At 50.7% G+C, this 137,612-nt stretch overlaps 31 protein-coding genes across 31 annotated transcripts in view; 18 read left to right on the forward strand and 13 right to left on the reverse strand.

The window, feature by feature from the left end:
* Positions 1 to 3,284: 3,284 nt before the first annotated feature.
* On the forward strand, positions 3,285 to 3,936 carry N7462_009943 (uncharacterized protein; the record flags this gene model as incomplete). Its single annotated transcript, XM_057081657.1, has 2 exons — positions 3,285 to 3,437; positions 3,487 to 3,936. The coding sequence occupies 2 exons, from the start codon at positions 3,285 to 3,287 to the stop codon at positions 3,934 to 3,936; spliced, it is 603 nt and encodes a 200-aa protein (XP_056928697.1).
* Positions 3,937 to 6,036: 2,100 nt separating this feature from the next.
* On the reverse strand, positions 6,037 to 6,592 carry N7462_009944 (uncharacterized protein; the record flags this gene model as incomplete). The annotated part of the gene is made up of 2 exons (XM_057081658.1): positions 6,037 to 6,460; positions 6,543 to 6,592. 2 exons carry the CDS (start codon positions 6,590 to 6,592, stop codon positions 6,037 to 6,039), a joined length of 474 nt encoding a protein of 157 aa, XP_056928698.1.
* A 7,053-nt stretch (positions 6,593 to 13,645) lies between these two features.
* N7462_009945 (KilA-N domain-containing protein) lies at positions 13,646 to 17,580 on the forward strand (the record flags this gene model as incomplete). Its single annotated transcript, XM_057081659.1, has 6 exons — positions 13,646 to 13,666; positions 15,031 to 15,700; positions 15,828 to 16,025; positions 16,105 to 16,237; positions 16,303 to 16,663; positions 16,732 to 17,580. 6 exons carry the CDS (start codon positions 13,646 to 13,648, stop codon positions 17,578 to 17,580), a joined length of 2,232 nt encoding a protein of 743 aa, XP_056928699.1.
* Positions 17,581 to 19,099: 1,519 nt separating this feature from the next.
* Positions 19,100 to 20,371, reverse strand: N7462_009946 (glucarate dehydratase family protein; the record flags this gene model as incomplete). Its single annotated transcript, XM_057081660.1, has 1 exon — positions 19,100 to 20,371. The coding sequence occupies one exon, from the start codon at positions 20,369 to 20,371 to the stop codon at positions 19,100 to 19,102; it is 1,272 nt and encodes a 423-aa protein (XP_056928700.1).
* Positions 20,372 to 21,080: 709 nt separating this feature from the next.
* N7462_009947 (uncharacterized protein) lies at positions 21,081 to 22,914 on the forward strand (the record flags this gene model as incomplete). The annotated part of the gene is made up of 5 exons (XM_057081661.1): positions 21,081 to 21,266; positions 21,329 to 21,473; positions 21,549 to 21,726; positions 21,788 to 22,224; positions 22,301 to 22,914. 5 exons carry the CDS (start codon positions 21,081 to 21,083, stop codon positions 22,912 to 22,914), a joined length of 1,560 nt encoding a protein of 519 aa, XP_056928701.1.
* A 193-nt stretch (positions 22,915 to 23,107) lies between these two features.
* Positions 23,108 to 24,052, reverse strand: N7462_009948 (dihydrodipicolinate synthase family protein; the record flags this gene model as incomplete). Its single annotated transcript, XM_057081662.1, has 1 exon — positions 23,108 to 24,052. The coding sequence occupies one exon, from the start codon at positions 24,050 to 24,052 to the stop codon at positions 23,108 to 23,110; it is 945 nt and encodes a 314-aa protein (XP_056928702.1).
* Positions 24,053 to 24,731: 679 nt separating this feature from the next.
* Positions 24,732 to 25,685, reverse strand: N7462_009949 (uncharacterized protein; the record flags this gene model as incomplete). Its single annotated transcript, XM_057081663.1, has 3 exons — positions 24,732 to 24,876; positions 24,934 to 25,326; positions 25,381 to 25,685. 3 exons carry the CDS (start codon positions 25,683 to 25,685, stop codon positions 24,732 to 24,734), a joined length of 843 nt encoding a protein of 280 aa, XP_056928703.1.
* Positions 25,686 to 30,866: 5,181 nt separating this feature from the next.
* Positions 30,867 to 31,076, reverse strand: N7462_009950 (uncharacterized protein; the record flags this gene model as incomplete). The annotated part of the gene is made up of 1 exon (XM_057081664.1): positions 30,867 to 31,076. One exon carries the CDS (start codon positions 31,074 to 31,076, stop codon positions 30,867 to 30,869), a length of 210 nt encoding a protein of 69 aa, XP_056928704.1.
* Positions 31,077 to 33,196: 2,120 nt separating this feature from the next.
* Positions 33,197 to 34,063, reverse strand: N7462_009951 (uncharacterized protein; the record flags this gene model as incomplete). Its single annotated transcript, XM_057081665.1, has 2 exons — positions 33,197 to 33,476; positions 34,011 to 34,063. The coding sequence occupies 2 exons, from the start codon at positions 34,061 to 34,063 to the stop codon at positions 33,197 to 33,199; spliced, it is 333 nt and encodes a 110-aa protein (XP_056928705.1).
* Positions 34,064 to 37,018: 2,955 nt separating this feature from the next.
* Positions 37,019 to 41,720, reverse strand: N7462_009952 (putative ATP dependent RNA helicase; the record flags this gene model as incomplete). The annotated part of the gene is made up of 6 exons (XM_057081666.1): positions 37,019 to 37,228; positions 37,331 to 37,661; positions 37,724 to 37,937; positions 37,990 to 39,290; positions 39,353 to 40,901; positions 40,955 to 41,720. 6 exons carry the CDS (start codon positions 41,718 to 41,720, stop codon positions 37,019 to 37,021), a joined length of 4,371 nt encoding a protein of 1,456 aa, XP_056928706.1.
* A 287-nt stretch (positions 41,721 to 42,007) lies between these two features.
* Positions 42,008 to 50,154, forward strand: N7462_009953 (putative translational activator; the record flags this gene model as incomplete). The annotated part of the gene is made up of 3 exons (XM_057081667.1): positions 42,008 to 42,128; positions 42,197 to 48,970; positions 49,028 to 50,154. 3 exons carry the CDS (start codon positions 42,008 to 42,010, stop codon positions 50,152 to 50,154), a joined length of 8,022 nt encoding a protein of 2,673 aa, XP_056928707.1.
* Positions 50,155 to 50,617: 463 nt separating this feature from the next.
* Positions 50,618 to 51,822, forward strand: N7462_009954 (60S ribosomal eL19 domain-containing protein; the record flags this gene model as incomplete). Its single annotated transcript, XM_057081668.1, has 4 exons — positions 50,618 to 50,669; positions 50,717 to 51,293; positions 51,407 to 51,557; positions 51,673 to 51,822. The coding sequence occupies 4 exons, from the start codon at positions 50,618 to 50,620 to the stop codon at positions 51,820 to 51,822; spliced, it is 930 nt and encodes a 309-aa protein (XP_056928708.1).
* Positions 51,823 to 52,896: 1,074 nt separating this feature from the next.
* N7462_009955 (uncharacterized protein) lies at positions 52,897 to 54,476 on the reverse strand (the record flags this gene model as incomplete). The annotated part of the gene is made up of 2 exons (XM_057081669.1): positions 52,897 to 53,427; positions 53,493 to 54,476. The coding sequence occupies 2 exons, from the start codon at positions 54,474 to 54,476 to the stop codon at positions 52,897 to 52,899; spliced, it is 1,515 nt and encodes a 504-aa protein (XP_056928709.1).
* A 618-nt stretch (positions 54,477 to 55,094) lies between these two features.
* N7462_009956 (ankyrin repeat and protein kinase domain-containing protein) lies at positions 55,095 to 60,032 on the forward strand (the record flags this gene model as incomplete). The annotated part of the gene is made up of 2 exons (XM_057081670.1): positions 55,095 to 55,885; positions 55,940 to 60,032. The coding sequence occupies 2 exons, from the start codon at positions 55,095 to 55,097 to the stop codon at positions 60,030 to 60,032; spliced, it is 4,884 nt and encodes a 1,627-aa protein (XP_056928710.1).
* A 520-nt stretch (positions 60,033 to 60,552) lies between these two features.
* On the reverse strand, positions 60,553 to 62,016 carry N7462_009957 (uncharacterized protein; the record flags this gene model as incomplete). The annotated part of the gene is made up of 1 exon (XM_057081671.1): positions 60,553 to 62,016. The coding sequence occupies one exon, from the start codon at positions 62,014 to 62,016 to the stop codon at positions 60,553 to 60,555; it is 1,464 nt and encodes a 487-aa protein (XP_056928711.1).
* A 1,760-nt stretch (positions 62,017 to 63,776) lies between these two features.
* On the forward strand, positions 63,777 to 66,121 carry N7462_009958 (uncharacterized protein; the record flags this gene model as incomplete). Its single annotated transcript, XM_057081672.1, has 4 exons — positions 63,777 to 63,801; positions 64,041 to 65,515; positions 65,608 to 65,765; positions 65,836 to 66,121. The coding sequence occupies 4 exons, from the start codon at positions 63,777 to 63,779 to the stop codon at positions 66,119 to 66,121; spliced, it is 1,944 nt and encodes a 647-aa protein (XP_056928712.1).
* Positions 66,122 to 70,397: 4,276 nt separating this feature from the next.
* N7462_009959 (uncharacterized protein) lies at positions 70,398 to 71,273 on the reverse strand (the record flags this gene model as incomplete). The annotated part of the gene is made up of 3 exons (XM_057081673.1): positions 70,398 to 70,509; positions 70,635 to 70,840; positions 71,088 to 71,273. 3 exons carry the CDS (start codon positions 71,271 to 71,273, stop codon positions 70,398 to 70,400), a joined length of 504 nt encoding a protein of 167 aa, XP_056928713.1.
* Positions 71,274 to 77,578: 6,305 nt separating this feature from the next.
* N7462_009960 (uncharacterized protein) lies at positions 77,579 to 78,033 on the reverse strand (the record flags this gene model as incomplete). The annotated part of the gene is made up of 2 exons (XM_057081674.1): positions 77,579 to 77,800; positions 77,908 to 78,033. 2 exons carry the CDS (start codon positions 78,031 to 78,033, stop codon positions 77,579 to 77,581), a joined length of 348 nt encoding a protein of 115 aa, XP_056928714.1.
* Positions 78,034 to 78,836: 803 nt separating this feature from the next.
* Positions 78,837 to 82,366, forward strand: clcA (putative C6 finger domain protein; the record flags this gene model as incomplete). Its single annotated transcript, XM_057081675.1, has 4 exons — positions 78,837 to 79,379; positions 79,459 to 79,571; positions 79,647 to 82,073; positions 82,156 to 82,366. 4 exons carry the CDS (start codon positions 78,837 to 78,839, stop codon positions 82,364 to 82,366), a joined length of 3,294 nt encoding a protein of 1,097 aa, XP_056928715.1.
* A 2,171-nt stretch (positions 82,367 to 84,537) lies between these two features.
* Positions 84,538 to 89,303, forward strand: N7462_009962 (uncharacterized protein; the record flags this gene model as incomplete). The annotated part of the gene is made up of 4 exons (XM_057081676.1): positions 84,538 to 84,967; positions 85,027 to 85,434; positions 85,494 to 85,667; positions 85,807 to 89,303. The coding sequence occupies 4 exons, from the start codon at positions 84,538 to 84,540 to the stop codon at positions 89,301 to 89,303; spliced, it is 4,509 nt and encodes a 1,502-aa protein (XP_056928716.1).
* Positions 89,304 to 91,018: 1,715 nt separating this feature from the next.
* On the reverse strand, positions 91,019 to 92,144 carry N7462_009963 (S1/P1 nuclease; the record flags this gene model as incomplete). The annotated part of the gene is made up of 2 exons (XM_057081677.1): positions 91,019 to 91,916; positions 92,014 to 92,144. 2 exons carry the CDS (start codon positions 92,142 to 92,144, stop codon positions 91,019 to 91,021), a joined length of 1,029 nt encoding a protein of 342 aa, XP_056928717.1.
* A 2,469-nt stretch (positions 92,145 to 94,613) lies between these two features.
* Positions 94,614 to 95,081, forward strand: N7462_009964 (aegerolysin family protein; the record flags this gene model as incomplete). The annotated part of the gene is made up of 2 exons (XM_057081678.1): positions 94,614 to 94,720; positions 94,769 to 95,081. The coding sequence occupies 2 exons, from the start codon at positions 94,614 to 94,616 to the stop codon at positions 95,079 to 95,081; spliced, it is 420 nt and encodes a 139-aa protein (XP_056928718.1).
* A 4,837-nt stretch (positions 95,082 to 99,918) lies between these two features.
* On the forward strand, positions 99,919 to 102,692 carry N7462_009965 (glycoside hydrolase family protein; the record flags this gene model as incomplete). Its single annotated transcript, XM_057081679.1, has 2 exons — positions 99,919 to 100,732; positions 102,310 to 102,692. The coding sequence occupies 2 exons, from the start codon at positions 99,919 to 99,921 to the stop codon at positions 102,690 to 102,692; spliced, it is 1,197 nt and encodes a 398-aa protein (XP_056928719.1).
* A 2,012-nt stretch (positions 102,693 to 104,704) lies between these two features.
* On the forward strand, positions 104,705 to 106,422 carry N7462_009966 (uncharacterized protein; the record flags this gene model as incomplete). The annotated part of the gene is made up of 4 exons (XM_057081680.1): positions 104,705 to 105,243; positions 105,299 to 105,379; positions 105,438 to 105,852; positions 105,910 to 106,422. 4 exons carry the CDS (start codon positions 104,705 to 104,707, stop codon positions 106,420 to 106,422), a joined length of 1,548 nt encoding a protein of 515 aa, XP_056928720.1.
* A 673-nt stretch (positions 106,423 to 107,095) lies between these two features.
* On the forward strand, positions 107,096 to 108,207 carry N7462_009967 (short chain dehydrogenase/reductase family protein; the record flags this gene model as incomplete). The annotated part of the gene is made up of 2 exons (XM_057081681.1): positions 107,096 to 107,129; positions 107,204 to 108,207. The coding sequence occupies 2 exons, from the start codon at positions 107,096 to 107,098 to the stop codon at positions 108,205 to 108,207; spliced, it is 1,038 nt and encodes a 345-aa protein (XP_056928721.1).
* Positions 108,208 to 109,270: 1,063 nt separating this feature from the next.
* On the forward strand, positions 109,271 to 114,813 carry N7462_009968 (uncharacterized protein; the record flags this gene model as incomplete). The annotated part of the gene is made up of 2 exons (XM_057081682.1): positions 109,271 to 110,350; positions 110,446 to 114,813. 2 exons carry the CDS (start codon positions 109,271 to 109,273, stop codon positions 114,811 to 114,813), a joined length of 5,448 nt encoding a protein of 1,815 aa, XP_056928722.1.
* A 285-nt stretch (positions 114,814 to 115,098) lies between these two features.
* N7462_009969 (uncharacterized protein) lies at positions 115,099 to 125,887 on the forward strand (the record flags this gene model as incomplete). Its single annotated transcript, XM_057081683.1, has 2 exons — positions 115,099 to 121,518; positions 121,703 to 125,887. 2 exons carry the CDS (start codon positions 115,099 to 115,101, stop codon positions 125,885 to 125,887), a joined length of 10,605 nt encoding a protein of 3,534 aa, XP_056928723.1.
* Positions 125,888 to 125,990: 103 nt separating this feature from the next.
* On the forward strand, positions 125,991 to 127,454 carry N7462_009970 (uncharacterized protein; the record flags this gene model as incomplete). The annotated part of the gene is made up of 1 exon (XM_057081684.1): positions 125,991 to 127,454. The coding sequence occupies one exon, from the start codon at positions 125,991 to 125,993 to the stop codon at positions 127,452 to 127,454; it is 1,464 nt and encodes a 487-aa protein (XP_056928724.1).
* Positions 127,455 to 129,236: 1,782 nt separating this feature from the next.
* On the forward strand, positions 129,237 to 132,225 carry N7462_009971 (magnesium transporter CorA family protein; the record flags this gene model as incomplete). Its single annotated transcript, XM_057081685.1, has 4 exons — positions 129,237 to 129,715; positions 129,783 to 131,807; positions 131,895 to 132,097; positions 132,155 to 132,225. 4 exons carry the CDS (start codon positions 129,237 to 129,239, stop codon positions 132,223 to 132,225), a joined length of 2,778 nt encoding a protein of 925 aa, XP_056928725.1.
* A 1,535-nt stretch (positions 132,226 to 133,760) lies between these two features.
* N7462_009972 (putative phospholipid metabolism enzyme regulator) lies at positions 133,761 to 136,513 on the forward strand (the record flags this gene model as incomplete). The annotated part of the gene is made up of 2 exons (XM_057081686.1): positions 133,761 to 134,885; positions 134,927 to 136,513. The coding sequence occupies 2 exons, from the start codon at positions 133,761 to 133,763 to the stop codon at positions 136,511 to 136,513; spliced, it is 2,712 nt and encodes a 903-aa protein (XP_056928726.1).
* Positions 136,514 to 137,564: 1,051 nt separating this feature from the next.
* The window catches only part of N7462_009973 (uncharacterized protein), a gene marked incomplete at both ends in the record, with an annotated part of 468 nt that continues 420 nt past the window's right edge, over positions 137,565 to 137,612 (reverse strand). The window contains one exon of the mRNA XM_057081687.1: positions 137,565 to 137,612. This exon is cut by the window's right edge and continues 420 nt beyond it. Coding sequence (XP_056928727.1) covers positions 137,565 to 137,612 — 48 coding nt within the window.

Genomic DNA, 137,612 nt, shown 5'->3' on the forward strand with positions numbered 1-137,612 from the left:
CATTATTTATAAAACTACATAATGTAAATAAAACACCTCTTTAAAAAAGAAAACTAATCAAGTATAGTAGTAATTATAGAAATATTGAAAGTAGGAAGTGTACATGTAGGTAGAGTAATAGTGTAATACAAAGGTTGAACCCCTAGGGTTCAACCAGGTTCAACTTTTAACATAATTGAGTAACTAATCTGCATAGCATAGTTAGTTAGTTAGGTAGGTTAGTTGAATTTCTAGAAATGCTTTATTTGAACGGAGTTATGGTTCTCCAACTCTATAGGAACGCGATCTAATTTCCTGGTAACGATTTCATGGGACCCGGGTTGAACCCCTTGACCCTAAGGGGTTCAACAACCCTAGGTTCAATTTCCGTGTTCCGCTACCTATATGTACACTTACTACCCTCGATAAATTTTTAATTTACTACTATAATCAATTGATCTTCTCTATTTATATAATATTTTTATGTACATCTTTTGTCTTTTGTGTATCAACAAAGAAAAAATATGTTTTATGGGTATATCATGCTCGACGAACGTTCCGCGTTTAAATAAATATATCTTGATTCTCTCACCTACAACGATCCCTCTCGTTTTGATTTTCTTCATATCTGTTACCCCCTCTTCCATATCAATCTATTCTGCTCCCTCCCTTTGAACATATCTTCAATATATATTCAGTATCCAAAGCACCAGAACGTGTATCTCCCCCCAGAGATCAAAGATAATAGTGGCGTCACTTTATCCTCACTCTTAACACTAGCCTTATCAATAGTATCTTCATAAATTAAGCCCAGATGGGCCCACTTTTCCTCGGCATCATCATCTCGTGCTACGTGTTAAGGTGCTACTTGCAGGGTAGCGGCCTGTTGGTCAGGTAAGGAAAGAATGAGTTTCTATATTGAATCGTTATGGAATCGGGGAAGAATAACAAAAGTTTATCATTCAAGTAAAACTGAATCTCTTCAAGATTCAGTTTGAAAGAAAGGTGGATTCTCCTTCTATATCAATTTTGATATGGTCATTGCACTGCTTGCCAAATGTATGACGATAAGGGGGTCTGGTTTTGTCATATCCCGGTAAGCGCATATAGTTATATTTCCATAGACGCAAGTGCGCCGCATACGATTCGTATCCGAATCTGACCCGAATAACATCAAGTGTTATACACTTGGTTGTTCCATAACACCATGGGCCGTCCTTTATTGTGTCACAGACGTCCTCACCCACTCTCCGCACACTAGGTGTGAATTTATACGAGGTCTTGAGTGAACGTCCGCTCTTTGAAGCATTTGTCTGGGTCCGGGATGATATTTTCGCCGAGATAATTAATACGCTGGGCCATACGCCCATGGGAAGGTGGATGCTTGGGTTAAACGCCCCAGATCATTCGAGGATGATTGGCTATGTTTCGCTGACTTCTGTCGTATCAGCACTCCCGTTTTCCAATACCTGCGTTTGCGCCCCTGAGAAATGAGTCGTGGTGAGACGAAGGCAGCGTGCGAATGGGATAACACTGTATCCGCCCCTGAAGAGGTTAATGCTGCCTCCTATAAGTCTAACCCCCTGGAAAACACAATGTCAAACCTTCATGAAGGGCCCACACAATGTAAAGCCTAGGACAAAAAGACAAGTATCCTGGGCTCCGAGGCCTTCCCTAGCATACCTCTCCAAGTCAAGCCATGCTTTGGAAACGGTATTGGCCGCCGGGTTGCTTTCCAGCTCCCCAGACAAGAGAATTTATGACCACTGACATCGAGAGTCCTTTTCCGCAGTAGCGTCTGAAAAATAACGTTGTGTCCCAGCTCTGCGGCGCTGTGAAGAGCAGTGCGCCTACGCATATCAGTCGTATCCAGCTCGATACCTTCAAAATTGAGAAAGACAGCGGTGCTCTTTAAATTGCCATTTCTCACGGCTATATGCAAAGTGGACCTTTGGTAAAGATCTCTTGAATTCACTCTGGCGAGAGTAATAAACAAGCTATCCTCGCTTGTTCCTTTCGCACACTCAAGCATAGAGGAGGTTCCCGCCAGCGTGAGGTATTAAAAGACGCCTCCCATGCTGTCTGAACTGCGTTATTTAAGAGAAAAGAACATTTACCAAACACAGATTCCCCTGGGAAATTGCAACACCCAAAGGACTAAACTTCTTATAATCGAGGCCGCCAATGCTGCTCCCTTTTTTGAGAAGCCATTGAACAAGGCGGTCTTCGCAGCTAGCGCTAGAATATCTTAAGGCTGTCATGCCTTTATTGTCTGTTAACCCAGAATGCTCTTCAGAGTATAATCTCCACCATGACTGACTCCCCATATGAAAGCCAAGATGTCCCCGCGAAGAGAGTTGGTTTTATATAAGAACGGAAAAAAGAGAGATTTGAAGAAACGATTCACGCAAGCCCAGGCAAGTACGTGTGATAGATGGAGACTGTTGCAGATCTCCAACAGAAGCTCAGAGGGACAGTCAAGAAGAGACATTTGATATAGTGATTGATTTTGAAATGATTGATATAAATACAAACAACTCACTCTCTAGTTGGTAGAGTTCGGCATTATAGTAGAATGGCGATTTGAATAGAACGAGACGAAAGGGACTCGTTCAAATATTTCCTGGCGCACAAATCAAAAACCGGTATTCCAATCATTGAGAAATAGGCCGCCAGAGGCTGCCTTGCTTCTCTTAGGAGCATGCTGTTTTACTTGGTGTCATTCGTCTATATTGACCTTTCAGCAATGCGCTAAAGCTCGTAAGATGTAATTTGCCTCAAGATATCGAAGTAGAGTACCTTCCCCAGCGAAAAATGTATGGCTTGCAGAAAAGTAGCGGACTAGACGGACATTCCCAGGTGAACATACTATTCCCAGGCTCTTATCAACCACACTCCGAGCAGGCCCATAGCCTACAGCACTTGCTAGGTATGAGTCACCGACGATGGAATCGCAATTCATTTTTACTAAAGTGCAACGAGAACGCCATCACACATGGTGCAGCAGGTGTTCTATCAGCAAGAATCAAAGATCTCATGGCCGCATCTACGTGGGCTTGGTGACATTGGTGCTGTTGACACATCAACAGAATATTGCGAGACGCTCTAGAGACGAAACAGAAAAGCATAGCAACTGCAAGTGACTGATATCGTTTCAACTGAACGGCAAAACAAATTCATAGTAGAGACGTCTATTATTGTCCAGTCTATACTAAATGGGACGAGCTTAGCTTGCATAAGAGATTCCATGCAGCAACTCTGAAATATCAAGGTCCATTTTAGCTAGGAATCACAGCATATATTTCATGTCTGACAGTGTGCATGGCCTCAAAATTGAACCTGAACGACCAACAGGCACAACCCTGCCAAACATCCGTCAATTCCCTCTGGGTTGGGCCTTGGGAATTTATGTTGAAGTCGGCATTGCTCGACAGTGTTTCTTGCCAGAGTATACAGAGGTAAGATACTCGAGATCCTACATGACATCTTTTAACTTAATGCCCGCAGAAAGGACATCATCACACGAGGTGGTATCTGCCAGGCACAACAGCTCTGATCAATGACAACCTCTCGATGCACCACAGCTTCCAGAAGCCTGCTGCAATCCGTATCTCCGTGCACTCTCTGCACAGCTCTGTACCTCGTGCCCCCTGGCCCCCCGACGCATTGAACGGTCCTGGCACCTACCCGCTGTGCGTAGATAGATGCATTATCTCTGACAATCATGTCCGGATGACACCCACGAGTCCAACGCGAGCTCAGGACACCCAGCCAAGCAAGACCACAGAGCACACAGCAGGATATCGAACAGACATGGTAGCCGAGATCAATCTTACTCTCAACCCAGCTCCTGTTTCCCTCGGGGAATGGTCGGTCTACGATCAGATGCACGCCTGCACAAGCTCAATGCAGGCCGAACCCGAAACTACATCTCTCCCCAGCATCGCGGATGCCTGACAAAACCAGGCGTAAGGGGCAAAGGAAAAAAAAAGAGCAAAACGAGCTCCGTCCACTCCGGGAGGGAGGGGGAAAGGCATAGACCGAACTCCGAATCTGCATACTATAGACCAGGACCGTGATACCGCTCCCCCCCATCACCGCTAGTCCCAGCCAGCCAATTCTCCCAAAAGCAAGCCTCAACTCAGTATTCGCAAGCCACGCAAGCCATCCCTAGATCGAGCCCGCGAGACAAGCGACCAGCAACTCGGGAAGAAAGAGGAGGGGGGGGGAGGGAAACACAAGACTACCAGGAAAGAACCAGCGGTGTGCCACCGCCTTCACGCTTGACCAGCATCCCCGGCATAACCACCAGCCCCCCCGGCCCTCGTCGAGACTCTCCCAGGCACTCGGTCCACGTCCAACACATGCAGTGCAGCTAGGATGGCAGGGCAAAGCTTCGAGAATGTGGCGAGCCCACGCGCCATCCGCAGAATGCGGGAAATGATGAGCGACCTGCGTTCTGCAACATTCTTCGATCGGCCCGGGGAAGAAGGACGTGTGGGAAAAGCAAGCAGGACGGGACGGGGAGGGAACGGTGGTCGGTGCGTGGCGATGGACCACACCCCTTCAGAGCTCCGTATGGTGTACAAGGGCAGGGGGAGCAGGATAGAGGGATTGAAGTAAAAAAAAAAAAGATCATGCACAAAAAAGAAAATAAACACCGAAAAGTGTCTTACAAGAGACGGTGAAGCAGGTGTGCTGCAGATGCTCTGCATTTGGCACGTCCGCACGGGGGAGGGAGAGGAGGGGGAAGCGTGAACTGCTGCATTCCTACATGACCTCTTGAGTCTGAAGAAGGTCGAGATTGCAGGGATATTTTTTGTATATTCATCGAGATCTAGGTATATGTGCAGGATGATAATGTGCAGAAGGGAGCATATTATCCCGGGCGCGGGGGTGGAAGGATCCGGAGAATACGGGGGCAAATCAGTACAGGCAATTGAGAAGAATGAAATCACGGAAGTATCAAGGCCAGGTACAATGTGCACAAGTGTGTTCAAAGTATCTAGATGGGATTGCGAGTCACCGAGAGCACACAATCTATAGCTTGGGTGGGGGGAAGGGGAGAAGGAGGTACAGGCATGTGCAGAGGATTAACGATAGCTACCGAGATGCCGAGATACTGAGGTACAGTGGTCTAGACGGAGTACATCATCAAGACTGTTGAGGAGGAAGGAGATCTCTCTCTTTCTCTCTGGGGTTCAGTTGGGGGTGGACAAGCTCTCAGTAGTGGGTGGAATTAATTTTCAGGGCGAGTGCATTAGGGGAGAATTGGGGGGACGGGCAGAAATGTTGTACATTTGGGCTTTGAACTCAGGTTCTTCTTCTACTTCGGCAGGGTCTTATCTTGGGCGCTGACGTCGAGAGCCTGCCGATCGGGCAGTTCCTTGGCCTGGTTTCACTCGTTTCGGGTGAATGACGATGGCGATTGATGCTTGGGCCCTTTTCGATACCTCATCGGTGGTCGCGAGGTGGTGGTTGATATACAACTATACATATTTCATATTCCTTATTATGGACTTCTCGATGAACTGGTGGTGGTATTCAGAGTAAATTTCAAAGTAAATTAGTGTAGATTCTTGGCGGTCACTCAGGCCAATTTAAGGTCATTTAGGCCATTTAAATCCTTAACGTAAGATCGGTCACCGATATGGAATCCCCGATTGAAATCTCGTCTACGTAGGTTTGCGAGGCCATGAACGAGCCACAGCCACCAGTAAAAGATGGGTCTTCTTAAAGAGGGAGCCATTATAAGCAGGGATGCGGCGGATAGGGACACGGAGAGGACGGGGTGATGGACAGCTTTGGCTCGTATCCCCAAGCCGCTGACCTGACCAGAAGGGGACTCTGGAACCCCCGAGTGGCCGATGAAACCGACCACCACCGACCACCAACCGGAACGTCCAGAATCCACCATGCTAGGGTGTATACTCCATCGAGAGAGTAATGGTGGTGGTGGTGGTGGAGGTGGAGGAGGATTCAGATGGAGTATGAAATAATTACCTGTGCCACGTCTCTGCACGCAAGGGGGCAACTGGCGGTGAAATCCACCACGATCTAGCCCGGCGGAGAGCCCGCTACGTGGTGCTGGCCGCCGCCAGTCATTTTCCGGTCGGATCGTCGATCGGCGGGCGGTTGCAGCAGCCCACAGCGACTCGGCCCTTCGCACTGGCCAGTCCCGCCCCGCAGGCCCCAGTCTAGCGTCGTTACACCTTCGAAAAGAGGGGGGGAGAGGAGGAGGTGGGAAGGGCCCGGGCCATCCTGGCGCAGAGCTAGGCGAAGAGGATCAGGAAACGCCTGATCCCTATTGCTTCGTTGGGAGGTCGAGGTAATGATGAAGGTCATTTCTTTTTGGTTACTTCCCTTTTGCCCCGTGGCCCCTCCCCCCCCTCTCTCTCCGGAGGAAACGCCCGACATGGCATGGTGTGCACGATTGTTTCTTTTGGCGCCTGCGGCGCGGGAGCCATGGGGTCCAGCAACGCTAGAGTGTGTCAAGGCAAGATGAACGTGCAGTCGATCTTCTCACGGGACGAATGCAATGCGAGGTTAAATCGGGGTCGCACGGCCCCAGGCTCAGCGTGCCCAGATCCTCGACTTCGTGGTGTGTTGTCATTGTGTAGTGGAGATAAATTATTTTTGGGAAAAAAAGAATAAATAAGTCAATGGTGGCGGGCCTGGTGATGATGCGATCAACGAAATCAAAAGGTCGAATAGGAGAAGGAGGAGAAAGACAAGGGAAAGAAGGGACCAGAGACAGTGGATTGCATGGTATTCACGACGTACACTGTATATCTTGTACACATAGTATACATGGTTGATCATGGATTGTAGGGTACGTCTCTACGATGTACAAAATAGAAGAGGTACCTATGACGGAGGAGGACAACAGACGACAGGGCTATCCACAATGTCCTCCGGAGAAGGTATGAATCTGCCGCGGGAATATACTATACGGAGTACTTCGTGCTGCGTACACGGGGAGGACACTTGGGGCTACCAACCCGGGTGCACGATCAAGCCCCCCCCCCCCATCCCCGGTCCATCCTACAAGCAGCGATGATTCGCTATGGCCAGAGCCTCGATACGGAGTGCAACGAGGGGCGATTTGTACGAATAGTCCACAGTAACGAACCAGAAACCAGAACCATAGAAGCGAGTCTCCGAATAATGGAGACTCCCACAAGTCGCTTCCAAGAACAACCCTATCCGGAATGGGGATGAAAAATATCGCGAATCGCACCGTCTTTAGCGCCCCGTCATCATTTCCTTTTTGTTTTAGGTGGCTCTCTCAAAACTCACCAAAGAATCCACTCCATCCACTTGGCGGCGAATCACCCGTCTGTACAACACATCCCCGTCCCAAACCCGTACCAGGAAGACCCCTGCTCCGACTCCCCGGCCCTCATTCCTATCCTGTCCGACGCCAAAGGCCTGCTGTCCCACCCCTCTTCCTTGTTCTGCGTATCTCAACTAGGACCTAAGGCGAGCAAGACTAAAGACTAAGAGTATGACTAGAGGGGCGGGGGAGGGAAAGAAACCTGTCTAGGATGTATTGGTCAGCGTGTCCGTCAGCTGGAAGATAGATACGGAGGACGGTCGGAGGAAAGATGAGCGGACGCCACGAAGAGTCTGACGGCATTATCTGGCATCTGGCATCTGGCATTAACGTTCGGCAGGCCGACGAAAAGCATGGCAAGGTCCCCCCTCCCCTGGTGCAACCTGTCAACGGACAGCCGAAGCACCAGTAGCGACCTACTTCGTCGCAGTCACAGTCCCTCCGTCCTCCGTGTAGTCCAGAGTCGAGAACGGCATTAATTAAAGGCACCTTCTGCAGAGAGAAAGATCCCCGCCCATCCCCCCGGCCTGCAGCGTACTCGTCGCTGCAAGGTACGGGGCGAACCCGTCGATCGATAGACTTGACTCCGAACATAGCGTGAGGCATGAAATAATCGATTTGAAGACCAAGGACTAAAAAAGAAAACGGAAAAAAGAAAAAAGAAAAAAAAAAGATATTAATACAAATCATGAAGATCGCAGTGGAGTATACGGAGGAGGCACTATCGGGTCGGGTCGCGGGCCCTGTATGTCAACAAAGGGGGGAGGTGAGCCATTCAGCCAATTAAGCCATTGCGGAAGACGGAAAGGAACAATTAATCCAAGTAGATCCTCAGTCCAATCTACTTGTCCCAATCGCACACAATGGGCCTTCTGGAAATGGCTGTGCTACTAGCTCCTCCCAGTAGTGTTCGGCAGGGAGGGTTTCGAGTTCCCCCTCCCTTCCGCCCTTGTTGCGGGTGTGATAGATGCGATATGGTCGAGAGGGAAAGACAAGTCGTGCCGGTCCGTGACGATCATTCGGGCAGACCCATTTCTGGAGCCAGCGCCCTGTAGTAGCGTCCATGATGCGTGATCGCTTTTGCCCTTGCTCTATGTCACGGTTGAATGGACGGCCCAGGGTGATACATCATGAACCTCCGGTGCGGAGGTTCGTGGTCCTAGTTCGATGGGGCCGTGTGCATAAAGTGAAGTCTCCTCTCCCTGGTTCTCTACCTCTTTCTCTCTCTCTTTCTTTTTCTCTGTTTCGTGCCCACACTCTTTCGTGTTCTCTCGTCGGTGGAGCATTTGGGGGTGCCCAGAAAGTTGGCCCAAGCTCCTCGAGAATTTGAAATCTGGTCGAGGATTCCCCCGTTCTTCCGGAGCCCCCGACTAGCTAGCTTCAACGCTAGCTTCTATCCCGGCCTAGCGCAAGAGCGGGGAGAAATGGGGATCCCAGAGGAGTCCGTAGGAGAAGAGAAGCCGAGACGAGGTTGGCTATGGCGAAAACCACGACCAACGCAAGCCAGCCGTTCCTAGCACTGGGCCCACCCTATCCCGCGATGAGGATGATGATAATTGATGATGGATGGCGTTGACACTAGACCTTTCTCTCCTTCTCTCTTGGGCGATTCGTTTCCACACCAAAATTTTTCTTATATTTCTTTTTTTTTTGATTTGGTCTGAGCTTTTGGTTTGCCCTAAAAGCTCCGCCCTGATGAAGGGGGCTCAGCGGGGGAACCGGTCTGCCGATCCTTCGATCCTCCTGCTCATCTTGTCAAAATTTGCTGTCTTCCGTGCCCCGTCTATTCTATCCTCTCAATTGTGTTCTCCGAAGTTCCTACGGAGAACCGGAAACAAGGGCATGATTTCTAATTCCTCTCTCACGGCCAAGGTCCGCTGTCCGAACCCACTCTCTCACAATTCCGTGGTTAGTGTAGTGTTTGGACTCTGGGTCTAGCTCAACCCGGCTCAACCGAACACTTTCCCCTCCCCCCCTCTTCTCACCCTACTGTATGCGCAGCGGGTATCGGGCCGTCGATAGCGAGCTGCGGTGCAGGGATCATGAGTGGCTCCAGGCGTTGAAGGAACCTCGTTCGCTCCTGCTCGTCCTCCACTGTGCCATTGTACCTGCTTTCTCCATTTGGCGGTCTCGTCCGGTCTATTCACGACGTGCCCAGTCTCCTGACTAGGGCTGCCCCCATGCCCTCCCACCTCCTCCCCGCCCGCGGGCTGGCCAGTCTCCATGATTCAGACTAGGATATTGTCCGTCTTCCGGCATCCGTCCTGCGTCCTTCCATAGGTACGGAGAACGGCGTACGTCGAACCTAGCAGGAAGCTAGGCCTGAAGATTATTCCACCGGTACTTGCACTCCTAGGCGATGCCCTAATCCCCTCCCCCCGTTTCTTCCCGATATCTCCTCTGCCATTCTCCCCCCCCCCACCTCTTCTTTCCCCATGTCTCGGTTTTTGGCCCTAACCACCCCGACTCCCCCTCTCCTTCTTCTACCTTGGTAGGGTCTGTGTAAGGCCGAACGCCACGGCTGGGTCGGAAGCAAATCGGCGACGAAGTAGGCAAGAGAGGGGGGGGATTTCCCCAATCCATCACCGGCTCCGAAGCCATTGTCGGCGTCTTGAATAATCTCATAATCCCATAACCCGATAATCTCATAAATCTCATGAGTTAATCTCATAATTTCATAATCCTGGCTATTGATAACCCCGGCAATGGACGATGGGTCCTTGACTCCAGTGAAAGCCTCTGATAAATAATCAAAAAGAAAACATCATTGCAAATCCCCGAAGCGCTCACCCCCGAAAAAAAAGAAATCATCGAACAAAAGACGTGGAAAAAAAATAGTTCTACCCTTCAGTCTCGGTCAAGGACTAATTTCATGCCCCTGTCATCTTTGACATCTGTCAACCTTGTTCGAGACCGGAGCCATTGGAGACCTGATTAGGCCGGAGAATGGAGTAGAGATTCTGGGAAGTCTATCGCCTGTCGTCTGTAGTTCATAATCTCTACGTGGCAACGCAAGGGATTGTCTCTCTGATCTTGGCCACCGATTTGCGATCTCGTTGGAAGGGCGGAAGCGGCGGTGTGCGCTATACTTCCCTTTTTTTCGCGGATGCTTCGTATCTCTTCTGTAAATCGCTCAGACTTTCAGTCCCTGGACCAGTGAGGTCGGGGTGTGTAGTACTCTATCTCCCCTTCCCCCAGCAAGGGGAGATGGAGAGATTGGGAGATTGGCCCACGATGGACTCCTCCAATCATCTGTTGCCCCCCCTTCCCAATCCAGCACTTTTTGAGGATGCCCGCGGCAAAGCAGAAAGGGGGAAAAGAAAGAGCAAGACCCATGACCGATCAAACACCATGGGGGGATAGGATTCCTCATCGATCCATGGCGTCGTATCACCTCCCGACCACGATCTCGTTTCGCTCACTATCCACGGAGACAAGCCTCGTCGTCCCCGAGCCTCTGCCCTCCTACACCATCTTCGATGTTTACCCCTATTACTACTCTTCTACGACACGCTTCTGGCCTGTCACGTATGCTCCATTACCGCCCACGTTCAAACACGGTCACGGGGCGAGGGAAAGCCCCCAACCTCCTTTCAAACCGGGCGGCACGCCTTTTTGGTAAACGCCCAGTCGTGGTACTGGGCAGGGGTCTTGAGAGAACAGACCCTTTTATCGGCTCAAGCCACCCGTGCGTGGTGCTCTCTGAGCCACTGATTCCCCCCCCTTCCTCTTCTCCATCTCCCTTTGCATCCCTTGGGTGTGACGCGCCTGTTACTCCCGGCCCGCCTTATCGTTACTGGCTTTACTCTTTCTTTTTTGGCCAACCACCTTTCGTCATAAGTCTCCTTTTTTCTTTTCTTTTTCTATAGAAATCTTTTGGGGGGAGGTACATTGAGAATTGAATCATCCCGTCTCAGCCTTCTCCGTACTCGGAAGCCTTGCGGTGGGGGCTGGTTGAGAGGTTAAGAGGTTGAGAGGCCGGCGAGAAGGGTGGCCAGGATGGTCAGGATGGTGGTTCCAATAGGTTTGGTGGCCGAGGGCCGGCGCCAACAATCGGCTGGAGCTCTAGATTCCTCATACGTCGAACGCGAGAGAGCGGACGGCCTGGGCTGGGCACCGGTCATTCATCATCATATCCACCTCCCACCGCACTTGTTGCTTCCTCCCCGGTCGGCTGTAGCCGTGATGGATGCGATTTCCACCGAGATCGACGGGGCCGCACCCAAGCTATTCGAAAATAGAGGGTAACGAAAAAAAAAAAAGAAAAGGAATTTAATAAAAAATCTCATAACAATAAAGAAACCCACCAAGCTAATTTGGAATAATTGTATGGTTTTCAAAAAGGGGAAGGTGGAAATAGAAGACCGTAAACTAATTCCTAGATTAATCTATTCTTTCGCTAGAGGAACGACGGGAGTCCGTGTGCCAGTTCGAGATCGCGGGCATTAGTGCCCAGCTCGGATCACTCGTTGCATCAACTGATCATCGTGTCCGGGGATGAATGATGAGTGATTATTAGGTATAATTAGCACTACTTTAGGATCGGTTGGGCTATAACCCGGATCGATTAAGAGCAATAAGAGCAATAATAGCAATAATTACCACCACGTCCCCCCCCCCAACCCTTTCTCTCCTCCAGAACGGAGCGATCTGGTCCATAGGGGATTCTCGTCTGAACTACTCTGTACGGAACACAATTTCCATGACCTCTGCTAATATTATTATCATGACTATTATTTATGAATATTTTTGGGGGGAAGGGGGGGGGGGGTCGGATTTCGTCTCTCATGCATTGCCTGTTTCCCTTGACGCCCAAGATCCGGAGGAGGGCCGCCCGATGTGCTCCCCCATGGACCATCTCGGGGCAATTTGGTTTCCTGTCTCCCCGCCATCGCTCGCACTAAGCGCTGCTTGAAACCCCCGTCGTAATCGACCGTGCAGCCGCCGGGCTCTGCAGGCGCTATGTCTTGCACGGGTCTCGTCGATCGGGCCTCGACTCGGCCACGCTGGGCCATCCTCATTGTACTTTTTTTTTTTTTTGATTATTGATTATATTTCACTTTTCTTGGGAGAGTGTTTTTTTTTTCCCTTTTGGCGCTCTTCCCCCTCTCTCTATCTCTCTATCTTGACTTGCTTTTTATTTTTGTTTTTTTTTCCCTCTCATTTCATTTGGTAGGGGACGATCTCTTTTCTCCCGTGTCAATGGACAGAGAGGATTGTCTCGAATTGGGTGGCTGAGGGGTGGCCGAGGGGACTATCTAGGTATCAAGATGTGAAGTAACGAAGTAGATGGGCGCTACGCCGTCGACCCCATCCACTAGGTAGCGTCTCTGCTCGCTACCACAGACTATCCTGACTACAGTGAGCTAAGTTCGTAGTCCATCCGGACGTTACTCCCTCCGTTGCTCATCCCTGGTTCATTGGGGTGGGACCCGCGCGCGTGGGGAGGGCCGTCAACCATGGCTCACCTCATCCCTTCCGGAGTAAACAGCGCCGTAAACAGGTCCGGTATACTTCCGTTGTCGACCAGGTACACTCCTGTTCATCTTCCCAGACAGACTCACAGTTTAGTTTAGTTTTTTTTTTTTTTTTCCTCTGTCTCTCTCAGTCTCTCTCAGAATTTTCTCTCTCGTATTGGGGGGGACGGCGAGAAAAGGGAACACTGCGGGCCGATCCTACTGACAGTCCTGTCCGTTCCCTTCATTGAGGGCATAATCTTATAGATCTATATCATATTATCGTAATCTTTGCTGTTCGTCCGCCACCCAACATTGGCTTTTTGTTTAAGCTATGAATTATTCACTAGACCTTCCCCCCCCCTCCCCTCCCCCCTCCTTCTTTTTCTTTGCTGCTTCTCTGCTTTTTCTTCATCGTCACAGCCAGGCTCCAAGATTTGCTCGCCAAAGTGCGTGGCGGTAGGGATCGGACTCCACCCGATCCCAGCGGGCCTATCCCGGGCGATCAGCGTTTTGCTTGTCACACAGACCAGGATCCTCAGCTCGGTGGAGCCCTGCCCCCTCTTCTTTCGCGCTCTGTATTTTTTTTTTCTTTTCTTTTTTCCCTGGTCGTTTCGGCTCGCGCTGTGCTGGCTGCTGGCGACTGGTGACGGGCCTCTACGGGATCTTTGACTGGTTCGCTGGTTCTGCTCTATCGTTTTCCTCGTCTCTGACGCTTTCGCTCACCCGTCCCGCTGTCCCTGCATTTTTCCTTTTGGGACGAGGGTCTTTTTTATTTTTGATTTTCGGAAGAGGGTATTTTATCCAGTGGGAGGGGGGTTTTGGTTTCTGGTTGGGGGTGGTTCTTGGGCGATCGTGAATACAATGATACACGATGCCTCGGCGCGGTGGTGGAGTACGGATACACATAGATACGGCATATGAAGGGGGATTGGTTCATCGTGGGTCTTTTTGGGTCATGGTCCCGGGCAGACAGCGGACAACGGACAGCGGACAGGAGACGGTAGACAGTAGATAGTAGACAGTCGACAGCCCGCGATTGAGGGCATTCACGCGTCCACGCCGAGGGGGCAGTGGAAACAGCTGGGGGAGCGTGGATCTCGGTGCCCTTGCGTGGTGGCGGTTGACTGGAGCAGTACTGGCGCTGGGCGTCGCCGTTACCAGAATCAGGACCGGAATTTCCTCTAATTACGACTAAATTCGACTAAATTCGACTAATTCGAGAAATTCACGAAAATCGATTTAAATCGATTTAACCCGATTCAATCGACTCTTCCCAGAATCCGTGGAATCCGTTTAATCCATTTAATCCATTTCCTCCATTAAATCCATCGTCGTCCATCGTCTCGCTCGATTTGATTTCCCCCTTCTCCGACACTCCTGCTTTCCCCGTGATTCGATACTTGGGCCGCGAAACCTCCAAAAGGGCCCGGGTTTCTGCTGCATTCTTCTTTTCCCAGCCCATCTCTTCTTCTCTTCTCGTCTCTTCTCTCCACATTCCTCCTCCCCCTTAGTCATCGTGCTGCGGCTCGTCTCCCTTGTGTCTCTGACTTTCCTTCTTCCCAACCTGCAGAGAGGGATGCGTCTGCTGCACGCCAGCCTCCTGTGAACCTCCACTCCGCCGCCTCCCCCCACTCCCGCCAAACCCAACCTGCCCCCGTCCCCTGCCCTCGGCCTGCTTATTTGACCGGCTGCGGCTGCTCCAAACTTCTACCTTAAACACCACCCACCACCACCAATCTCTCCCCCCCCCCTCAAGCTCCCCGCTTACCACCCATTTTACGTTGTAACGACCCGTTCATGAGATTAATGACCTTCTCTGCCGGTTGCTTGATCTTGCTGGACTCTCGCGTTTGACGACTGCCGTCCTCCCACTCCCAACCACCTCCCCCCAAAAGTGCCGCATATACATTGCACCTGTTCTCCGACGCGAACAACCTCTTCTCCCCCACCACCACGACCGCCGATTCGCAATCCTGCTCCGATACGTTCCGTGAGCTCTGCGGCTGTGAATTGACTCTCTGGAGGAGATCCCAAAAAAACAGACCATCAAAGACAAAACCACGACCTCCGGCCCGTCAACCGTCCATCAACAATCGAACCACAACTGGGCCGTACGTCTAGTTGCGCTTCCGACACCAAACGCCCGCCCGAACGCCGTGCAACGTATTTGCCCGGCCTTTCTTTCGATCCAGGTGTCTCATTGACAGTCCTTTTTCCATCTCCCCCCCAAAAACCCCGGAGAAGACCACCCGACAGCCAATCTGTCTCTTCTCCCCTCCTTCCTTGCGTGCTCTGTCCAGTCTTTCCCGTGAAACCGAAAAACTGGAGCTGCCGTCGATCTCGCAGGTCCACACCCGCGGTCCTGCTGACATTCCCTGGTACAACCACCACGCGGCCGAACGACCGGTGTTTTCAGGCGATAGACTCCCCGCGCTGAGCCTGCCGACCGCGCCCCAAGCCCCCTCGCGTACCGTCTATCCCGAGGTTCCGGATTCCAGCTCCAGCGCTCGCACCAGTCTGTCTGGTGTCTCTGCGGTCCAGGAGCCCCGGAGCCCCCCGCCGGCTGCGGATCTGGGCACCCAGGGCCGCCTGTCACTGGATTCGGAGTACGGCATTGCGCCCACCGACAGCTACTATCCCAGCCCAACTTCACTTGGCAGTATGAATCAAACTCAGCCCTACATGGATGTTCACTCCCATCTCTCCTCGGCTCAACCGTATGCCCCCCAGGCCGCCACAGCGGGCGCCATGTCGCATTACCCATATCATCAACAACCGCCGGTCTTGCAGCCGACCTCGAGCTATGCGCCTGCCTCATATCCGCAGTATGGATATCCTAATGCCGTGACCTCCCCGCCAACGGGGCACCCGCCCCCAGCGAGCTCCATGGGTGGCCAAATGCCCAGCCAATTATTGCCGTTGCCTGGTAAGTTTTCCCTTCATCGCTGAGGCGGAGCGAGTGTCTCGACAAGATGAAGACAGGAAAGCGGAACGCAGAATACCACATAGGAGGAACTGAAAAAGCATTGATTGCCTAACTAATTTCTCAATAGTCGCCAACCATCCCTCCGTCGCTCCTGCTGGCTATGGGAACAGTACCGGAGCGCCATTGCAAGGCTATGTTTATGACCAGACTGGCCAGGTTGCTCCCCCGGGAGCCAAGCCTCGCGTGACCGCGACTCTTTGGGAAGATGAGGGCAGCCTGTGCTATCAGGTGGAAGCGAAAGGTGTTTGTGTGGCTCGCAGAGAGGGTAAGTACACTATCAAACGCGGGCGAACCGCACAATAGAGCAACGCTAGAACAAGAACCTGACCGAGAATTTCACGCAGATAACCATATGATCAATGGAACGAAACTGTTGAACGTCGCTGGAATGACTCGCGGCCGTCGTGACGGTATTCTCAAGAGCGAGAAACTGCGTCATGTGGTAAAAATCGGCCCAATGCACCTCAAGGGTGTTTGGTATGTGGTGTTCCCCATTTTCGCCTGAAAGGCAAGGCCAAGAATCGCAATTGACCCGTTTTTAGGATCCCATTCGAGCGTGCGCTGGAGTTCGCCAACAAGGAGAAAATTACTGACCTTTTGTACCCGCTCTTTGTACACAACATCGGCGGTCTGCTGTACCACCCGGCGAACCAGAACCGGACCAACATGGTCGTGCAAGAATCGCAGCAACGGCGTCTGGAAGGTCCTCCCACAGGGCCTCAGCGCACCCCGACCGGTCCTCAGTCCTCGAGCTTGCACCATCATGCCATGCAGACGCCCATGTCTTCCCATATGTCCCAGCCGCGGCCGGGTCTTGATCGCGCCAACAACTTTCCTACACCCCCGGCCAGCGCATCCAGCCTCATGGGTGTCACTAGCCAGGAAGCTCATACGAATGGGGTGGTCAGGGCATGAACTCTGGCGTGCCGCATACGCAGCCTCTGTCAATTGACACGGCGTTGAGCAACCAGCGTTCAATGCCCACCACCCCCGCCACAACTCCTCCGGGCAACAACATGCAGGGCATGCCTCCTTACCAGGGACAATCTGGATACGATAGTTCGAAGCCGTACTATTCGGCGGCTCCCCAATCTCACTCTCAGTATGCGCCGCAAACACCTATGACACAGTCGGGTCTTTCATCGTATGGCCAACAGCTGCCAACAATGAGCTACCTGAAGAACGAAATGGCGCCTCCGACAGGTCGGGCTCCTGGTGCTCCTGAGACCGAAACTCCTGATCTGAAGTCTGACCGCTACTCCCAGAGCAATGGTCCCGGTGATTCGGTCCCGGAGCAGGAACCGGAGTACCTGCAGGACCAGGGGTCGGCCTACAACAACCGCGGCTCGTATACGTACACTACCAACCCCTCAATCGGATCCTTGACCGGCGAGCACGCCCAGTTGACTCCGGAGATGACTGGTTCCCCGCAGCAGAATGGTTCGGGCCGCATGACGCCGCGCAGCAGCGGTCCGCCCCCGCACTGGGCTTCGGGCTACAATACTCCCCCACGTCCCCCGGCGGCTACCACACTGTACAACGCCGTCAGTGACACCCGCGGCACTCCCGTGAACGGTGCATCGGACCCTTACTCCATGGCCTCGACCACCACACCTGTGTACTCGACGGTGAATGGGAATATGGGCTCAGGTAGCAAGCGCATGCGTGAGGACGACGATATCATCCGGCCTGACAGCGCCGGTGAGTATGAAAGCAAGCGCCGCAAGACCATCACCGACACGACTCTCGGGGGTCCCGTGGGTGGCGCTCCTCTGCTGCAGCCCATGAAGACCGGTGGTGTCATGGCTCGCCGTCGATAAAGGGACTACAATCTCCGGTTCCATGCTGCATGTTTTGAGTGGTGTTGATGAATGTTTCACACTCTCGCCCCGAAGTTGCCATGTCTCTTCACCTCTCCCTCTCTCCTCTGGATCTGGAGTTTTATGACTTGCTTTTTTTTTCTTTTTTGGGGAGTTCTTCCTTTATGACGATAGACTGCGGCATTGCGACCTCGCTTGGTTTGGTTGCTCCCGCCGCGGACTTGAGAAACGCTCACCACGACTTGCTTTTTATTTTCCGGCCTTTAGCAAAACATGTTTCAAGTTGCACGCCCAGCCTCTTTCCCTCCATCTTGCCTCATGATGGAGCCATGAAAGTCTTTTTTCTTCCCTTCGACTTTCTTTTGTTGCCATGTCACGACTTCTTTTAGGCATACATTTTCGATGGATTTGAATTTTTCTTTCTGGGCATTGTCTCTTTTCTCGGGGTTGAACACAGCCCGCCATTTGCCTGTGGTGGCTGCCATGCCATTTTGCGAAGTGATGACCCGGCAGAGGGGTGAAGGTCCATGGCTTCAACATGAATTAGCAACGGTTAAGCTCGAAGCTACTGCCTACTTTCTATACAAAAGCACCCATCTTCCCGACCCCACCCCCTTTTGAATCCGCTTAATGACTATGATGTGACGAATCTCTTATGACGAATCTTCTATGTGGGCGATTGACGATCTCTACAATTCGCAATTGCCATGGTCTCATGTGATCTCATTTTGAAATTAACTGTTGTTCTCTTCTCGTTTCGAGACGTGTTGGTCATTGGGAAATTTCTGTGCGACCTGTTTGTGTTTTCATTGTTCTTGGATTTTTTTTTTTTTATTATTTTGTTTCTTTTTCTTTTCCTGGGCAGAAAAGGGGTTGTTTCTTGGTCTCTATTCTCTTCCTGGCATTCCGGGGATCTTGCGCCTGCGAGCCCTGCGTCCTGGCTTTTGGTTCTGTTTTAGAGAGACGATATGACGGTAATGAATGATCATGAATCTACTATGACCCTGACTTTCAACTTCTTTTCGCTCTGATCTACTAGATCACCCAGTAAAACCCTCTCCTACGAGCCTCCATCGAGGATAATGATTCTCTTGCTTGGGTTTGCTCCACATTAAGTATGTAGGCTATACGGAATATAGGGAGAAGCATCTTGGAGGTATTGGGAACAGAGTTATGTTAGATTAGATTATGTTCGTCTGGACGTACTAGACTTGTGAATGGGGCAAGACCATTTCCAAACATGCTTGTACGTGGATGCTCCAATCTTCTGATACTGCCTGTTCTACATAAAGTATGCAGAGGCTATATGATCATGTATCGACAGGTCCCCGAGGCGAGTAGAAAGTTGGCACCGGCTCGGTAACATTCGGTAAATTGCTCTTTTCATGGGATTTGGCAGCGTGCTGCGTCTAGACACCTAGACACTGGTCGGTACAGAGCATCGTTTCTCCGAAGTCCAAGGATGCGAGGTTCGCTGTAGTATACCATAACTGACGCCGTCTAGACGACCTCCAAATCCTCACCACCGGGGAATATGGGGCGAGAACTCTGGATGGAATTTTTGCATGTACGTCGTATCGTCTCGCTTCGTCATGCCACAGTCTAGATACTGTTGATAGAGCCGTGCGAGTTTCTCCCGATCTAGTTCGACCCCTAAACCCGGCGCGCGAGGGACCACCACCCCGCCATCTTGCCACTGCAAGTTGCCGTCGACAATGATATCCTCGTTGCGACGTTTCCATGGCCAATGAGTGTCGCAGGCATAGTCAAGGTTAGGCGTCGCAGCTGCCAGGTGCGTCATGGCGGCCAGAGAGATGCCTAGGTGGCTGTTCGAATGCATCGAGAGCCGCATTCCCCAGGTCGCGCAGATCGCGGCGAGAGTCTGCGACTTGCGCAGGCCGCCCCAGAAGTGATGGTCAGACAGTATCACTTGGACGGCGTTCTGCGCGACTGAGGGTGGGAGATGCGAGAAGGCCACGACGGCCATATTGGTGGCCAATGGCATCGATGCCTCTCGCGCGACGGCCGCCATGCCTTCGATCTCTGGGGCTGGATCCTCCAGATATTCGACGATATTCTCCAATTCCTTTGCTACCCATTTGGAAGTCTCGACAGACCATGCGGCATTGGGGTCGAGCCTGAGGGGCACACCCGGGAATGCAGCATGCAGCGCCTTGATAGCCTCGACTTCCTGGGCGGGCGGGAAGACGCCGCCTTTCAGCTTGATGGCCTTGAACCCATACTCGTCGATGATCTTCCGGGCTTGCTGGACAATCCCCGCAGGTGTCAGGGCCTCGCCGTACTCGTCATCAGGGTTACCGGGATGACCGGCCCATTTATAGAAGAGATAGGCGGAGTACTGCACGGTATCTCGCATGCGGCCACCAAGCAACTCGCTCACGGGCAGGCCAGCCAATTTGCCTTGGATATCGAGGCAGGCAACCTCGAAGGGTGAGAAAACCTTGTCCACCACGGACGCCGTGGTGACCATCCCGGCCATGCCATCTCCGCCGGTGGTGGTGTCGCCCACCAGCGAGTCGGCGCAGATCCTGTAAAGGGCATTGGTGTCGTATACAGAAAGCCCGCTTATCCGCTCAGCGGCACTCTGCAGTCGAGCTAGGTGGGCTGAATCTCCATAGGATTCGCCGAGCCCGTATGTGTCCTCTGTAACCACTTCTATTATGCTGCGCAAGGCAAATGGTTCATGGACGCCGACGCTATTCAACAAGGGCATGTCATGGAATGCCACGGGCGTGATGACGATCTTTTTGATTAATCGTTTTTGCGACATGATTGCGGACACTAAACCATGTACGGAGACAGAACTACCAGGCAATCCGAGAGGGATAAGGAAAGTGATTTAATAGGTGCATCTTGTATCTATGTTGGCAGAACGCCGGGATGGAATATTATCCCTACATTTCCGGAATTGTGCTCGGAGAAGACCATCTCTATTAGACTGGAAAAGCGCATGGAGAAAGCCAAAAGCAACCAACGAACTGTTATACCCCGCAAAGAAGAGGGAGGACCCACCGCGTGTTAGCCCCCGTTGGTGTGAGAGCTATGGTTATCCGCGAAAATGAAGGAACGTTTCCATATCGGATCTGCTTATAACTGGGTGCTTATCCGTACCCTTGAGCTTCTCGGGATGTCCAAAGGAGGCAGTGGCAGTCAATCGCCCCGCATTTCAAGCCGTGCGACCCCCTCAGCGCATGGTTGCCAAGGCCGGGGTACTGGGGTAATGCGTTGAGCCAAGACGAGCTCCAGAGTCATGCCGTTCAGTTGTCAGCTCGCAATGGTGACCATGCCGCGGAATCTGCGCCAAGCGGATATGTGCGAGATGGTCTATATATCACCCCCACTTCGACCGATAGAATGGAAGACTGGACATCAGCTTTTGAATGCGGAGTCGCCTTTCTCCACCTGAACTTGTCAAAAATCTGTAATTGCCCGTGAGGTTGGTGAAACGGAAAGCCTGCATTGCATTGCGTTGCGTCGTCATGGCACCTAGCCCCATCCACAAGGAGGACGTCGAGATCGTTGATCAGCCTTCTCATCTTGAAAGCGTTCCAAAGCCATCCCATGTTACCGAGATTGGCACCTTTCGAGTTGTTGGCTTGACTCCTGATGATGAGCACTTCTATTCCAATTTCCCAGAGGAGAGTCGAAAGAAGGTTTTTCGCAAGGTGAGGCGCTCTAGATGGCTTCCTTGTTACGGAGCTGGGGTTCAAGGATTAACTATTTCAAGGTTGATATTCGTTTGGTCCCCATGCTGGCTGTGCTGTATTTGATCAGCCACATTGATCGCGCCAATATCGGAAATGCGAAGATCGAGGGCATGGTTGAGGATCTGGGAATGACAGGCGTTCAGTACAATACTGTTCTTTCTATTTGTGAGTAACTTCAGAAGACTTGTCAACGGGCCCCTCATGATAGTCAGGATGTGGAACACTGACAGAGCTTGCTAGTCTTTATCCCCTATGTCCTGCTCGAAGTTCCCAGTAACATCCTTCTCAAAAAGTTCACTCGCCCGTCCATGTACCTTGGGATCCTTGTTTCCAGCTGGGGAATTGTGATGACATGTACTGGCTTGGTCCAAAACTTTGCTGGGATTATGGCTACACGTGTTCTATTAGGCATTTTTGAGTAAGTCAATTCTCAAAAACTCTTCAAAGATACTAAATTTTGACACCTTGGATCATCATAGAGCTGGATTCTTTCCTGGTGCCATCTATCTCTGCTCCTACTGGTATATGCCGAAAGACCTAGCCCTTCGCATTTCATACTTCTATTGCGCGAGCGCGCTTTCTGGTGCTTTCTCTGGTCTACTAGCAGCTGCTATCGCACAAATGGACGGCGTTGGCGGTCTTGAGGGATGGCGGTGGATCTTCATCCTTGAAGGTCTTGCTAGTGTGGTACTCGGAGTGGCATGCTTTTTCCTCCTCATCGATACCCCCACCCTTTCTGGGGCCTGGTTATCCCCCGAGGAGATTCGGTACTTGGAACTCTCCATGTTCATCAAGCAAGGAGGAACTAGCCATGAAGAGGCTAGATTCAAGATGCGAGATCTTAAAATGGTACTCACCAACTGGAGGGTTTATGTACAGGCTTACTTCTTGTTTTGCCAATCTGCGCTTTCCTATGGTAAGCAAATCACTTATCGAGCTTATTGAATCACAGAGAGGGAAAAAGAAAAAAACTAAAACACTACTTTTCTCAGGTACCAAGTTCACGCTTCCGACGATCACAAAATCCATGGGCTTCAGCGACACCAATGCCCAGCTCACTTCTGCACCGCCGTATGTCGCTGCTGCGATATCGGCCATCATATTTGCCAAACTTTCCGATCGTTTCTATTGGCGAATGCCCTTCGTAGTAATCCCAATGATTATCGTCTCAGTTGCTTACGCGATTTTCATCTCGCTACATGGAGCCCTCCAAGAAAAGCGAGGAGTGGCCTACTTTGCAGTCGTTCTTGCGGTGGTAGGCATTTACCCTATCCAAGCAGCTGCCGCCTCCTGGAATGCAAACAACATTGCGCCTTCATCGCGACGAGCAATCGGTATTGCCCTTATGAACTGTGTTGGCAATATCGGTGGCATTTTGGGTAGTTTCATGTACATGGAGAAGGAGAATCCCACGTATTACACTGGGTTTGGCCTGAGTTTGGCTCTTGGTGGAGTTGGACTCTTTGTCGCGCTCTTTCTTGAGTGGAGCTACAAGTCTGGGAATGCAAAGAAAGCCAAGCTTGTGGATGAGGCTAGACTCAGATACACTGAGGATGAGCTTTTTGACTTGGGTGACAGATCTCCGCTATTCAAGTATGTCTTGTAAATAGTGCGATTAGGGATGAAGCAAAGGAATTCATGTTTTTTGTCTTGTCGAATTTCCCTACATTTTTGACTTGATTTGTAGATTTTAAAAGCAGGAAATAATAATGCTTCCCACACCAATAAATTCCAGTATATTTAATTATCTTCTGGGTATGGTGTGAGAGTCGACAACTGTTAATTTCTTTCTAAGTTGGTCATAAGCTTGCCTCTATATCCACCAAGCTTGCGAAGTGTGACTTGATGCCATTCTTTTCTGCCTCAGATGGCTCGACATAAGGCCGGCGTGGCTTCAGCTTCTCCAATGCTCCTTCGATTCCCGCTGCCTTGGCCGTGTTCAGCGCCGCGGCGTATTTGACGGACGCAATACCAGTCTTGCAGGGCTGCTCAGCGAGTGCTGCCTTCTTATGCAACTCCATTGCCTCCTTGTACTGGCCCTCCTGGTAAAAATTGTAGATCTGCACAATAGTTTTTGGAAAAACATTCGCAAATCCTGCAATAGTGCCCGAGGATCCTGCAGCTAAGCCGCCGATCAGAAAGTCCGATTGACCTCCGAAGATGGCAAATCTCTCAGCTGGAAACTCGGCTGCCAGACGTGTTATTTTGGCCACAGCACCACATGTCAGCTTAACACCGACGATGTTGCTGTGCCTTTTGGCCAGATTTGCAATGGTTGCTGAATCAAGATCTATGCCGTTGCAGACAGCCGGGAAGTTGTAGATCACAATCGGCAGTGGGCTTGCCGTTGCAATATCATCGAAGAAACTGTTAATTACAGCCGATGTCGTCTGCTTGCCAAAATAGGCTGGAGGTAGTAAAAGAACATAGTTGGCTCCGGCACCTGCGGCATCATTGATGAATTCCAGTACTTGCTTGGTCGAGTGGCCGCCTACACCGGCCATGATCGGGTATGAAGGACCGCATGCCTTTCGTGCAATCTCCAAGAGAGACTTTCGCTCTTCCCGCGTCAACAAAAACGTCTCAGAATTTGTTCCCAAAACAACCAAGCCAGCGAGGCCAGTTTTGGAAAGATAAGTGTAGTATCTTGCCTGTGACTCTGTGTCAAGACTATCGGTATTATGGTCGAAAAATGTAATGGTTGGAGCCCAGACGCCGCTGGCAGGGACGATGGTGACAGACATGTTGATAGATAGCTCTTGTTTCGCATTAAGGTTTTTCATGGAGATCGGGGGAAATATAGACTATTTAACAGATTTCCAGAAGTATACGCCGGTGGGGATTATCCGCCCGATAGCACAAAGGCCCGTCGACCCAACTCTTATGTGTTGATCTGTCGAAGTTCCTGCTTTCCTTTTTGCTTCACAGAGGATACTGCGTACTTCACATTCATGTACCACAGCAAGAAGGTGGCTTAACACTTTAAATCAATATGACCCTGGGAAAATTCATTGTCCTCAATCGGGGTTCACTCCGGTACACAGCTTATTCTTGGCATGTGGATGTGAGGGAGGGGTATAATCTCTACGTAGACGGATTTGTCAAATCCATTTCCGACGGAGATTCTCCGTCGGAGAAATCCAAGTCCAGCTCAAACATAGCCGCACCGAGGCACGGAATCTAGCCGATCAAGACTAATTGAATGAAAACTTCCATTATTTGGTGTGATGGTCCAGGAATTCCTAATACATGGGATCCGTATTGGAATTTCAACGAAATAGGCATACGGGGTAGAGTTATAGTTACTTCAGAACGCTCTTCATCTCAATTCACAGATTGTGATTCTGAAGTATATGGGCATAGCTAGTAATATTGTACGTTTTGCTGGTTATCTTGATAAAATCTACACTGTTCAAACATTCTCTATGTGTCCTTCCGGTGCATAATAGTTGCACTGGCCTGATGATTTGGGAAAAGCAAAGTATCAGCAACAACCACATTCTCTCTCCTTCCGGCGGCAAATACAATTGCTTCGGCGATATCAACAGGTGTCAATGGCTTACAGCCTCTAGTCAGAATTAGTGAACTTTCAATACTGTAGGGGCAGCTCAGCAAAAGGACTTACGCATAAACTGCATCCGCCTTTCTCCTATCACCGTAGAATCTGACGACGGAGAACTCGGTTTCAACCTGACCAGGATCTATGCAAATGACTCGAATGCGCTTAGAGATAAGCTCCTTGCGCAAGCTTTCTGTAAAAGACCGCACGGCAGCCTTAGTTGCGCAGTAAATTCCACCACCTGGGTATGGCTCACGACCCGCGATAGAACCAATATTGATGATATCGCCAGATCCCTCGCCGTTATTGCGTTTGAGCATAATGGGCAAGATAGCTTGTGTCATGCTGATCAAGCCCGTTACGTTTGTTTGGAACATAATGTCGATGTCATTTTCGGCAATTTCGGGCGCTCTGGCTACTCCTCGTACCAGGCCACTAGGCACGAAAACAATGTGAGCTCTTGAAAACTGTTCGTTACACAGAAAACCGAGGCGCAGCTGTTGAAATACTCACGCATTGTTGACCAAAATATCAATTTCTTTAAATTCAGTAGGCAACTTATCCACGAATGTACGCACTTCATTGGCGTTACTGACGTCAAGTTGAACAGGGAGTACTTTGACACCGTGCCCATTCTCTTGAATAATATCGGCCGCAATTTGGCGAAGACTGTCGATACGGCGTGCAGCAAGAATCAGCTTGACGTTTTTGGGAGATGTGCGAGCGAATTCAAACGCTGTGGACTGCCCAATGCCAGATGAAGCACCAGTGATGAGGATTGTCTTGCCATCCAGGCGCTTGGACATCGTATTTGCCATCCTTTATCATCTGCAGGCGGATTCTATTGGGAATCAAAATCGATAAAAATAATAGCTCAGAAGAAGAAATCTTTAAGCGATGAAGGAATTATTAGTGATAACGTAATAAAGATTCAAGGTTCATTTATTGCCATACTGATACCAAGTATCTCCTAGGCTGTAGACAAATCACATAAGCGTAAGATCTTTAACTCTTGGCTTCATGTTGACGGAAAAGCTATTGGGTCCACCCCCACGAATCCCCACACTCCCGGAAAAGACCAGGTCTCCCCGCATTGTGAGCTTTCTCCTCGAGAATTCTAACTCCGCTAAATGTCTTTGCTTTTCCGTGTTACCTTTGGCGCGTGACCCATGCAAAGCATATCAATACTATGACTTCGATTCACGGTAGGGAATCGTTACCGGCACCTTCAAAGGATCCTAAGCCGACGCTGAAAAAGAAACGAGACCGAAACAGGGAAAGAGTAAGGGTCACTAGAGCATGTGATAGGTGCAAAAAGTGAGAGGTCCCTTATATGTATATGCTAGCTGTGTCATTAGCTGAATGCAAAACTTTCCAGGAGAAAAATAAAATGCAATGGCAAGCAACCATGTGACTTTTGTGTCCGGGCAGAAGCGAATTGCCTGTTTGTTTCAGCCTATGCAAGAGGAAGGGCACCTATCATTCCTCCAGTTTCAAGCATAGATCATAGAGACATTCCAAGCTCTCTCGATAACACAGCCTCTATATGCAATACCTGGTTTGAATCTGTACAGCGGTATCCTGCGTCATTACCCAGAACAGAGGCTGGGATCGCGCTGGATGAGCCCCATGTGATGGAGAGTGAGCACGTCTGCTCCCCAGATGCCACGCCTTTGACTTCGGCTTATGCAGAAACATTCTCGCCAGAATCTCCTGAACATTCTCAAACTGATTCCTATGGGCAGTATATTGGACCAGCATCGGGGCTCTCCTTTCTTCTTAGAATCCAGAAAAGGCTCCACCAAGCGATCTCGTTCTCCCAGGCGAGCAGTATATTCACATTCGGGGACGCACCTCTTCATATTCCTGAATCAGACCCATCATTCTGCATGATGCTTCCGAGAGCCGATGCTCAACCTTTGATAGATCGGTATTTTGATTTTGCAATGCCCACATACCGCTTTCTGCATAGGCCTACGATTCAAGAATGGTTTGAGGAATTTTATGATACCCTTGGAGTCATGCGTGATGTGAGCAATACTCCAGCTAGGGTTGCTCTATTATTTATGGTTTTTGCACAAGCAAGAGTCTACATGGCTGACAATGATAGACCAGGTCCACCTGATCTGAGGTTAGTAAGGCTGCAATCGTAACGTGATTTGTTAGCACTTTACTGAAGATTAAAAACTGCAGTGCAAGATATTTCTTGGCGGCAGAACATCAACTCACAAAGGAGAAGGGATCAATACGTCTAACTAGTGCGCAAGTTCGATTGATCCAGTGCTATTATCTTTTGACCCAGTCTCGTATCAATCATTGTTGGAGCCTCTTTGGCACTGTATCACATCTTGCACTCGCAATAGGGCTTAACAGAAATAGGCTATAGGATAGTCTCTAATTCTAATAGAATATCTACTATGTAGGGTAGAAAGCCTGACAATCAGTGTTATATGATTTTATAAGATAAGGCTATTCCTGATTCGAGGCCCGAGGCGCTTAACTGATACCTTAACCCTTAGGCTTTATGATGACAGATCCGCCACCTCTGGTGCGGTCACATGGTCCCTACCGGCCTGACGTTCCGTCACTCTTTCACCTGGGGTTTGGCTGTCTTTCTGTCATACAGCCTAGGCTTGTCTCCATCACACCTGGCCACGTCAGATCACATATCATGTGGTGATCTATCGCTGTAATAAAGGTCCACTTTACAGGGTAGAAAACCTGACGATTAGGTAGAAAAATAGACACTAGAACTAGGTCACCCAATAGCTGTTTCTTGTCATTTTGGATCTTTCTACAATCCTATAGGGGCGTACGGACGAAGAGCATGGAATGGTCGACCATACCCGAGGAAATGGTACAGTAGTAGGCTATCCCTTTATAGACCAGGGTAACTTCGGTTTAACCCTACAGAAACCTGGCCGAATAAAAAGGGCTTTCTTTTCGATGGGGCAATCGACCTAGTTCGCTCTCCTTTAACAATAAAGACGTTATGTTGATATTTTATTGGCAAGATAGGCCTATATGAACCTGCAATGATGACGGCTTGAAACCGGGAAAGTTTCACTAAGCCCTGAGATTTACTTGAAATGGGGTGTATATGAGGCTTAGAAACTAGATTTCAATTCTCAATAAATGAGGGAAGAGAGTATAGCGTGTGAAGATGACTCCTGATGTCACTGAAATTCCTCAAAACGATATGAAGAGAAAAAAAATGAGAACGACGACTAGGTTGTATTGCATGCTAGACTTTGAGAGTCAGGCTGACAAGCACTCCTAAAAATATGGCGTAAGTTTCAAAGACAATTTTAGCATTGTAAGATTGATAAACAAACTTACTAATTTGTGGAGATTTCCTAGCTCATCCCAAATGCCCATGTCTTGCCGAGGGAATATGATTCTGGTTCCTATCCACTGCAGATCTTGTTATGTTCTGCTTCCATGGTTTTATTCTGTACCTGGTGAAGAAAACTCTCTCCGCATCCGTAAGACTCTCCCAAAATTCCTCGTCTTTTGCAGCGTTGGCCTCATGCACGAAAAGATCACTTTCCATGGCTCGTCCATAATATCCTTCAGCTTCCGCTTTTTTAATAGGATCAGGGCATACATTTTGATAATAATTCAGTCCGTAACGTAGTCTATTCCTATAATCCTCCACGGTCTCAGTTGTCGCTTTGCGTGGAGGGTTCACAGGGGGTGGAGGTCTTGGGGTGTTCCTGCTCCTCCCACTATTGGGTGCGTTCCCACTTGGTTGAGACATAGCGAAGTTTCTTTGTTTTAAGTGGAATGATTAGACTCCAGACTTCTAGATAGTAAATTAGATAGAAAATGATGGCTGATGTTTTTCGATAAAGCTGGTCAATCGTGGATTAAATATGCCGATCGAATGGCCCGTGCGCTGTAAGTTAGTGCCTATACAAAGATCATCATCACACTGATATTAGGATATATGGCTGAAATGTTATAGAACGTTGGCTAAGCGCTCTATGTCTACCTAGGGATCGAGTAGCGTGAAAAGGGCTCAGAATTCCTACGTCATGCTCTAATTTTATGATACACGTGAAGTATTATGAATATCATGGATATAGTTGGTTTTGTTGGTATAGGAGGAATGCCATTTCACTTAACTCAAAAGAAAATGTCGCCTGCGTCAGTATTTCCTAGTTTGGTTTAGTACTAACCACAATGGCATACGTAAAGCCGGCAGAGGAGCCGTTAATAGCAACCCAACTTACGATTTCTTGTATATACCCATACTAAGCACTTCTTGACAACAGGGATCTCAATCTGTTGGAAGGAGCAGGATATCTGGTTGTGCACACTTTCCCTATGCAGCTATCAAATGAATACAAATATCGCACCTCGAGTAGGGATGTTGGTCTCGGTGGAGAATTGCACGAGATACTATATCAAGCAAAGCAGCCGCGGGGGCGGGTGGAACCCTTGGATTTATGCCCTGATTTTCAAAACGGCCTTCTGAAATTGTAATAGAATTCTCAAAATGGTCAATTTGGTGATATCAAGACTGCACGTGTTATATGTACGGTGTCTATAATATTTCAGGTATATCTTTTAGAGTATGATATAAATTTTCTACGAGCCCTTTTCGTGTTACTTGTAGTATACCCAAGTGCACGTGATTTCGCGCTTGCGACTAGCTCCCGCGAGCTGCTTGCCCCTAGGTAGTCCTATGAAACTTGATACTGCATTTTCCACGACACACAGCTCTAGTTGAGGACCAGTGCTTTAGTTAGGGGCCAGCGCTTAGACAGCTCCTTAGTTGGGGGCCAGCGCTAGACAGCTCCCTAGTTGAGGGCCAGTGCTAGACAGCTCCTTAAATGAGGTCATAGTAAGTTTGGCTGATGAAACAAATGATTGAATTATGTCAAGAGGAAAGAAGCAATCAATACGGAGAGGACCCACATATTCCGATGTGCGTCCAAGAATTACAAGAAAACTCGATACTGTAGTGGGGAAACCGACGCGCTACATAACAGCCTATTGGAGGATATTTTTCCCATGCACAGTCGTTACAGATATAGCTTCATTTTCGGGAGAGATTAGATTTAGACAATGACGCACTCTTTTTTTTATATCCAGCATCTGTTTTTCTCTTTAAGGGGCCTCCCTCCAGCGCGGTGTACGGTGGTTTTGTGGTCGGTTTGTTGACGCCAGCTCCGCTTCTTCTGCTTTTGTCAGATTTGCACACGAGCGCCCCGGTTCAATACCTACAATTTTTGTATTGTATGCCGGGTACATTCGGAATACAGCGCCGTAACGCGCTAGACAGCGAGGCAGGAGATATTCTTCATTTTCCGCCTACACACTCAGATAGTTAGACATCATCATGTTGAGAATCGGATTCCATTGGATCCCATCTTTAATGACCTATACCGTATCCTCCTATATTGACATAAGGCGTGGCGTTGATATCCCGTATATTACGTTCCTTGTAGCTTACCATGATCGCTAGTTGGTCACTTCGTTCGAGCTGTTCCAGCTTCCAAAGCATACGTAGGGAACCCCTGTCTGCTATGTTCGAGATCCTATGATAATAGACAGCTTTCTCACAGAAATACTCGATGCATTTGTGATGCTTCGAAAGGACCGCGTGGTTCGGCGTCTGTCTACAGCTGGAATTATGTAGCGGTAGCAATTCCAGATACGCAACTGGTATTGATTAGTCTATATAGAATAGATACCACATATTGTCCTCCGTACGATCAGATACTTTAACCTAGGACAAGATTAGATCGGGCTAGGGGGTCGAAGATTATTTATATTATCCACACTATCAAAACAAACTCCATCTACATGGCTCGAAGAGATAGATATTCGTTGATCTTGAGATTCTTCTCTATGGTACCCAAACCTATGGGTCTGGTTATAATATTATGATAATTAAGGATATACAACATGATCGGATCTATCGGAACCTTATATAACCGTGTATTATGTATGCGCTTCAGGCTAGTTAGATCCTTCGCGAGAAATGTATGCTATATTTTGCTGACAGTGGACTTCCTGGGTGCGGCAACGGGTCCCGAAGTCTCGGCGGAGGGGGTAGGGAACTCGAACAGCTTTAAATCTATAGTACTGTTCTCGTGTTTAACCTTCGTGCGTTTGGCCGCCGGCTCCTCGTCCAAATCTATCTCGCGCTCGCGAGAAATCTTGTAAGGCGAAAGGAGCGCACTAGGTGCGTCTTTCATTTCGTGGTCGGTCCGAACCGTAGGTAGGCTAGGGGTACTAGGTTCTATACTCGGGTAGTGAGGAGGTTTCACTCTTGACCTCTAGAGTTCCTAGTAGGCTATCGACAGCTATCTTATCCGAAGAATCCGCGGATGTGTCGAGTGGTCTAGAGGTGATGCCTTCGGAGATGGAATAGGAGCCGGTTAAGTAATATAAAAGGAGTAGTATAAGAGATGCTCTTTATAGCAGATGCATTTAGGGCGATAGGAGTCGCCTGGTCCGTCATCTCAGGTTACGTAGAAGCCGGCTTCTCTTAAACCTATGTTTCGTGCGGCGTAGTAGGTCAAGAGTGAGAATAGGATAAATATTATACTGATATTTAAAATATGGACAGATCGAGTTCCAGCAGAAGACTTGTTATCTCTATATCGCTCCTCATTTCACTACTATAGCCCCTTTTACCTCATAATATGTTTTGTTAATGTATCTACTAGGTGACTTTTAAAATCTGCCCTATAATACAAAGTAAGCTGGAGAATGACATTCGACATTTTCTATCCAGTCAATGCTGGAAATTCGATCAGCTTCTGAATAGATACCGCGGGAGACAAAACGGCCTCTAGACGTTGTTTCCACAATTTCAAAGCTAGTCCTAACATTTTCGCAGGGGTCATTTGGGTGGCTGGCTGGAAAATCTAGATATTGTGGCTCCGGTAGGGGTGCGCCTTGGTGGAATCGGGAATAGTGGTAGCACCACATTGCATGTCGCTTGAAAGTCCAGCCACATCCTGCCTCTGGAAATGACACTTTGAAACCAGGCTTGTGCTGAAAGAAGCAGGCATTAATCGTCATCAAACTTCTTGTGCTGGTGCTCTCCATGGCGGCTGGTAAGGAATGGCTGGACCTCAGATGAGAACGCCACCCAGTTAAGGATGTCAAGGAATGCCCACATACTCGTCACTCCACTGAACATTTACGCAGAAGATCATCATCCGCGAAGGCAATCATAGCTTTGAAATGTCGCGGACCTCGTGGGAGGCTCGGGGCCGATTGTGGTAATCCGTGCTTGGCAGTGAGATGTGGATAGGTTCCATGTGGCACATTGCGCATTACTGGTGCAACTGTGGATTCCTGCCAATACATATGAACTAGGCGGTTGTTATATACCTCGAGTGATGAAAATTCATGGAGGCACCCTGTACACTCGAAAGCTATGAGTGGACTGTAACGAATGTTTAACTGTAAGTCTTTCCTTTCCATTCATGGACGGGCGGCGGATCGCGTGCGTGTGACAATCATAGAATGTTCGAACGCCGAGGCTCAGTCAGCCCCTTATCACGATAACTTTAACGAGATTCAGCCATCGATTGATGTAGATATGACCCTCACAAGGGTCCTTTTAAAAGTTTGTGAGTGTTACCATCTAGAACCTCACTGGGCCCAGCCACCCAAGGTTGCCGGCGAATTGAAACGTCGACATGGGAGAATTGTCCAGGCGGTTGGAAGACAATAAGATTTCAAATGATAACAAAAATTATATCTAAGAAAGCTTCGAAGCTCTGACTATCAGTTACTTGTCAATTTATCTATATAATGTATCGAGTAGTAAAGATGAGATCCAGTGGAATGCGATGCCTCCTAAATAAATATCTTACTAAGTTTCTGGTAAGAAGCGTTGAATATTCCTTACATCGCTAACTAGCGTGTTACGGCGCTAGGATCCGAGTATGGCCGGGATACCAGATTAAACAAGTGAGAAATCGGGTATTCCAAGGATATCGGACCGCAAAGCGGCGCAAAGCGGGATATATGGGTCCTCGCGTATTGCTGGCATCTCTCCTCTTGACAGTTTCCAATAACATACAACTTCCGCCACATTGCTGAATACGGTTGCAATGATATTACTTTACAAGTTGATCTAATCGAATCGTCGAGTCGTAGTAGAAGATAGCTGACAGAAATATCTTATCAGGATGGACTACAATAAGTAAGCCGAACGTGAATCTGGCGTATTAAAATTATACTCCGGTTGTCTAAAATAGGTCAAAAAGGAGAGAAGAGAAGGGGACACTGGATGTCAGCTTAATGACAAGGTGTGTAGTGAACAGCTGGCCAGACCCAACATTGCGAGCAGCACGATCTAGGTCATCATCGCATTCCACACATCAGCCGCCTCTTGTCCCGACAGGTTCCGTGTCGCACTCTCTGCTTCGTAGCACCGATCGATAGTCTCCTGGGGCGCATTGCACGGGCTGCGAAGTCGGTTGCAAATCAAATCCTCTGGGCTGAAGATAGACGGGTCGGAGCCGAATAGAAAGTCACCTTGGTTCCGTGTGGTGTAGGAGTAGTCTGTGCGGTCATCCAGCCCGTACTCGTAGAGGATCGTCGGGTCCGAACAGATGCCGTAGTCCCAGTTGTCCCTACCACCCGTGGGGGTACATTCGGTAGCGGTTACCGTGACAGTTACTTCAAGAGTTCACCCCAAGTAACCCGTCGAGGAAATTGATCTGAGTAACACGTTTTGCTGTCTATTTCTGGCCTTCCGTTTGTCCTGCTTGTAGCAGTGCATTTATATCCTGCTCCAGGGTCTCCGGCGGTGGTGTTGACAGTCTGGGTGTTTGCTGCCGCCGCTGTGTCCGGTCATATGGTTTGTATTTGGCCCTTTCTTTCAGCGCCGCACTTTTTCTGCTCACTGTCCGGGAAGGTCCCCTTTTAGACTCCATGTCCCTCGCCCTTCCAAGACATCCATTGTTTATTGAACTTCTTCTATAGAGGAAAGTTGCCTTCTCAATCCTGCCGCTTGATCCTGTTGTTCAAATGCTCTTTCTTCCATATTAGCATCTTGTGGAAAGACCTCCCGGGGTATGCTCTCTTCAACCGCCTCAGGCGGCTGCTCAGTGTCAAGTCTCAATCCATCAGAGCTGTCGTCTGACTCCTCTTCCCTGACCCCATACTCATCTTCGATATTCTCGTTGTGCTCGAGCTCATCGGCTACGAATAGTTCCATCTTAGGGGGACTCTGCTTATCCCTTTCTGTTCCACCACTCCCTTCCAAAAGTATTTCCGAGTCCGTCTCTACTAGCGTGTCTATTTCCTCTATTCCGCTTCTCTCCGGGTTAATGCGTGCGAGTTCTATATCAGGCTCAGGAGATACGGTCGACAAGCTATTAGAGTAAGAACTAGAATAGCCGTCTATATATAAGATTTGAGGTCTCCGTTACTGCCGTTCTAGCCTTTTCGCTCTTTTCTGTTCACTTCGCTCTCGACGTGCGTCTTTAACGCGTTGCCGTTCTAAGCTGCTATTCTGTCCGGCTTCTAAGCCCGGAAATAAATCTTCCCTCTCTCGCTCGTCCTACGGCGAAGGGTGGCTTAGAACAAAGAGTAGAGACATCGGTAAGTCTAAATCTAGAGACCCTCCCGCACGGTCGTCTTCTACACGGGGTGTTCGTAACTTACCAAAAAAAGCAAAATAGACACTGCTCCTTACCAAGATAGAACTCACCTTTCGTTCCTTCTATACGGAGTCACTATAGATTTAGTCAATTAAAAGGAACCTACGGTCGTGCAGTTAGGTTTTTGTTTGTAGGTGTCTATATCGGAACGCTTTTTTGGTTTCCCTCCTACTAGCGTAGTGTATTAGAGGCTGATAGTCGAGAGGAATAGCCTTCAAGAAGCAGTCTATGACCTTTCTAATCAAAGACTCAACTTCTCTCTTATTATACCGATAACGATCGGGTCGGCGGGCTTTTAGGAGGGCATCCTACGCGATTTGCCGGTCTAGGGACAACTAGATTAGTTGCTCAATTTAGGGCGATTGAAATCCAAGTCTCTTCGTAAGCGCGGCCATATTATATAGTATCATCGGATCCACTGTCTCACGATTAGGCCTCGCGGTCGGGTCTTTTTTCTACGGCTTTTTAGATAATTATAGGTAGTGCCGTATAGTATAGAGCTAGAGCTGTCTATAAACAAGTGTTAGAGAATAACTACTTGTACAGGGTAGAAAGCCTGTCGACTAGGTAGGAAGATAAATGTCAAGTAAGGAAGGCAAAACACTGTTTCTTGCTATCATAGATCTCTCTATAATCCTTAATTTATATACAGCCTTCAACACTTTCCTATATAACCAAAGCAAAGGCGATGGATCATATTACAATTTACGGTCTGACGTGGCCTATATATAATAGAAGTAAGCAAAGGCTATATGGAAGAGGGGTTCACGAATCCCTAATAGAAGGGCCCCGAACCCTTAGGGCCTTATAGGTTATACATCTATATTAGAGAAAAGTAGGGCTGTTATAACGAAGCCTAACCGATAAGGTATCGAACTAACACCTAAGGTATTGAGTTAGGAATAGCCTCATATTGCAATATCATATAACACAGATAGTCTACGTAGTCCTAGTTCGATTAAATATAAGATCTATTTCCGTATTAGTGCCTAATTATAAGGTTTTTATTTCGTTAAGGGTAAACCTACTTCCGTTAGTACCGTTCGACTACGGCGATTCCTATTAGGGTTCTAGGCTTAAAGTTTAGAGGGAGCTATCTAAGACTACGGAAATAATTTAGTCTAGCTCGAGTTTCCTCGTAAAGGATGAGATCGGTCTAGAACTAGTGCTTATCGACTTAAGCTAGAGGTTCGGATATAGGCTCTATAAGGAGAATTCGGAGATAAAGGCTAAGGTTTAGATTCTATAATAGGAGACTTAGGAGTTAAGTATATTAAGATCGACCGAGGGAGCAGAGGTAGGATAAGAAGGTTACGTAAAGACCCCCGAGGGAGACGGTAGACGAAGCATCTTATAGCCGCTCGACTAGGCTAGGCGAGAAAGAAGGGGGCTTGTATTAGGGTGTAGAGGGGAGCTATTTTTAGCGTCGTTTTAGTCGTTAGTGAAAACGGGGGGAATAATCGTCGAAGTCAAGTATTAATAAGACAGAGGCGGATAAATAACAGTCCTAGTTAGGTGCAGAATAGGGAACGGTAGCAGGCAGCGGGCGCTTAAGCGGCGGCTCGCTGTGCAAAGTTACGGGTGGAAAGGCGGCCGTTTCTGGCGCCAGAGGGTGTCATTTTCAGCGTCGTTTTCACAGGTCCCTATATTCTAGTTGTAAATACAATAAATGATATTACTGAAAGCCATCAATTATTTCGAGCTTTTCGGGTTTGTTATTGTCACCTTATTCGTCTTCCCACATGCTAATTGTTTTCAGATTACGACTTATTTTGCTTTCAATGCAACTATTATGCTTTACATTTATGTGATACAGGAAAGCACATCTCCACCAGAATTTTACAACAAATACTTTTCTGCACTCTCTGTCAATCTCACATTGCTGCAATAGCTGAAAAAGGATCTTTATCGGAGCATTACTGCCTTGTTCTGGAGGAATTACGTGTTGAGGCATTGCGCCAAATAGCCCCCTTGGATCTATCTGCAGCAAACCTTGAACTGGTTGATAGCCAGTCACGAGAAGACGCATTTCAACCCATGCCTATGCCATTGGAGGAAATTCCTCCTACAACTGACCATTATTCAGGCTTGACGAGGGACCCCATGGTTGACTTTGATCAGAATATTCAAGGATTATATTTTTCTGACTCTTCGGGCTTCAAGGGTCATACTTGAAGGAAAAATTTCATTTAGAATGAAAGAATAAAAACCGGATTTGTTCTCTATAGAAATCAATAACTGTCCCAACCGCCTCATACCCAAGACCGATCCAAACCAAGCCAATCCTTGTTAAGGCATAAGGATTTCAAACCCATTCTTCTATTGTTCACCAAATCTATATGTATGCTCTCAAGACAATTCTATCGTAGATTATCATCATCAATCAATATGTACCATGTATTTCTCAGGTCCCAAGTCCGTTGCCGATAAGTATCGAAGCAAGGGATGAAAATGAATACAAAACCAGAAGCTGGAATTTTGCAGGGCGAGGCAATTATAGCAAAATGAAATCACCGCTTCCCAGCTTGTGTGAAAATCTGCTGCCAGATCTCCAGCCACTGCTGCTGTTTGTACGACAAAGGTTTGTGCGGGTTGCGGAATGTCGATGCAAGTATTTCGCGAAGGCGCGAATTGAGAATCTTCAGTGCGAGCATGGATTTCCAACTATGAGTTGCGAAGCGAATTCTGTTTGAATCGATGGTGATTACACCGGAGTAAAGCTAGGCAATTATTGTTAAAACAGTGACTTCTATAAAATAGAGAGTGGGAGATGGTAGGGGAAGAAAATAAGAATTAATGAAAGGGAAATATAGTTGACTCACTTTAAATTCAGCTTCTCCGCACAGTAAAGCAATTGCAAAATCGTCCACTGAACTAGTCTCATGCGCATTAAGATTGCGATTTCGTGCCTGCATGATATGGTAATATGAGAGCCATTTGATTGCCCAGTCTGCTTGCTTATTGATCGATGTTGGATGTAGCGTGACGGATTGGTTGTTCGCGACATTGCGCCAGCCCTTACCCTCGCGAGTAAGAAGCTTCGGGTAGAAACTCCAGGCAACAACAGAATTAACGACAACATCATTGGTACTATTGAGGTCATGTTCTTCTGGAATCGTAAAAAGCTGACGATTGCGGTTGCTGGAGCGAGCTCTATACCAGAATTAGTATTCAGGTAAATCGGACCAATTATATCAAATCATGTGAATACGTACCTATTTAGTGCAGCCTTCTGAGATGCATCGAGAGTAATAAGCCCTGCATCGGCGATAGATACAATGAGCTGCATCTTGATGTCTTCAATGCTGAGCAATGTCTGCAGGCTAAGGAAGTTCTTTCGGCAGAACGCATATTCGCTAGTTCCTGGAGTGCTCCTAGCTCGTTTCCAGCAACAGTACGCGTTATAGACGGTTAAAAGATCCGAGTCCCCTGGAAAGAGCGTTAGATGTATCAAGAGCAATGCGTGGGCCGTGGAGTATACCTCTTTGAAAGGATTTTCGGGCTGCGTCTCGCTGAGAGTTCGATCCCATTGTATTGACAAAGGGAGATTTGGAAGATAAAAGCGCAGCGATACTGACAGCCGCATCCAGACATTTGAAAAAGGCTCCATGAATGATCAGTTTGCCAAGGAAGACATCTAATGGTAACTTGGCCAGCTGCGATCCCAATGGTGTCATGCTCTCGTTATTTGTAAGGGCCTTGACTTCCTTGAGGGAGTCGATAGCCCGACGAATATTCTTAGATGAAGGTGGATCAAGAGCTTCAAGAAGAGTCTGTTCTACTTCCCCCAACTTGCAAATTTTGACTCGTAAGACAAGGTCTTGAAGGGAAAGTCGAAGCATTTCCGGAGTTTGCTGTTCTGCTAGCAGTTTCTCATGGCGATGTCTCGTAAATAAATGGAAGCAAATACCATTCTGGACACGGCCAGCTCGACCACGCCTTTGTTTGGCATTGGCTCGTGAGATAAACGACTCAATGAGCCGGGAGAGTTGACGTCTCTCGTCGAACCGCATCATCTTCTCTTTGCCAGTGTCGACCACAGCAGTGATGTCTGGAATTGTGATACCTGTTTCTGCGATATTGGTGGCAATGACAATCTTCCTCATACCGTCTGGGGGTACTACGAAAGCCTTTTCTTGGTCTTCGCTGGCAATTGAAGAGTGAAGTGCGTGCACAATCCAGCCCTTTTGGAAGGATGGTTCGGATAGAATCTCGTCATTCAGGCGGCGAATCTCTGCTAGGCCGGGCATGAAGACCAAGATTGCTCTGCTGTAGTGCTCCAACTCGGGCGCAGTAGCAATCTTGAGGAGGAGCTTTTTAATCAGCTGGTAATCCATGCGATATTCATCGAATTTAAGAATTGTCTCTTTGGTCTGTTTAGAGTAACCGTCAAGACTGGCTTGAAGACCACCCGCATTATCACCTGTAGTGTCTGAAATTTCGTCTGGGTCATCATCAAGAGAAGTGTACGATTCATCTTCAGATAGACGATAATTTGTCATCTCCACTGCATCCTCGAGGTACTTCATTTCCACAGGGAATGTCCGACCTGGAATGTTCAATACCGGAACACCACCGAGGTAATTGGAAAATCGCTGAGCTTCAAGCGTCGCAGACATTAAGATTAGTTTGAGATCCGGACGCTTCTGCATGAGTCTGCGTAAGACAATCAGGAGGAAGTCACTGTCAATGGTACGTTCGTGAACCTCATCCAGTACAACATGAGTGATATCCTGGAAGTCATCTGGTCGCTCAAGCATTCGCACGACCACACCAGTAGTCCTGTCTCAATTAGCTTTCAGGAAGAACATGGACAGGAGTGATAGAAATGACAAAATACATACGCGTATACTAGCCGGGTAGAAGAGCTGACTTTACTTTCCAGTCTCACAGCAAAGCCGACGAGAGATCGTGTGGTTCCAACATCGTTCTTGCTTTCTCCTAGCTCTTCACTCACACGTCGGGCCAGAGAGATCGCGGAGATTCGACGAGGCTCAGTCACATAGACTTTGCAAGGTCGGCCGTGAAGCATCTCATGTTCAAGAATATAAGATGGAATCTGCGTACTCTTTCCACTTCCTGTCTCACTGCAGATGATAAGGGCGCGGTGTGTATCCAAAGTGTTCAAAATTTCATCTTTGAAGTTCCAGATTGGGAGGTTCATGCGGCCCTGCATCATACGATGGAAGGATGGAGTTGAGGATTTCGCCTCCCATGCTTGTTGTAACTGAGCCTCCTGGCCGAAGTAGTTATCCCGGTAAGGGCCTTTCAATGGACTGCCAGGTTTACTGGCAGCTCCATTTCTTTTTCGGAAATTATCGGAGAGAACAACATCATCCTCAAAGCTTCCTTGGTTTTCTTGCACCAAACGTTTGAGGTCCTTCACTGTGGCTTTGTCAATCTCATCTTCCTGTGTCTTTTTGAGACTGGAGAACTCGGTCCAAAGCTCTCGCCATACTGCAGGAAGTCGCAGATAGGCTTTTCCTTCCTTCGAGTTCTGAGGGAACAGGATGAAAAGGGCGAGTGTCGAGACATATCCCTCGGCCTGCTGTTCATTTGGAGTTGCAAGCGCGTCCATTGAAACAAATGTTGCCAAAGCATTTGATTTGTGGGTGACCGCATCAACTGTCAATGGGAATGGAGTTTCTTGTGCCTTCGACCAGCGAACTTCGACGGCCTTTCTGTTCTGGTGGCCTGAGGACGAAAAGTCCTGAAACACAACCTTAGAAGCCGTGTCTCTTGCTTTGCAAGTCTCTTCTAGAACCCGCCGTGGGCTCAACCCCGCCCATTTGCCAAAATCTCTAAGTGTTACTTTAGCTTCAACAACAGGAGGAGGCAAGCCGAGTATTGATCCATCGTCAGGCTCTGCGAGAAACATATCGCCAAGCAGTCCCGTAGTGTCACCCAGATCATCTATTGGTGGCTCGTCTGCACCAGAGATGTCGTCTGGTGGCGCTTTTGACACATCGTCTGAAGGTGGAGCTTGTTTCTTTCGCTCAACGGGTCGACGTAAAAATGTTGCGTCTTTGCGAAGCTCATCGAGCTTCTCTTTCCAAATGTATTCAGCTTCCTGGCGCTCAAAAAGAACGTCTCGTTCAATTTTGGCAACCTTGCGTTGCAGCTTAAGCACCTCGGGGTCATCTGACTGATCGGCGGGAAGTCCACGACCTTTCTTGCCTTTCCCTGGCCGGTCAAACAGGTCCGGTTGCAAGCCATATAGCTTTGTCTGTAGGCTTAGCCATTCCGGCACCATTGTGTCCGGGTCAATCGAGCTGTCTGAGTCATAGGAAAGAGGAGGCGGAACTTTTGCGGCTTTCCAATCTGCTTTCGGGTTGCCCTGGGTGCTTCCATTTTGGGGCTTGTTTGGAGTCGAGGACCGAGATGGCTTAGAGTCTGAGTTATGAGCACCTTTTTTCTCTTGATATTCATCGAGACTAAGGACTTACCAATCATCCAGGAGGTGACACTATCCGTGTCTTTCTGGGGCCGGGAGTTCGTCTGGGTGTAGGGGGGAAGGTCCTTCTTGTCGCTGTGCATGGCCAGCCATTCCAGCGCTTCGTCCAGATTCCAAACGGCCTCTCGGTTGGTGCTGCCTGGATTACCTGCAAAGTATAAGAGGACATGTTTCAGTGCCTCTTCCGTACGCTCTGCAGAGAACCCAAGCTTGAGCAAAGTTTCCTTTAACACCCAAAGCTTTGTATATAGCTCTTCCTCAGAGAACATTTGTTTTGAGCTGGCATTCCATGCGCCCGCAACGAGGTAGTCATGTTCTTCATTCTCTGCCAACTCTAGAATTCGTTCCTGCACCTCGGTCGGAAGCCACTCGAGGAGGCTTAGTGACACCGATTGCTGTCGAAGGACCCGCCTCTCGGTCTCCAGTTTGGTGGCTTGGCGAGATGCATCTGTTTTACATCTTGCAGCGTTCTTATCGACCCATATCTGTAGCTCGGCCTCTTCCAAATGTTTCTCTAGCTCTTCCGGGGAGTAGTTCTGTAATAAGGGACCAGCCTCGGATACAGGTGCATCTGCGGGGCGTTCCTGAGACGGCTTCGGTTGCGATTCATTTTGCGGCGTTGATTTCGAGGCTCCGGTATTTGAAGATGGGGTATCTGGAGTGCTCTCCGGCTTGGGCTTCGAGGGGACGGAGACCGTTGCAAAGCCACGAGCCGGGTTAGACGCGGGCTTCTTCTTTTTCTTATTGTTCGGCGGCATGGTAAGAGGGGTTCTGCACAAGCTCAGATAGCTCGGTGATTAGCCATGTCGTGTTACAATTCAACTCATCCCAGTGAATCAGAGCGCGATTGGACTTACAGGAGGAGAGTGTTGGAGGTTGGAGAATCAAGAACCGGGCATGTCTGTTAAACGGCGGAGGAACCAACACCCCACACAAAACTCTTATGACAGCATCCGATCGTGCCCAGCCCACTTCACCAACTTTCCTCCCTCCCTCTCCCTCCACCCATCTCTTTCCCTCCACTTCCCCGTATTGACCTCTGATCATGGATGCAGTTCCATGGGACCAGGTCAAGGCTGGGGATCTGGATGCCTTGCGGGTCGCGCTCTTTTCGAGCTCGACCTCGCGCAGGCTCCGGGCCCTGCAAGAACTTCGCGACAGGACCGGTGAGACTTGACGCCGCCCCAACAATGACCACTGTAGGGCCAGAACGACTGATTTTTCCCATTAACAGGAACCGGAGTCCCCTCAGAATCGCATCATGATGTTTTAACGCTTCTCTTCCAAACCTATCCCCTCTACGTCGACCGACCATCGCGACAGGCCGTCCAACAATGTCTCCGCACCCTCCTCCGATCTCCAAATGCCGCGGAACACGTCAAATATCTTACCGATAAACTACGAGCAGAGGCCGGCAAGCCTGGTCTTGCCCCGGCGTCAGGATTTGTGCTGTTGGAATGGTGCTGCATTCTCTTGCAGCAGGTTAGCGAAGATTCGGCCACACCCTTGGCGATTGTGCTAGACCTGGTTGTCGTGAGTGCCAAGGCATTGGAGAACTGTTTCGCCCATACACCCAAGCCTGCAGTGCGACAGTCGGCCCTCCGAGTGACCAGGCGTGCTCTCCGTGCCGTGTTCTCATGCCCGACCTGGGGCGAGGATGCCGTGCGCCAATCGGTCGCTCGATTAACCGCCGACGCGGCCGCGGGGAGCAAGAATGCATTGCTCTTGGGGGTTGTCTCGGGCGTGTGTGCACGACTGTCCACGAAAAAGCCGATACTGGAGGAATCTAAGAAGGCAATCCTGGCATTCTATACCAAGGAAATTGTGAGCTCCAAAGCTGTCGTGCCTGCACACGTGGCCGATGGATTGTCCGACTTCTTTACTTCGTTTGTCACAGCTGAGGATGTGGCCACCGATGTTGTACCTCCGATGGAGAAATCCATGCTGAGGGCACCTGAAGTCATTCTAACTGGCGTGATCCCGCCTCTTTGTGCTGCCTTGCCCGAGGAAATTGACCTTTCTGAGATTGTGCAATCCCGTCTTATGAAGCATCTCTTGTCTAGCATGAAATCGAACAATGCGGTAATTCGACAAGGTGCTGCTGACTCTTTTAGGTCATTGCTTTCGCGCTGCAAAAACGATGGCTTAGTCTTGAAAATCGCGAGCGAAATCGTTAGTCCTATGAAAACGCACAAGATTACTGCTCCCGAGCACCGTGTTGCTTATGCCCAAGCGATTGCCGCCATCCCATCCTCGGTCGATGTCTCCAAAGACACAATCAAGGGATTCTGTCCTCTCTTCACCAGAGAGTCCAATGAAGCTGCTCTTGAAGAGGAACTCAAAGCATTCGGCAAGCATCTTGCTTTCCTTATTCAGTCGACCGTGAAGATTGATGATGACATTATTAACGCTATCGTCAAGGGCATTTCCGACAAACGAGTCCCATTTCGAAAGATCTGGCAGCTCAGTGTAGGAGAAGTGCTCTGGGAGTCTGATGTTACCTCTCTGAAACACGCTGAGATCGAGCCCCTCGTATCCAAATTTTTCGCAAAGATGAAGGATATGTTTGGAGAAGTTGCCTCCAACCCACTTCCTTCTGCCCAAAGCGGCGCTTTGTCATCTGCCTACATCTTTTTGGCTCTGTTCCAGCGCATTTCAGATATCGAAGGGTCTGAAAAGTCCATCTGGGAAGACAAGGTGGCACAGGCCATGACAATGGGGTCTAAGCCATCTTTCTTACTCAACCCCAAGGTCTACTCGAAGCTGGGAGCGCAGGCTGAATTGCAGTGGTTCGTGAGAGCACTAGCGGCTGTCACCTCTATCACCAAGTTTAGCGATGTCGAAGATGTAGCAAAGACTGCATGGGCTCAGTCTTTCATCTATGCTATTACTGGGCCATCAGTTACCACCAAATTTCGTGAGAGGGCCACAGAGACATTGTCCAGGGTTTATATGAAGGACGTGACCTCTATCGGGGATGTTACTGTTAAGGCGCTCTGGGGTTGGCTCTATTCCACCCGCACGGCCGAGAAGGAGTCCGCTGCTGTCTCTGCTGGGCCTGGAAGTGAGCGTTTACTTTACCTGGTCTTAAGATCTCTCTGCCCTACATCCTCTGTTAAGGAAGAGTCCGGTGCTACATCAGAAATCGAGAATCAACTTCTCAACATCCTTGTTCTTAGCCGACCGGAGATGATTCCCAACGCCTCGTGGATTGATCTTTGCCTGAGAACAGGCACAGACCCAGGGAGCTTAGTCCGCAGCCGACCAGCTGATTGCGTTCATCAGCTGGTTCGCGTTAATGCGGACCCTATTCAATCGATTGTCCCCAAAGTCAACCCAGCTGTCTGGACTGCGGCTGCCGATCTGGCCTTCGTAGCTCCTGATGTCATGATTCCCCGTCTCGTTGAACAAATCAAAGAAGACTTGGATGGCGCTCGACTCTCAAAATACACTGCCACAGATGCTGCCATTTCCCGCACCCCTGAGGGTACTGCATTTATCGATGTCCTGAGCAGCAAGTCTAAGCAGCCCACCTTTGACAAGAGCACCAAAGATTACGATACATTGAAATGGGAAGAAGAACTCCGAGCTCAGTTGGCGGAGAAGAAAGGTCAGAAGCAAAAGAAACTCACGTCGGAGGAGCAATCCAAGGTCAATGCTCAACTTGCGAAGGAGGCCAAGATTCGTGAGGAAGTTCTGCAAGAGGTGAAGCGTATTGAACGAGGTGCTGGTATCATCCAAGGTCTGGCCACTGGCCCTGCTAACGACGCGGAGGGCTGGATCAACGCTGCTGTCAGCTCTTTGCTGTCTCTTTCCCGAGCTGGCGCGGGGCTCTTTGTAGGCGATGTGGTATCTCGGGCGTACATTGTCTGCTCACACGAGTTGTCTTCGCGCGTGGGGAATCTGAGGTCATCCGTCGGCATTGCTACCCTGAGAGCCATTGGCAACACGAACCTCCCTGCGGAAATGGAAGTAGAGCATCTTGGTGAGCTCGTAACAAGAATTCTGTATCGACTGCGATTCGCTTCTGAGCAGCGACCTCTTGACATTCCCTCTTTGGCCTATATCCTTCCATTGGTCTTTCTGGTCTTGAGCCAAAACGGAATCCATGAGGTTAAGGGTGATCAGGAAGGCGAGCAGGTCCTGCTTGCTATTGAGTTCCTTTCTTTCCATTCTAGTTCTTTCTCCGATACTCGTCTCCCTCGACTTGATGTCCTGCAACATCTCCTTGCCGCCATGCAGAGATACACTCAACACTACAAGATGCTTAAAGATATTTTGTTTGATTTCTGTCGGTGTATCTCGTCTAGCATCAACGGCGAGGAGCTAGAGGCTCTTTTGCAGGGTACCATTGTTTCAGATGCTTCTGTTCGAACTTCTGTGCTTCAAGTGATCGACGACGAAATAGATCTAACCGATCTGGACTTTTCAGAATACATTTGGCTCGGCTGCCATGATCATGTTGAGCAAAATGTTGAGATTGCAGACAGCATTTGGGAAGAGAATGCCTTGGAAGTTGATGAGACCGCCTTCTCCAAGATAATTAAGTATCTTGATTCCAAGGACACTCAGCTTCGCGCTTCTGCGGCTCGTGCTCTTGCCCATGCAATCGAGTTTGATAAGAGCAAATTCGCTGCCATTTTGTCTGAGCTGCAGACGAAGTATGCTGAGGAGGTCAAGCCCAAGGTTCCAGAGAAGGATGCCTATGGCATGCCGAAGAAGATGGACAATACTGACAACTGGGAAAGCCGAAGTGGCATTGCGTTTGCTTTCAATGCCATGACGATACTTTTCGACGGCGAGCAGACAGTTTCGTTCTTGCGATTCCTTATTGAACGCGGCCCTCTCATTGATAAAAATTCTTCTGTCCGTGCTCAAATGGCAGAAAGTGGTAAATCTGTGATTGCCCAGCGTGGTCAACTCAAGGTCGAAGAGCTGATGAAGCTTTTGGAAACCACCCTCGAAACTTCGGACAAGGCGACCCAGAGCTCTGATCTGCTGAACGAGGCGGTCGTAGTACTCTATGGATCTTTGGCTAGACACTTGGAGGCCAAGGACCCTCGTCTGCAGGCAGTCGTCAAAAAGCTTCTTGCGACTCTGCCAACGCCTTCGGAAACTGTACAATCTGCTGTCTCTGAATGCCTGCCACCATTGATCAGACTTTCCGGTCCCAAGACTGCAAACTACGTGCAGGAGATGCTCGACTCTCTGCTCAACGTCAAGAATTATGCTACTCAGCGTGGTGCTGCTTACGGCCTGGCAGGTATTGTCAGTGGCAAGGGTATCTCAACCCTGCGGGAGTTCCGAATCATGAGCTTGCTCAAGGAGGCCACCGAAAACAGAAAAGAACCGCATCAGAGACAAGGCGCGCTGTTGGCGTACGAGCTTTTTGCCACTGTTTTGGGCCGCACTTTTGAACCTTATGTCATTCAGATTGTTCCTCAGCTATTAGGAGGCTTCGGTGATCCCAGCATCGATGTCCGTGATGCCTGTTTGGACGCATCAAAGGCCTGCTTCCAGAATCTCAGCTCTTATGGTGTTAAGAAGATCCTTCCTACCTTGCTTGATGGTTTGGACGATACTCAATGGCGTAGTCAGAAGGGAGCTTGTGACCTTCTAGGTGCCATGGCTTACCTGGATCCTCAGCAACTCGCTGCCAGTCTGCCGGAAATCATTCCTCCTCTGACAATCGTCCTCAATGATACACACAAGGAGGTGCGCAATGCTGCGAACCGCAGTCTTCAACGCTTCGGAGAGGTTATCAGCAACCCAGAGGTTAAGAGCTTGGTCAATGTGCTTCTGAAGGCTCTTAGTGACCCGACGAAGTACACAGACGAGGCCCTAGATGCTCTAATCAAGGTCTCATTCGTGCATTACTTGGATGCACCCTCATTGGCTCTGGTCGTGCGTATCCTTGAGCGTGGTCTTGGTGATCGTTCTGCGACGAAACGCAAATCGTCACAGATAATTGGCAGTCTGGCTCATCTCACTGAGCGCAAAGACCTCATTTCTCACTTGCCAATTATTGTGGCCGGTCTCAACTTGGCTATTATCGACCCTGTTCCAACCACCCGAGCCACCGCTTCCAAGGCCCTTGGTTCACTCATCGAGAAGCTTGGAGAGGATGCCCTTCCTGACCTCATCCCCAACCTCATGTCTACTCTCAAGTCGGATACTGGCGCTGGCGACCGACTGGGATCTGCTCAAGCCCTTTCGGAGGTGCTTGCTGGCCTGGGTACCACCAGACTCGAGGAAACCCTGCCCACTATCCTCCAGAACGTGTCCAGCTCCAAGCCTGCTGTTCGTGAGGGCTTCATGACCCTATTTATCTTCTTGCCTGCTTGCTTCGGAAACAGCTTCGCCAACTATCTCAGCAAAATCATCCCGCCAATACTTGCGGGTCTGGCTGATGACATTGAGTCGATCCGCGAGACTTCTCTTCGGGCTGGTCGTCTACTTGTCAAGAATTTCTCTACCAAGGCCATTGATCTCCTGCTTCCTGAGCTGGAGCGTGGTCTCGCTGATGATAGCTACCGCATCCGTCTCAGCTCAGTCGAACTGGTTGGAGACTTGCTCTTCAGTCTTACTGGTATCACTGGTAAGTCGGAGGCTGACGAGGAGGAAGAAGAAGCTACCCAGGCAGGCCAGTCCCTGCTCGAGGTTCTCGGAGAAGAGCGGAGGGATAAGGTTCTTTCGGCTCTGTTTATCTGCCGCTGTGATACCTCTGGCCTGGTCAAGAGTGCGGCTATGGGTGTATGGAAGGCCCTTGTTGCCTCTCCCAAGACCCTCAAAGACATGGTTCCTACTCTGTCCCAGCTCATCATCCGCCGTCTTGGATCCTCCAACATGGAGCAAAAGGTTATCGCCAGCAATGCCCTTGGCGATCTTATCAAAAAGGCTGGAGAGTCGGTGCTGGCTACACTGTTGCCCTTGCTTGAGGAAGGACTACAAAGCTCGCCCGATGTTGATGTCAAGCAAGGTATCTGCATTGCTCTGCGTGAGCTTATTACTTCCGCCACTCCTGAGGCTCTTGAGGACTTTGAAAAGGTTCTTATCTCCACTGTTCGTGTTGCTCTGGTTGATAGCGATGAGGATGTGCGGGAAGCTGCCGCCGAGGCGTTCGATGCTTTGCAGCAGATTCTAGGCAAGAAGGCTGTGGACCAGGTGCTACCTCACCTCCTTCACTTGCTGAGAAATGACGATGACGCTGAGCTGGCCTTGTCCGCGCTTTTGACCCTGCTCACTGAGCAGACCCGTGCGAATATCATCCTTCCCAACCTCATCCCTACCTTGCTCACATCTCCTATCTCCGCTTTCAACGCCAGGGCCCTGGCATCCTTGGCGGAGGTTGCAGGTGGGGCGATGACAAGAAGACTACCCAACATCATCAATGGTCTTATGGACAGTATTATCGAGGCCAGCGACGAGGAACTCAGCACGGAACTCGAAACCGCCCTCGACACTGTCTTAGTGTCTGTTGACGAATATGATGGTCTGAACGCTGCTATGAACGTGATGATGGCGCTTGTCAAGCACGACGACCACCGCCGCCGTGCTAAGGCTGCTCTTCACCTGAAGAACTTCTTCTCAGAGGCAGAAATCGACTTCTCGCGTTATCACCAGGACCTGATCCGTGTCCTGCTGATTTCGTTTGATGACCGAGACAAGGATGTCGTCAAATCAGCTTGGACTGCTCTCAGCGGGCTTACTTCGCACTTGCGTAAGGAGGAGATGGAGGTCCTCTCTATTCCCACACGCCAGATTCTCCGCCAGGTCGGCGTTGCGGGTGCAGACCTGCCCGGCTTCAGCCTTCCCAAGGGTATCATGGCTATCCTACCGATCTTCTTGCAAGGTCTTCTCAACGGCAACCCTGAGCAGCGCACTCAGTCTGCTCTGGCCATCTCTGATGTCATTGACCGAACTGGATCCGATTCTCTCAAGCCGTTTGTCACTCAAATTACCGGTCCTTTGATCCGTGTGGTGTCGGAGCGTTCCGTTGACATCAAATGTAAGTTTCTAAGTATTTTCCATGATAGTATTTCTGATCACTAACATGTTTTCCTAGGCGCAATTTTCTTCACGCTCAATAAGCTTCTGGAGAAGATTCCTCTGGCTGTCAAGCCCTTCCTGCCTCAGCTTCAGCGCACGTTTGCTCGTGGTCTTGCTGACTCAACTAGCGAAACTTTGCGTAACCGTGCCGCCAAGGGTCTTGGTATCTTGATTACTTTGACCCCTAGAGTTGACCCACTCATTGCGGAACTCATTACAGGATCAAAGACCACTGATATCGGTGTGAAGAATGCTATGATGAAGGCACTTCAAGAAGTCGTTGGCAAGGCTGGTGTCAACATGAGCGAGGCATCCCGCACTGCCATTCTTGCCCTAATTGATGACGACGCCAGCGACCAGACTGACTCTGTCGCAATTACCAATGCTAAACTGCTTGGTGCTCTTGTTAAGGTTCTCCCTACTGCTACTGCGGTCCCTTTGATTAAGAATCGCATTCTCACGGGACACTTTTCGCACCCTTCTGTTCTGGGTTTGAATTCTTTGCTATCTGAATCTCCTGCCACTCTGACGGAGAATTTCGCTACTGAGACTCCTGCGGCGATCTGCCAGGGCATTGCCGACAAGGATCCCTTCATTTCCGACAACAGTGTACTCGCTGCTGGTAAATATCTGTTGTGTAACGATGGTGACCACAGCTTTGAGACACACAAGACCATCTTCGAGGCCCTAGCCCCAGCTATCGCACCCGGCGGACCTTCCGATACTCGTCGACTGACGTTGGTTGTTATCCGGACAGTGAGCCGTCTCCACCCGGAGATGACCCGCCCTCACCTTGCACTTCTCGCGCCTCCCATCTTTGCAAGCGTTCGCGATATGGTCATTCCTGTGAAGCTTGCCGCTGAAGCCGCCTTCCTGTCTATCTTCTCAGTCGTCGACTCCGAGAGCGAGGTCTTCGACAAGTATATGGCAGGCCCTGGTGCTTCGCTCCCGCCTGGTCCCAAGCGCAGCATGTCGGACTACTTCAAGCGCGTTGCCATCCGTCTGGCTACCCAGGCTCGCGAGCGACGTGCTGCCGAAGGCGGCGAGGGAGGACTTGGTTTGTCCAACGATGAAGTGGAGGATGAGAAGGAGGTATGGAGCATTGGCAAGGTGGATTTGGGTGATGCGTTTGGAGATGAATGATGATTTCTTTTTCCCGTTCTTGGAGCATCCCAAGGTTTCATCTACATGTCTATAGATATACCCTTGGGCCCATTTGTTTTTTTTTTCCTGTTCGTCGTACAAAAGTTGTTTTACGCTGCTGATGAATGTTCATATTTACTCTGGATACAAACTAGATCTGGCAAGCTGGGATATGCTAAGCGCCATGTAAGGAATTTCAAACTGGAGGGAAACCAAGCGACGCTGCAAGATGTATTAGAGAGAATACCCCGTCTTGCGGTATAGATCCATCCACCCTGATATGGAAATTCAATGTCATGTGACCGATATTGAAATTTTGCATAAAATCACGTGCATATCGCGTTGACGTAGGTATACTGTAACCGTCATCTGGTAGTATATGCGGCGAACGCTTTTAGGAGTATGACAACTTCAACAAATTGTATTCAAACGGTTTCTCTTAAGATACGAGACTTATCTCAACATGTCAAGAGAAGCTATCGGGAGCCCTGCCTATGTAGCTACACCTCAGGACAGTAGGGTCAAGCGGTTACCCAATTAAGGCTAGCGTATGGGGTTACAGCCCTAGCCCTCAAATGCCCCAAAGTGGACGGACTCGCTTATAGCACATTACCTAATCGGCCCGCCCCAAACTCCTCACCGTCTGGAATTCCCGTCAAGTGCTACGAACATCATCCGCCAACGACCGTCGATACGCCGACATCAAGATGTGAGTGCCAACTCCTTCGCTCCTCACCAGAGAACGATATTCTATGTTTCATTCCTTCGATCGCATTCCGACGAAGTGACGCTCGCGGTGGAAATAATGAAGACCGGACTTTCGTGATGCATTGTGTGCAGAGGCTGATGTCTTTTTTTCGTCAACACAGGGTCAACCTTCGCACCCAGAAGCGCCTCGCCGCCTCCGTGGTCGGCTGCGGCAAGCGCAAGATTTGGCTCGACCCCAATGAGATGAACGAGATCTCCAACGCCAACTCCCGCCAGACTATCCGCAAGCTCGTCAGCGATGGCCTCATCATCCGCAAGCCCGTCACCATGCACTCCCGTGCCCGCGCCCGTGAGCTCAACGAGGCCCGCCGCATCGGTCGTCACCGCGGTCTGGGTAAGCGCAAGGGTACCAAGGACGCCCGTATGCCCAGGTATGCAGGAAATTCTCCCCTCATTCGCTATGAGGCCTTGGACGAGGTCTCGGCGGGGAATCGATCTGAGAAGGAAAGGGCCCATGCTGATGTTTTGTGTTTCTCTTTTACAGCCAGATCCTCTGGATGCGCCGCATGCGTGTCCTCCGTCGTCTGCTCGTCCGCTACCGTGCCGCTGGCAAGATCGACAAGCACCTTTACCACGAGCTGTACCACCTGAGCAAGGGTAACACCTTCAAGCACAAGCGTGCTCTGGTTGAGCACGTAAGTCCCCCTGGATACAGAGCCCCAGCCATGCACGACTATACCCCCATCAGAAATTTCAGTCAACCATGAAAGGAACCAACCCCGCTGACTCGTTGTCTTTTCACATCCACAGATCCAGAAGGCTAAGGCCGAGCGCCAACGTGAGCGTGTCCTCAAGGAGGAGATGGACGCTAAGCGTGCCAAGAACAAGGCTCTCCGTGAGCGTCGGGCGGAGCGTGTCGAGGCCAAGCGTAACGCTCTGGTCGGCGAGACCCAGGAGTAAATCCGATCTCAAAAATCGCATTCCGTTGTGTGACGTTACGTTCATCGGTGCGGAGGTTGAAAGCGGGTGAAAATATTTCTGGGTTTTGTTCCGGGGTTACTTGTTGAAAACAAAAAGGCTGCTCTTCTTTTTCCTCCCATTCTATTGTCCCCTTTTGAAATAAACTAGGGTCGGCCTTTTTTTTCTTGTCTTCAAGAAACCCCCCTCTTCCTATCGTCGGACTTTGATACTTGCGGTGAAGACGACAACGCCTACCATTCTTCTCGTCGATCGCGTGGGGGTTTGAGCTTCTGGGATCCCTGGGAATTTTGGAGCAATAGGAAGATGCGATGATGATGTGATACTCAAGCTTTTCTTGTTAATAACGAGAGGGCAAAAGGAAATTCTTTTTTTCAAAACAAAAAAACTAAAACATCTTCCTCTCGTCGCCACGGCGCTTGTGTTCTCTCAGCTGCAATCCTGCAATCGTTTGAGCTGTTCTAGTCTCCCGGATTGGCAATGCTGCTAGTCCGTCGAATTGTAGATCCCTGTTGGCCTCGCTAGAGTCCCGCCCTTCGTATTTAGTAATTGAACGGCACGTTGACCTTGATGTCTATCTTCCTAAAAGCATTGCCAGCCTTTCATGTGATCTTGTCTAACGTCCTGCTGTGGGCCATACCAATATCATGCGATGACATTTGACTTGATAGACAAAATGCGGTAAAACTGGAGAACCCCCACACCTTGTATGGAATTGGAGCCTATACGGAGTAAATAGTCCTCTCCGGAGTTTTCGACAATCTCACCTTCCAGGTCTTACATGCTCGTCTGATGATGGGATTATAATTTCAGTTTCAGAAATCTTAAATTTTCCTTTCTGTGATAAGACAATAAAATGGATGCCCGAATCTGAGGTGTAGAGTGTTAATATATATATCCACCCTGCTCGACTACGCAATATGGACTATATCTCAAGACCAACATAGTTCAATGCCTAGATTGTCAATGAAGTAAGCTTAGAGATGGAAGTCATGATGTGAAAGAAAGCCTTCTCGATCCAAAATAATCAAAGTTAATTAACAAGGTATTAATATCTCATTCATAATTCGCAGCCCTTTCGATCACATCCACTACTTGATGCCGGAACGCCTGCTGGAGCTTCAAGTCCTCCTTCGTATCATCCTCCACTCCAAAGTCCCCCGTCAGGCACTTCAGCACCACCTCTTTATACTTCTTTCCCACGCGGTGCCCGAGTCGTCTCTGGGCATGCTTAATTAGCTGCTCCCGCACGGCCCGCGGGTTACTGGCCCCCGCGAACATATTTCGTTCCAGCTTGACAGCTGGTTCCCAGAGTCCGATCTCTAATAACACCACCCCTAGCGCGTAGATATCATGGATTTTCTTGAACATCTCCAGCGGTTGGCCCTGCCGATCGGGATGGCGGTAGATATCACGCGTGGGCTCGAAGTCGGAATGGCCCATGGAGAAAAACGGCTCTGGCCGACTGAACTCGAATCCAAGGACCCAGGGCTCGGGATAGTTTACTGCTACGCGGGTCTCCGTTCTTTCATCGTCGACGTGATGGGGCAGGAGGAGGATATTGTCGCTTCGGAAGCTTTCGTGTAGCTGAGCGGATTAGGTCATGTTAGCGTGGGTCTTGTGTTGTTATTGCGCCGCGAAGTGGGGCATACCCATTGGACCATGTGCATCTGCGCGATGCACTGGGATAGACCCAGCGCCAGGCGGTATTTGTCCTCGACCTCGGGACGAAGGTCCGTGTTATAGAGCAGCCTCTGGAGACTGACTGGTGCTCCTATCGGTCGGGGCTGGACCTCGAAGACGAACGCGATGGAGCTTCGGCTGGGAATGTATCTCCAGCCGACGCAAGGTAAGACACGGAAAACCTGTTCTTTGGGTTGATGCAAGAGTTTTGCGAGGGACTCAATTCGACCTTTAGTCCGCAAATCAACGGCGTTCCCTGAAGCGGACGGGGTGGAAAGGGGGTCATAGTGGTGATTCTCTTGGATGTAGGCGACGCTGTTCTTGGTGAACATCGCGAACATGCCCTGGTGCTCAATCGGCTGGATTTCTTTTAGGTGCGAGTCCCACGAGGGATCAAGCAACTCAAGCGTGTCGTTCATTCTCTCGGCATCCCACTGGGCCAGACGGAGGGACGCATCTTGGTCGAATCCTAGCTTTCTTGACGATTCGTCTGTTTGGAGATGCATCAAGTGCTCAGGAGAGACACCTAGCTGAGAGGCAAGGCACCATAGCTCAACCTTTTTCTTCAGCCGAGAGTTGCGATCTTTGAATGTGTATAGAATGGCCTCGACGCGCTTTTTATCACGCAATCCCCACATGAGGAGACCCGGTATGGAAGGGCTGGTGCGCCCCCGCGACAGCGATGAACTGGAAGATGTGGATTTGTGCCTGGAAAGTGACGCAGTGGAGACATTCAAGAACGACGAACTCGAAGAAGTGGAACTTTCCCGTGATAATCCATATCGACGCTTGAGCAGATCAACAGCCTGCTGCAGAATGGACTCGATCTCGATCCACAGAAGCTCGATTTGGTGTTGGATATCACTATCAAACTGCTCGAAGAGAGTTTTTCCTCCATAAACCTGCAAATGGATCTCTGAATCAGCCCTGGACTTCTGAGGATGAATTATCATAATCGGAACTTGCCGCGCATTCGGAGAAGAGTAGGTTCCGAATCAACATCGTCTGGAGGTTCTCGTCGTTGACCAGATTCCGGAGTTCATTGGAATCCTGGATATCGATGAGACATGGCTGCCAACGCATTGACTGATCAGACCTACACTATCAAAGGCATTGACATCCGATATGAGCACTGCAGTCCGTTCTCCTAACTTGATCAAGCCATCGACGAGAGCGATCGCCAGGCTCACGACGGAGATCGGATCGGCCATGGTTGACGCTTCAGCAAACTACTATTCTTGGTATTGACACGGACGCGGAAAGCCCAAAGGAGTGGCCAGTCATGAAATTCAGATAGAGATGCTGAATAGAAACCCTAATGAGCGTCTTCATGCGATCAAGTCCGCATAACGCTGCGGGGTAACACGAAGGCAACTGCATGAGGCTGATTATGTCCAATCATTTCGAGGCTAAGATCCTGAACCCCCACAACAAGGAACTCAGCTGCTTGACCTGACGGTTTCATCCCAGGTCATCGCGACCAGGCGATGCTCGAGAGAATCTTAATCAGCCTAAACCTGTGAGATCGGGACAGAGATGTCGTTATCCTCATTAAACGATGACTGGATTCAATGTATGAAGGAGCAAAAGTCCCTGATATTTGGCAAGCACCTGACCTATTATGCGTCTTAGTTCGGTCCGCAAATGCTTTGGCAAACGACGTGCTGACATGGACCACTTCAATCTCCCGATCTCGTGTATCAACTGTTGATGGCTTGGGGTTCAGCGAAAATGTTGATGTGGAGGCGATGAATAGTTTAGAGAGTCTCCTGCGTACAGTACAACAATTGAAGCTACAGAGACTCCGGGCTGAAGACCTCGAAGAGATCCGATTCGTTGCGGCTGGAGAGACCTTTGCTGTCTCCGAATGCAAGTATGAAGGGACTGTCGTCGCCATCAAACGGATCCGACTTAATGAAGATGGCCGGGGAGGCTCGGATCGCCAATACTTCCAGCGGCGTCTACAATCGGTCCTGCGCGAAGTTCTGATTATGTGCCATCCACCCTTGAGCTACCATCCCAATATCATTGACCTCCTAGGATACGGCTGGAATCTAGAAGGACAGCGGACTTCGCCCTTCATTTCGGTTGAGTTTGGCTCCAAAGGAACCCTCAGAGCGTACATGAAAGATGGGACTCAGCCACTGCGGAACAAATTGATTCTCATGGGCGATGTGGGCGCCGGATTAATGGCACTACATAAGTGCGGGATTATACATGGCGATCTGAAGATGGATAACGTTGTGGTATTCGCGTCCTTGGATCGGCCTAGCGGGTCGATTGCAAAAGTGTCGGATTTTGGACATTCTATCATTGTCAGCTCGGCCTCAGAGAAACGGATCCAATACTTTGGTACTTCCCTGTGAGTTGCATCTCCTGGTGCTCAATACAGGTGACTAAATGTTAATCTTCATAGATATAATGCCCCCGAGGTATCGGAACAGAAAAACCAACCGATTCCCGTGGAACAGCTCCACAAATGTGATATCTGGGCTTTTGGTCTATGCGCATGGGAGATCCTGTCTAACGGCCAGATCTATTTCCAGCGGAGCTGGCGCTATAACCCTCTTTTTGAACGCTCTTCATCCCAATCGACGCCATTGACCTCTCCCGGGGGTTCGGATGCCCCCGAAGAACTCTCAATCGAGGAAGACGACCAAAATGTGTTTGGCCGATTTGATATTTCCAATTTGAAAAATCTGGCAGTCGAATTTATCAATAACATGAAAATTCCCGGCAGTATTGGCTTTGAAAAGGGGTTTTTGCGGCCCTTATTGGATCGGACTCTGCAGATGGACCCTGCCAAAAGAATATCGGATCTGAGCCGACTCCCGATCATTGTGTCCTGGCATAAGACTCCTGGAGGGCATTCGCTTCAGTCAAAATTAGCAACGTATGCAATTTCTGGAGACATCCGATACTCCATTTTTAGTCGGGATGCGGGGCCATACATTATTTGGGACCAACAGCAACAGCTCTTGCTGGATTTCGAGGCAGTGGCTCAAAAGTCCCAAGGCCAAAAGAGAGACTCCTCAATTGTTTTTCAGACAATGCTTTGCTATGTGAATATCTTTGGAACATCCAAGGACTTAGCAAAGGCAGCCCATTTCCTCCATATGGCTGAAGAAGCGGGCCATTTGATCGCTCGTATAATGGGACCCCGCATGCTTGATGGGTTTGAACAAAATTCTATCAACGTTCAAAGGGAATATCACGAATGTCTTGCCCTTGGATTCAGTATTCTTCGATCTCCCGACCTAGTGTCCCCTATGGTCGTGACTCATGGCGAGTCCACCACTAATTTTACCAATTACGCCCATTTCCGAGAGATGTACGTGAATGGAGAAGTTATCATGAATTGGCAAAAGGAGACGATACAAGAAGCCCTTGTCACTTTGGCCAACCCGAAAGCATCTCCAAAACCGCAGAGTCTGTTGGAAATTGCCGTTCAATATGATAATCTAGAACTTATGGAGAAGTTGATTCCATTTTTCGCAGACAGGTTAGATGAACTGAACGCGGTAGGAGAGAGTCTTCTTGTGCAGGCAGCTTCGCGAGGCCATGGAGAAATCGTCATTAGCCTATTGAAAGCAAATGCGAAGGTGGCGCCCAAGACTTCGGCATCGCTTCTCCACTGGCTCTTTTGTCTGGACGAGTCCACTCTTGCAGAGATACAGGATTTGCTACAGCATCCGTCCCGCAGATCCGATCTCGAGCTGAGTGTGGACCATGCAATGACGGAGAAAATTGTACTTCATCCTCAATGGCCTTTCCAGGTCGATGGCACGCCTCTTGCGGTGGCCATCGCCGCAGGAAGCATTGCCGCCGTCAAACTGCTGCTGGAACTCAAGGCCGATCCTCTGGCCCCTACTTTTGTGGCTCCTGAGGGTGACTCGGCGCCAATCCTGACTCCGATCCACCTTGCGGTACGCTATCATTCGCCAGAAATACTAGTGATTCTTTGGAAAGCGGCATTTGGCGAAGATAAAACTACTGGAATCTGGGGACGCCCCGTTGCGGCCTTGGGCTCGTTCCCCATCGCATGCACTTTGAGTCTGTTGACGAATGCCGAGAGGCTGGCTATCCATGGAAATGAACACAAAGATAGACTTCGCAGCACGATCCAGCTCTTGTCCTTGGCCACACTGCTCCAAACCTCGCCGGAAGGCAGAAATGCAATCACCCAGGCAATTGACCTCGAAGATGTCGATTGCGTCGAATTGCTGCTCGCACGGTGCCCGCAGCTCGCGGGCAGACAAATCGGCCAAACCAACAACAAAGCAATGTTTACCTACCCCTTCCATTTCGCGGTCTTGGTCGGTTCCAACCGTGATACAGCGGAGTCTGAGCAAATCCTAGAAACAATCCTGAAGCTTGACCCTTCTGCGTTCGACCGACCAGACAGCATCTCCACCAAACCATTGCATATCGCCGCGATGGGCTCTTCGGACCGAATCACTAAGTTCCTCCTGAACCGTGGGGCTTCATGCAACGATCTCGCTGACAGAGGGCAGAATCCTTTGCATTTCTGTCGCGTGTCAGCAAATGTCAAGACGCTCCTGCTCAATGGCGCGGACCTCGACCAGCGAAACCTTCAGGGATTCACCGCAGTCCACGTCGCCGTAACGCGAGGTGCCACGGATGTTCTGAAGTGTTTGATTGAGGCAAAGGCGGATCTAAGCTTCGGCGACAATGCAATCGGAACACCGCTTCACTGTGCAATGCAGCGCAAGTCGCGTCCGATGGCCGAGATGCTTGTCGCCGCCGGAGTCGATGTCAATGCTCGAAACGGACGTGGCAGGACTCCCCTCCATCTCGCTATGGATGCTGGACGATCCGATCTCGCCTCGTTCCTGTTAGAACACGGAGCAGACCCCTTCATCGAGGACAAGCATGGCGCGTCCGCTTTCCGGATGTCTCTAGCGTGGGAAAATGCCAGCGTTTTCCAGAAATTCCAACAACACCCTTCGTCCCGCACGATGTCCATGTCGAGCCATATCGCAGCTCTACATTTCGCAGCGGGACAAGGTGAGCCCATCGTGCTGGCCCAGTATCTAAGCACACTGTCTCAAGCAATCCTCAACGTGCAACGTCGCTATGCCACGACCATCCACGCCGCCGCCGCGACTTGCCGAGTCGATCTTCTCGAAGTGCTGGTGGCCTATCGTTTTGACCCCCGAATCGCAGATCACTATGGCAACACAGCGCTTCTCGTCGCCGCCCAGGCAGGGCGTTCGAAGACAGAATTCTACGCATATTACCGCACCTATATGTGCGAGAAGCTCCTCCAGAGCGGAGCCGACCTGCTCGCCAAGAATTACAAGAACCAGACGCCATTCCAGATCGCCCGGGCGCACGGCGACTGTCCACTAATGACGCTCTTCCTGCAACACGTCCTAACCACGAATGCCATCGACACGGCCAAGAAACGCGCTCGCATCGTGGCCACTCTGCGTAACCCGGCCGATGACGAGAAGAACTGCGAAGAAGCGAGACGGGCCATCGGCGACGAGCTCATCGACCCGCAACTAGTAGCGTATGCCGCGTCGGTGGAAGAATGGGACTTCGTGATGACCTGCATCGGCGGGCACTTTGTGAGCAAGACGGCTCTCAGAACGGCATTCAAGCAGACGCACTACACAGCGCCAAGCGTGGACAGTATCGACCTGTTGCGCTACTTCGCCGCGGATATGGACCGCGAAATGGTGCGATACATCCACGCCGGCCGGCCGGGGAACTCACCGGAGGGTGGGCACGGCGCGCGCAGCGTTGGCCGGCGGAACCTGGACATCGAGTTCGTCGAGGCGCGGAGGAGCCTGAATGAGATGTTGTGGCCGGAGATAATAGAGTCGAAGCGGAGTGAAGCGCAAAGGAAGAAATGGCAAGAGGATCCTGACTATAAATATACGGAGAGTGCATTGCGCAACATCTGGACAGGCGTTCGAGAGGCACAGGACACGTTAGTGAGAGCGGCGTCCTCCGCGGTGAACATGGCTTCTCGGATGGCCGAAGAAGAAGATATTGCGGATTTCCTTGCCTATTTCGCTTCTCGGGTGCAGCCAATCAAGTCCGTGGTAGAGAGGGCTTATCGGCTTAAAACGCTGAAGCTCCACTGCGGAGAGCAGAGAGATATGAGTTCAGAGGTGGAGAGGCAGAAGTTATGGCTGAATTTGTTTATTCGGGCTGGCCATGTAGAGGGAGTACATGGTTTGTTATCAGAGGCGTTCTCGTATATAAACGGGAATTTGGAGGCAATGGGATATTATGGCGAGAAGAAAGTGGGTGACAAGGAAGAGAATGGTGAGGATGGCAAAGCGAAGAAAGATGATGAGATAGAGACGGATCAGCAGAATGAGGTCAAGAACGCCAGGAAAGCCGGTCTGAAACCACAAGATATTTCCTGGCTGTACAGCCTACCAGAGAATATAAAACATCTGGAGAAACTGGGAGTCCAGTCTCAGATAGCATTGAGCAGCTGGGTCGAAGAGCCGGAGAGAATTGACGAGTGACACCCAGCAGGCATATGGTCATAATAATTCTGATGTACATAGTGATATCATTGAATAAACCGCATAAAAGCGAGTTTCAAAGTCTGTATCTTTCTCTTTTAGCCTTCACGATGATAAAATCAATCGATGTTTTAGCTAGCTAATTCTAGAAATGCAACAGGTAACTTGTATGCTTTCAACGATCATGGGAACGAATGTCTTTCACGGCACGAAAACTCCCCAAGAAAGCCACCAGCACAAACTCCCCAAGAAGTCAAAGAAGAAAGATAATGACAGAAACGAAATAAAATAAGAAAAATTGCAAGCATTTCGTCATATGTCTCCAGCCGAATCATATGCAAATCGTAAATGTATCTCTCAAATGGGTATGGACGAAACGAATCAAAAGAAAGAGAAAAAAATGCACATAAAGAAGAAAAGACATAAAGAAGAAAGGAACGAGAGCAGGGGGGTATTTCCGAACCACATAATATAACAATAAGCAAAAGAGAGCAAAAAGCAGATCCGTGGGATCTAAATCTCAAAAATTGCGCCCCCACGGAGTCGCCCGTGGTGGCAGTGGCGGCCACTTACGCAGAGCCGTCGGCGGAGGCTCTAGATCAAAGGGATCACTGCGGGTGCTGAGGCGCGTCTTGGGGGTGTCCAGAGAAGCTGATCTGGGGGCAAGCCGATCGCCAGCGAGATGAGGGTTGCTACCGGCCGTATGGGGTATGGAGGTTGCGCTGCCGCCAGGGTAGTACGCATGCTCCTGCCCGTAGCGGGAGCTGTCTCCCGAGGAATCGTATTCGTAACAGTCCAGGAGATCCATACCGCCCTCCCATGAGCATCGAGAATAGCTTGACGAGGCCGTGCGCGAGGGTGGCTGGACCTGGATTATTGGGGACACAGGGCTGTTTTCGGGGTCGCCGGCATGTTGTTGGTTGGGAGGTAATGGGGCGTCGGAATACCGACGAGGGGGAAACACAGGGGCCGAGGGAATGGCGGAGCGAGTAATGGGAAAGGAGGGCTGGCTGCGATGTCGGCCGTGAGGGCCGCGGTGAGAACTTAATGAATTGTTGGCGCAGAGGAGTCGTTGGTGACTGTTTTGACGCTGCACACTTGGTCGGCGCCGGCGCCGCCGGAAGAATACAGCGCAGGCCAGCAAACCGAGGGCAACAACGGCTGTGCCACCGAGAGTGCCACCGACAATGGCGCCGACATGAGTGGAATTAGATATGGCATATGCCGAGGAAGCGTTCGAGGCCGCTGCGCCTGATATCACGCTTACCGAGGTGAAGGACGAAGTAGCGGATCTTGTCGACGAAGCCGAGGAAGGAGATGATGAGGTTTGTGAATCCAAGGCTGTGATAATTTGCGATAAGCTTGGAGTTGATTGCGTGGCTGCATCTGTTGTGCTCGAACGGGTGGTTGGCGATGTCGAGGTCGTCCACGTCCATGTTGTTGACATTGAAAACTGGGAGCTTGATGAGGTTGAGGCGAGTGGCGTTGGATCCAATGAGCTTGTCGAACTAGAGTGTACCATGATGGCAGCCCATGACTCTGAACTGCCCGAGTCATGCGTGAGGAGTGGGCTTTCCATGGGCTGTGTCGAGCTGGTGGTTGGGCTGGTGCTGGGGACTGAGGACTGCGCTGGTCCGGTTGACGAGGATTGGAGCGTCTCAGGCTGGGTTGTTTGCGGTTGAGCTGCCGTAGATGTGACCGTTTCTGCTGAGTCTGAAGACACCGAGCTGGAAGACATTCCTACTTGAACAGTCTGCACGGTTTCGTACTGGGCCGTCGTGTGCGGCTGCGCAGTGTCTATGTCTGTGTCTGATTGGACTCGGGATGCCGACGTCGGTTCGATCGTGGTCACTTCGGTCACAACCCAGGTAGGATGGATAGTCTCAGTGAGGACCGATGTCAGGACAATGACAGGGGCATCTGGAGGCGGCTGGGTCGTGTGAGAGATGCTCGAGCCCGACGGCGCATCACTAGCATTCAGCATATCGTTTCGCGGGGATCCACCGAATTGAAATCGAGGCCGCGCGGTGGGACGGTCGATTGGCGAAGTCTGGATGCACCAATGCGAGTGAGGAAAGCCAGAGAAACAAAAAGACAGATGAAGTCGAAGTCAGAAAAGTGCGTCAACAAAGCCACCATCGCATCGCGCAGCTCTTTGTTCCCAGCCTCACGGGCATCCCCGACATACTCTTGGGTCGTTGGAGTAGTGGGTTTGTTCTTTTATTATTTTAATTTTCGTGTTGTCTGTCCAGGTCATTCCTTGGGGGGATTGGTCAAATAAATAAGATTGAGAGGATCAATAGACCTGATTGACCCAAATAGGATGTTGACCCAACTAAGAACTATGAACCATCCCTCGGGGGCCTCTGTGATTCGGGGCGCCGTTGAAGGGGCCGAAAAGAGGAGAAAACCGCAGGGCCTCACGTCAGAGCCGGCGCCGGAGTGACTTTATAGCCCCGGGATCCGATATCAGGGGGCCATGGGTTGTATGTTTCACGATTAAGCTTGGGGGAGGAGGGGGCTTCGAACAAGTCGGCCGGATTGTCCCGTCCAGGGAGTCAACGTTCCAGGTCAGCCAAACGAGGGCTTTCGGCGCTTAGCAGCGTCGGATTGGCCTCCGCGGGCCAATGAAGTATCGGGACTGGGCTGCCGATCGGCGGGGAGAGTCGCTCTGGCACGGGCGCCAGTGGGCGTCAGGGCACTGCAGAACTCTCATCACACACAGGGATCGTCTCGAACTGGAGTAGTTGACGGGCACAGAACTATACGTTGACACATCTGTGCTGTTCTCCCTCTCCCTCTCCCTCTAAACGCCTGGTACGAGTCTCAGCGGACTGCCCTAGCTTAGTGTTGTACGAAGTGCCCACTCCAGGGTATACGGTGCCCGATTTAGCGTCCCTCGTATGGATGAGAGCATCATCTTCCAGACTTCCTCGGGACTTCGTAATTGTGATCTATAATTACTCAATTGGGATCCTGGTCGATGAGTCGATCCATGGCTATCCGTTCTCCGCTTGATGAAGAATCGTCGTGCTCGGTGGAGGATTGGCGTAGGACGAGTCAATCCTACATCCCGATCCTTCGAAACGCGCCACGGGATGGGGGATGCAGCATGAGCCCAAAAAGGGTCTAAACCGCCGTGTTTCATGATGCCCTCTCCCTAGTCCGCTTGGAGGGCAGGGGTCGTGACTTCCGCCAATCCGAGATTGTCGGGACCGTCGCTAGTAGTCATTTTGGAACTATCGATGATCCAGACATGTGGATGGGCATCATACCACATCTGAATGGGGTACTGCGACTGCTAGATCGTCTCGAGAGGTTCATCAGAGGCCCCGGAACCAAGCGTCTTCGTGATTGGCGCCGGTCTGAAAGCACAGAGTTCAGGGCAATCCAGGTACCCGCGATGCATCCATCAACGCGCAACCCCTCAGACGGGCCGCCGGTCGGGTCAATTGAATAAGCGAGCAATTGAAAGCCACAGATTCAAATATTCAGACTTATTGAGAAGAGTTTCGAGTCAGGCGCCATGACCGGGAAAGACGTGGCTCGTTCACCGTCAAGGCAGTGAAGGAGGGAAGTCCCCAGTCCCCACCCCAAACGCCCAAACGGCCCAAAAGCCCCAGACGCTCCCAAAAGTACCGCGCTGCCTCGTCGACCTCACCTGACCAAACACTCCCTCTTCCTCTCCTTCCCCTCCCCACCCAGAGCATGGGATGAAATAGCTGCCCCATCTTCTCTATCAACATGTTCGGCTGGGGTCCTGGGCTGGGTATGTTCTCTCAATCTCCCTCTCCATTTCGCCCCTGACTTGTCCCTGCGCGCCACAACTTTGGGGTTGGTCCGTTCGGGACCCCCCTCTGTGGCTGCGGAATGCCCGCGGTTGATCATGACTCTTGGGCTTCGACTGACGCTACCCCCTCCCCCTCACCGAGACCCCTCAAAACAATCCCCAGCGAACCTCTTTCATTTCAAAACTGACTCCTCGGGCCTCCCGGCTCATCAAAACAGCCATACCCTCGGCGAGCTCAGAGCCCGACAAGGAACGCAAACCTCCGACCTCCCCAACCCCGCTTGACTTCCCTGTGTACCAACTTCCCGAAGTGGTCCCGCATGCCTCCGACTCGACCCTCCCCCAACTATTCGGCCAACTGGCCGGCATCAAGCGTCCTCAGGATATTTGTCTGGACCGATTCAAGCCTTTGAATCTTCACGTCGAGACGGATGTCAGGATACGCCAAATGTTCCCGGCTGACCAGGCACAGTCACTTCCCCCGCTGCCCTGGGAGGCCGAGCCCTCAGTCACATCAGTCGAGGCGGGCGAGGAGCCGCCGCGCCCCCTGATGAGCAATGGACTGCCATTCCCGCCAAAGGACCGATTTGAGACACTAAAGAATGAATTGCTGCTCGACAAGGAGGATGCCTTTCGCGAAGTGTCCCGGATGCCACCCCGAGAGGGCCGCAGCCGTGTCCGCGTGACCCAATCCCGCAAGTTCTGGACTGGTCTGGAGCACATGGCCCAATACTGGGATACCAGCTTGGATAACTACTTTGAGCGTCCGGCGACACCGCAGCCCACCCCGCCCGCGGAGGGCGAATGCCCTGAAGATGGCATGCAGACCGATGATGCATCGGATCTCGGCCAACCTGGTCCGACAGAGACCATGGACGTCGACTCCCCCGAATCTCCGAAGACATCCACAGAGCCCAAAACAAGCACGAGTGAGGGAGAGCCCGCGCCCGGTCCAACAATCCGCAGGTACACCGGTCGTCGCATTGGCTCGGGGACCGAAATGCCGGATGACATGCGAGACGAAACGATTCGGGCCTTCGTCGAGATGGCCGCATGGCCCTTCGGGTGCCAGGTCACTGTGCCCACGCTACCCCCTCGACTCTCTGTCAAGAGCCTGCTCTTCCCTGTTCGCCAATCCTTTCAGGCATCCCGATCTCCGCGAGACCGCACCATTGCCCGAAGTGGCATTCTGGAGGGCCCCGTCCTGATTGCCCAATGCCGACCGGATACCCTCTTCCGCACCACCGCCGATGCCCCAGGCAATGGAGTTGGGGAAGTGTGCGATATATTCCGCGAAGTAGGTGGCATGCTTTTGGCCGCACAGGAACGCGCTCGCGAGGGGGCCGCGGAACTCCGACCTGGAGAAGGCAAATGGTGGACTAATGCCCCGCGGTTTGGTGGTGCGCCTCACGATAGCCTTTTGGACGACATTATCAAGAGCGCCCACGGGATGCCTATTCCCGACTCCATGCTGGAAGAAAAGCCCTCCTCACCCGCGGAAGAGCTCGAGAGTGCGCGTAAACGTCACAAATTTGAGCACCCGTTTGTGACCTCGTTGGCGCGCAAACCCAGTGCCATGCGGAAGATGTCTAGCGGCGAAAAGTGGAAGATCTTGCAACCGGGGCCTAGTCTCTGGGACAAGCGAATGAAGTACATGCAGATTGGCAAGGTGAAGGAGAGCCCGTACGATGATGTAGGTAGTCTCCGTTCTTCCCTCTCCCACAATTACCCTTTCCCATTGCCCTTCAATTTCACTGCACTTTCACTAACTTGTTGCTCCCTCAGATTTACATGGTTTCGTCAATTAATCATCACGTCGCCATCCTCCACCTGCGCGTCCACCGGCGCTACCTCGACATTCTGACCACGGGTGAGAGTACATACCCACCGGTCGCCGATGTCGACCAGCCGTGGCATGTTCTCAAGCTGCAACGCACCCGTTGGTATGATCTTTTGGATGGAAACGATCGCGTCGAGGCGCTGAAGGGTGTCTGGTCCCTATTCCATTACCAGCTGCGCAAAACCTGAGCGAGCAGCATGGGACTATCGTGAATCTGTCCCATCTCAAACTCCTATCTCCTTCGCTCAACGGACCGCTGCACACCTTTCCCCATCTCCCTCCTTTCCCGATGCGGTGCATCATGTACATACAGTGGACGAGCTGAAACGTCACAGACCAGCTGACGATATCATACCTTCCAGTCTCTGCCTGCACTTTGCCGATCCCGATGTTGGCATCTCTTTCCTTCCCCTCTTGCTCCTCCGGGTCGAGTTGAGCACGAGTGCCGGTGTTGGTTGAGCTCGAGGCCTTTCGAGACAAGACTGTACATAGACACACCAAGACCCTTTGAGCAGGCCTTCTTCCCTTTTTTCTGTCTTCTCTTTCCCCTTGCATTTTCAGATATCAAGCCATGATTTTCCAAAGATTGTTCCACCTGTATTCATGATCTTCTTGCGAGTACAATGAGACGCGGGCTCCTCTCACTTCTATGATATAAACCCGACATTTGCTGACTGTCTTGGACTCCGACATAGACATCGCGTTGATGTGGCTTGTATCTCTTGTCCCCGTAGGGCCTGGAAGCATCCTTGCTGGGCTTATTTTGCTGAAGTTATCCGCAGACATGCGTTCGCTCTTAATTTACAGTGCACTCGTTCCATTGGCGAGGGTTGCCTTGCTATCCAAGGCACAGGATTCCTGTCCCCGGATAGAGAACGAATCTCAATTCGCGACGAAGCAACTTGTATATTGGCTTGGGGAATTTACATATCTTTTTCTCCAGGCTACACCACTAGACCACTATACCTATTCCCGGCCTTCATGGCGATGGCGTGAGAGCATCGATAGACATGAATCCATCAATCGAGATGCCTTGAGATAGAATGAACCGTCCGCCCATGCTCTCTTCCAAGGACCATCGTGACTGTCTCCCGCGGTCGAAACTCGAAACTCGAACCCAGTTCAGCCTTGTCCCACCAGCACCTCCGGCTATCCTCTAGCGCTTCCGGATTCCCCAGAAGGATCCAAGCCGCTGGGAACAGTGCGTCGGATATCAGATATCAATCTTTTCAACCTCATATCCCACGGAGACACCCACCACCTTCTCTTTCTCTCTCTGCTAGGATTCGACGCTCCAATTCCATGACGTCGCCAAGTCCGCATCCCCGTTCTATTCTCCAACCCCCCTTCAGCTGCTCAACGTACGGCGCAAGCGAAGCCCAGTATACACGTATCATCTTTCCCTCCGAATACCCACCGCGCGTCCGTTACCAACAACACCCCCCCCCCCTTCCTCCCTTCGTATGCACCATACGCACTGCGCTCACTCCAGCCACCCTCCAAGCGACACGTTCCATCCCCCAATCCAGCCCTCCCCAGCGAACATGATCCCAGCGCCCCCGCGCGCCCCCAATCTCCCAATAAGAACCACTGCGCGGAATACCGACGCCCGCATATCCACACTCTGCAAAGCCCGAATAAACCTTGGAGGGCGCCAAACAAAGCAGAAGAACCAAAAGAACGTCGTACTTACGCAAGTTCCGGACCAGCGGACTTGTTCGGCCGCCAAGACCCTCCCTGATCGCCACGATCTCACACAGAATGTGATGCATCGCGTGGGCTGCCGGGCCCTTTGCCCGAACGAGCTGGCATGAGTGGGGACCGGAGCCCCCGATGTCACTGTTATTTTCCGAGGTGCAGAGCGTGCTCGAACGCTGGACGAACTTTGGGGGAAGGGGATATCAGACAGGCTCTCAACTGGAGAGAGTTATTCTAGAGTCTAGGGTATCTAGACACAGGAGGATATCCGCAATATGGTATTTGGAGGAGCCTGGATGGGCGATGGGATTGGGGAGGGGGTGTTGCTACGGGGCTAAGAGGACCGACTCTCCGTGTGGGGCCTGGGAAGCGGACGGGGAAACAACTTCCTTCGTCCCCCGTAACTTTCCAGCGTACGGGGTTCGCTTATCGAGACCGGCGGTCTGGGATGCAGCGGTCTCGGTTAGAAGAGGAGAGAGGAATGGGACGTCCACAAGCGATGCTCTGGAGATCTTCACAGCCCCTCGGGCACGATTATAATATCAACGGAGACTATGCGGGCCTCGGGAATGCCGGTTATGTTGCTGCTTGCTATAGCAGAGAGGAACTAAAGGAACTATACAGCGTGGATGCCGGGGTCGCCGGTCCCCATTCATCCCAATCCCCGTAATTGGATGGTTTCTCAGGCGTCGATGGGACCGGATCAGAGCCCAATATAGTATCTTACCTTAATTTTGGGATAGCAAGAAGCAAAAGAAATACCCGCAATTGAAGTTGTTTGGCCCGGGAGTCGAGGGGATTGGGAAAGCAAATTTTGATTCCCGGTACAGCAGAACTTGTGCATCAAACTCCATATACCAAACCATTCGCGTGAACAAACCCGGAAAGCCTTGCGTTGACTTCGTGAACGTGTTGATTGCTTTCACCTTCTCTCCTCCAGCAGCCTACCGTCCCAGCATCTCAGACAAGGAAACAATCCATCCACCCAAATTAGCACGATGTTTGCGGTCATCAATAAGCTATTTGCAGACCTTTGCGTTTAAGACGCCAGCACCCGAGATCACTGCGCGGGGGCCTCATCACATCACGTCCACTGCTGGTCCGGTCCAGAGACTCGAGTTCATTTGACCGCGTTAGAGCAAACAAGCTGTATTCACAATCACCAAAAAAAAAAAAAAAAAAAACTAGTATATATCCGCACGGCCCGGCAAGGAAAGCATTCAATTTTCTGCACAAGATCTATTTCCTAAATTCTGGATTGCCAAACTAGCCAGCCAGACAGATGTCTTCTACCTTATGCAAGAGCCTCGGCCAGAATGCCAACATTCCTGTCTCCATCCCACGTCCTGCATCTTACGTTTCTTTGTGTCGAGTCTGCGATAAATGGTCCAAGTATTCAATGATCCAGCGACAAAGGGCACATTGATCCGCTTTGGGTGTAGAATTGGAGCCAGGGAAGAGTCCTCATTGAGAAAGATAGCTCCGAGACTCTCCCTCCCCACGAGGGGCCGAGGCCATCGCAATCGGGAATAGCTTCGTACTTTTGGCACCAACCCCTTCCCCCTCCCCCCAACCTTTTCAGCCTATGTTACAACAGGGAGTTGAGGTCGGAGCGGCGCGGGTAGCTGGCAAAGCTATTATCCCCCTTCCCTGTCTGACTTTCTTAGGTAGAGGGCTCACTCTGACCGGGTCTATAGGATTCACATTCTACACTGTGTATGAGATTTCGATTGGAGGGCAGAGCACACAAAAACAAAAACAAAAACAAAGAAGAAGAAGAAGAAGAAGAAGAAGAAGAAGAAGAAGAAGAAGAAGAAGAAGAAGAAGAGAGATAAAGAGAGAGAGACAGGGAAACCCAATCTTGAAGCTGAAGAACCGAGTCCAAAGACATCCCAGGGACAACGGGCATACCCGATGCCCAAAAAAGCATGGCTTGCGCGAGTTGTCCGCAGCGTTGTCGCTCATCCGAGGCGCGTTCAGTACACTCGGGTTCAACTCGTGACTTGGGGGCGTACCTCTTCACTCCGGCTACTCGTTGACTCTTTTGGACCTGCCCGTATAGGTAGTGGAGGCGGTTGCCTCGTCTGTACTTTTGTTGTGTGTAGAAAGGGTCAAAGATACCGCCCGAGTTTGGAATCACATTTTCCCATTTCCAAGAACGATGTCCGGGTCTTCACGAGCAGAGAACTTACGGAGTACTCGATACAATGATGGGCATGTGTATTGATCACGACAGGAAATCTGAGTTCAGAAAGCAGCTAGTTTACCTCACTAACTATTCCCACTCACAATATGCTTTATTTTGTCGACAATCTCTGCACCCGGCCCGACTAGGAATCCCCATCTAGAGGAGTCCACCACTCCCCCTCCCCCCCCCCCCACCCCCTCCAACCCTCTTGTGGGCGTCTGCACGATCCCCGATCCGTTCCTGGTCCCCCCACCCCTGGCTCTTTCACACGCCCTGATTTTCCCTGCATCGCGGGATATATGCGGATGTGAGAACAGACCAGCCGTTCCTGCAACTCCAATCAACTGTTCCTCCCTCACGTGTAAGTAAGCAATATTGTTTGCTCGCGATCTGGGGAGTTTAAGAGTGAAGCGCTGCAGGCAGGATGAGCCAACCCTCAACGCAAAGGGCCTCGTTAGCAAACGCCAGTTTCTCGACACCGTAATGTGTGGCCAAGGACAAAAAAACCACATACCCTAGAAGACAAACAAATTTTAATTATAAAACTGCTCAAGTTTCAAATACAAACACAAATACCAAAATAAAAACAAAAACAAAAAGTCAAATGAGGCGAGACTTCTCGCAAAAACGACCAAAAGTACCTGCGAGGGCCCGGGATAATCGCCCCCTGAGCTGCAACCAGCGCCAACCCTGGGACAAGCCATTGTCGTGGGGTACGTACGCGAGACGATCGATTCCAGGATGAAAGTCCAGACGGGCCTGCGAGAGGCCATACCCTTCGTATTCCATATTCCATAGTCATACGTCTACATTGGTTCACTCGCTATGTTATATGCTCTACGGTTCGAATTAAGGGCTGCAGAGGAAGCCACATGGGCCATCCACGTGGCTGGATGAGCCGCCGCCCTTCAGGTTTGGGGTTTGAGGTTTGCGGGCAAGAGCGTTTGAGATGTGCGACGTGCTGGACAAACAGCGAGTATCATATTGTTCCCCTCCCCTGGTTCCCCCCCTCCCTTGTCTTCAGGTCCACCCGCAAAGGCTGTGCGACGTGTCAGTTTCAAGTGGCGAGACCTCGCGCAAAAGTACCCAGTGCGCGGTGCTTCTAGCCAGACAGCGTGCGCCAGTTCCTGCGCAGAACGGGTGAACGGCATGTATACATCACAATCGCCGCGCCCCGTGCGGGAGGGGGAGGATGGGGCAGCGTGATAGCGAGAGAGGAAGAGGATGAGGAAGAAGAAGAAGAAGAAGAAGAAGAAGATGGTGATGATGAGATGGTAAATACTTAGTTTGGACTGGTATGGTCAAAACCATACTGGATATGCATGACCAGCATTACTAGCATTGGGGAGTCCCCTCTGCCTCTCCCCGACCAGCCGGAGAGCCGCAACGCAAGCTCGAGGTCGATGTAGGACCTGAGCCAGAACCTCGGGTCCTAGAGAAGAGAGCCCTGGGGGAGTCAGGGTGTACAGAGACAAGAGAAGACGCTCTCTTGGCAAGCCTTGCTTGAAGGGTCGTCCGCCCAGGCACCCGAGTACACACAGACCCTCGCCTTGCGAAGTACTCACAGTTGTCGCCGAGAAGCTCCGCTAGTTTCCGCCTGAGCACCTTCCACCGCTTCCATTGTGGTGGACTCAGAGCACGGCCGATCCCGCTGTCACGACTGGGGGGGGGAGGTCCGAGGCCTATTGAATCTTGTTGCGCCTCCCAGTTGGTGGAAGCGCTCATTCGAGGAGTATGAGGATCAGCTGTACAACGCTAACTTCAGCTTGGCCGTGCAGCCGATCGGTTCGGGATGCGCGAATCAGCATCGGCTATCGGCGATGACGATGACGCCGTCGGTACTTTGTATTCTTGTGGACGTCGGTCTGTCGTGTGGTCGAAGCTGGAGCTAGTTTCGCATAGTGCCAGTCACATTGTTGTGAGCGTTGTATACGGTATGCATAGCTGTACGGAGTATATGGGTGGATACGGCATGGTTTTGCATACCATACCGAGTCTCACCTGGGAGGCCCGAGTCCGTTCGAAGTATGTATGAACAGATACAGCTCTTTCACTCGATACATCGATACATCAATACATCAATACATTCATCGCGATACCAAGGTGGATGGACCTCTCGATGCTGCTACAGGTCGTGTCCCAACCCCAGCATTCCGGTCAAGCAAAACGACATGTGCTTGGAGTCGAGAATTCCTCCGAGGTCGTTCCTAGACAGGCGATCGGCGCGAGGGCTGGTATGATTCCAATTCTCGTGACAGTCTCCTTGATTTGCGTTCAGAACAGGAAGAGACAACAATATTTTAGTCGAGATTTAGTTGTGACTGGTCCCTTGATCCCGAAACCAGGAACCCGACTGGAATATCTTCTCCTCATTCCATCTGTCTCTGTTTCTTGTCTCTGTATGCAACGCTGCGCTCAAGAAGTATTTGTCAGAGACAAAAGCAGCTTGAACCCTGCTCGGGATATTCTCGTGCTTCCAGCCACCCGCAGGGACTCTGCGCCTCTGCATCTCTGCATCGTTGTTCTCCCGCCACTATGTAACGCAGCCTCGTAGATCGAACGACCTGGCCTCTGTCTTTGGTCTCGACGCGAGGACTCGAACACCTACGTACAGGAGGATTGGCAGCCGCGTGGACGTGTCCACAGCCTCCCTAGATAACGTCTGTCTCTGCCGCTCCCTCTCTCTCTGCCGCGATTCCAGATACGATCACCCGCAGCTATCGGTCGCAGTGAGGGACGTGGATAATATGCGATGGACCAGTCGCAATGGAGAGAATGTATACGACCCAGTATATCCCCTCTTCTAGTAGATCATTGGCAATCACCTGCTGGCTTTCAGTCCCGTGAACCCTGCCAATGCCCACTGTCCATGGGCACACGCGGTGAGGACCTGACTCGCATCGCATCACTGGGAGAGTCTGGGGGAGGGAACGGTCTGCATGGGCCAGACCCCCTCGATAAGAGTGCAGGAGACATACAGACACAAACACACTGGGATAACCCAGTCAACCTGCTGTGTGCGTAAGCCTGCCTCGCGCCAGGCATATCCAGCGTCGTAGGAGGTTTCTCTGGCAATTGATTGTTGTCCTCGCGCCCGCTGGCTGCCTCAACTAACGCGGGGGACGGCAGTGAACTCATAGATTCAAACTAGGGCCAGGATCTCTTGATGTCATCGAGCCGCTGGAATCTGCGGGAGTGGGGGGGGGGGGTGAAGGAAAGCCACCTCCCCAATGGAGAGAGACTATCAGCGACTCATTCTTGCGGGCAGGCTGGGGAGTTTCTTTTCTGGCCACCCCCTTGCGTGCTGCCCCATTGGCCATCGGCCAAACTCTATCATCGCTAGACAGCAAATCCATGCATGGCGTGCAGAGTACCGAGTAGTGTGTACTGCAGAGGACGAGAGCGATGAAATACATCGAGATGAAGAACCGCCCATCCCCCCCTCAGGGTGGAGATTCGAGCGCGTCTATCGGGGACTGATCACCAGGATGGACGGTACATACCATGCAATGTACAGTATAGCCTCGGCCGCGACTATCTGGCTACGCCCGAGAAACCCGCGCGGAGGGTGATCGGCTGTCTAGGGAGGGAGGAGCGTGTGATGTACTAAGCTGGTCACCCTGGAGATCATATTCTATTTTGGCTGAGGCTGTTTGCTGCGAGGGTTGATCTCTACTGTCTCTCTCGTTAAATTAGAAATGGCCAGTGTGCATTGATCCATTGATCTATTGATCCGTGAATGAAGCTGGTCCGCATGTACTGGCAAAGTCGACCGGTATTATTGATGATATGGATGTGATTGACCAAAGTAGACGCATTCTTTTTTCCACGCTAGATGAGCAATGGTTGTCCTATTTTCTCCTCTCGCTTTTTTCGACGTGCCTGGGCGAGTTTCCAATCCAGCTGGACTGGGGTCGGTTCTATCGAGGGCAGGATTTGAGGCCCAACGGCCTATGATACGCGCTGGAGTTGGGCAGGACGCGCCCAACCAGACCCAGCGGACAGGATATTGGAAACGGCGGATCGACGGAGAAAATACTAGAATCCAAAAAAAGGAAATCTTTTGGGGATCAATTGGAAGCAATTGGAATTTGGGGAAGGGAAACTGGATGACAGATACAGGTCTCGCAGTTCATGAGCTGTCCTGCAGGGCATTGTGGGCGGCAATGGCTAGAAAATTGGAGAAGGTCAAAGGACTCTCTCTCTCTTTCTCTCTCATACTGGTCGGATCATGGACGTTGCTCGGCCACAAATCCCGTTTCGGCTGGTGCATCTCTCCCCGTTTTACGGCTGGATCTAGGATCGTGCAGTAGTTTGTAATCAACCAGGCACGATCCAAGTCGATCGAGGATTCTGAGGTTCCTGTTGGAGGAACAGGGTCAAAAAAGCTCCTATCCTCGCCCTCTTGACGCTGTTCTCGTTTCCATAATCTATTCTAAATGGAGTTGGGGGGGGGGGGAGGATTTTCCAAAAAAAAAAAAAAAAAAAAGGGCGAAGACCACCTTAATGGCTTGCCCAGACGGGCCCGGGACGGAACTATTGGTAACCAGCCGCGGGTATCAATCCATGATCACTTGCTGCTGGACTCCACTGCGCCACTACTCCCCTTCACTGGCCCCCCCGTCTTAGAAAATGCCTGACTGGCCGTGACCGGTGTGACAGGACCTGTCAGACGGGAAGACTAGAGTCGATGACAGGCTGACTGCACCGACCGGCGACTCAACGGTCAAACGAAGCAAAGAAAAAAAAGCAAAGAAAAAGGAACGAAATCTAGCGATGTGGGAACCCTTGACTGACCGCGGGCTCGGTGGTGTGACGCGGACTTCTGGAATGTGCCGATGGAGGCTAAGAAATAGAAAATAAATTAAAAAACTATGAAAAAAAAATTCAGAAGCAGGGACCGAAAGATGGTGATTGACCTGGACACGGGGTTTGATTTGGTGCAATGAGGGATTCGGCAAATCGGCATTTCGACCTTGTTTTTGGTCGATATTCAACGTTCTCGCGCTAAGTTGGTTCTGAATGTAGTGCCTCACTGGCGGTGTACATGATAAACATCGGGATTGGGGTGGGGAGGGGAACGGGAATATCCCTTGTTACTAGCGATTGGTGCTTCAAATGCATTCGTGGGCGTGTGGGAGATCAGGCTCCAGTTCTGATATCATGGGGGGGGGGGGGGTTCTACACCAATGACAGGCATGGGCTCGCGGTGTCCACCGGGAACAAATGAAGTCATGGATTCCTTTCAAGCTACAATATGGCCCGTCTGGAGATTGAGACAGGGCACTATCCGGCTTGCGAGTCCTGGACACGCGAAAATCTCCATTGATGATGAGACCGGCGTGTTATTGTGTTGGTCATGTTAGTCCCGCCCCTTGTGGACATTGCCAGAACTACAGTAGTAGAGCTGCAGAAATATATCACCGCACTGGTCTAGCTTAAAATTCCCGGTCTCTGTTACGCAACGGCAAGTCTAAATTGAGGGCCACCTGGAATCGATCTCGAGGGATGGATATCGCTTTCAATCTCTAGGATTCACGTGTACGCTGTATACAAATTATATGCAATAGAAGCCGTGGATGGAGTGGATGGAGCCCGCGAGCCATGGAGCTGCGACCCTTTTTCCGTGGACGAGACACGGGAGTCGGGAGTCCGTCGGCTGCTACCGAGGCGGTAATTACAATACCGCGGGGTTTCGGTAGTCCTGCAGTCCCGTTTTCCAGGTCAATGATTATTTACTCCATAGAGGCGCAGAACTCTCTGGTAGGTCCGCGAAGAAAGGAGATGTGGTACATACCGCTGTCGAATATCCAACTCTATAGTGTGTCTCAATCTTGTCGCCACTGGCCCATTAAGGTACCACCAATGGATTTGAGGTGGAGTCAAGTGAAATGAGCGCGGCAGACCTTGCCAGCTGAATGCCCACACCGTTCTGATGAGCGTAGCGTCGCCCCGGTGTTTGGGGCGACGGTGTTGGTTACCGAGGACCGGCATCTTGGGGCCCTTCGCACACCCACTTGGATTCGGTGGAAATTCGAGAAGTTCGCCGATCTGGATTTGTATCCACTTGGTAGTGAGGATGTGCGGTCCAATAGACTTTGCTACAGGGCCATTGTTGTTGGCGCCCCTTGCAAGCGATGCGAGAGCATCGAACTCTATACTGCGGCGGTCACTCCTTGGAGTGTCTGAGCAGGGAGCCAACACAATGATATACTTTCGCGATCGAGATCGGGGAAAGCGGCCGCGCCAGTGGACAATTGCGTTTGTGATTTTAGGGACAAGTTAAAATGTCCCGAGGACTGGGTCTTGGGAGGCGATCCCGCCTTTTTTACTTCCGCGTCATAGTCCTTTTGTCTCTCGCCTCTGAACGTTGTGAGCCGGATTCCTATCGGATTCGCTTCGGATCCCTCTCTCAACGAACTAGACCTTTCCCATCGATAGCATAGCGGGTATCCTATATTCCTGTTTTCTTGCCTTCCTGCCTTCACGTCCAGCGAAGCGATGATAATCAGACATCCACCGTCCTTAACCCCCCCCCCCACTTGGTAGATCCTCCGGACGAACTTCCTAACTGTGCCTGGGATGGGCTTACCCAGCGAAATGGTTGACCTTCGATCACCGGAGAGGCCGAAGCGAGTTTGGGATCCTTGCCTCTGCAACTAAACCGAAAGGGCTCTGCTATCCAAAGTCGACGATCGGAGGCCAAATGGGATCATCGAATCCGCGGTGACCAGAACCTGCCGGTGAAAACTTTACCGCTCCCAGGACGCTTCCAGCGTCACTAGTTATGATATAATGATTCTGTGGATGGTGTAGGGACATACCGTAAACCGTGTCATTTCCCTTTTCCTCCGCTGGTGGCCCCACTGCGTCTCTCTGTCATTCTTCGGAGGCAAAAAAATAAAAAAGAAACGAGAATAGCAGACCTGTCAACTCGGGCTTCCCCTCCCCTCCCCAGTCAAATCGGCTGTGGGCGATTGAGTTCCAGGCTTACTCTATTCGACCCCCTCCCCGAACCCTGGTTGTGTGTGCTGGTTATGATCAGACCGCATCATCGATCGTAGCGAGGTATGATTGTCTCGAAATCGAAATCTGCTAGCGCAGGGGATTGTTGGGTGCTTCTATCTGATCCCTGATCTCGATCGGGGGATGGTTATAGATCAGAGAGAGAGAGACCACAGAGACCAGTGGGGGGAGGGGGGGGGGCTGGCCTGTTCTTGGTACAGCGGTACCGATGTACAGCGTACCCCAGGTATCTCCCTGTACCTGTATGATAGATACAGCTCTATTGTTTTTCCCGGACTCGAGGATGGAGTATGGCAGATCGATCCTATCCATCCAGGCTATCCCGGGTTCTTCTTTCGTATGATCTGTGCGGTGTACAGAGGATCTATATACTATGGTCTATTACAGTCTATTTCTCACCGTATATCAGGTTCGGCGTGCTGGGAAAGAAGGGCCTTCTGATGGCGTCTGGGGAGGGGCAAACAGCGGTCGATCGTCGATCGTCGACTGGATGGTCCCTCATGACTTTCGCCGTCTGCCGGTTTCCGTACGGTACTCGAAACGAACACGAAACCCCCCCCCAAACCCCCAATAATCCGAATTTATCTGAATAATCCGAATAATCCCAATTATCCAATTATCCAACCAACTCAAACCCTAAAAAGGCTAATCCTGCTCCCTCAGTAACCCAGACGGCCTTTGCTCAGACAAGCAGAAGAAATTCGATTTTCGACTTTTCCATTTTCTTTTCGGTGATTCCTATGATGCTTGTCCCCAGTGGATCCCCAAGACGACTGTACTTTTTTCTCCCTTCTCTCTCTCTCTCTCTCTTTTCGGTCATTCTCTTTCACAAACACAACTCTCCTGCTGTGCTCTGCGCTGCTCGCTGCCTCTCTTGAAACCTAAACTTTCAAGTCGCGTACCCTTTTCCCCTTCCTTTCCCCCTCCCCCCTCTTTCCCTGCCTCCTCCCCGAGTTATATTGGGATATCGTCCCCGCCCTCGCTTCTGTTCCTTTTCTCTTCCTCTATTCCGACCCAAACTGCTGGAACCGTGGACTCCCCTCGCCGGTCTCGCTGTTCGCCCTTCGAACCCGACAGTCTGGCTTAGCTTCCTTCCTGGTCGTCCTAGCTCTCGATCCTCCACTCCTCCCTTCCACTTTTGACTCCACCGCGGACGAGTCTTTGTGACCCCGACCGACAGTCCATTCCTCCGGTACGTGCAAGGCGCGACTTTCACTGACCTGGCGCTATACTCCGAACACTCCACTCACTCCATACACACTCCATACACTCCATACCTTTCATACCTTTCATACCTTTCATACCTTTCATACACGGCAGGCGGGCGGCGTACTATCCCGTGGTATCCACTGGCTCCCGTGATACGGTATTCCAGTGTCACCCGGTGGGGCACGCCCGAGCCTGTGCCAGGGTACGGTACGGGTACTGGGAGATACTCCAGGTACCTCCGGACCTCCATACCGCCGGCTTCCCCCCATATTTACACCTCTTATACGCCTTTGATCACCCTGCCCGCCCACCTGCACTACGCGTACTCGCCGTACTTGCTCGTACTTGGTCGTACCAACTCCCCCCTCCTCCCTGGTTCCGTGCCCAACCTTGCGATCCAAGCATTCAATCTGAGATACTGAGTCCCTCTCATCTTCATCTGCCTCACTCCCTCCGTTTCCCCTCTTCCCCTCAGAACAGGGACACCCTGGTTCGCCGGTCCTCCGATCTCACGATTTCTTTTTTCCAGTCGCTCCACCCCGGCTACCCACCTACAAGCTTTTGGACGCCACGCTCATTTTTGCGACGCCAGCAACCGCGTCAAGATCGCTGACCGTCGCAACCAGCCCCCATTATAAGCGTCCTCAACCTTCAACCGGGGCCGTGTGGTCCTCTCTTGAAATCGCATCCGAGTCCTTTGTCCGGGAGTGCTCTTTCCTCGGTCCGGTCCGAATCCCTACCTGACCCCGGTCCACCGCGCGATCTGCGTCTTTCACCCCGTCGCTCCTCGCACTCGTCATGTTGATTTAGACAGTAACCCCTCCTCCCTCTCTGTGTTGAGTTTTAATAAAAGCGAGATTGCTTCTACGCGGTATTTATGCACCAGCCATCCTAAGTCTAGCAAGCCTGGACCGATACGGGCCGCAACGACAATGCGCCCCCCCCCCCCAAAAAAAAGAAATTGCGCCTAACCATGGTCCTAGATTTCCGTTGAGTTGAACCATTTGAAGTCCCTCCTACCGGACACGGGCTCGACCACCGGCGATGCACCGAATGCCCCCTCCAGATGGCCCCCATGCGCCGCCTCCTGCGCATGCTATTTACGAGCATCCATGGCAACCGCGCCCGCCGTACCCTCCCTCCTTCGATGGCCATGCGCCGGATCGTCGACACTCCGGTACCCCTCAGGGTCCGCTGCCACCGCAAGGATATCCTGTCATGCCGAATCGAGAGCTGCCGCAGCTACCCCCAGAAGGGCCGTACGCCCGTCCAAACACGGTCCCCGGGCCCCCGCATGCCGTACCGGATCATAACCCCCCACCGCTCCCCAACTATCGACCCCCGATGAATGGCGGCCCTCACGAAGCCTCCCCGCATTCCGCACCACCGGATTATCGGCCGCGCATGAGCTACCCCCCTGCCGAACCTACTGCCAATGGCGAAACAACCCCGACCTCTGCTACGCTACCCCCTTCGTCACAGTTCATGCCACCCGGTGGCCCAGTTTCTACAAGTACGCCAGGACCTTATGATCCAGGATACTATCAAAATCCGGCCTTTGGAGCTCGCCAACGGAAGGCCGCCCGAGCGCAGCAGGTAAGTTGAGAGACAGGGATTGCCTCAAAAGGGCCCAACTCCGTTAGCCAAAGCTGTCGACTAAAATCCTCGCCTCCAGGCTTGCGACCAATGCCGAGCAAGAAAAGCCAAATGTGATGAAGGTCGACCGGCGTGTAGCCATTGCAAGGAGACCAACTTGATTTGCATTTATAAAGAGGTTCCCCCTCATAAGTGCGTATCCCCGCTTTGGAATTTGATCTTCAAGAACTGGATCAAGCCAGAAAAATATTGATGTTCTTGATACAGACAAGAGAAGAGTACGCAGTTGATCATGGACCGAATCATGGAACTGGAGGATAAGATGCAAGATCAATTCGATCGCTTCAACGGTCTATGGAAGACCCTTGAAGAAGTCCTAGCTGCAGTGACCAATCCTGATCCATCGCGAATGGCCAAACTTCGTTCAAGTCATCCACAACCGCCTCCGCCCCTCCCAGCCGCTGCCTCCTCTTTCCAGCGCGAACCAGCTTTGAAAGCCGAACCGACCGGCCAGCTGTCAACGGAAATCTTAGAGGACTATGGCGCCCAAAGCAGTGGTGCTGGACAGGTGCTTGATCCGAACTCCAGTTTCGAGGACCCATCAATGGCAGACAATGAAGGAGAGCTATCAATTCCAGTCGAGCATACGACCGCCGCGCATAAACTTCTCATGTGGCCGTCAATCAAGAGGCTACTTCGAGCACCCTACGACGAAGATTATGTAATGAGACTGGAGGAACAGCGGGGCCTCATCAGTGTTTATGGACAGGGCGAGATCTCATTCACGGCTGATGATACACTCTTGCCAACAACTTCTTCGAACCATACGGAACACGGTGCCTTCTTCGAGGAAAGTAAATCCAACCTGGATGGCTCGTCAAGAATCCAGGAAAGAACATCATGGTATGCTCAAGGTGCAGAAATTGATCGATTCGGTCTCTTAAACCTGGATATCAATACTGCTCGACGATATGTTCGGAGTTATCTGGACCGGATACACATTCTGCATCCTTTCCTAGACCAGTACCACCTTGAAAAGAAACTGGAAGTCTTCATGCGTGTTTACGGCCCTCGCACCACATCTCCAACTACCGAGACGAATACATTGTGTCGTGAGAAAAAGCGAAAGCGTTCCCACGATGATCTACAGGGCATTCGAGGAGCCCCGACCAATCCTGGCTCGACTTCTTCTCGTCCCCATGTCGGACAAAACATCGACAACGCAATCATTCTCTTGGTCCTCGCTCTAGGAGCTATCTGTGAGGTTAAGTCGCCGCTTCCTGGCCCGATTATGGACGAAAAGGTTGCCTTCGACAAGCAAAAGATTCCTAGAACCCTTCCACCTATAAAAAGGGATTCCAACGGAAACGTCATTCCCAACGACACTCCCAACAACACTCCCAACAATACTGCCAACAATACTGCCAACAATACTGCCAACAATACTGCCAACAATCCTGTCAGCAATACTGCCAGCAATACTGCCAATGGAGTTCTGTCTCCCGCCAATTCAGAGTCTGCGCCACCATCCACGTCTTTCTACGAGCAAAATCCTCCCGCCAGCAATTCCTACCCTTCGCCCGCTTCGGACACCAGCTTCAGTAAGACCCTTGGCAGGCGAACCATCTCCTCGATCGGCGATGATTACGGGAACGTCAAGAACCTACAGGTCATCCCAGGGCTCGCACTCTACGGATACGCAACTTCCATTCTGGGTCTTTTGCAGGGTGGCGTTGAACTGGAGCATGTCCAGGCGGGCTTGCTTGCTGGCCTTTATGCTGGACAACTAGCGCATCCATTCCAAAGCCACGGCTGGATTTGTCAAGCCGCCCGAGCCTGCCAAGTGCTTGTTCGACACAAAAGATACGAAAGATTGGAAGAAAGCGAGCTGAAAGACCTCTTCAATTTTGCGTACTGGACTTGTCTACAGCTTGAAAGTGATCTTCTTGCCGAGCTTGATATTCCGGCGAGTGGAATTTCTCGGTATGAAGGTCGGATGAGCCTACCCAAGGGTAGATATACGATCACTTTGCCCGACGACCTCAATGCGCCTAGTACCATGATGATGCTCTTTTATTCTGCTCAGATTCATCTTCGCAAAGTTCTCAACCGTGTTCACACCGACCTCTATAAGGTTGAGAAGCAAGGCAATCCGAACTGGTCATCCACTGTGCAAGAGACGCTGAGTATGAATCTCGAACTCTGGCGGAACAGTCTGCCAGATACCATGAAATGGGATGACAACGGCGAGCCCGCTGATGAAATCAATGCCGCACGCATGCGCGCTAAGTACTACGGTGCTAAGTACATCATCCACCGTCCGCTCTTATACCACGCTCTCCACTTTGGCCAGCCGAGTGTGCAGACCGGATCGGCCAGTCAGCCTGCAGTGGACTCCCCGACCGGTTCAGTTTCCGTTACTACCTCGCAGACTCAGCAGATGTCCCCATCCATGACGCAGAGCGGCAGCACGCAGATGCAGCGCATGCAGAGTGATATAGGCTCTGCGCCCAGCAATTCTGCGTCCACTTTCCCCGAAAACTGGGTCCCACCCAATGTTGACATGCGTGATATGCCACGCAAGCTTCGTCGCGCCTGCAGGGTCTGTGTCGAGTCCGCGATTTCGAGTACCATTGCGTTTGATGGTATTAAGGATCGATTGGTGGTCACCAACATCTTCGGTACTGCTCATGCGTAAGTCACGCGTCTTTTGAAATGCCTCTCCTTTGCTGTTTCCTTCCCGATGAACTTGTCCCCGCTGATTCTTGAACTCCAGTCAATTTGGTAACATGCTCGTCCTGGCTGCGACATACAAGTCGAGTCTCTCCGAGCTTGTGCAACGCGGGGTCCTCGACCAGCTTCTGAAACGGACCATCCGCTTCCTCCTGCGCAACGAAAACATCTCTCCTTCTCTCCGGGCAGATGCGCGCATCTTGACGGAAATCTACGAAACAATTTTCCACCACCCACCTCGTCTCAATGAGTAAACATGTTCCCTCGATTTGAAAGTCCTCGTGGCTCCAAATGTCCGATTGTTAAATGTTAAATTCTTGATTCGTCTTCTTTTGAATCCTCTGCAATGTTCATACGGCCTATTTTGTCCATTTAGGCAACTGTGCTATTTACTTTCCTGTTCGTTCCACGGTCATCCTCGCACCCCACATCGACAGATGATGAGCATGGCCTTTTGTTTCGAACCCGTTCTTTTGGACTCACTTTTTGTTTCTTGCATCCGGTGGTGCCCGATACGGTCTATCTTATCTCATGGATATATGCCCCCAGCTTTCTGTTTGGAGGGGGCAAGGAGTTCCAGTGCGGCCAACATATTGCGTGCATGTGTGATAAACCATTATGTCTCAACTTGTCCTGAACGAGGACTTATGTCTGTGCTTCTTATGCGTTTTCTTTTTCTTTTTTGGTTATGTGTCATTTTTGGGTTGTTTTTTGATATCTCTGGCCGGCTTGGTGTCATTATTCCATGTTCTTGATATGTTTTTTTTTCTCTCTTATGACAATTCCTCAGGACTTGATATAGTCATTGCGATCGAGCGTATTCCCCATTCAATGAAACAAGTCCTGCGATTGTGAGGCAGACAATATGGTCAACTCATCAATGAAATGTATCCTCCTTCTCCGTAACTGTGAATGCTGTAACTGTCAGAATCGTGAGTGTGAATATTATAACTGTCAAGACCGCAACTTGACTTATGTTAAGATCGAAGGCGCTCGAAGAATTGATGAATCCCGCGAATACTTAGGCGAGACGCTATATAGCAAAACTTGCGTTGGATAAACTCGAAATGATCCAGTTTGTCAATCCAAGAGTGGCACAAGGGACCCTAAAGAAAAATAACGAAGAGAAGGATCTGATAATAATATTTAAACTATTCGACTTCGACGCGCACGCCGCCCACCCGTAGGGCCACGCCAAGCACTCACAACTACCGACCGCGCACGGCACTAAAAAACAATCACCTAAACATAGCTTTTTGAACACGCTAATTATCTAGGCATGAGGCTCGATAAGTGTTTTGATTTCAATAAATACTGCCTGAAGCCTCTTGCGAAAGCGTGTTGTCGCCGAGAAGCTCTCCGCGGAATCACCAGATCAATCTCGGGAGCGTGGCTCGCCGCTATACGAACAGTCTATGGAGTACTGGCGATCCCACCAATGCTTAACGATCTATCTACATAGTACTACCCTCTGGAAAGGGTGCTGCCAGCAGGGCGGCTAAAAATGACTGTCAATAAGTTCATCAAGAACCAACGTTATACAGCAATCATGATCTCGGGCGCTTCCAAGTCTCTAAGTACGGGAGCGCTTATTATAGAAATCTACCTACTACCGATCAAGCTGGTAATGAAGCAAATGTTCGAAAAAGCAGCGCTTCGTATTTAAACAACCCAGCTTAGGCGCGTCCGAAACACTTATAGCCGACAATAGAACAAGATCTGCGCAAGAGGGGAAGCTTCGGGGATACAGTCTCCTAGAAGCAAAACGGTAGAAAGGCAGCGTCCTTCGGCTTCCATCTAGCACCCGACCGTGCCAATCCGATATAGAACCCAGTTAACCTGGTATATGATTGACCCAAAGCCCCTTACATTTAATTGAACCAGCTTGAAAGTGAGAAAGTACTCATAAAACTGTGCCCCAGAGTGGCCAGAGTTTCAAGCCCAATAGCTGTGTCTAACCGCCCAAACAAAATCTCTGATGAATCCCAGAGGGTTCTTGTGCTATGGTGTGTTATAAGATCTCAAAGTCGAATTGCACAAATATGCATGCCCTAGTTCATTGATTTTCTTTTTCAATCATTCATCCTTATGATATATCTGTGTTGTGATGACTACCGTACTTGCTACGAAGCGCATCTCAGTACTTTGGCAACCTCATAGGTGCTACGCTGAAACCCCCAATATGCGCGCTGCCATTGATTCAGTCCTGACTGCCAATCAAACACGGCACTAGTCCTGCCAAATGCCTTGATACGTCAACAAAGGCCCAATTAGGCAGGGACGATTTGGCGCTCAGAACATGCCTTCAGGGTCACACTTAAGGGCCACTCAGCCCCTGTAGAGTCCCGCGAGCAAATTCAACCCCAAAGATACCAGCTTGGACGCGGTCGTCGATTTACGGTTCCTATCAAAACAACTACCAGCGATGGAAAAGAGCTGCCAACAACTCTCCCACTCAGATTACACCGTGGGGTGGATATGTGCCCTGCCACGAACTGAGCTGGTCGCCGCGGCTGCTATGTTGGATGAAGAACATCCAGTGCTTCAAGCAGCGGATCCAAATGATTTCAATTCTTACCTGTTGGGTAGGATAGGTAACCACAATGTGGTTATTGCCTGCTTACCTGCAGAGCAAAAAGGAAAGGTTTCGGCTGCTACAGTTGCGAAAGATATGATCCGAAGCTTCCCGGCCATCAGGTTTGGTCTGATGGTTGGTATCGGAGGTGGCGCCCCTTTGTACAAATCACAGGATGAAGACGAAATTGAACGCAATGAGTCCGAGAACGGTTCCGAAAGCGCTGAAAGCGAGGACGCAGATGAACTCCGAGACATTAGGCTGGGGGACGTGGTGATCAGTCAACATTCAAGGTCCTCGGAAGCGGTCGTGCAATATGACTTTGGAAAATCCATACAGGCGCGGGAGTTTGTTCGAACTGGGGGCCAACTGAACAAGCCCCGGGAATCGTGCTCAACGCTATCTCCATGCTAGATGGTCGACATGCGTGGAAAGGGAACAGAATTTGCGAATTCATGTCCAAGATGCTTTCAGAAAACCCAGCTATGGAAAAGAAATTCAGCCATCCAGGCTCGGCGAAAGATATCCTATTTCTGGCAGCAGCTCCCCACATTGAAGGAAAGACATGCGAGTCATGCCGGGGCTTGGGGGATAGGAACCTGGTTAAAAGAAAGAAGCGATCGGATACGACACCTCGGATACACTATGGAACCATTGGATCTGCGGACCAGGTCATAATGGACGCCTTTTTGAGGGACAAATGGGCCAAACAAGAGAAGATCAAATGCTTTGAAATGGAAGCAGCAGGTGAGTTTTTTTATATCTGCAAAGCTCTTCATGACCATATTTCTGACTTCTCGGAGCAGGCCTAATGGATACATTGCCCTGTCTTGTAATCAGAGGCATCTGTGATTATGCCGACTCTCACAAGAACAAGATTTGGCAGCCGTATGCGGCAGCTGTCGCGGCAGCTTACGCGAAGGAGCTACTACTTGTCATTTCTGGACAGAGTGTCATAAACTTGCCTCCAGTGGAGAAATGTATGTGATAGGTGTATGGATTTCTACTCTCTGGGATCACTTAATCTATCCTTAATTTCATATTCCTCTCAATTCTGGCTCCATTCATTGACATGATCGATTCCGTGTAAAGAATCGAAGGCTGACTTGTCATCTCCAGTTGGAGAAAATGTTATCCAGCGGCTTGAGTCATGGCGACGATCGGACGAAGAGGAAAAATGTCTACAGTCGTTTTTTACCATGGACTATGAGTATCAAAAGAATCTGAATCCAGAACGAGAGTTAGGGACATGTAATTGGTGTCTTCACAATGACACCTTTCTCAACTGGCAAAGCAATGACACATCTTGCTTGTTATGGATCACAGCAGACCCAGGCTGTGGAAAATCAGTTCTCTCCAAAAGTTTGGTAGACGAACGTCTATTTGGACTGGAGTCTAGTGACACAACTATTTGCTACTTCTTTTTCAAAGACGTATCGCCTGAGGCACGGAGTCCAGCTAGCGCTGTAGCTGCCTTTTTGCACCAGATTCTTAAGGCCCCACGGGGATCGAAAGCCATGAGATATGCGCTGCCACCCTATCGCGAAAGGGCAGGCAAGTTATCGGAGTGCTTTGATGCTATGTGGGATATTGTGAAAGATATAGCCAAGGATCCGGAATGCGGCCGTATAATTCTTGTTCTGGATGCATTAGACGAATGTGAACCAACAGAACAGAGAAAACTCGTCAAGAAAATCAAGGATCTTGAACTCAGTGAGCAACTTTGTCGGCTCGCTCACCATCTGAAAATCATTGTCACGAGTCGTCCATATTGGAACATCGAGGCCGAGTTTGGCGACCTCATTGTCAATGTTCCTAGTATTCGGTTGAAAGGCGAGAGTCTCTCTGATGAGCTTCACTTGGAGATGAATCATGTTGTGCGCGCTCGAGTCTCCCGACTTGGCTCTCAAATTGCAAGTCTTACAACAGGAAAAGAGCTCTTAGAGGGCCTTCTGGCGGCTGAGAATCGAACATATCTCTGGCTGCATCTCATTTTTCAAAGAATCGCGGAAATGCCGCGAATCGACAGAAGATCGGTGAAGAGCTTACTACAATGTTTGCCTAAGAACGTGGACGATGTTTACAATGACATTCTTTCTAAAGCCAAGGATCAAATACAGGCTAAAAGGCTATTGCAAATAATAGTGGCGGCTGTGCGACCACTCTCTGTCCAGGAACTCGGTGTAGCATTGTTCTTCAGAGAAGACATCCAAAGCTATAAAGATTTGGAACTACAGACTGGAGAGCAACTGAAAACCACAGTCCGAAATACCTGTGGCCTCTTCATCCACATCGTAAATGAGACCGTTTTCCTGATTCACCATTCGGCAAAGGAATTTTTGTTATCGCCAAACAACGAGGCGTCTTTGATCGAAAAAGACTGGAAGTTCTCGATCTCCATGTCTGATTCACAACTCCTCCTTGCCTCTGTCTGCATATTTTTTTTGCGACTGAAAGAATTTGGAAGGAAAAAAAACATTCCACAGAGGCATGCTCACCAGTTGACTACTCAGTATGTCTTCCTTGACTACTCAGCCAATAACTGGGCGGAACACTTTAGGAACATGAGTGCTGCCGATCAACGCAAATGGTTTCCGTTGTCTTTTGAACTCTTCTCTGTCGAGTCAGAGAGCTGCATGGACTGGCAAATTGCCTTCTCTCCAATTGAGCATGATCTACGGCCAAACAGCCTTCATTTAGCTTCTTATTTGGGGCTTGAAGAGGCCGTTCGCAAGCTACTTGTTGATTATGATGTCGATATTAACAGTGTCACTCTTACTGGCTGCACACCCCTCAGGTTAGCTGTATCTGCGGGTCAAACAGAGATTGTGAAGCTTCTTCTAGAAGTTCCTGATATTGATGTTAACTTGAGAGACGGGGACAGCGAATCACCCCTCTGGGAGGCCATATCTATGGGCCATACAGAGATTCTGAAGCTTCTTCTACGCTCTCCTAACATTGATAGTAATAAGACAAGTGTCTGGGAAGACCTCGCACCTCTCCAGTTTGCTATATATGCTGGTTGGACAGAGCTGGTGGAGCTTCTTTTAAGTTCCCCTAGCATTGACGTTGATATGGGAAACCCTGGGAATAGCTCGAAACTCCTCTGTTTGGCTATATCTGAAGGCCATACCAAGATTGTGAAGCTTCTCCTAAGTGCTCCTAATATCGAGGTTAATGTGATATCTAGATGGTACGAAATCCCTCTCTGGTCTGCTATATCTGGAGGCAATACAGAGATTGTGAAGCTTCTTCTAGAAGCTCCTGATATTGATGTCAATTTGACACATATGGAAGGTGGTTTACCCCTCAGGTTGGCTATATCTATGCGCTATTCCGAGGCTGTGAAACTTCTTCTAGAAGCTCCTGATATTGATGTCAATTTGACAAATATGGAAGGTGAATCACCCCTCAGGTTGGCTATATCTATGCGCTATTCCGAGGCTGTGAAACTTCTTCTAGAAGCTCCTAATATTGATGTCAATTTGACAAATACGGATGGCGAATCACCCCTCTGGTTGGCTATATGGAGGCAGGATCCCGAGGCTGTGAAACTTCTTCTACAAGCCCCTGGCGTTGATGTCAATTTGATAGATGGTTGGCACGAAACACCTCTCATTTTGGCTATATCTACGGGCTATACAGAGGCTACGAAGCTTCTTCTAGAAGCTCCTGATATTGATGTCAATTTGACAGATATGGAAGGTGAATCACCCCTCCGGTCGGCTATACGGCGGCACGATCCCGAGGCTGTGAAACTTCTTCTAGAAGCTCCTAATATTGATGTCAATTTGATAAATGAGAATGGCGAATCACCTCTCAGTTTGGCTATTTCTATGGGCTATACAGACACTGTGAAGCTTCTCCTGAGTGCCCCTAACATCGATGTTAATCTGGGAGATGCTAAAAATGGAGGATCACCACTCAATTTAGCCATCGATGAGAAGTATCTCACAGCCGTGAAGCTTCTTCTAGAAGCTCCTAATATTGATATCAACTTGGCAAATAGGGATGGCAGTCTACCCCTCAGTTTCGCTATATGGACGTACTATCCTGAGGCTGTGAAGTTTCTCCTAGAAGTTCCTGATGTTAATGTCAATTTGATAGATAAGGATGGCGATGCACCTCTCCATTTGGCTATCTATACGGGCATAACAGAAACTGTGAAGCTTCTTCTAGAAGCTCCTGATATTGATGTCAATTTGATAAATGCGGATGGCGAATCGCCACTTATTTCGGCTATATGGAAGCGCGATCCCGAGGCTGTGAAACTTCTTCTAGAGGCTCCTCATATTGATGTTAATTTGACAGATGAGGATGGCGAATCACCCCTCAAGTTTGCTATCAATATGGGTTATACAGAGGCTGTGAAGCTTCTTCTGGGTGCTCCTAACATCGATGTTAATCTGGGAGATGCTAAAAATGGCGAATCACCCCTCAGTTTAGCCATACGTAAGGGCTATCCCGAGGCTGTGAAGCTTCTTCTAGAAGCTTCTGATATTAATGTGAACATTGAGGATGACAAAGGCAACGTCTTTCTCAATTTCGCTCTATGTTCCGGAAATGCAGAGGTTGTGAAGCTTCTAGAAGAAGCGCTCGATATTGAAATCATATGACAGATGGGGAAGGTATCAAACCTCTTCTTTATGCCATGTGTATGGGCCATAAAGAGGTTATGAAGCTTCTTTTGGAAGCTTCTCATTTTGATTTCAACGATTTCATGAATGCTTGCACATACCTGGACTTGATCATACTACAAGGATCCGAAGAGATGGTGGAACGTCTTCTTGCCGTCTCGAGGCCTATATTTGAACTAGGCAGGCTAATTGAGAATGTTTTGCGAGGAAGAGAAAGAGAAGCTCAGGGTGGCGCAGAATAGAAGTTGTCAGCTGATGTCTCTATTTCAGTAGAAAACAAGCATTATTTCCAGACAGAGCGTGGCCCAAATCCGTAATAAAATATGCAGAAATTTATGTGCTTCAATGAAAAAACCCAAACCGCCCTGCATTATCGTCTGGTACTCCTCTTTCACCCCTCAATTGATGGCTACTGGAGCGAATAACGCACAGACAGATACAAATTCTCACCAACTACAATATTTACCTACCCGGTGCACATTGATTTATGGGCTATATCTTCTGGGAGTAAAAGTAGATAATTTAAGGAGATCATAGATAGTTTAGACAGTCTGGAACACGCTAAGATGGTGTAAAGGTATCACTTGTCAGTATAGCGAACTGTCGGTCAGGCAAGCAATCAACAATACATTGATGGATAAAACATAGTAGCTCCTCTATCAAGTACATTGGTTTTTGAGGATAATCAGGGTATGGGCTTTGTTTCTGAAATAAATAAATGTGAATCGCTTAAAAATCGTACAGGAAATGTAAACGACCGCGCAAGGTAACGATCAGCTTCGGAGCAGCATCACCTATCATGGAATATGTGGTGGGATCCCTAAAAGTTGAAGTAGATGAAGCTGACAGAACTTAAAAGTGCAAGGGAATAAATATTCTGTTGTGTGCTACTATATCTGGGCCATAAGCTATCGACTCGCTCACGCATTGATATCATGGTCATTTTGGCCCATGGGGGTAGAAAGCATGTGCCTAGACAGATAACTGGTAAGTCTTCCTCCTTACTAGTAGTATACTCTAATATTATAATATGTAAGATACTAAAAGTGTAGCTTTAAGATATGATATAGAATCAAACATAAAGAACTAATTATGATTATGTTCTGCCTTATTCAACACATGTGATACCTACTCTTATAGATCATAACTCGGCTATTTTAAGATTTTAGGCATTTATTTTACACTCCATTCAAATCTCAAAAAATAATTAAAATAATGAAATAAAATAAGGCACACTTTTTGTCCACATTAGAGGCAGATTACGGAGATCTCCGCTCCCCAGTGAATCTATTTCTTCTCTTTGTGGCAATGATTCGCAAAGCGTTTCACTGAAGAGTAGTCTTCGTTTCGCCTAGACTTGCTGTAATTGTCAGTATAACCTTGCTGACACGACTTTACCCAGAAGAATAATGCAATAGGCACTATACACAGCTAATAGTGCGGTTACACAGCGGCGGGGGAGATAGCAAATTCCTCTATATGTTGATCAACTGGAATCTTGTTGGCCGAATGAGCTTAAGCATATAATTTGATGGTAGTTCAGCATAGAGCTAGAATGGGTCACATCATGCGGCTTCCCTCTTTCATTTTTCATTGGCAGTTATAAAGAAACTTGTTTGGTAGACTGAGGGTCACGCGCCATGGTACATTGTCTCTCAACTTCCAAAGTAAGAACTTGAATATAAAATAAATTCTTAATGACTGTGTCTCGCTGAACCACAGCAGGATCCCTCCATAGCCTCTCTGGCCAATTTGGCGCGGCTCAGTGGCCGAGGCGCAGGTAGAAAATCGCGCCCAGAAAGATCAGGGAGAGAAGCAGTGTCACGGGTCTCGACAAAGCTTTCAAGGTCGCGCTTGGCAATCTCAGAGCTATAGATCAGATTGAGCCAGTTGGCTAGACGATAGCCACCTTTCGCAATTTGCAGCTCAATAGTACCGATGACAGAGTTGTAATACGTTGGGTAAAGATCTCCTGTCTGTAAGGCAGCCGCTCCATCTGGCATGACAACGCTGCAGACGTATGCATTGGCGTCGGAGGCCCAGCGGGTTGCAGTGGTAACAGGGTCACTGATAGTGTCGCCATCGATCCAGCTGGCCGCCTGAGATTTGTAGCTGCCCGAATCAATCTCGCTAATCAGGGTTTTGGCCCACGACTGCGCATCAGAAAGCGAATAGCCGCCAACCAATTGCTCGGGCATGTATGTATCCCAGTCCGAATGCAGATTGTCACTGTAGCCATTGAAAGTGACTGCAATATCGTTCCCGCCAACCTCGTAAGCTTCATCATGCAGCGGCTGGGTGATGTCGCCAGTGATATGTACAAGGAACTTCAAAGCCTCTGCGACGTTGGCCGATGTAAGCCGGCCGTCACCAACGCGTTGGGTGTAGTTCGCGATTGCAGAGATAGAGCAACCCGAACTCCCACAATCGCGATCATAATCCACATTGCAACTGGTTGGAGGGTCATCCTCTGCATCGATGAAATGCAGCGGAGCAGACCACTTTCCAGCGGTTGTGGATCGATACGTATCGGCCCAGGAGGCGATGTTGGCCAGATATGAGCTAGAAGTGTCCCCAAGAACGCCTTGTGCCCTAAAATAAAAAGGTTAGATATGATAAGAACGTGCCGAGATTTTCCAAAAGAACATGATCTGCTCTGATTCCAAATATCCCCATTGATCACACATACCAGGATGCAGTGCTCGACGAAAGATAGTTCTGTGCAACATAGGCCACGGTAGCATGGCCTAGAGAACCCCATGCCTTCACCCCACTCACGGCACCAAAAGTAACAAGCGCAATCTGCGAAAGACGCGCCATAGTTGGTAAGAGAGAGACTTTGCCAAATATTTGAAGCGTGGCCAGGGAGGGGATTCAATTCGTAACGGTCACGGCAGAGCCATCTTTATGTAGTTCGCCAGTCTCGCATCCCCGCAGTCAACCCCGTCACGGTCGACTGTTCTCGGGGACGACCGGTGGAAGTCGAATTGGGCAAGCGCGTTCGGTTATTGGGTCAGCCAACGTTGCACCAAGAGATTATAGTCGTTGCAGAAGTGTAGTCAATGCCGCAATGCGAAGATGTGAGTGGCCAGTCTCAATCGCGGGCTAAATTAGCTACGTGATGTCCACCCCTTTCGGCTCAGTGACGGGATCGGCGCTGCAGGGCAACGGAGTCCATTGGACCCAGGCGCTACAAATGAGATTTGTCGGCCCATTCAGCGAGAGAGATTAGACAACGTGATGATATGTTTGTTTCTACAACGCTTGACTATAGCGAGGGCTGCACGAATTGGGATTAATTTGTTTTTAACAAATATATAGCAAATAAAAATATAAACCTAGAATTCTGATCAGCTCCTTCGCGGTGGTGGGGTATTCAAGGGTCTGAGTTAATGTGTTCCATCGATGATTCTGGAATAGATAGCCGGATAATAACGGAAGCTTGGCGGCCTGACGAGAGCTGCACAGAATCAAAAGGCACTTACAGACTTAGTCCGCGGGTGTACCATGTTCCGCCAATATTTCTTCAGCGTGGAGTCTTATCAATCTGAGATCTAGGAAATTGGTGCTCATTGAGAATTACCTCGAGTGATAAGCATTCTTGGCAGACGATGTCGGGGCCCGGCGGAACCCCGATCTCCTCATGATTAAGCCGGGATTTGAAGATGTTACCACGGGATAAAAACTGCTTTGCAGACGATATCTGGAGATGCGGAGAATATAAGCGATGAAATTACCTGATTCACCTGGAGAGGAAACCAATTCTGGTGGATATTCACTAGGAATGCTACTAGCGGGAGACAAGGTAAAGAGACGGGATTGAAAGCCATGGCCACTCTCTAGCCTCTGCCGGACCCCGTCCTTCCTATGCTTCAGCTAACTGGACCATTCGACTCGGATGGCTAGATATCTGGCCATGGGTACTGGAGGAAAATCTGTGTAAGTTTATACCGAATATGATTATTTATCCCGGCTCTTCTATCCAACTCTGTTATCCATCTCCGAACTTCTACTCGGATGTCGCCGAAACCACTTCCCTCCCCCGCCTCCTGTTATCTCACCCGCTCCGATTTAATTGGAAAAGATAAGATGAGTTATCACTATCTTGAATTGGGGGATCTTCGAGATTGAACTCTTCACATATGCCCCTTGCATCCGCCGTTTTCTCAACCTCCCCCAAGCCCCTCGAGATTGGCTTGCTATGACATCATACCTGAAGGCACCTCGCAGGATGTTGCCTGCTCATCACCACCAATGCCACCATTCGAGATTCCAGAATGGTGAGAATCACCTGAGGATACCTGTCTAACTGCAAAAGAACCATGTCTGCTGTCACGGGATGCATCACGGGATCATGGTCCATTGGGACATTCCCGGACTGCACGGGAAACCAAACAGTGAGATTTCGACGATCTTTCCAAACATGGCGTGTAAGTCTATGATGAATCAAGATTGACAAGAGAATCTCTGGTGTTTTATAATACGGGCTAAAATGGTGTTTTGAAAAGCCATCCGAGCTTGGAGAGCAGCCATGGATCTACATACCCTATGCCGTGACTTCTATTAAAGACGTCGGATTATGTAGACAACCAGCATCACCCCGCCGAGGATTCCGATCTGCATTTCTCAGTTGTGATTGAATCTCACACCGATATATTCCAAGGGGCTCCATAAAAGTATTACCAGAGTCTACAATGCCAGTTCCTCGCGCTGGTGTGACTCCAAGAACGGCGCCCGCTTCCTGTTTGGTATCTGCTATGAAGACCCTAATAGCCTCGCCGATCCTTTGAGGTCTTCTCTCCTAGTCGCTTATTGGCCCCATCATGCTCAGGATGAGATGGGTGACCGAGAAGAAGCACGAGTGCCCAGGTCTCGTCGTTTCAAGATCCCTGGAGCGCAAGTGAAAATGGGTATAGTTCGATGGGTCCCGCTGCGTTCCCCGCAAGTGAACCACGAGTGAGAATGCGCATTCATGATGCACAAGCAGCCTCGCCGTATCAAAGGGGAAAGAAGAAAGGCGACACGTCTCCCCGCAAATCTTAAGCCAGTCAGACCTTGGTGGTTCCATGGGTTGCGTCGGCATTGGCCAATGATGTCATGCCACCGGCCCCGGTATGACCCCAACATCTGCCCACTGGTGGACCGATCAATGGCATGTACGAGTCATCACACCACCATCTTTCCCCGCATTCCCAGTATATAACCCCGGATTTCCGGCTCGAGGACCTCCTCTCACGGTCTTTCCACTTACCAGAGGACCACATTCTATCAATCAATCAATCAGTCACCATGGAGTCCTTCGTCATGGACAAGTACAACTCCCAGTGGGTTTCGTTCCATATCCGGGACCATCTAGAGAACGGCGAGGTTTTAGTGCAGAACACCGTCATCGAAGGGTACTTACGATCCTGACCTTGTGTCGTACGTCTACTAACTCCGAGTAGCGGGGAGTTCGACAACCCGGGCGACCGTCGTAGGTCGCTCACCGAAGAGGAGATCGACGAAATCAAGATCCCCTCGAATGGTATCGGCGAGATTACCGCCCGTAGCCGCCGGGGTAGTGAGGGTCGTCTCGACTTGTTCCACGACGATGTCAAGATCTGCGAGCTCCATTGGGAGAATCGTGGAGGAGAATTCCACAATTTGGTCGAAGTGCTGGACAATAGTGACAAATACAGAGTCGAGTGTGGGGGATGGAGCCCAGAGGCAGGACCTCTGGGCCATGTTTTCGTGGACATCACCTCGAAGAAAAAATAGCTTCGCAGTCCACACCACTAGGAAAGGGAAACCGGGGGTAGTCTCTTTCCATTGGGCATTGTCCCCCTACTGAATGATGATCATATTATGTTGAGTTCTTGCTGTTATTGTTACATAGTCCATCCAGAAATGAAACCAAATAAATATAAATCTTTAATTAGGCATGAGTTCCCCCAATAAGAGTGACCCTTTGTTGAAAGCAATGTAGAAAAATAGGCAAGTCGCGTACAATTTCGCCAAGCTACAGTCATTCTTCATAGGTCGGAGCTGAGATAGGAACCTCCTCGTATCGCGGCGGATTTTTTGGACCCAATATCTCTTCTATGTTTCCTTCAGCCCTGTCAATAACTTGAAGAGGAAAAGATGCATTCATCGCAATCCTTGGTGGCCTGCGATCAACCAGATCATGCCCGTAGACGCTGAATGTATCCTCTGTCGTTAATATGTCAAGCTTCAAGCGATACTCGATTGTGAGCATCATCATCTGCTGTGTCGTCGAGAAAAAGCACCCCTTCAGCGATAGAGGTAATGAATCAGCTGGCTTGAACAAGGAGTCATAACAGCTCAGGCTGACCTCCGGTGTTGGAATGGAGTCTTTGGGGAATATTATCTCGAGGGGAACAGTAACGGAAGAGTCGGTATTTTGTGGTAAATTGTCCTCCGCGGAAATACTTGGTTCTGCTGTCCAATATCCTTTGTTGAATCCATTGGATATTTCACGTATAGACGAGCGAGTTTCAATTATATCCTGACATTCGGCCTGAATAAACAGCTTGGAAATTTCTTCCACACGCCATCGAATACCCCGTACCGCTATGCGTTTGTATTCGGTAGACCGTCCAGCTGGTGTAGCTGGCTGGACAGATATTTCGGCGCCAAAGGAAATTTTTGACCTTGTCGTTGAAGCAAGATACTGAGTAAGACTAATTTTTGTCACCAGACTCGAGTTCGGATAGATGCAAGTGTGTTGAATTGAATCGTGCTCGGGAATAAGCCGATGGGTCAAGGCGATCTCTTGACATTCACTTAAAGATATTCCGTCTGCTGTCGTCATACAAGCAACGAGGAAGTAAGATATACTCCCCAACGGTGTGGCTGAAGACCCGGGGGTATTGACTGAAAAGGGCAAAACAAAGGGAATTTTGTGGATCTTCCCTCCCTCGAGGGAAGAGCCCACTTGGTTGTCGGGGCCGAGTGTGGGCACTTGTATGGTCAACTCTTCAAGGATGGAACAAATCTGCGAAGTCTCGGGGACACTTGACTGTGAACTAGCTGACATCCAACGATTTAAACGGTTCAAGAGATTCCCATCATCAGCCAGACACCCGTTGCCTGTAATTGACAACATGCGGACAAGACAAATTTGGAGCTGACTCAGGTCAGAAATGCTACCAATCCCGGAGTGGTTTGTGAGCACTACTGCAGCATGGATAGGTCGAGAGTAGTTTTCTGAGGTGGGATTGAAGTATAACTCATGGTGAGAAGGGCACTCCAGCCTCAAGCGTGTTGTAGCCATGGGTAAACTTCTTCATAATGCGACGCCCGGGTGTTATTGATATAGATTTGTCGAGAAACGCCTCGCCCCAAACGGTCCCACATAAATACATCCTGATCCTACCGATTGTGACGTTTTCCTACAAAATGTCTAGAATGAGAAAGAGCTTCGCTATTTGCGCTTATTGCGCTAGTCTTGCAATGGCAGCCAAGGTGGGTAAAAAATGTTCTTTCATGTTAAAAAATGCATCTGACCAACTTCCCTTCACAAGCTTTGATTTGTCGCCTCAGACTGGCGCGGGGTTCTTGATTGCTTGCTTGGTCCACTTCATACGGTATGGACCAATCACCACTTTGGTTGGTGACCACCGTGTCTTGGCTTCCTAAGAGGGGATAGTGGATTTCTAGAGCCCTAGATAATTAACTGGGGTCAGTGACGCTCGCTGTCTGCGAACCAGGGCGTCTCGGGGTTCCGGAAGAGACGGAAAGAACACTTAGAGGTAGTGGTAGAAGAGAAAGAGTGTCTGAGTTGCTATAGATTGCAGGGTAGCCTTATATAGCATATCTTTCTTTCACACCGCTAGTTGCCGCCCGAGGCCACTTCCCCACTACAATAACTACGGGGTCTAGATGTCATCAAAAGAACCGAGTCAATGTTTATGAACGCTGTTGGAAATCGTAGTCATGTTAGCTCAGTTGTTGACTCCATCTTGAACATCTCACTATCATCAAGTGCGATACGATCGATGACTTCCTGACTGCTATTAATGTTTTATCGCCAGAGAGCAATCATCGCTAGGGGTCCAGTAAGGCTGAATCCATGCGATAGGTAAATGGCGTGAGTAGTCATGCCAAGCTAAGTTGAAGACTTTCGCTAAATATGTATGGAGAACTCGCTCTGGTTCTAATGTTATTGCCGCTTTTGTATAAATTTCTGCATGGGCTGTCACTAGCACATCGGCATTATACCGACCGCTGGGAGTAGCACGTCCAAAGGGTTCCAGAGAAGCTGCTGAATTCACTTCCATCTAAGCGGTATTGCTCTGTGGAAAGCTATTTAGGATCATCTCCATGATCAATATGCAGGCGACCCTTTGAGAGAGGTTATGCGATTAATTCCCTCATCCGCAGCACTTCTTCATAACGTCATATTCATCACTGACTTGGTTAACCCCAGCAGAAGTCACTGGCTAGTCAATTGAGGTGAAACATCCACCAGCTTTAGAAAGGAATGACTGAGGTTTGAATTTTGCTGTGGCGATGGCTGCTTCTCCTGCCATATTATTGGAATGACAAGGCTCGTTGGTGCCTGGGAAGGATTAATCGAAGTGCCACCCAGATATGCTGAAGGTAAGGTTATGGACCAGAAGATTTTGAAATGATTTATGCACAATGCGCCTTCTGATGGTTTTTTCCCTCTGATATTTTATTTATTGCTACAGGGTCCGGATTCTGAGCCGAAATTTATAAAGCGCGAACAATATTATGAACCTCTATTTCACGACCCGTCTGCTAGTCAAATGATGAATGTCCCCGACGGCCGAATATGGACTGATCACCCGATGGAGCTCCTGGACGGCCTTTCTCTACTCACCAATATTTCGATACACCAACCATTAGTGCCTGGCTTCGAAGCACACGGATTCGGCGCTAAGATTTTTTTAACCAATGACATGGGCTATTCCAGAAAATAACCCAGTCGTATGAAGTTTAGACATCACCTCGCAGGCGCTTATGAAGAAATGGTCGCTATGTATGGATCTCAAAATTTTTTTTCTTTACTTCATGAGAGCGATACCACCATAATTTTAATCACACGCCCACTTGATTCTGCCATCTCACACCAATTACTCCGATATACGAAGACGCTCATTAAAGGTTTGATGCGAGCTACATTTATGATTGGTGTGGAATAGCAAGGATCTCGGAGAATAATAATTGTCTAATATTTTGAGCAGCTTCGGACTGTTTGGCGATGGCAGGATGTGGAAAACTGAGTTCGATACTCTTGACAAGGTCTGGATACAAAACAACTCAAGAGGGTATTCAAGGCCTTTATATTGAGTGATCTCTTTGAATGGGGAAAAATGTGAATTTTGTGGATCAGAGGTTGATCGAGAAAACCAACTAGATGGGTTGGATGAGCTTGGGAGGCAGAAATGCAGAACGAAGGTTATGGGGTTAAAGAGGATGAATGAGGTTGTCGAAACCATGCACCAAAGATAAGGAGAAGCAAGAAGAGTCAATAAGTAATCTGGACATCCATAAATTCAACATAGGCAGCTTCGATTCTCTTCTGTCTCCTCCATCTAGCGTTGTTTCAGGTGTCGTACATCCACAGATCATTTTCTGCGCTGGAACCTATCAGATGGCCATTGTTGGAGTCAAAGTGCAGAACTGATCCTGCGGCCCCCGCCGTTTTCTTCGAGTCAGAATAGCCAGACTTGTTTCGACCCCCGCCAGTGGCTCTTCAAAATGTAGGTGCTTGCAAGCCCAGTCCCGCCAATTCGTAAGCCCATGCGTTTGACATTGGATGTGTGGCCCCACTTATCACGTCCACGTCAGGTTCTGGACTCAGAAAAACAATTGCCCCGATCGCAAAACCACCAGATTTTGGTTCCATGGTCTGAGGCATTGCCCTCGACCAGGAATTGGAATATAGATACCTTTCAATTGATCGCAGGGTCGGATTTGAACCATCAACAAAAAGATGGTCGATCAAGTCACCCTGGGGGTTCTCAATAGTTTGTCCTCGCCACACTAAAAATTGTGGCAGACTGATTCAACTCCACCCCGGCCAAGCCAATATGTTCCAGCCCCCATGGACAGAGTACGTATGCATCCTAATATTCGACGCGGTAGTGGCCGTGCTCTAATTTCCCCTGGCTGTCCGAACGAGCATCCGATCAGGTTTGCCATGGAATAACCCCCACCCTTTAGGGCTTTCAAGGCACACAAGCCTCGCTATTGGGCGAAGATCCCCCCCCAAACCCCCCAAAGTCTTAGGAATGGAGCGGTTGGAGATGTTTTGCACTCGTTAGCACTATGGCCTAATGTGTGATAGCGTCGGCGACCACGTAGGGATGCAATTGCGGTAGACTCTATGTAAAAAAGGCTGGCCACCTCTGAAAGTCGAAGTCTTGTCGTTACCCGCTGGACGATATCTCTTGTCTTTCTTTCAGATAGCTTCTGTGCTGTGCACAGAAGTATTCATTCATTTCGAAGCCAACAAGTCATTCTTTTCTAACCATTACGTTCGACTACAACATTCTTTGATCTCGTCCACGTCCTTCATTTTCTTCCCGAAGTAAAGGGGAAAGAACTAACTCATTCAATCTACACAATGGGGCCCTTTCTCAAGCTCGTCACCCTGTGCCTTTTGGCGACCTCGGTCACCGCGGCGCCATTGAAGGTTACCCCAACCTTGACTAAGAGGTCTTCAAGTTCCTCTAGTAAGCGCGGTGCTGCCTACAATACTGCATCGCTAGTGTCGGCCCTGAGCACCAGTTCCGCTCAGATTTCATGGGCCTATAACTGGGGTAGTGCAGTCGACGGCGATATCCCGTCTGGAGTTGAATATGTTCCTATGCTTTGGGGTGCGGACTCCATTGATGGATGGACTTCGGCGGTCAAAAAGGCGATTAAAAACGGCAGCACTTATATTCTGGGTTTCAACGAGCCAGATATGTCCTCCCAGGCTGACATGAGTGCGTCTGATGCTGCGACATACTACAAGAAATACATCACTCCATACGCTGATGATGCGACGCTGGTTAGCCCTGCTGTTTCTTCGTCTAGCACCTCTGGTGAAGGCTTGGACTGGCTGGAGTCCTTCTTGACCGATTGTGACGACTGCAGCGTGTCCGCTATCGCGGTCCATTGGTATGGCAGCTCTCTCTCTGACTTCAAGACTTTTGTCAACGAGGCTATTGATACAGCCGCCGATTACGATATCTCTGAAGTTTGGATCACTGAATTCGGCCTGAGCACTGATGAAAGTGGAATTTCGGATCTTTCTACTACTGCTACTTTCGTTCAGGAAGCCAGCGACTGGCTTGATGAACAATCAGAGGTCACACGCTATGCATTCTTCTATTGCGCGAATGATTATATGCTCACAGATGGCGTGGCAAACTCTGTGGGCGAGGCCTACGCTAGTACTTCATCATCTTCCTCTTCATCGTCTACTACGTCTTCGTCCTCTTCGTCGTCTTCTTCGTCGTCTTCAACCACCTCAACTTCAGAAACATCGGAGTCATCTTCATCTGTGGCCATTTCTGTCTCGTCCGAGACTGAAACTACCTCATCCGAAACCGAGACTACATCATCGTCCGAGTCTGAATCGTCTTCATCTATTTCAATCTCGGTCTCGTCCCTGTCCGAATCCAGTTCGTCCTCGGAGTCTGAGTCGTCCCTATCTGTCTCGTCTTCCACCTCTATTTCTACTTCTACATCTACTTCTACATCGACTTCCTTCACCACTTCTTTCACTACCACCGCTTCAACTTCTATCTTTACTGTTATCCCCACCTCTACTTCTACTTCGACTTCTACTGCTACTCCTACCCCTACTTCTGCCACGCCTTCCTCCGCGACCACTTCATCGGCTTCTGTGTCATCTACATCAGCCTCTCTCCTCCAATGAGCCTACCCCTGGCTCCTCCCTGCTATCCGAGACGTGCGGTACGGCCCAATCTATTGATGTGGAGCTCGCTATCGAGCGCGGCTCAGTGCCGGTGTCATTAGCAGTTACCCTTGCACAGCAGAACAAACACTGTCCGCCATTGCCTCTATCATCATCCCAGCCACCAAAGCCTTCGAAGTCCACGCCCATCTACACTTTGATAGCTGTGCCGTCAAGCCAACCAACCAACACGGGGGTCGTGTCTATCTCTAGACTCTAATCAGATCCTGTGATGATGATCTGGTATTCTGTACCGGGATTCTCCTGGCTTGATTCCACCTTTTCTTCTTTTCTTCTCAAATTTCTCCACGCTGTCTTTTCAGAATCAAATACGTTTGGTGCGCGCCGTTGTGATGTGAGAGGCTCCTGTTGGCAGCCTCCTCCTTCCCGGGTCAGATTAGATTGTTCATTTTCCATCCAAATTCTTTACGCTTTGATCCAGTCGATAACATAGATTGAAAGTAAACTCTATCATGTAGAGTGTAATAGTCAGTCAGTTACTCGACTAGATCGTATTCGATTTACAAAGGGGGGTGTCTTTAATTGCTAAACATACATCTAAAAAGAATTAGAAGCCACTTCTTAGAGTTGACTCAATTTTTTGAATGCATGGCTTGGGATTGACAGCTATTTATCATTACAGAAACAGTGACGCGTGTCTACTTGATATCATTCAATCTTTCAAATATTGGTTATCATCGCTATTTATTTGCTGGGTTGCTAACATGCTAAACGGCTCTGGCGACCCTCAGGTCTGAGACCTCCACGACATGGATGACAGACACCAACCCCTCTCTAGCGTGCTGCAGAAAGTTACCCAGCTGAGATCAGTAAAGAAATAAAGCTTCAGGTCGTGGCTATTCACATTTTGAACTCCCTACTTCGGCCGTTTCTCCCCGGTTAACCAATCCCACTGTCGCTTTCTAAGCCTCGCTGGCCTTCTCGGCCAATTCCGAATTTCCAACAAAGACCTTCCCATCAATCACTCCCACGAAAACAGATTGATCATCAAAATCGAAGATATAGTAAGGCTCGTCAATATCGGGATAGAGGGGCTGACGCAGGTTAATGCTCTTATAACCGCCCGCATATCCGGCTTTCTTGAGAAGAGCATCCGCCTCCAACGCGTCCATCCCGATCGGCCAGGGAAGTACCTCATTTCCCAGCAGAGGCTCATCTTTATATTCGACAGGGTTCCACTCTCCCCAAACCATGCCGGTGGAAATTGTAGCAGAGGCCTGCGTGCCAACACGGAAGAAGAGTTTCTGGAAGTTGACCTCCGAAGGACTGTTCATGTGCACGGTGGGATTGAGGTTTTGGCCCTCGACTGCAAGGAGCTCTGCATCTGGGTATTTTTCCCTGACGGTCCGAACGCCGATATTGACGTTCCCAAGGAAACTGAGAGGAAGTTCGGAAGACATAATATCGAGTAATGATATAATAGGGCAAGAGAGAGAACTCGGTGAAGTTGGATAAAACTTTGGTGGCTCGTTGGTGTTATGCTGGAACGAAGTAATAGTATTTCGAGGAATTCAACTCTTCTTATAGTTCTATAGCTCCATAGATTCGAGCACATTCTAGAGGATTTTTGGACTCCATGACTATACGGAAATATTCTACGAACTGAAGTTCGTGGCGAGCTGAAACAATCCACCTTGAGCTGAGACGCGCAACTCGAAAGCCATCTACACACTGAGGAAGAGGAGGGTGGTGTGATGGGAGTGATATTCTGTCCAATAATAAAATTCCATCCTTCGTTAGCTTTGATTGAATGAACGAAGTCATTCAGCTATCTCGAGTAAGAAACACAGAGTCGGCTGGTTTTGCCGCGGTTACCCTCTCCTGCAGTAGACTGGACCATTCCTGCGACCAACCACATCTGGCCGCGGTCGGCTTAACTATCACATTGAAATTTTTCAACCAATAGGCCCGCTTGCACACCTATGAAAGAAGTCATTTATAGCGAGGCAAGAGAGGAAGGATGAGAGCAGAGTAAAATGGCTTAGGGAAGGAAAACGCAGTCAATAGACACAATGGGTTGAAAATGATGACGATACTGACCGACAGCCTAAAAGACTCAAATATTCTATTTGGATCCGGGTTTGGCCCATATAGACTCAGCCTGTGGAGCAACGATGTCAAACAGCCTTCGATTTTATTATTTGATCCCGCTTTTGGTACGATTACTGGGAATCTGAATAAGTGCCTGTTTGCCTCCTGTGTATAGACTCAAGATAGAGCCGTCGTCTACCACACAACACAGTTTCTCCTTCCATCAGACCTTAATCATCAAAAATGGTTTCCCTTGTTGGACTAAAGTTAGTAGAATATAGCCAATCCCGCATATTTCTGCAGATGTCGCTCTCATAGAACAAATTCTTCAGCAGGCTTCTACTCCTTTCTAGTTCCACTCTTCTGGAAACTCCATTTTTGAACAAGTATGGTCTGTATGTAAACACAATTCAATAAGCCAGGTCAATTTCTTTACTCTGCCGAGAGGAGCTGCCGCACATTCACACAAGCTTTTTCTGGTCAATTTCTCTGGTTGGATTTTGCTCAATGTATCCTCCAGAGCAAGAATCAATCCTAGCTCGTCTGCGTCTGCTAACAATATATGGTATGGTTTGATTGAAAATATTGACAGAAAGAGAGAAATTGAGAGTGCATGTAATTCTATGAGGAAGGAGATTCGTGGAAAGTTTCTGATTATGTTTATCCGTAATTAACAGGCCAAGCAACTCTTGACTCTTGTAAAAGCTGGCTTGTTTGCGGGGAGCTCAAATATATGAAATTGGATGATTCAAGAGATGCGAAAGACAGAAGAGTCTTGATTCTCGAGCGTAACAGTTGTTTTTATGGCCACTAGTCGAGGAATTGGGAGCATGAAGAAGCCTGAAAGGCTTACAGACAGGGAGCTTGGACCCCACGCAAATATCGAAAGCAATCCCTTTCGAAGGAATAAAATCAAATACCCGAGGTAACTCCGCCGGCATAGCAAAGTTCCATCCCTTGTTTCGATTTTCAAGTCTAGAAGAAGGCCAAAACTATCGTGCCTTCCAGAAGATAGCTGCTGTATATAATTACAAGGCCCAGCCCCCGCATTTCCCTGGAAAAAGGATTATGTGGGGAAGGCAAACCCCATTGGCAAGACCCTGATCGGTAAGCAAGAATGATACAGAGCACGGCATAATGCTTTTCCTAACGAAGCAAACCGCCTACCCCGCATTGCTCAGAGCCCAGCTTTATTTATCGAGGGATTGAAAGACCATATAAATTCTACCCTAGTGTGCTTTCACTTTGATCTGAGGCAAGAACGTTTTGCCGCGTTCCATAATGAGGGGAAAGGAAATCTTTGGTCGAGAATATAAAAGGACGGTTCCGAACAAACATAAAATGCGAGTTCCAATCGATCATGTCAAATGGGGAAGTCTGTTCTATATTCAAAATGAAAGCCCTGATAGCTTTCTTAGTAGTCGAGATCTTCGCTTTGGTCGGGTTTGCTGCCCCTACCTCCAGCCCCGGAAGCACTCTCGCGGCCGGGTTGCTTGTTGAAACATCGTCAGGGCATATACAAGGCTTCGTCAACCTTACTGCGCCCGATGTTCGACAGTTTCTGGGTGTCCCTTTCGCTGAGCCCCCAGTGGGAGATCTTCGATTCGCCAAGCCGCAGGCGAAACAACCTAATGGGACCATAGATGCCTACAAGCTTCCCAATTCTTGCATGCAACAATTCAATACCAATAGCTCTACGATCTACACCACCTATGAAACAGGGTTTCTGATTAGTGGCGGAAATTCAGAAGACTGTCTATACCTCTCCATCTGGGCTCCAAGATTCGAGAATGTCCAATCTCAGCAGCGTCCATTGCCTGTCCTCCTTTACATTCCAGGAGGTGGTTTTACCAGTGGGGGGCAGGCTTCCCTGTACAAAATTCCTGATCAATGGGTGCAGCGAACACAGTCGCATATTGTGGTTATCATGAAGTGAGGGTCTCTTGCTCTGTTTGATCGGACTGTTCTCACGACTAAATCATCACAGTTACCGTGTCAATGTTTTCGGATTTCCTAATGCAAAGGGATTGACCGACCAGAACGTTGGACTTTTGGATCAAAGGATGGCGTAAGTCGATCTTGCTGGATTTCAGCTTTCAAAAAGATAGCATAGTAACGAGTAGTAGTGTCGAATGGGTCCATGAAAACATTGGAAACTTCGGTGGTGACCCTAATAGGATCACACTTTGGGGCCAATCAGCGGGAGCTGGAAGTGTGTCGGTGTATCCATACGGATACCCTGATGACCCCATCGTGGCCGGTCTCATTGCAGACTCCGGCGGCCCCGACATTGTTGATAATAGTGACACTGCACAGACGAACTTCACTTTCTTGGCAGGCTTATGCGGTTGCAAGGGACTCAACGCTGACGATGAGATTGATTGTGTTCGAAAGGTCCCCTCGCAGGATTTGGAGAATGCACTCTCCTGGTACTCTGGCAACGGCACAAAACCGTCGATCTCGTTCAAACCAGTAGTCGATGGCAAGACTGTATTTGCCAATTGGACTCAACAAGTAGTCAATGGCAAAATTGCGAAGACGGTACGTAATACTTCGCCCCGATCTTTCGTCTGTACAGCTTATGAATAACCTCCGAAGCCACTAATCATCGGCCACAACACGAACGAAGGCGCTGGTTTCGTCTCTTTCACACCCAGCGGACCAGGCCAGGCGGCCTTAGACAGTGCAACCAAAATCATCAGCTGTCCCGTTGCTGCAGAGGTGAAGAATCGCAATTCGGGAAATCTGCCTACTTACCAGTATGAGTATGCGGGCAACTTTTCCAATGTCTCGCCTCTGTCATGGTTCGGCGCTTATCATAGCTCTGAGCTTCCCTTAATCTTTGGAACCCACTTTCAATATGGTGGGCCTTCCACGAGCTTCGAGTGGGATGTGAGCTATGCCATGGAGGCCCTTTGGCTGAGCTTCGCGGAGAATCCGACGCGAGGCCCTACTAGGCTTGCACTTGGAGATGTCGCCATAAATCCAGGCAACAAAAGCTATTTTGCTTGGCCTCAATTCCACCAAGGCTCCTCGAATATGCTCGTATTTGCCCAAAATGGGAAGGTCATGCAACTCGTGTCTCCAAACAATACTGATGATGGTTGCTAAAGCTTGACAAGGAGTCTTTGCAAAGGGGCTGAGTGAGCGCCAATGACTACAAGTCATTCTTGTAATAGATCTGATGTTTGCAATCATTATTTGTTTCTTAATTTCAGATCATCCTTACCAGCGGGAGAACCTGCGCTCCATTTTGCCTGGCGGTCATAACATGGCATCCTGGAGGTGGTCAATCTACGACTAGACTACACTGTTTTAGAGAGCTATATACGTAAAGGAAGTAACCCGGAAGATGCCAACACTAAATCAGAGATTGATATAAGAACTCGACGTATGAGGCCGTTGACCGATGCAGGAGTCAGTGTGAGCCTAAGCCCGGCCATTCTCAGTTCCGTGCACTCTAGCTCGCGCTGAGCATAATCCAATGAGGAACTCGGGGTGAGGGAAACTTCCAGCCCCTATTTCACTTGGGACTAGTGCACGGCGACGGTCGCCAAAAGGACCAAGGATCACGGATCAAATGCATTCCTGGGTGCGCGGACCTCGGCTTCCCCGCAGAAATGGACTCTGGCACTGACCCAGAACTTCGCCGATCGGGCTGACGTTTAGATACGAGTGCTCGCTTGCCTTTTTCAAAGTGTCTGTATATCACTTATTGTTCAAATACTGGCTCCTTTACCTGCCCGGGCGTATCGAGGATATACTTAGCATCATCCGCGACAGAATGGCACCCTCCAAAAGATGGCTCTCACGAGAAGGTACGGCGTCCAGAGTACATGCGGACATCATTCCAGTTGTGCAAGTGCTGTTCTCAGAGGCTAACAGGAGGTAGGGTTCACGGCTGATGTTGTGGGCAGTTTGATCCACCATACCCTGCTCAGTCCTTGGAAGGTGGTGCCTTTGCTAGCCTTGGCCCAGTATACTGTCAAGGGCCGGGAGCTGCTCGAGGCGCGCCCTCACCTTCTCAAGGCCCTAAAGGTATTGGCCTCGCTCGCAGTCTTAAAGCGGGTCGGAGCCTGGCTCGACCGGCGCATTGTCAACAACGGGGTGCCCGACCACTATGACTGGAACCGGGAAGTGGTCGTCTTGACCGGGGGCAGTGGAGGCATTGGACGACGGGTCGCCCAGATGTTCGGCGATCGCGGCATCAAGGTTGCGATTCTGGACATTGCGCCGCCCGTCGAGGCCCTGCCCAACAGCGTGCGCTTCTATGAGTGCGATATCACCTCTCCAGCAAACATCGCCGAAGCAGCCAGCAAGATTCGCGCCGCGTTTGGCCGCCCGACGATCCTCATCAACAATGCTGGCATTCTCACTGGCAAGACCGTCCTCGGCACCACCGAGACCATCACCCGGCGCATGTTCGACGTCAACACCCTTGCGCACTACTGGCTGGCCCAGGAGTTTCTGCCCGATATAATTGCTGGCAACCATGGCATGGTGGTGACCGTTGCGTCGCAGGCGGCTTATATCGTCTCCCCCAACATGGTCGATTACTCGGCTTCGAAAGCCGCCGCGGTCGCTTTCCACGAGGGTCTCGCCGCGGAGTTGGTGACTCGCTACCAGGCGCCTCGCGTCCGCACGGTGCTCGTCACCCAGGGATTCACGCGCACCGCGCTCATCGATAACCTGACTCCTGAGGATACCTTCCTCAACCCTCTACTCGACCCTGAGACGGTCGCCGAGGGGATTTTCCGCCAGGTTATGAGTGGGGAGAGCGGCCATGTACTGCTACCGGGTGTTACCGGGTCAATTGCCCAGCGATTGAGAGGCTATCCGCTGTGGTTCCAGCATTGGCTGCGATGCCGACTTGAGCGGCTGATGCGAGCCGAGTGAGGGTTTGCTTTTCTTGTGTGTTCTAGTTCATGCCTGGATGATATCAAGGGTGTTGGTAAGCGGTGTCTCGCGTGGTATACCATCTGCTGTTTGTATACTTTTTATTTGTGAGAAGGGATTTCTTAGTATCCAGTCATTTATTCGTGATTTTACCTGATGCAACATTGGTATCATGATTTGATTATTTCTATATAATATACGTATGTGTAAATGTTGGATATGTCGATCGGCGAGCAGCCGAACATCGCGGCGGCTGGTGGTGTTGGTAGACTTGGAGAGATGTAGTGTTATATATATACATGGAGTGTATATGGTTTACCTGTCAGGGTTGCTTTTCCGGCCTTTGAAGCCAAGCGGATTCTCTGTCTAGATGTGGAAAGTATGACGATACCCTTACAGTGATTGTGCCCTCTTCCAGAACATGTATTCTAAGTAAATCTCACATAGAAATGGCCCAACTGGCGTCTCATATCTCCTACGATCTCTTGCGACGAGGCCCTCGAGTGCTGACGCTGTTGCACCGAGTGACGAAATCCCAGCCCCGTGGGTGGCACGTGCACTCGCCTTCACCGCGACTTTGATTCGCTCCACTTTTTTGCTGAACTGTTCAGTGCCCACTTGTGCACCCTCACCTCTTTTCCCTTGACGCCGGCGCGCAAGAACAGAAAAAAAAAGGGGATTTGAGCATCGTGCATGCCGGATAGGTCCGAGTCCTTCTGCCGACGATTGCATTTCCGATCACCAAATATACCTTGAATCCTGACTGGGGGAAACCAAAGGAACTCGAAGCGGTTAGCGCGATCGTCTGGTAGCAACCAGAAAGCGTGGGTTCGCCCAGTCTCCGCTTGGGGCTTTCCGAGAGGAAGATCCACGGTTCAGCTCCGTTGTTTACTTCCTCCCCCCCCAAACATAACATCCCCGACCTTGACCTTCCCGCCCCGTCATCTTCATTCCTTCACCTTTTCGACATTCCGATTTTACCCTTTCCTCGCCTCACATTCCTCACTACCCTTCCACATGGTGGTCTGGGCCATCTGGGCATCCCTCTGAATCATTGCCCATCATGTTCAAGGCCCTGATGGGCGGGGGCCGGCCCTCGTCCGCCTCGGACACTCGCAGAAGCTCCAGCTCGAAGAGCAACCGTCGCAAGACCGATAATAAGTCCATATCAAGCCGCAAATCCTCACGGGGTGACGACCGTGATCGCGGCTTGGGGGACCTGTCGGTTTACACATCTTCTGTCTCGGGCAGCCAGCGCGGTCCGGTCAGCGTCGCCGGGGACTCCGTCGCATCGACTTATGTGACCGCTGAGCCGGATGCCATTGAGAACCCTGAGCGCACAATCATCGAACGAGTGCCGAAGCGCAGAGAAAGCGACCGGGAAAGCAAGAGTTCCCGCCGCCGCGACCGCGACCGATCGGAGAGCCGAGACCGCGATCAAAGGAGGAGCCGCCGAGGCACGGATGATGGACGAGATGGTGATCTGGATCGAGAGCGCGACCGTCGCGAGCACCGGCGCACAAAATCGGGAGACCCTTATGTACCGCCAATCTCCACGTCCATGCCATCTAGTGCCCCGGGTGCCCAATTTGCCGCCGACATTGCCGCTCCCGGATTCTCCCAATTCCCCATGCAATACGATAGTGGCATGCCCTCGACATCAGTCTCCCCCGGCCATGATACATCACCGGCCCCATACGACCCTCATGTACAGCAACAATTTCCCGGTCAATTTCCGACGGGGGTCGCGCAGCCTTACCTCCCTCACAATCCTGCTGGTGCCGCAGCCGATTACTACGGTGATCAAGGCCAGTCGGTTCAAGATCAGCCGGGAGTTCGCCCGCATCAGCCTGAAGTCATCCCCAACAGCCAGACACATCTAATGACCGCCTCGCCCTCTGCCAATCCTCCACCAGAGCCTAGCAGTATCGGTCAAGTCGGAGCGGCCGCCGCTTACTACGCCGATGAAGCGGAGGGGGTTGTTGAACTGCAGAACAATCCCTCGTCTGGTTTAGCTTCAAAGCCTCCGAAACCTGGGAAGCCCTACAAGCCATCTAGCCAGTCCAAACCCAGCAAGCCTTCATCTTCATCTGCTGCCGCAATCTCAGGTGCTGCGGCTGCCGCCGGAGCGATCACATATGGAGTAGGAAACTTCGAGGAATCTCACTCCCAATATTCCTCCACGACAAATGTTCAACACACGACTTCATTATCCCAGCCGGCTATTCAATCCACCAGCAAGCCCCCCATTCGTCTGGGGTTGGGGCTGGTATTGGGATGGCGGCCGCAGGCGCAGCCGCAGGCTATATGCTTGGTCACCAGCATCACCCCTCAAGTCCCGAGCACTCATCACAGTACACCTTCCAGAACTACGAGCAATCATCCCAGGGTGGCATTTCTCCCTATGGTGCTCACCCAAATAATGCTATGGTTGCTGCTGGCGCTGCTGGCGCTGCTGGGTATGCTGCACACGCTGCGTATACACCTGGATATTATCCTTACCGACCTGGAAGCCTTGCCCTTCAACACCGCCATCGCGGTCCTCTTTCCAGGTTTGTGGATTTCTGGCGTGATCCTGAAGGCGTTGGCCGGTTTGAAGATTACACCGAAACTATCGGTGTCTGCAAATATTGTTTCGAGCCTGGCACCACCTCCGTCGATGCCCCTCGCAAGCATCACTACCATGGCCGTCGTCACTCGTCTGATCGCTATAGTAGCGGGGGTTCCTCTCGTGTGAACAAGCTCAACCGATATCACTCTTCTGAAGATGAGAGCCGCCGACGGAAGCGATCGAAAAAGTCCTCGTCATGGCTACCGGGCATGCTCGCTGGTTATGCAGCAAAGTCAATCTTTACAGGCAAGGGCTTTGATGATTCCTATAGTGTTCGCTCTGGCCGAGTAGCAGGCGATCGGATTGCTTCTCATGATGGCGAAAGCGTTTTCAATGACCAAACAAGCTATACATCCCGCGGTGTTGTCCGACGGTCTGAACGGAGCTCTCCAAGAGAGTCCCATTCCGACAGTAAACAGTCTCGACGGACACGCTCACGGTCGCGATCATCATCTCGATCGCGCCATTCGTTTGTCAAGGAAGCAGCTTTAGGGGCGGCTGTTGGCTCGGCTGCTCTTGCGATGTCAAAACATCGCCGATCTCGCAGTCGTTCACCTTCTAGAACCCAGCGCCGGAAAGATTCTTCATCCAGTGGATCCTTCGTGAATGTTTCCCGCCCTGCTACCAAGTCTATTGGGGGCTTCGCTTCTTTCTTTACCTCGGCCTCCGAGAACCGCAAGACGAAACGTAACAAGAAGAGTAGGACCTTTTTCTCCTTCAACAGTTCGTCGTCGTCCTCTCTTGATGCAGATCTCGCCTTTGGCAGTGGCTTCACCAAGAAATCATCAACCAAGCTCCAGAAGAAGCAAAATAAGAAAGGCCAGAAAAATAAAGATGTGGATGCTGCGCTCATTGGGCTCGGTGCCACGGCAACTGCCCTTGCCGCTGCATCACATCGCCATGGCCGGACCACTGGCCAGATGATGACTTCCAGAGAAGGACGTTCCTCTAATTACAACTCTTCAGCCACGATTGAAGATGAGTGGGTTGATGCCGAATCAGAAGAGGATCGATCTTCTAGCGCTAGTTCTGCACTGGCTTTCGGTGGTAGCAGTGCTGAATCTAGTTCCGATTCGAACAGCAGCGGTGGTTGGCGTTGGGGCTGGGGTGGAAAGAAAAAGAAGAGGAGCGAGAAGAAACATTCTGGCGCGGAGACGGCTCTGGCAGTCGGTGCTGGCGCACTCGGAGGTGCCGCGCTTGCGTCGGTTGCTCGTCACCGCGATAGTCGAGTTTCTAGCAGCGCTGGAAGCCTTCAGCAGGTGTATCCGATGCCTACATCTGATCCATCCCGCTTCGACGTTGCCAACGTCTCTCCATCGGTCATGTCTGTTGACCAGACTCCCCTTGTGCGCCCCGGTCCTATCCCTCTGCAGCAGCCTCAACCCTACACACCGGTCTCCCAGGCCGTCTACACTACACAGGGTGTGTTGCCGGGATCCATTCCTGCTTATAGTGCCCCTGCTGTTCCCCCCATTTTTGCCAATGAGCATGATCGATACAATCTGCAATATGAGGGCTCTCAGACCATCTCTACCGGCAAAACGAGTGCAATCGCCGAGCGCCGTCAACACCGTCGCAGCGACTCTTCGCCTGTATTTTCAACCCAGGAGAGTTACGTGCCAACACCCAGCCGCCGCTCGACCGTCAGAGACCAGGCTTCTGTCTCTTTCGACCTAACTGAAGAGCAAGCTGAGCGTGAACGTCGTCTAAGCCGCCGCGATAGGGATTCCCGTGATGACTTCGGAGAAGAGCGCGTCCAGTTGATCGATCGAGAGGAGGAGCTTGCCCACGAGGATGCTGAGCGCCGGGAGCGCCGGGAGCGCCGCTACAAAGAACGCGAGGATGAGAAGCGCAGAACCGACAGTGACAAAGACAACAAATCTTCCGCTTCCTGGGTCGAAGCAGCTGCTGTCGGTGCCATTGGCGCTGCAGCTGCTAGCAGCATCATTTCTTATTCTCGAAAGAAGGACGAGGAGGTGGCTTCCGAAACTAGCGCCCGCCGTCGCGACGAGCGTCGTGAGCAACGCCGGGCTGAACGCCGAGCAGAATCTTCTGTGCTTTCGAAATCCGATGTCTCCCAGCCTATCGAGGAGGTCGCTGTCGTGGAACCTAGAGAAACACCCTCGCCTCGCAAGAGAAATACTCGCCCCGCCCCTGTGCATGATGATTATGCAGAGTTCTACGCCCCCGAGGAGATTCGGCATAGTCCGGATCGAACCAGCCGAACCCGCGACCGTGACTCCGATGATACGCCAACAATCGTGGAAATCGTGCCTGCCAGTGAACGGGTAAAGAACAATGATATGCCTCGCGACGACTTGCCCCAATTTGCGCAAGAACCTTATGAAAATCATGATCATCTCCCGTGGCCGGTTCCACGGTTGAACTTTATTGAGCCAACTCCTCCCCAAAGCATCAATGGCTCAGTGCGTGGCACTTCAACCCCCATCACCCCCACAGAGCCGGAGCCACAAGTCGGCAAATCAGGAGATGAAGATCGTGAACGCCCCTCGACTGGCTCGCGGGTATCATGGGGAACCCCAGAGACTCATGAATATGAAGTCCTCTCTTCTTCCGAGCAGGATCCGCTTGAGCAGCACGATATCTCCCCTCTGGAAGAAGCCACCAAGGAGCTACCCATGCAGACTTCAGAGAATGGAAAGTCGAAGGAGATCAGTGCCAATCCTGTCTATGGAACAGATATTGATTTCGCTGCTACTGTTGCTGCCGCAACTCAGGCTGCTGGGTTCGATCCTTCTTTCGTTATCAACGATCCCAAATATCATACGCGCACCTCGCCTCCTGGATCTGAGGACGAGGGTACTTTCTCTCCTCGGTCAAAGTGGACAGATCCCTCGATGCCGGTCCAGCCTCACGTTGAAGGCGAAATCGATAGCTACGAGCCGAGCAAATCGCGCGATATCGACCTGTCTCTCGAGCATGTCATTGATGACAAACCCTTCTACGCCGAGCCTGAATCTTTCTCCAAAGACAAGGATGTGTCATTCTCCGAGACCCGAGACCGCGGCTCAATTGCCCAGGAGGTCATTGAGCAATTGAATGGGAAGACTCCACGCTTTGATTCTCCTGAAAATGATGTCTATTCCATGCCCGGTGGATTCGAAACTCCAGATAACACGCGAGACGTTTCCATGTCTCGTGACTCTCGGTCCGTGGTTTCTGCCCCCCTTGAGAGAGAATCAGAGAAGTCGAGCAAGTCTAGAAAGTCGCGTCGCAGTGGGGACGATTTCGACTTTCCGCCCAAGACAGAGTCCTCCGTTCCCGAGGATTTTGATGTCATTGATGAGGAGAAGACGAAGCGCCGAAAGCATCGCTCAAAGCGCGAGAGTGATACTTTCTCTGTGGATGAAGATACCCGGTCTGTCGTCACGTCAATCGAAGATGACAAGTCCGAACGGCGTAAGCGTCGTTCGAAGCGCGACAGCGAGATGTTTTCGGTCGACGATGATGCAAGGTCCGCCGTTACTTCACTCGAGGACCTTGAAAAGTCTGAGCGGCGCAAGCACCGCCATCGATCCTCGCGGGATACTTTTGATGACACCGCCTCAATCACATCTTCTCCTGCCCGTATTGACGAAACGCGGGAGAAGCGCCGAAGCAAGGACAGCAAGGACAGCAAGGAAGAGAAGGAGAAGAGCTCTGGAATCCTGCGCAGCCTGTTCGGCTCGCGTGTCTCTGCCCCACCAGAGCGTACCCGGTCTTCTTCACTCGACAAGCGCTCGGCTCGAGATGTGATGTCTGAAGTCGGGGTTGACGAGGAACGGCGCCACCGCAAGAAGCGCTCTTCTCGACACCGCAGTTCCAGCGGAGGAGATGCACTGGATGAACACAATTCGGACAATGATGTCCGCAGTCGGGATGATTTAAATCTGGAGGAGTACAGATCGCAAAGGCAGCAGAAGGAGGAGCGACGTCGACACCGATATGAGGAAATTGTTGAGTCAGGGAAACGCCGGGAATCTGAGAAGGTATAGCATCTGAATTTTCCTTTCTTGTCTAATGTTGTTCTTTGTTTCGTGTACACTGTTATGTGCCATATAGTTCCCCTTTTTGTCTCTGGTTTCGTTCGATTTCGGATTTGGCTGCAGCCTATTTGGTTGCAATCTATCTATTGCACAGAGAACCCCAAGCAAGCAAACAAACAAACAAAAAGAAATCATACTAAGCTCTTTTTGGTACTATTCCATGTGCAGGACGGAAAACCTTCGGAATATAATGACGACGGCGATAAAGATTATTTTTTAGGGGAGCGCCCCGAAATGCCAGCCACCGCTGAGCGCGATGAAAGTGGTGCTTCGGGGCTGGAATCAGCGGTTGAGGGTGCAGCAATTGCTGGTGGTGGTTTGGCTTTGGCTGGACATATCTTGCAACAACGGCCGCGCAGTCGATCCACGTCCCCTCCAGTTGCTGAAAAAGCCATGACTATTGCCCCGAAGTCCCAAAGTAGACCCTCTTCGCCAGAGATGACTCGAGACGCCGACCAGTCCCCGAGCCGCCGCCGGCTATCCATGGCAAAGTCGACCACTGAATCGCCAACTGCAGTGCCTTTGCATTTCCGTCGACCCCCGACGTCTCCAAGTCTATCACGCGCCGTGCCGGTTGCTCCCCCGTCGCCTACGACTGAGTCACCAGGGTCACCCAGCCAGTCCCGCCATCGCCGTTTGAACTCGGTCGAGTTTAGGAATTCTCGCGAGATTCGTCCCCTGTGGCTTGTCGAGCGCCATGGCTCTACTAAGGGCGAGATGGCCGAGGCTGATGAGCCGCTTCCTTCTCTTCCCTCCAGCAAGACCTCGTCTCGCGCTCCATCAATCGAAGACCTACGCACACTTAATGACGAGGATGCCGTCAGGAGCTGGGAGCCGATTGATCTCAGCCCATCGATGTTGGAGCGCCGCCGGCCTCTTGACCTGACGATTTCCACCACGCAGGCCAACGAACCCAGTCACGATACTGACCTGCTTGACTCGCAGCAGGCGACTCCCACTGCCGAAGACTTTGGCGTTGCGAAGAAGGAGAAGCCAAAGTATGAGTTCCACTCTCCCTCCGAACTTTTGCAGGACCCTGCCGCGTTCCCGGAGATGCCTCACTCACCTACCATGGAGGCTCTTCCTTCTGCCGAAGGATCAATGGTTGGAAGTAGGGAGCTGGAGACTCCCATCCAAGAGAAAGGGGTTTCTATTGATGATGTCCTCAAGGGAGCTGGATTCGCAAGTGTTGTTGACGCGGCGGTCATTGCCGCTGCAAAAGGAAGCGAGGAACATGCCTCCGAGGAGAAAGCAATCCCTGATTTTGATTCTTTGACGAAGGATGAGGTACAATCTGCTTCTACTAGAGACGTGTTCAGCGCGGCCCAGCCAGAAGAAGGCCCTGAGCCGTCACTAGCGCCAGCTGCTAAATTTGGAGGCTTTGCCGATATTGTCGATGCCGCGGTTGCCGCCGAGGGGCCCCAGGAGAAGACCACTGAAGAAGAGGCGATTGGCGAGCCCGGCACCGCAGTTGAAGAGAAGGCGCCCTTTGAACTGACGTCGGCTCCAGAAGCCGATCCCGAAGCCTCTAGAGAACTGGTCCCCGAGCCTGTCGAAGCTGTCATTGAGCCTGCTGAGGTTACTCCTACTGAGGAGCCTGCTATCGAAGAGGCTGCTGCAACATCTTCTTCGAAGAAGAAAAAGAAGAAGAAGAACAAGAAGGGCCAGGCTAGCCAGAGTGTTGATTTGACCTCCGAGCCTGTGGAACCCACTCAGGAACCTGAAGAGCAGACTCCTAAGGTCGAGGCATCCGAAACTGCACCTCAGTCTGTTGAAACCGAACCAGTCCCTTCAACCCAGGCTGCCACCGGCGATGAGATCTCTCTTCACCCCAAGCCTCAAGCGGAACCGATCCAGACATCTCGAGAAATCGAGCCCGAAACTGTGGAAGTCGCGGAACATGACAACATCGAGAATGTAACAGCTCTTGAGCCTCCAGTTCAATCTGAAAACCCTGCTGCTCCCGCCGAAGAAGAAGCAATCTCTGTTCCTGAGGTCCTGGCTGAGGCTACAGCTGATGTGTCTGCTCCTGTTGATGCTGAACAACCTGAAGATGCGGCTTCTTTGTCCAAGAAGGCGAAGCGCGACAAGAAGAAGCAGAAGAAGAAGGCTAAGAGTATTTCTTCTGTTGAACAGACTGAGGCTGAGGGTGAGGATGTTGCGAGCGCCGAGCCGTCTGATCCCATTCTTCCTTCGGTAGAGCCATTCGCGGAACAACAGCAGACAGCCTCGGAGGCCGCTCTCGTCAATGAACCTTCAGAGCAGGATGCGTTCCAAGATGCTACGGCCGAGGCTGGACACACTGTTGAGCCAGAGGCGCCCGCCCCCGATGCTGTTAGAGAAATCGTTGAGCCTGTAGAGCCGCCTTCCCTCGAAGAGCCCGCAGTCCAGGACACTCCTTCTGCGCAAGAATCAACAGTTCGTGAGGATTCGAGCAATGCAATCGATGAAAATCTGGTCGCGGAAGCCCCGCCAGCCGATATTTCTCTTTCTGAGCCTCGGGACGTGGAAATCAAGGATGACTCTCAAATTGAACAAGCTATTGTTCCGCAAGAAGAGACTTTCGTTCCAGCTGCCATTTCTGATGAATCCCCCCAGCTGGAGAAGCCCGTCGAGTCTGACGACGATCTTTTCCATGAAGCTGTTGCTGAGCAGCCGCACCTCGCTGAGCACCAGAAAGAGCAGCAACTTGACCCCTCTCAAGAGCCCGCGGCAGAGGAAGCGTCCTCGCTCGAGTCCGAGGGTGTCAAGGCAGAGGAGGCACAGGACGAGCAACAACAGCCTAAGAAGAAGGGCAAGAAGAATAAGAAAAACCGCAAGTCTGTTACTTTTGAGGATGCGGAAGCCCCCATCGAGCCTGAGTCAGTTCCTGAAGCTCAGCCGGAGGAGCCGACTGCGGATGTCAAACCTGAAGAGTCAGGCAATGCTGAGGCTGTTGAAACCCAAGATCCTCTGACTGGCGGTGAGACCCAGCCATCCGAGAATGAACAACCCATCCAGGTTATGCCTGAACCTGTGTCCGAGGATCCAGTTACTTCCAATGCTCCCGAAAGTACTGGAACCGGCGAAGTCGAGCCAGCTCCAGCTCCTACTATGGAGGATCTTGGGTCTGCCAAAGAGATGTCTGTTGAGCCTGAAGCTCCAGCTGCTGAACCCGAGCCTGAGATGCCTTTGACTGCGGCTCAGAAGAAGAAGGCCAAGAAAGACAAGAAAAAGAAGGCCAAGCAGCAGAGTGTCTCCTCTATCTCTGACGCGGAAAAGCCAGCCGAGCCAGAATCTTCTGAAACCCAGCTTGCCGAAACTCAGGCCGTTGAGGAACAGCCCATCGAGGAACAGCCCATCGAGACACAGCCCATCGAGGAACAGCCCATCGAGGCACAGCCCATCGAGGAACAGCCCATCGAGGAACAGCCCCTCGAGGAACAACCCTTCGAGGAACAGCCTGCTGAACTTGCAAAGCCCGCTGAAGATGCCCCTGCTAGTAGTGGCTACGCCGCTCCAGAAATCTTGTCTACCGTTGAAGAGCCAATCGCTGATATTTCAGCCACGGAAGAAAAGACTGAAGAGCCCATTGAGCCTGAGAAGTCCTTGAGAGATGCCTTAGCTCCTTCTCTAACTCCTGACGTGGCCGCAGACGTACCTGTTGATTCTGCAGATGCAGAGAAAGCACAAGATGAGCCTCGGCTTTCTCAACCCCAGGAGTTGGAAGACAAGTCACAGCCCGCAGAACTGTCGACAGAGCCTGAAGTTCCGATGACTGCAGCCCAGAAGAAGAAAGCCAAGAAGGTCAAGAAGAAGCAGCAGCAGCAACAGCAGCAAAGTATCAGTTCCATTACTGACGACCCCTCAGCGGCCGAGTTTGCCCCTGGTATTACACCAGAAGCGGATGCCGCCGAGGCCAGCAACGATGCCCAGGGTTCCCCAGCACTGGAGACTCCGGTCACAGAAGACAAGCCTATTACCATAGATACTGAAACCGTTGAGTCGACCAAGGAGCCGGATGTTACTGGACTACGCACCGCTGAGCCCTCCACCGAGCCCGTCGCTGAGCCTGCTGCTGAGCCTGCTGCTGAGCCTGCTGCTGAGCCTGCTGCTGAGCCTGCTGCTGAGCCTGCTGCTGAGCCTGCTGCTGAGCCTGCTGCTGAGCCTGCTGCTGAGCCTGCTGCTGAGCCTGCTGCTGAGCCTGCTGCTGAGCCTGCTGCTGAGCCTGCTGCTGAGCCTGCTGCTGAGCCTGCTGCTGAGCCTGCTGCTGAGCCTGCTGCTGAGCCTGCTGCTGAGCCTGCTGCTGAGCCTGCTGCTGAGCCTGCTGCCGAGCCTATCGTTGAGCCCTCCATCGACGTTCCTCTTGTTACCGAGGAGCTCGCTGCTGCATCTGATTCTGCTCAAGTGGAAGAGAACAAATATGATCCCCATGATATTGAACAGCCAAGTGAAGAGGTTTTGGCCTCAATTTCCCCCGCTGAGGCTCCTCTTGCCGACGAGCACATTGACACTCCTGAGGAGATTGAAGCTTCGCCAGTCGAGCCAGAAGTGCCGATGACTGCTGCTCAAAAGAAAAAGGCCAAGAAAGAAAAGAAGAAGCAGGAGAAGAAACGCCAGTCTATGCTGCCTGACGAGCAGCCAGCAAGCGAGATTGAATCTACTCCCGCGCAGCAGCAGACTTCCGAAAGTCTTCTTGAACCATCAGTTTCTGTCTCTGATGACACCAAACCTGTCGAGGAGACTAAGGTGATAGATACTCCTTCAGCAGAGGCGAATAGCGAGGCAAAGACCGAGGCCAAGCCAGATGCCAGTGAGGACCAAATGGTTGCTGATTCTGAGAAAGATGTCTCTTTGCAACCAATTGCGGATGAAGCGCTTCCAACTACTGAAGAATCTATGATCGGGCCTGCCACTGACATTCAATCTCGTGAAATCGACTCTCAATCTTCCGCAGAAGCTCCCGGTCCGGTTGAATTCAGCCAAGACTCGAAAGATATATCAATTGGACAGGACTCTACTTTAGATACGTCTATGGAGCAGACGGCTACGGCTGAACTTGCCACTATGGAGCAAGCTGGTGATGAGGCTATTCCTGCTGTTGAGCAAGTATCGGAGCAAGCCACAGCTGAGGAACCCCCAGTGACTCCTTCATCCGAGGGCCCCTCCGCAGATCAAGTTGGCAATGAACCAGCGACCCCGAAGTCTAAGAAGGACAAGAAGAAAAAGAAGAAGAAGAACCAATCATCTGTTCCTGACGAAGAGCAACAGCCTGAGCCTGCCAATGAGGAAGAACAGCCTGAGTCTACCAGAGAGGAGGGTCCAATTGAGCCTATTGCTATTGAAAATGTCGAGACACCCGCCTCTATAACGCTAGAGCCCCCTTCGCTAGCAGACCATGCAGAGGTTCCCGAAGAGCCTGTCTCGGAAGAAACCCCCGCAAATGAAGTTATGCCTGATCGAACCAGCGAAGAGACCGCCGAAGAAGCTTCACAACCCACGGAACCCGAAATACCAATGACTGCTGCACAGAAGAAGAAAGCCAAAAAAGACAAGAAGAAGCGCAAATCTGTTGCCTGGGATGATGAGTCTATCCAACCTGATCAGCCCGCTTCTCATACTGAAGGTGCTGCGCTCATTGAGACTCCAACTACCGAATCCAGTCCCATTGAGGGCCAGGGTGATTCAATTGACAAGATCGAGATTCCATCCGAGACGCCAGCAGAAAATTCCATTGATGAGGCTGTCGAGGTTACAGAAACAACCCAACCTGGCTCCAATGCTTTCTCTGAGGCTGTGTCTCTGGAAGCCGCCACTGAATCCGAGCTCAAAGAGCCCCAGAGCGAATTGCCTGTCCCGTCCCAAGATGAGGAACAGCTCGAAAATCCTGCTGAATCTGCAGCGCTCTCTGATGAGCCGCTTCCTGATGCTGAAAAGACACAACCCCAAGAGGAAGAATCTTCAACCCCAACTGCAGACTCTACAGAAAAAGCAGCAGAAACGGCAGCAGAAATGGGCCTGTCTGCCAAGGAGCGCCGTAAGCTCAAGAAAAAGGAGAAGAAGAAGGCTAAGTCTGTGGACTTGACGGACGATTCACCGGCAATTACTGAGCTTTCTCAAGAGACGGAGGCTTCGGCGGTAGCCCTCGTCGACGCTGCTAAGGACCCAAAGCTAGAAGGACCCAATTCTGGCAATTCAGAGGCCCCTGATGCCGCAACAGATGCTAACTTTTCAAGTGAGGTTCAGCCCTCCAGCCCGGCGGGTGGAGAGATCTCTGAACAACTATCTATTGAGCCCCAGGAAGCGGAGGTAGTTATTGGCGATGTGAACCGCGAGGCCATTGATAATGCACCTGCTGAACCTGAGACGACCGCCTCTATCACCCAGCAGCCCACCATCGACGAACCCGCAAAGTCTGAGCAGCCTGAAGGCCAGTCGCCTACAGAACTATCACCCGAACCCGAGTCGATCATTACGGAAGTCGCAGAGGAGACGCATGGAAATTCCACGGAGCCCGAACCCGAGCCCGAATCCGGTCTGTCTGCCAAGGAACGACGCAAACTCAAGAAGAAAGAGAAAAAGCGCCAATCCAAAAACCTCGATGCCGAAGGAAATAGCTCCACAACCGAAGCCCTGCCAGTCGATTCGCGCGAACAGACCCCAGACTCGACCGCAGTGACTGATGCCAACATTCCCCCCCCAAGAGACCCAACAATCTGGGACACGGGATCTCTCTATACCCGTCACGGCACCCTCGCCTGCGGAGAATGACGGTAAAGAACTTCAGTCCCACGACATAGAAACGCCTCCCGCGCCGGAAAATATTTTGCCTTCGACTGATCAGTTCTTGTCTTCGCAGGTAGAGCAGCCGCAGATAGAGACTCGTTCTTCAGATTATCCTCCCCAACCCGTGCTTGAGCGTTCGTTTGATTTTGGCGAAGCGAGTGGTAGCGATGTGCAGAAGGAGGGGGTGGAGCATATTTTTCCAGCTGGCGAAGAGCCAGTTGTTCATGACGTTGAGAAGAACCGGAGCAAGGAAGTGGAGAGGGATGATTCAGTGAAGCAAGAGGAAGGTATTTTGAATGATGCACTGAATGAAGAGAGCATTAAAAAGGAGGAAGGTGAACAGGTTGAGACTGGAACTTTAGTCCCGGAGGAGATGCCGGAGGTGGTCGAAAAGGAGTTAACTGAAACCGTGCCGGTGCAAGAGGAAGTTGCTGAGGAGGCCGCGGAGCCGGCTCTATCCAAGAAGCAGAAGAAGGAGAAAAAGAAGAGGCAAAAACAGCAAGAAGACAATTCTGAGGAAGTGGCATCGGTCCATGAATCGGAGCCATCCCAAGCGCAAGAAAGCGAGGAGCCCAAGGGTGCTCCCACAGTTGCCGAAGAGACTGACACCATGGCAGTTCTCGAACCTAGCTCGTCTTCTGCGCAGGAGGAAATGCAAACTGGTGAAGATATGCTGGTGGAGCAGGGCCGGGACATCTCTTTAGAGTCACCTGTTCCTCAGCCGTTTGGTAATGTTGAATTCCCCCTTCAGGCCAAAGTAATTCGAGAAGACGCTGCTGTTTCGGAGCCTGAACAAATTGAGACGGCACAACTGTCAAGAAAGTTGAGCAAGAAGGAGAAGAAGAAGCAGCGCCAAGCTCTTCTTGCGCAACAAGCCGAAGAACAGATAGAGCCCGAAACCGTCGAGGTACCTGTTCCCGTTTCAGAGTCTGCCGATGCCATTCTATCCATCGAGCATGACGAGAAACACCATCCCAACACGGAGGAACCTTCGACCTTATCTTCGGATGTGGTTGATATCCCAGAGCTTCACAATGAGCCTTCAATCGAAATGACAGTTCCCAAGGCTGAAGCTCCAGAGTCCCCCTCGGGGCCTATCGTTAACTCGGGAACTGAAGAGCATGATACGCCTCTCAATGTTACCGATACTCAGATTGATGAGCCATCCGCCGAGACGTCGAGGGAGCAGCTTGTCCCTGAAGCACCAGCAGAGCTAGCAGAGCCAGCAGAAGGACTGCCTGAGGTTTCCAAGAAGAAGAGCAAGAAGGAAAAGAAGAAAGCAGCTGCAGCTGCAGCTCTTGCTTTGCAGCAAGCAATCTCTATGGAGTCGGAGATTACAGAAGAGCCACAGGTGGCGGAAGAAGTTCCTGATATTCCAAAAGATCAGCCCGTCGTTCAGGAAGTTCGAGCGACTGAATTACAGACCTCATCTCCAGAGATTTCCACTGCTCATGATGCTGAAGAGCAGTCTGAACCGGTGACACAGGAGCACATGGCAAGGGCCCTCGAAGAACCTGTGCAGGAGCCAGATCAACAAATTGAAAGCCCACCGGATGACCTAGAGCAGGCTGTTTCCGAAGTGCCCATTTCCCGGAAATTGTCCAAGAAGGAGAAGAAAAAAGCCAAAAAGCAGACTGCACAGGATTCTATTGATTTGAGTGTTAACCCTGTCGATGAAAGTCTCGCAAAATCTCGAGATGCTGTCGACCCTGAGGCTTCGCTCCCGGCTGAGGCGGCCATGGCGGAGGAGACAAAAGAAACCGAGGCCGGCCAGGGGGTCCACGATCCATTACCTGAAGAACCAGCAGCGCTAGTGCCAGTACCTGAAGTTGTTGAAGCTTCTCCTACTCCAAATGCCCCGATCGGTGAATATTCCAGTGCCCAAGTCGAAATGACTGAGAAGGACGAAAGCGAAGCCATCGTTTCCTTAGATCCATTCGATGCGCCTTCCTTCCACCAAGTCGATGTTCCGAGAGGTATGGATGATCCCTCGGACCCGGCCACTCATAACGTCCTTGACAAGATAGACTCTCAAGAGAACCAAACCCAGAAGGAAGAGTTAGAGGCCAAGCTTGGCAGCCAAGATCTTGAGAAGGAAGCCGACCTCGAGGTAGCTGGAGATCTGTTCGAAGACCGACCTCGAGAGGCCCAAGTAATTGCACCTCTTTCCAAGAAGCTCTCAAAGAAGGAAAAGCGCAAGGCCAAGCAAAAAGACACCATGCAACAACTTCCGAGCTTAGATGTCGGGGGCGTTTCTGATGCCCCTCCTGTGGAATCTCAGGCGGCTGACACAGCCGTATCATCCCCGGTAGCCGAAGCCAGGCAATTGGAGGAGCCAGAATCGACAAGGGAACTCGAAGAAGAGCCAGCCAAGCCCGAGAACATCGAAGCCTTGATTGAACCCCAATCGGCAATTGAGCCAGAAGCCTTCACTGAGCCTGTTATGACTGCCCCTGAGGCTGAGCCAGAGGAACCAGAGCCACCACTTTCGCGCAAAGCTTCCAAAAAGAAGTCCAAGAAGGCCAAGAAGGCCAGCGAGGCCTTGGAAATAGAGCCATTTGTTGACACCACTCCCGATCAGCAAGAATCACACTTTGCTCGTGAGCTAGAAGAGTCTACGCGAGAGCTTTCAAGCCAAATCCCGCACGACGCCAAGCATGCTGAAGACGAGTGGCCTACAATAGAGTGGGAGCATGGGAAATCTCACAGGCCTGAGCCCCCAAAGGAAACGATACATGAGACCGAGCCAGAGCTCGGACTGATTCCTACGCTGCCAGAGTCAGAGGTAATTGAGGAGTTTGAAGAAGTGAATATCCCCAATACTCTGGATGATGCCAAGCGAGAGATTGAACCTTCAGTCGAAGAGGAAGCTTGGTCTGCGCCGCTCAGCAAGAAAGACAAGAAAAAGGCCAAGAAGAACAAGCGCAAATCTGAACAAGCTGCCTTGGCCAAGCTTGGTGACCAGCCCGAAGAGCCGCCTCATAAGATGGTTGAATTGGCCCATGAGTCTCACCCCGAGCCACCATTCGAGGATGTGGCTGCTAAGGCCGTTGAGACTGAGCCACCTGTCCGAACTACCACTCCTGGTGGCTCCAAGGTTGCACACATTTTCCCTGGTTTGGAACGTGGAGGGTTTCGGCGTTCGGCCGTCAGGAATTCACCGTCGCTAAAAGATAGTGCTGAGGAAGAGACAGTAGCGGACCTGGAAGCGAATCGCGACATCGCGATCCCCGTCTTGGAAGCACCCCTAGCGACCCATGAAAAGAAAGAAATTGCCTACATTGCCGACTCCAGCCCGACGCCACCTACCGAGGGCGAACGAGGTGTCTTGTCTACGTCTGGTGCGATTGATGCCCCAGCCGGGGCCTTTGCTTCTCCGGATGAACTATCGACGGATCCTGAACCAGCGGTTCACCGTGAGAAACGCATTGAAGAACTGTTCCCATCGCCAATGCGCGCGGCTTCTCAGGAACGATCGGACATGCTCTTCGGACCGTCCCCTACACCTGCTGAAGAGGAGCCACACTCCCGGCACCTATTGCCCTCTCAGATGGAGGTTGCTGATGCTGCTCCCTGCGGGTTGCGCCGATCGCCCTCCATCATCCACGGACGACATCAGCACACTCCTCGAACGTGGAACTTGGACGAGGCTATAATTCCAGCTCAAGCTCCGTCCCCGCCGCGGTCACTGTTCGGCCCATTCGGCGAACACGATCCACTCTCTCGGCCCCGGACCCCGTTGGATACGATCGCGGAGCAGGAACCCGCTGATGGCAACCACGCATCCACGGCTCAACGCGGGACGCCCCGTCTGGAGATCAAGCCCGAGCACGTCCTTCCACGTCCACACACTCCCGTGCGCAAATTCACCGACAATTCTTTGGCAAGGGAACAGTGGCCGACGGACAATGAGTCTGGGCCGAGTCATGATGACCTTTCCAAGTCCAGCGGCGGCAATGGCTCGCCTGTCTTGAAAACTCCCGACCAGGGGATGCCGGTATTGAAGCCCAGCGGGAGCAAGGGCAAACTGCGTCGAACGAATCGCAGCACGAGTAGCGATCTGCGGGCGGCTAGTCGAGCACTAGACTCCCAGCCCCCGCCAAATCTCGATCTCGATCAGCTTCCCTCTTCCTCCTCCTACGACCCCATCACGGACAAGGGCAAGCGCCCCGTACGAAACATGGCCGATGTCTACGTAAGTGAAGAATCCCCAAAAAATTTTTCTAATCGCCTTGATTGTCTCAGCAAAGCGTGGTGATTTCATTGTTTGTTTACTAACAACAGAACAGGAGGGATGGGGCGAGACACCCAGCTCCCCGCGGTCGCCCAGCCGACCGCCTAGTGTCCGCCGCCGCCGCAGCATGCAACACCTTCAAGACCTCGAATCTCGCCTCGACCAACTCATCTCCGAGAACCGATTGCTCATTTCCGCTCGAGATGAGGCTGAGGACAAGCTGCGCAATGCGACCGTCGCTCGGCGGAAGAGCGACCGGGCCCTCAACACCAGTGGTGCCGACCTGAGAGATCGAGAAGCTGAGGTGGAACAACTCAAAAGCTCGGTGGAGTGGCTTCAGCAGGAGATGAGCCGTCTGACCCAGGAGAACGAAGGGTTGACCGCATCCAATGCTGCTCTCGCCGCTGCCCACGCCGCCGAGGTCCACACGGTGCGCGAGTCGTCCACGCGCGAGCTCGATGATTTGCGGTCGCAACACACAGCACTGTCCACCCAGATTGATGACCGTGTCCGACAGGAGATTGAATCCGCCCTGGCTCAGAAAGATACCGAGTTGCGCCGTCTTCGTGCCGAACTCGAGGAGGCCCGCGACAAGGTGAAGGAGCTACAACAGCAGATCGCAGCGTCAGTCAACGATAATACTCTTGTCTTCCGGGATGAAGATTACTTCGACGCCGCGTGCCAAAAGCTTTGTGGCCACGTTCAACAATGGGTGCTGCGTTTCTCCAAGCACTCTGACCACCGTCGTTGCCGCCCTCTAAGTGAGCTACATGACGAGAAAATCGCCGACCGTTTTGACAATGCTCTTCTCGATGGCTCCGACGCGGATGCCTACCTTTCCGACCGTGTTCTTCGTCGCAATGTGTTCATGTCAGTGGTCATGACCATGGTCTGGGAATATATCTTCACCCGCTATCTGTTTGGCATGGACCGGGAACAGCGTCAGAAACTCAAATCTCTAGAAAAACAACTGGGAGAAGTTGGTCCTCGGCGCGCAGTCCACCGCTGGCGTGCCACCACTTTGACCCTACTATCGCGACGCCCGGCCTTTGCTGCCCAGCGTCAGAGCGACACTGAAGCGGTTGCACTGGAAATCTTCGGCACGCTATCGCGTGTGCTCCCACCCCCGTCACAGGTGGAGGCACAGCTGCTTGAGTCCCTCCGCAAAGTTCTCCGTGTTGCAGTTAACCTCTCGTTAGAGATGCGTACTCAGCTGGCCGAGTTTATCATGCTTCCTCCTCTCCAACCCGAGTATGATACCAACGGCGACCTGGCCCGCCAAGTGTTCTTCAACGCATCGCTCATGAATGAACGGAGCGGCGAGACGACGTCCAATGATGAGCTTGAATCCCAGCAGGCCATCGTTCGCATCGTGCTCTTCCCTCTCGTCGTCAAGAAGGGCAATGATGTTGGCGAAGGCGACGATGAAGTGGTGGTTTGCCCGGCCCAGGTCCTCGTCGCCCGTCAAGACAAACGTGTTTCTCGAATGATGAGTGGTGACCGCATGTCCTTGGATGCTACTCGCTCGGTCCATAGTGTGGCTCCCAGCGTGGCTCCTCCCTCGGTGATGGACATGAGCAATGTGATTTGAGGCGTCACACTCTGATCCTGATTGCTCCCATCATCTCTCGTGGGATGTGCTCTGCCACTTCCATGTCTTTCTTCTTGCTTTTTTATCTGCTTTATACCTCATCATTGGATGGTGAACCGGCTTTTTGGCGTCTCCTCTTGGTGGATTCTCGGGAACTCTTTGCGCCGATGACTGGGCATGAGTTATATGGAGTTGAAATTTCCTTTTTTTCCCTGATTATTATTTTCTTTTCATGTCTCTAATTTTGTTGTTTTTGATGGAAGATACGGCTGCTGCATTGTGTATTTACTATCTTTGATGCCTGATGAGTGATGACGACTTGTACTTCTCGCACGGCAATGTAATAGAATCATTCCACATGTACAGAGTTTAAAGGATGTATTACAAGTTTTCCAAGCCCATAAATCTTTTAGACACTAAGGGGTGCTGAGCGTAGCCATGCATTGACTTTGCTGTATAGGCCAGTGAGCCTTGGGCCCCCAGTCCCTACACCTAAGACTTTCAAATCCATGTTTTGATTCTTCTCCTTTCAAAATTCCATTGAGAAGCCGAATTCTACCCAAAAGTCAATCCTTTGAGGACATATTTTAATTTTCTCTGTTTCTCACCTTGCTTTGTGCCCCCCAATAGACTCGATACGCTGTTGGACGCGTCCCCAACTTTGCACTCTGATTCCCTTCGCAACTCCTGCAATCTCGGTCAGTCCACTAGTATAGAGGTATATGTTTCATGTGCTCCATATAACATGCTCCAGTGCGAAGAGACAATACCCCTGTACTAATGGACGAAAGTGACTGAGCATGAGGAAGGAAAGAAAGAGAGTGTGCGTGGGTGCGAGAGACCACATAACACGGCGCAGTGGAGCCCCCTGGCCATTTAGTAGGGGTACCATCAGTCCACAAACACCAATTATGGAATATATCGTATCATATTCAATATTTCTCTATATTATCGATATACTATTCTCCAGACCAGTAGGCTATTCAAGTCTGATCATAGATCAAGAGCATATCCATGGGAAGCTGAGTGGTAAGCGAGCTGGGCTTACTGTCCCAGCATCTATATCCCATAGCTTAGGACTTCTGGCCCCTTAATCAGTGAAAGCCACGGGCAGTGGCAACCGTTCCTGCAGCTCTGTATTCTTTTAACACTCATACCCCAGCCTAATAAATAGCTTGTCTGATGTGGTACTCTTATCATGTCCAGCCTGGGCTCCTTTTAAAGTCCCACGGAGTGATATACACGATCTCAGGCGCTCAGCTGGCGACCGAGGCCATGTCGACCGCTGACCTCATCGGTCCGTTTTAGGCAATCAAGTTAGAACTCGGTCGTGGAAATCCCGCATCGCTTCAAGTCCCCTCTTCGCATCTCTCCTGGCGCCGAGTCCTTGACTATCGAGGCTACAGCTGTTGTGCTCTTTCCTGCAGTTGCGGCCGGTAATATTTGGTCTGCCTGGTCGCACCCTTCCCTGCCTGATGTTCCACATTGTTTCGCCACACGCGTCATCCGCAACACCCAGCTAGCTCCAGCTTCTGATTCGAGCCCTCCACGGGCAGCGCTGATCCTGGTCTCGAACATGCCGAGAGCCACTTCACCGTGAATCTAAGGGCTTTTACGATCGCACAAGCTGTTCATCTCTTCCTATTGCTGATCAATAGCTCCCCCGAAACAATTCATGCCCCCTGCTAGCGACACACCTTTCTGGACGAACTGCCCGCGAAGGTAGTGGGACGAACAGCATCCAGGATCGTGCAAAGCTATACATCATAGCCTGCCGAAGTCATGGACCCTCCTCAGACCCCGACTCCCGGACCCGGACCGGCAGCTCCTCGACCGCAGTGCTCTTCCCCCTCAGCTAGTCGGAGAAAACGTCCCCAGCACATCAATTACCCACTTTCCAGCGACGATAAACCCGGGAACGGTCCAATGGGCGGTCACGAACAGCATCACGGTGCGACCACGTCTTCGGGGACCCGCTTGGAGACCCCCGCGCCCGATAATGCTGCCGCTGTTGGGAAATCCTCCAAGGCGTCTAAGCGAAAGAAAAACCGTAATCGCAAACGGCGCAACCGACAGCAGTCCTTCATCACTCCTGACCTAGAGCCGGTTAATGATCGGCCTGGAACGTCCCCGGGGACTGGCGGCGCGAGGGACCCGATGGAGGGCGACCTTTCAACTGTGAAGGAAAACCCCCCATTCTTCAAATTGGGTAGGAACTTGAGCAACACAAGTCTTGAGAGCGATGCATTGTTGGATCATCGGTATGTTCGGCCTAGCCTGTAGTAACTGGGAATACTGGGCTCGTTTTAATGCTTCAAATGTTCATAGCGACCAACCTATGATGCGACCTCGTCGCGAGAGTCGACTCGCATCATCATTTCGTCCCAGTTCTTTGCTTTCAGGTCCCTTCCGTTCAAACGACTCTCGGCCCCGCAATACCCCGGGTGGAAGCCGTATCCAACCGTTCCAAGATCAAGATAGCGACGAGGCCGAGGCCAACGATCGTACACCATTGATTCGCGCTCCTTCGGGCCAAACGTCTGGTTTCACGCGCTATGGGACCGACTCTCGATCCAGTCCATTTTCCCACCCAAGACGACCATCTGTTCAGACTTCGTCATCGCAATGCTCGCCTCGAGAAAACCATAGCCCAACTTATTCACCAGAAGCGGACCGTGACTATGATGTCAATAATCCCCCGTCAATCCCGGGATCGCCTAAGCTAGGCCCAGATATGAATTACGACGTTGCGGTGGTAACTGGCACTGAATTCGACTTTCTCACACCGTGGTCCATCGAAAATCGCAGGGAATCTCTCAACCGGCTGAATGATACAGTAATCAACATTGAGGGTGGAACAGCTCACCAATATTCTGCTCCGTCCTCAATTCGCTCGGGGCAATTTTCTCCGCAAGAGCTTCGTCGCCGTCGTACTGTTGCTTTGCCCGTGGAAGAAGATGTTTGTTTCCCAACAGAGGATATATCGGAGCTTGGCGACGAAGGACCAACAGTGCGAAGAAACGGACCTGGCGAACGTCGGCGACGTAGACATCGGCAGTGGCCAGATCTATCTGTTCTAGAAGAATGGAGTCGCGAAGAAAAGGAGGACCGCAGTGGGGATCTTCGCGTGAAGAAGATTAGCGAGCCGATGCTTGTTGAGGGTCGGTTACGGCCACAATATACACTCTGGCGCCGGGAGGAGGACGATGCGCCCTACCGGTTCACATATTTTAACGAAGAGTTCCAGAGCACCATCCATGCCCAAACGATTTCGGAGCTGGTGCAACCAGGCGGCAGTTTCCGGGAGCTGTTCATTCCCGATCCACCTGAATTGGAAGATTCGTCCGAGTCTGAAGATGAAGATGGTCACTCCACAGCTGGAACTTCCATTCCCTGCCCAAGGGGAAACTCTACAAGCAATGGCACTCGACTTTCAGGCTCTCCTTATGACAGTCAAACCACTTCTACTAATAATGGGGCCTCAGTCCTGGGACCCTTTGAAGCCAAGAATGGACAGGACTCCGCGTCTGGTCCAGTTAATGGACAGAGATTGAACCCTCGCCTGTCAGTGCTCAGCGAGAGTCGACCAGGCTCTCATCGTGAGGCCTCGCCATCGCATTCGAACAATCTGCCCAAGCCGAAAAAATATGGTCCGCGGCCAACGTTTTGGCTCGATGTACTGTCTCCAACGGATGCGGAGATGCGTGTTATTGCCAAAGCCTTTGGCATCCATGCGCTTACAGCCGAGGATATTATGATGCAAGAAGCCCGAGAAAAGGTGGAGCTGTTCCGCAGCTACTATTTTGTCAACTATCGGACCTTTGAGCAGGATCACAATAGCGAGGACTATCTTGAACCCGTCAACATGTACGTGGTTGTGTTCCGTGAGGGTGTGCTGTCTTTCCACTTCTCACAAACCCCTCACCCGGCCAATGTACGACGGCGCATCCGCCAACTTATGGACTATTTGATTCTAAGCTCGGATTGGATCTCTTATGCTCTGATTGATGATATCACGGATGTCTTTGGTCCGCTGATTCAGGCTATCGAAGACGAGGTCGACGAAATTGACGAGAAGATTATGCAGATGCACTCAAGCAAGGAAGGATCGTCTGCGGATAGTGTTGTTCCGAGTTTCGCACCTGGTGAGATGCTGCGGCGCACCGGGGAATGCCGCAAGAAGGTCATGGGACTCTACCGGCTCCTTAGCAACAAGGCAGATGTTGTTAAGGGCTTCGCGAAGCGCTGCAACGAGCAATGGGAGGTAGCACCCAAGTCAGAGATTGGCCTGTATTTGGGCGATATCCAGGACCATATCCTGACGATGACAGGGAATTTGACGCATTACGAAACGTAAGTTTTGGCCTTGCATCGTTTCGATTCTTGATTGTTCTGCCCTGCCTTGTTTTTTATACTTTACGACTAACCGGTTTCATCTAGGATCTTGTCGCGTGCGCACTCTAACTACCTGGCGCAGATCAACATCTTGATGAACGAACGCCAGGAGCAGACTGCGGATGTTTTGGGTAAGCTGACAGTCCTGGGTACGATTGTGTTACCCATGAACATTATCTGCGGTATGTGGGGTATGAATGTCAAGGTGCCTGGTCAGGATATTGACAACCTGTACTGGTTCTGGTCGAGTATGTGTTCCCTTTCCATGTGAAAGATGGTCATTATGTCGTTCTAACGCTTAACAGTCACTGCGGGCTTGTTCTGCTTTGGTCTAGCATCATTCTTGATCGCCAAACGGGTGTATAAGATCGTCTAAAGGGACCTCGGCTCCTTTCCTGTGGCTTCTGGACCTATACTTTCCACGCTTCCTCCCTTCGCTTTTCTTGAAATATTACCACCTGCAACCACCCCCCTCCCCTTGACTGACCTCCCTTTGGATGGCCTTATGTCATTATGCTTGTTCCCTAAATTTCTTTAGTATCTCTCTGGCGTCAAACACGGTGCGGATCAGATGAGCATGCGACGGCGTTGGTTTTGTGATGACACACGGATCAGGATGTGGAACCTCCTGTCTTTTCGAATCTCTTGTGTAGTATTTTCCTCCATGCTGTGTTATGATAAGTTTCAAAGACTGTATATATAGTATTCTTAGAATTATACATGGCCTTTATTGGTCTATTTCGTTCCTCGTTCATGTCTTACTATGCTGGTTTAATTTCGCGCAGGGCTGTGTTCCCCCGGCTGATGAGGTCATCCTGACGGTAATTCAGTTACCACCACACAAACCAAACTGCGCCTCAGATCCGGTGTTTTATTACCCGAGCGTATCATTTCCTGTTTTTGCGATCCCCCAGGTTATTTGCGACAACTTCCAACTTCTTTCATCACTTCCTTCTGTCAGTCCTCTTTCGACCCCCCTTCTCCTATCCTCCTTTCACAGATTCTCCCAATACAGTCCGCTCTCGCTTCTCGCTCCCCACTGACCCGCCTGGAATCCACAAATCTGCGGCGGCACCTCCCTTCCAGACCGTCATCCGCGTGCTTCCCTGCAGTGCTAAGGCCCGCCCCCTTCGCTCCTGACGTGGGCTACTATCATTGGTCTTTTGCCAGGCCCGGCCCTGACCGTCCGGTCTGTCAGCCACTTTTCCATCCCTCGAGGCCTTGGTCACCGACATCTCTGCAGACACTTTTCGGCAAGCGGACGGACGCCACATCTCCTCTTCTCATAGGCGAAAAACAAGTCTAAGCCCAAACGTTGAGCCGGATCGGCGGTTCTCCATCGTCACGCAATCCCGCCAACCATAACGGTTCATTCGTGGCCGGCAGGTTCTAGACGCTCCTGTTGTGTCTGCGCCCCCGGAAACAAAGCATCGGCCTAGTGATGTGTGCCGTTCATGATCCTGTCTGATCGTCCGACCTCTTCTACAAAACAAAACCCCATCTGCTTCCCCATCCTTACCCACAACGCGCACACCCCAACCCACATACCCACAACACAACCCCTGCAAACCCGGCCTTGCAGCTTCTATTTCCCCGTGGTTCCTCTCTGTGGTCCCATCTCCCCCTCAACCAGCATGTGGGCTTCGGCTATTTGCTTCGAAACGCTGCCACTCGTGTAACGATCCGTATTTCCTGCGCAACATCACCTCTTGCCTCCTGGCAATTTCCTCATTCGCTCTTTCTCCCTCAACAGCGCATTCCTCCTTCACCGTCCGGTCTTCCTGTTTGGCGTTGCACCTTGCTTTTTCAGGTTCCCTTTTGGGACTTCATTCCTGCCCAACTTGCCAGGCTTCCTCTCGGGTCCCCTGACTTGTCTGCATCGCGTCAGCGCAACCTGACTCGATCAAGACCATGGCTGCGGAGTCCGAGAGGCCGCCTTACCTCAACGGTACCTCTGGTCGAGCCAGAGGAACCAAGGATATGGAGGCGGCTCCGGATCCCGCACATCGATCGGCCAGTGAGGCCACTGGCGACATGACGGAGGTCTCGCACCCGACCGTCAAATCCCAGGCTCATGCCATGTCCCAGGTGCCCAAGCTCTTTCCTCATATCTCTAACTCTTCCGCCCCAACGTCTACCTGTAACTCCGCCGTCTCCTCTCGCGAATCCTCACCGGTCCGAATTTCCTCCCGTACGGCCAACTCCCCGACCACCAGCCGCGTCCCATCTCAATCTCGAAAGAGCAGTCGAGACAGAGCAAGCCCAAGTCGAACATCTAGCAACGCTCAATCATCCGGCCTACCAATATTTGCCTCATCTACTCAGCGAGCTACGTCCACCGGACCCTTGAACGCGTCTCCGTACCTTTCTCCGCCCGCTCCCGAACTTCCGGCAAATGTCCTTAGTCCGGAGAAATCCAATATGCCATCATGGGCGGGGCCTCGTCGTACAGACCACGAGCCGAATCTGCCGAATACCTCCCACAAAAGATCTTCCATCTTGCCACCGGAGGAACAGGCAAAGGGGGACCGAAGCACGCCTCGCGCAGTTGCGAGGGGAGTCAGTGGACAAGGCCCATCCTTGGAAACAGTCCAGGAGATGGCCAGCAATCCATCTACGCCCTCAAGTGACACTGCCCTCAACCCGGTTACTCCAGATGATAGTCGGTTACACACGATCGATGAGGACCCGACACCCCGAGCCTCCAAACAAAACGCTGAGAGTGGGAGTGATAGTGGTGGTAACCGGAGCGGCAAAGAAGAAAGTCGAAGTCATGCCACCGGCCCGGCCAAACTACCTGGGACAATCATGCCCCAAAGATCGTCTACTTCGCTGAGTGCGGGTGCCCGAGCAAAACCGACGGATGGCTCGGTTCGCAATATGATTGTGGAAACCGAGACTGTCAGCTCTATACCGCAGGTCTCTCTAGGCGTGGGGTCTAGTGAGCGAGGAAGTGCCAGTCGAGCAGAACAAGGCACTTTACGCATGAAGCCCTCGACCGAGACCATCCGGCCTCGCAAAGAGAAGAAAAAAATCGTCGGCCGAATACCATCCCTACAGGGCCTGCATCTAGCAAGGCGGACATTTTTGAGGCAAAGGTTGCGAGTGCTGTCGACGAGGCAGACGTCTCCGATTCCGATGAGACGTTTGTTTACGAATCCAACCCGCCCGATCCATATCCGGCCCGGCAGTCTCGTTACCATTCCCGCACCCCTAGCGCCACGTCCATGGCGAGCCAGGTCGACCAGCTGGCTGGTCGTACCCGTAGCGCATTGCGGGATGGTTCCCATAGTGTCACTGGTAAACGCAGTATGAAGTTTACCAACAACACTTACAATAGCAGTCTGGATGGCGAGGCCGGCGAAGTCGATGGAAGTCGTAACCCCTCTCGCGTTGATGGAAGTGGCACTGTTACTCCTCGTCATCATCACATTGGACGACATGGCCGAAACGGAGCTTACCCGTCCCTCTTCGACAACGATGGACCCTTCCCTCAAGCTCAGTCCAACCCTAAGTCTCCTCGACATTTCATCGGCAGTGGATATCGACACTCGCGCAACAGTAATACTCGGTCTTCGCCCAATTACAGAACCATCACCAATACCAAAAAGTCGGGCGAGATTTACGACTTTGATGCCGAAGGTGCCGATGACGAACGCACTCCATTAGTAGGCTCTCAGCGAGTAACACGCAGTCGCCATGGACGCAGACCCAATAGCGCCAGTCTTCGACAAATGGAGTATATGGCCCAGCGAGAGCGCGGTTGTTTCTCGCGCTATGGCTCTTGCGTTATCATTATTCTGCTTTTGTGTATCATCGCTGGCGGTGCAGCCTCATTCATTGTTGCGGCAACTAAGACCCTCTTGAATGTCGAAGTTCTGGCCATCCAGAATGTGCTGGCTTCGGAACAAGAGATCATGCTCGATCTGAATGTGCAGGCTGTGAATCCTAACATCTTTCCTGTGACCATCGACGATGCCGATGTGAACATTTTCGCAAAGAGCCGGTATGTTGGTACAGATAAGCTTTGGCGTGAGCATAGCTCAGATAAGGAGCTTGAATCATTCCCGCGTGTCGAGCAAAGCCGCCGGCGCCGGTATTTATCACAGCTTGTTCGATGTTTGGGAAATTTTGATTGTGTTGAAGAAGCCATGGATGTCCATTCGTCGAAGAAGAAAGCCAGTGGTGGCGTTGACAAGGGCACCGATCCAATTACTGACCCTGAAGGTGATTCACAAACCATGCTCCTCGGCCGTGTATTGCACTTCGACTCACCGCTATCATTTGATGCCTCTCCCTGGACCAATGAGCCGTCTCTTTCCAAGGGGCAGATCAGACTCGCTCGACCTGGTAATAAGACCGAGGAAGGCGGAACTGAGCGCTGGGAGCGCGTCCTTCAACATCCATTTGAGTTAATCGTTCGCGGTGTCGTGAAGTATCAACTGCCGCTGAGCTCGCGGTATCACTCTGCTTCTATCAGCTCGACTGTTAAAGTTGTTCCCGACGACGAGACTCATGATCCCAACGATCCAAATATCACACCTCCAAGCAACGAAACCGCTCACATCTCTTTCACCAAGAGAACCACTCCTGACCTCCTTGCAGGATCGGATGCCGGCAAAGAGCGTCGATCAGGAGTATTTCAACGACAGTTTACGGCATGAAAAACCATGGAATATTTTTTTTAGCGATAGATTGACGTCCATTTCTTACGACAGCCCCTTTTATTTCCCCATTTTTCTCTATATCTCTTGATTTTCTTCTTCCATTTCTCCTTTGTAACGAGACGAAAAGAAGCCAAAAAATCCCCGTGTTTTCCCTGGGTCTCTTAACTTTACAGATTAAGGAGTCCTCGGTCTCAATCACGTTTAGCCTGCCTTGTCTCCTTGCTTTTCTGACGCTGTATACCCATTTGCGATGTCGCCGTTTTTTGTTTCATCTCACGGTTCGTGTTACCCAGGCACCGAGTCCTGAGACATGTGGTGCAGCTGCCCCTTTCTCTTTCTCCCTTCTTCTCATATCTTTGTACAAGCCTATTGGTTTGGTTTGGAGTTGTTGAAGTCCTATTGCTTCATGGTGTCGGAGCGGCGGGCACGCCGCCACCGTTGTTCTTCCTGGCTTACTGCCGTTCTTTTCTATCTCCTTTCAAGGAATGTATCTATACTACTATCTTGTGTATCTGAGATCTAGATGTAATCGAAAAGAGCTGACAGTATTTTGTTGCTCGCTAGATGGCGTTGTCTTCCAATTACTCGGTTTTCGAAACTGAAGGAACCTGTATCAAGTAGAGTTTTGCCTATAAATATGAAAGAACCAATTGTGAACCATCATGATGTAGACCTAGGAAGTAGTTCCAGCACAAAAACCTCTTCTAAGTCGTCGTCCTCCACAACAGTGAATGCATCGAGTCCTTCTGCCGCTACTGAACCTACAACGTCTACCTTGCCCTCTTCGGTTCCAAAGGTAGCGCGCTGGGTATATGGTTGTAGAAGCCAGTTTCTCATCAGCAACCCCTTGCTAATCTTCGCCAATCGAACAGCCCATACAAAGTCTGATGCGTATGCAGATTCTTTCCTCAGAGAGACATCTCGGTTGCTGTCGAATTTGGTCTCAACGGTAACGATTGATGGAATATCCCTTCACTAACGTCAGCATTGACAAGAGTGTATAGGAATTCACTTTTGGTATACTTATCAAGGAAAGACAAAGAAACTCTCACATTTCTGAGCCAAGTTCATTCTTAGTTCCCCTTGCTTGATGGAG

The sequence above is a fragment of the Penicillium macrosclerotiorum genome (assembly GCF_028827735.1).
Source record: "Penicillium macrosclerotiorum strain IBT 26536 chromosome Unknown utg000010l_segment0_segment0, whole genome shotgun sequence".
In the NCBI taxonomy this organism is placed as follows: domain Eukaryota; kingdom Fungi; phylum Ascomycota; class Eurotiomycetes; order Eurotiales; family Aspergillaceae; genus Penicillium; species Penicillium macrosclerotiorum.